This window comes from Panicum hallii, chromosome 8, assembly GCF_002211085.1.
Source record: "Panicum hallii strain FIL2 chromosome 8, PHallii_v3.1, whole genome shotgun sequence".
Lineage (NCBI taxonomy): Eukaryota > Viridiplantae > Streptophyta > Magnoliopsida > Poales > Poaceae > Panicum > Panicum hallii.
In genome coordinates this window covers 16399718-16543896 of record NC_038049.1, presented here as the reverse complement: position 1 = coordinate 16543896, position 144179 = coordinate 16399718, and the positions used below count along the sequence as shown (strand labels likewise).

Below are 144179 nucleotides of genomic sequence, written 5' to 3'. Positions count from 1 at the left end.
CGCATGATTAAGCCTAACAAACATGAAAGATTACCATACACTAACCCAAAAGGAGGCCTAAAAACCAACTAACAAGTCGATCCCCGGAACGATCCCTCGTCAAGTTATCATAAGGCACCAAACATGCAGCCGGAACATTCAACCCGTTTGAAGGGCCTAATCATGCAGATATTAAACCAATTCTTTGTAAGACAAAGAACTACCATAATAGATTAGATCTACTAGGTAATAATAGAGCAAGACGCTACCCCCGCGCCCGAGATCGGACACAAGGACAGCTCAACGATTACAAGCAGCAAACAAAGTATGATTTACTATCCGAACTAATGGAACATCATAATCGTTTAAGATAACTAGTGCTACTCGCCATCAAAAACGCTTCAGTACGAGCAACACAAGGATAAACAGATAAACGCAACACTGCCCCGACCATGCAGGGCATGATCGGAGCAGCATGTCGATTACCTGGAGAAGAGCCCTTGGAAGGGGTGGCGATGCGCCGAGAGTTTGTTTGTGGATGATTGATTGTCTTTATTGATTTTCACGATACATATTTATAGTCCGGAGACTTTGATCTTAACTAACCCTAGCTGATTACGATTCAATCTCTAACTCACTATATTTAAACTATCCTTAGATACACGGCCATCCTGGCCCTTGACATGTTTGTACAGAGGCCGATTCGCAGACCATTACGATGGTTCTCTTCAGCCCATGTTGCTCTCGGCCCATCCTTTGGCCCAGCCAAATTATGGTGATAACACATGCCCCCCTGGTTTTGGCAATCATAATTCCAAAACCATTGTTTTTTTGACTTCTTGGAATTGCGTACGCACGTACTGTTCTCAACGCCGCCAGACACGGCCCTTTGACTTCCAAGGCCTGTACACACGCATCACCTTCCAATCTTATTGGGCGCGTCCCTTCATCTTCTCCCTCGGGAAACGCGGTACCGCCGCTTCGCCTTCCATCTTTGCCTCTTTAAACCGGTATCAGCGGATTCACTTCCACCCATCTTCTTTCCCCGTGCATTAGCCGTGCTAGCTCACTTTGCATCCCCCGATAATGGCTTCTTCTTCCTCCATTTCTTCCAACTCCCCTTCGTCTTCTCTCATCATCTCCATCACTTCTCCTGACTCTGAAACCATTTCCATTACCTCTCCTAATTCTGAAACCTCCAGAGAGGCAACGCCGGAATTCGATCCAATGGCTTCATATGAAGATCTCGCTCCTCTGTATTGGGATGCAGAGGAGTGGGACTACAGTACCTGGTCAGAGGACGACGAGCCCCTGACCGATGATGAAGACCTCCAGATCCTTCTTCACGGGGCTCTGGACGAAGACGACGACGACTCCTGGGATGGCGACTTCTTTTCTTCCTCGGAAGAAGATACCCAGATTATTTCTTCGGACGGCGATTCGGTAGCGAGAGGATACCTCTGCGGCGGATCGTCATCTTCGGAGGACGACGAAGACTCCAGAGACGATGCCAGTCGTAGCAGTGATGATGGCGACGACAGCAGCAGCACTGGCGACGGCGATGGCGACGACAACACCAGTGTTTCCCCCCGTATAAGCATCACAGAACCCTAGGGGCTTACTGGTGGTAGTTCATAGGGTCTTCCGCCATTGCGCGCAGAGCCGGTAGATCGGCTTCTTTTGTAACCACCCTTTTGTAAATAAATCCTTTGTTTTCGTCAAGCCAATCCTTGACTTTTACTCTCAAAGTATGATGGCATCGCATCGGTCCTTTCCTTGCATTATTCGAACTAATCTCGAGTTCTTCTTTTATTCCGGGTTAACAAAATCTCAAGAACTCGAGTACTTTGTGAATGTTCCTGTAACAAAAGTACTCTGTAATCGACCCTTTTTTTCCTGTTGTTGGATCACGTTCCCTCAGTCGGATCAAACTATGTGAGTACCAGAGAAAACCCTCGAAGAAGTCGAACCTGTTCTTTTAAGATCAATAGACTCCTACGATCGTCCTCTCTGTTTTTATCAAGACCCAGAATTGGGAGGACCCAACTACTGCTTCTGAAGTCGATGGCTTAACATCGGCTATTCGATCCTTAATTCTGCGTATGGACCGGCACTACTTTTCCTCCACAGGTCTGACTTGTTCATCTTATCCCATCCTGTAGCCTGATGCGTTGCACCGGCTTCCAAAGTACTCGATGAATGCTGTCTTGCAGCCTACAAAGTACCCGGTTAGATCAACTCGATGTGCTGCAAAGTACTCGATTATATCCCTGCCAATGCCCTGATTATACTAGTCCATAGCCTGATGCATCACATCGGCTTTATTACTCGTCTTCCCACATGCTCGGGAAATATTTCTTGAGATGTTGACCGTTGACAGCCACTGGAAATTTACTACCATCTAATTCCACAAGCATGTATGCGTTCCCTGGTAGAACTTGGTCAACTCTATAAGGCCCGTGCCAATTTGGAGACCATTTACCATATGCCGCGTCCTTAGTCCCCAATGGCAGCATCGCTTCCCATACTAAATCCCCAACTTGGAATTCCTTCGGTTTAACCTTCTTGTTGTATGCACGGGCTACCTTGGCCTTATTTTTCTTGTTTCCAAGTACTGGGCTTCGGCTTCTTCCAGGCTACGCAGCCGCTGTATCCTCCGCTTCTGGGACCGGTTGAGCCCATCAGGGCACCAGCGTGGCCGGTGATATCTGTCCTCTTCATCCTCAGAATTGCCCCCTGCGCGTGATGTCTCGACTTGTTCATGACGAGGCCGTTCTGGTCCCAAACGCTGAAAGACTGAAGTGCTTCTTATATCTTGCTTCTGAAAGTTGCATTCTGGACAATCTTCAAGCGTGGGTAATCTTTTCATACCAGAATCCCAACAGTATATGAAGAAAGGGCAATGCCAATGATCTCGTGTATCTTCTCACCTTCTGAGGCGTTTCCCAGTGCGTCGCTCATATTCTTCTTCTTCAGTTTCATGTTGGAGACGCTGCTGATACTGGTACTGGTATTTTCTTAGGAGATGAGAGGAAACTGGTCGTTGATTCCTGACATGCCTGACTTGTTCCTCGGTGATATAGTCCCTTTCTTCTTTTTGGGGCCAATCGCGGGAATCGGCCTCTTGCCTCCTTGAATGTGAACATGATGTATGTCCTGCCATATTGATACCAAGCGTGAAATCCAGTTGTTGACACGTTGATCGGTCGTACCCTTCCACCATATTTACATTCGGAAACGGCTGAGTATCAACCTTCATGGCGTATTGCCCTAAGATTAATCGGCCTTGCTTAATGGCCGATTGTATTTGTCGCCGGAGTTCTTTGCAGTCGCCAGTACTATGGGTGAAAGAATTGTGCCACTTGCAGTATACCCTCCCCTGAAGCTCCTGAGCTGTTGGGACCTTGAAACCTTCAGGGAACTTTAATTGCTTCTCTTTCAGGAGCAAGTCGAATATCTGTTCAACTTTGTTCACATCAAAATCGAATCCTTTTAAAGGACCCTGCTGCTTCACCCACTTGTAGGACACGGGTTTTGCTCCCCGAGCCCACTCCACGACTGCGATTTCTTGGTCGTCTTCGGAGTCTTCAGAATCTTCAGCATCAACCATTACCACTTGACGCTTGAACTTGTCTTGGTACAACTCTGGATGGCGTTGCTCGTATACCGTCATCTTTTGTACCAGATGCGCCAAAGAGTTGAACTCCAGCTGGAAAACCAAATCCCTGACTGGTTTTACCAACCCCAAGGTTGCTAATTCAACAGCTTCTTTCTCTGCAATTCGAATCGAGTAGCATCGATTTTTTGACTTCCCTAAAACGCTGGATGTATTCCGCCACTGTTTCTCCTCGTTTCTGGCTGATCTGTGCCAAATCAGCAATTCCAGCTTCTGCAGCTTCTGAATGATATTGAATATGGAACTGTTCCTCCAGCTACTTCCAAGTGCGGATAGAATCAGGACCCAATGATGTGTACCATCCAAAAGACGGTCCTGTGAGAGACTGTGAGAAGAACCTTACTCGCAATGGATCTGAAACCGAAATCATCCCCAATTGCGCTAGATATCGGCTTATATGTTCTATGGAGCTGGATCCTTCTACTCCGTTGAACTTAGTGAACTCAGGTAGCCGATACTTAGGTGGCAGAGGAATCAAGTCGAAGTCACTTGGATACGGCTTGGTGTAGCCGATCGCTCGCCTTCTTGGGAGGATGCCAAATTGATCCCTCAAAATAGCACTGATTTGATCTACAGAATGAATTCCTGGGGCCGAGTGCGTACCTTCCTGACTCGGCCTCGTTGCGTAAGCATCCAGCCATGCTTGTTTGTTGGCATCGACTACGGGTGTTCCTCCAGTTGCTCTCTGCGGAAGTTGCGCCGGGTGACCACCATCTGGTATGTATGCACAAATATATCCATGCGGCACCTCCTTGGGGGTTCGCTGAAGAATTGGTGATCAGCAGGATCACCTCCCACCTTGTATATGACATATGCTGGAGAATTCTGTTGCTCCGGGGCAGCAAATGCATAAGGCAATGGCGGCCTGGCTTGAGAAGGCAACTCCCCTCTGTGACTTCCTAAAGCAGGTCCTGTTGGAGAGTACTGGTGCTTCATAATTTCCTGCACCACGCGCAGCGCAACACGCTCAAGTGTATTCACCAGACTCTCAGAATGGTGATGCAACGAGTGAGCCACCATATAATTGACCTCCTGACGGAGAGCCCGAGTACGTTCTTCTATAAGGGTAGATAGATCCATTTCATCGAGAGCCCCTTCAGATGAAAACCCCTTCCATCTGATGCCATGGTGACGAGTCCTCTCAAACGAGCCGAGGAGATCGGCCTCAAAAGCAGCCTTTATTTCATCATACTTCTGCTTACGCTCTTCAGACAACTCCTCATAAGTGATCGGGTTCTCACTTGGCATCTTGTCAATGGAAGTTGATGAAGCCGAAGAAAATGATGTAGCCGACTGCAGCTGATGTAGTCGAAGTAGTCGCTGAAGTAATCGATGTAGTTGACGCAGTAGTTAATGTAGTCGATACGTCAACGCAATTGTCGATGTTGGTCTCACCGGGCGTGCCAGAATGTGTTGTCGGTCAAAACCCACCGGCGAGCAGCGACAGGCAACACGAGGAGCCGGGAGGCTTCCGGGACTGCTGGTGGGCCCCGGTCCCTCGGTCAACGGCCTAAGCGTCTGGCACACGCCCTAGCTTGGTGAAGTGCTAGGCGTGCCACCTGACCTATACCTGATCAGGAAGGTGTAGAAGTCGTTCGTCAGCTATCTTCCTGCATGCACAGACATGTTAAACATTAGTCCGAGCCATGATCGGCTCTTACAATGACTCCCATGGTCAGCCAAAGAAGCCGACGGAGTCATTGTACTTGGTCAGACCTATCCTTGTGCCAGGCTGGACCTTCGGGTACTCTATCAGAATCGGCTAGAAGAAGCCGACTGCTATGTTCAACAGATCGGATCTACTAAACATATGATTGTTTGCACAAATCCGACAAGAAAAGGGTGAAAACATGCTCTGCAATTACCAAATTAATCTAACCTGCAACGATAAAGCTTTCACTGCATAACCGGAACATCCTACACGCGATTAAGCCTAACAAACATGAAAGATTACCATACACTAACCCAAAAAGAGGCCTAAAAACCAACTAACAAGTCGATCCCCGGAACAATCCCTCGTCAAGTTATCATAAGGCACCAAACATGCAGCCGGAACATTCAACCCGTTTGAAGGGCCTAATCATGCAGATATTAAACCAATTCTTTGTAAGACAAAGAACTACCATAATAGATTAGATCTACTAGGTAATAACACAGCAAGACGCTACCCCCGCGCCCGGGATCGGACACAAGGACAGCTCAACGATTACAAGCAGCAAACAAAGTATGATTTACTATCCGAACCAATGCAGCATCATAATCGTTTAAGATAACTAGTGCTACTCGCCATCAAAAATGCTTCAGTACGAGCAACACAAGGATAAACAGATAAACGCAACACTGCCCCGACCATGCAGGGCATGATCGGAGCAGCATGTCGATTACCTGGAGAAGAGCCCTTGGAAGGGGTGGCGATGCGCCGAGAGTTTGTTTGTGGATGATTGATTGTCTTTATTGATTCTCACGATACATATTTATAGTCCGGAGACTTTGATCTTAACTAACCCTAGCTGATTACGATTCAATCTCTAACTCACTATATTTAAACTATCCTTAGATACACGGCCATCCTGGCCCTTGACATGTTTGTACAGAGGCCGATTCGCAGACCATTACGATGGTTCTCTTCAGCCCATGTTGCTCTCGGCCATCCTTTGGCCCAGTCAAATTATGGTGATAACAGTATCATAGTACTTTATTACATGACCGAAAGTATTAATCTTAAGCGAATAAATAAACATCTATAACTAGCAGCGGACTTCAACTTCACAGGCAGATGACTGGAAGACATACGCCTAGTACTCCTTAAAATCTTCAGGGAACTCCGGACAATTATCTTGCTGTGAGCAGCATTGATTTTATAAAGCAAGCGTGAGTACACTTATGGTTGGTACTCAGCAAGTGGAGTAAATTATATGACATGCAAAGCCAAAATCAAGGAAAAGCTGATATGGTTTGACTGCGATAAGCATTTTTAGTTGACCAAGTTTTATTTAGCAAGCATTAACTAGATATAAGTATATACCAACCCTTAAATAAGTAAAAGATATAAGATAACAACAATAAATAAAGAGCATCAATTTAGATTATCTTTAAGTTCAATTATCATGTGAGGGTCCAAGCCGCTTTTATCCGTAAGCACGACTGATATATCAGCTTTCACTCTACAGAGGTTGTACACTTTACCCACAACTCGTGTTTCCCTTGATGCCCGGATTTGCAAGGTCCTTAAACACTTTCGAGGTGAGAGGCAGGGATTCGCTACGAGGTCTTTACAAAGATTCACTAACTTATGATAATCCGCTAAGGTTTCAAGTCAAAGCGGTCATAACCCTTCCTAATGAGGAAGTGTCTTAGCCAAGGACCACATATCATAAAGCCTCAAGAGGACCGATCTATACCCCGACGATGCAACCCCTCTTGCCTTTTCGGTAAGATTATCATAAGCTAAAGTTTCTAATTAATTAGCCAAGACCAGAGCCATGTAGTATTGTGGTTGCACTATTTTCCTGGGTGGTTCGCCATGTTCCAATTAATGCAACAATCTTAATTATCACCATAAAGGTATTCCAGAACATGAGTAAAACTAGTGTAGCATGATTTCAGGTTATCCAACCAAAGTTGAAGTAAAAGCAACTAGAGTAGCTACAACATAAATATAACAACGTAGGTTTAATCAAGGAAGTTCAAAAGAAACTAGCCACATACTTAGTTTTAGGACCCATCATATAGATACATGTATGCATATAAAGTAAACGTGTGTAGTTAGAAAGTTATTAGGATTGGAATATGATCAAGGACCACTTGCCTTTGTCAAAGTATTGCTGCTGCTCAGGAACGTCTTCACAGCCTTACTCTTGCGGAACATCAAACTGCACACCTTCTATCATAACACACAAGTACATACAAACAAATAGAGCAAAACAACATTATAAAGCTACTGCATACGTTGCAAGGGTCGAGTGAGCGTGAGAATCGATGAAAACGGAGTTAAAACAGAGAAGTTATGACTAAAACATGATTCGAGGGGCTTATTTGTAGAAGATTTGAAACTAGAAGGGCTCTTGACAAAGAAATCGAGGGTTGAAACATAATAAAACCATAAATCCAGGGTTTAGATTGAAAAGCAGAGGGGCTAGGGATGGCGGGTTCTATTTTAGAAAAAGATAGAGGCTTAAATAGAAGAAAAAGTAACTATTCGTGAATACTTTTGAACTGCCGTGGACTGTTGGTTGATTTTGATTTGAACTCAGGGGCTAAAGTGCAAAATATCCTAGGGTTGACCAGTATCAGGTTATTTGACTCCGGTCTAGATCTAATCTAGACCGTCGGATCTGGATCGGATGGCTGCGCAGGGTTGAGCCGGCGCGAGCGCCGGCAGGCGCGGTGGACTCGCCGGAGAATCGCATAAACGCGATTCCGACCACGATTTCAACTCGGGTTTGGCCTGGGAGAAAGAGAACGAGGAGGGGAATGCGTTTAGGGGTTTGAGACGAGGCGCCAGGGGCTGAGGAAGGTGGATGACGGCGAGCAATCGTGCGCGCGGGAGGGCGGGGAAAAAGGGGGGAAACCGGCCGGCGACGCTTCTTACCCGAAGGCGGACCTCCGGCTGCGGCTCACGGCAATAGAGGAGCGGCGAGGCTGCAACGACGACAGCGGCTGAGGTGCGGCGGTGAAGGCAGCGGAGCGGCTTGGGTTCACAAGTCGAGGCGACGGCTGCGAGATTTGCAGGACCTAGGGCGAGGGGCGACGACTTTATAGGGCGGCCGTGGGAGCCTTGATGTGTGGACCCGGGGCAGCGCGCGGGCAGAGGCCGTGCCGTGCTGTGGCCGGACTTAGGCTCGAGCCCGAGTCTGGCTTGAGGTAGGGGATGACCCCGACAGGCGGGCCCCGCCTGTATTTGAAATTTAAATACAAATGGAATACAAGCAAGAAAACAATGCAATGCGGCATGAAGTGCACAAGACCTATATTTCCTTATATTTCTTTGTATGGTTAAGTAAATTACCGTTAATTCATGGCAAATGCTCTAAAATCAAAATAATTGAATAAAAATCTTTTGGATCCTGAAACAAATCTAGCAAAATTTATTTAGGTTCCTAATTTGAAAATTAGGGTGTTACACCAAGCAAGTCCACAGATCATGAGCCACTCATTGAAGATATGTCATTGTTCATCCCTGATCTCTTCACAAAAGAAGAGTATATGGAACTCGGCAACACAACAAACTTGCCAAAGGAGCACAAGTGCATATGCTCAAGATCTGAGGCATGAAGTCCAGATGCTACATCGCAGATTGAGGGTCTTACTACGATTATGAGCAAGGAATGGACAGAGGAAGTGAAATCAAGTGGTAGTATCATACAGATCTACCGCAATTTCAGAATACTCCTCTGCACTATTGGGGATGCTGCACCGCATGAAGTCTTTTACGACCTGAAAGTTGGGGCGAATGTGATGTCCAAGACTTTGGCAGATCACATTGCACCAGAAGAACCCTTGACCTTCTTTCTTAAGCACCTAAAGTGGATCGATGGCCAGATCATGAAGAGTATAGGAATCCTCGCATTATGCCTTTGAAGATGGGACGTAACAAGGCGTTCTTGGATTTTCTTATCTTCGATATCCCTGAAGGTGAAGAGTTCATCTTGATTGCGCAGCCAATAGAGCCACTTGTCAAACCAAACAGAGACCAAGCAAGCCTCGAGGTTAAGGTTGGCAAAGACAGAATCCCGGTCAGCCTAGTTCGTTCATGCGACACCATTGCAGAAGCTAGACCATTGACATTTGTTAGCGTCATCACCAGGATTGTTAGTCCCAAGTAACTTCACTAGAAATGCTCGTTGGTATTTTAACGACTGCGAATAAATCCGCAAGCGCTCGGATACCATCGTAGCTTTCACCCGAGAGTATTCCAAGGGTTGTCGAATCCAAGGGAACGTGTGTGCACTAACTCCGGTCAACGGCTCTACGCTATATCCGAACATGGGGGATTACGAAGGACCAACAGGGCTGTCACTACCTGCGGCCTACCTCTACAAACCATGGGAAATAAGGCAAACGAAGGTAACCCTTAGCTTAGACACCACGTCTACGCTATTGGTTACTACCATAGTCTGACTACGTGTGATATCCCGCAGCAAACTACGGCACTCAGTATAAATACAGATCGGCGAACCCACGAGTAAGAGAACTGATCTCATCAAGTATAAGTACTATGCAAGATAGGAATAAAAAATACTAACTTACTTTACTCAGAAGGAAGCCAGCATCTGTAGAGGTACATAACCGGAGCAGAGTGCTGAAGAGGCACTCCTCCAAGCTACTCCCCCCCCCTCTCTCTCCCTATTCTAAGCACTAGCCTAAGCAGCGCTTTGCCTTGGAGTTGAGCTCTACATCTTCAAGTGCAGGTGTTGATCCAAATGGTGGTGTGTGTGAATGACGGGGGAGGGCCTCCTTTTATAGTCTCTAAGGGCGGTTCCCGCCATCCCTCCATATGGAAACCTTAGCCACGGCCTTGAGGAAGAGTAGGGGTGTAACACCCTAGGTGTTTACAATCTGTCAGGGATAGATCCCCTAGGTACCGCAAGGAAGCTACCCTTGAGGAAAAAGAAGTCTGATTCCTATTAGGATTCCACTGTAATCCTATTAGAACTCATACCTTGTAATCCTACTAGGGCTCCTACCTAATAATCCTACTAGAAACCCCATCCCCTGGGATATATAAAGGAGGGCAGAGATACCTAGATAGGCAGAGAACCAACAGAGAGCAGCCAACAGGCAACTCAACACCCAAGCGCAGGGCGCAATATACAACACCCCAAAATAGGATGTAGGGTATTACGCTACTCTAGCAGCCCGAACCTGTCTAAATTTGTGTCCTGTGCCCTTGCGTTCACCTTCAAGTTCCAGATCCGGTGATCCCTCACCAAATAATCACCTACCTTAGGGTATCCCTAGGTAGGCTGACGGTAAAACACCGACAGCTGGCGCCCACCGTGGGGCTGATCGTCACGATCATTGGGTGAATTTGAAGGACCTCTTCATCAACATCAATCCACTCAAGGTGGCGGATTGCTACTTCATACATATGCATCGGCGGATCGATTTATCGAGTTCGAGATCGGATCCTTCAGCGAATGGCTACATCGACCTCGACTACTCGGCTCGACTTCACCTCCCGCTGCAACGTCGATGCACCGCGGCCGCCGACCTCAACGACCCGGTTCAACTTCGGCTTGTGCCTCAATGTCCGCACGCAGTAGCGACGAGTTCGACTACTTTGACTTTGCGAGGACGATCGGCGGCCCGCCGATGACTACTTCGACTACTCTTCTCGACTAGAAACTAGTCGAGGGCGAGCCTCACAACAATGACTACATCAATTACTCGTCTCGATTGAAAACTAGTCAGAATCGACTCCAACTAGTCGAGCTTCATCAACAAACCGTCGCAGCTCCATCAACAAGCTCCACGGCTTCGTCGACATTCATCCACGAATCAAGCTAAGTGACTTATACCTTTTCCGTCTTGTTCTTCACAAGATCAGCTACCTTTTTGGTACGTCTCTCGAGGGGCATGAAACCCTCGGGGGCTACACCATGATGGACTACCTATTTGTGTACGTCTCTCGAGGAGCATTGAAACCACCCTCCAGAGCTACACTTCGCTGACTACTTATCCGTGTACATCTCTCGATAGGCATGAAACCCTCCAGAGCTACACTTCACCGACTACTTATCCGTGTACGACTCTCGATGGGCATTGAAACCCTCCAGAGCTACACTTCATCGACTACTTTTTGTGCAACGCGCATTCATTCTGTCGCAATGTCGACTACTTTTGCACACTGCGCATCCTCTTTGTCGCATGACGACTACTTTCTGCTTGTTGTCTCCTTTTAACGATCGCTAATCTACTCGAGTAGCAAATGCCTTAATCCATGAAACCTCGAGTCTCCAGTCATGACCTAAGCGACCCGTCCTGTATGAGCGAAGGCTAGAGACCTAAGCGACTTGTACATGCTATGGGCGAAGGCTAAACTGGGACCGGGTGAACGTAAAGGGTGGACTATTCGGGAGATTTAAATGGCCTAAAAAAGAGCTCGATACAACAATTTTTACACCGAATAAATTTTGGTGTCTTCACATTATTACTGAGTACTACTCGGTATCTTTGCATTATGCTACATAATGCATGCATTGTCTTTTTTCAGATCAAGCTTCGGCAACAACCCTCCAGGCAGTGCGGCGTGCCATCACAGTTCCGCTAGTTCGCAGGCTCGGGGGCTAGGCGATGCACACTACTAGACATGGCTCCTTCGGCTCTCCTGGCTCGTAAGCTCGGGGGCTGGACGCCGCAAAACTACTCGAAGACGACTCATATGAAGACTGAGAGTGCAGAAGAAACCTTAAGTCACCGCGCGGTTAAATAAACCAGCGGGAGGCTCAATTTTACTGTGCAGAAGGCGAAGAGTTTTTCTCAAGATTTCAGAGTAACACCAATACCACGATTCTTGGATCCTTTTTCCAAACCTAAGGGTTTTGGATTCAAGGCTCGGGGGCTGCAGGATACGTGTCAACGGCTATTTATTTTTTGAATGTACTCGAAGGATAAGAAAAGAAGATTCAAAACTAATTTGACCCTCAGCTTGATTCTTCGATTCAACCTAAGGCTCGGGGGCTACTCCGTATGGTCACGCACGGAGACGTCGCATACGGAGCCGGCAACGGGAAGGTCCATGGCCAGCCACTCCTTGAGGAGCTCGCCCAGTTCTTTCTCCTCCAAGGAGCAGGTGTACACAGCCGCTCCCAGCGCCGCCGGCTCACACTGCTCAAATCACTACTAGAAAAAGTTCATATAATACCGCGTAATAAAGGCTAAGAATCAGTACTACGAGACCGAGACGGTTATAGAATTGGTACGACGAAACTAAAAGCTACGATCTTCATCACCGGGTAAAAAGAACCGGTACATAAAGCTCTCTTTAGTACTTCATCACCGGATGAAGGTTCCACCCGGTATCAAAATATTTTGGTCAAAAAATATATTAAACGCGGGAAGAGGCCTGCACACGAGCACATCACAACTCACGTGATTTTTTTACGCAAAGTACGAACGCGTGCGGTGGCTGGAATTCTTTCTTTTTAAAGTAAACCGTGAAGACCCTTTAGTATCAGATGGTAATACCCCGTACAAAAAGGTCACTTTTAGTACCGGGTGGTCTTACTGACCGGTATTGAAACTTTTAGTACCATCACTTTTAATACCACACTAAAAGTGATCTTTTTAGTACCGGATGGATGGTCATCCGGTACTAAAAGGTTCATAGATTTTTCCATCCAGGTCAAAAGGTTCATAGATTTTTCCATCCACGTCAAAACTATCAGGAGGAAGATGATCCGGCACTGATGGTACTTTTGCTTTTGAGGTGGATCTTTGATCTTTTCACTACCAGTGAATGTTAGCATATTAACGATATATTTGTTACCATATGCTGTGATTGATTTTGTGTTGAAGTTGTACTGTACTATGCATGCCATTTGTCACATTTCGTTACCTTATGTTTACTTATATTTAATTTTTAAACGGTAGGACAAATATCGCGCGCCTAATATTAGTGCTGCTAACCTAGTAGGCCGTCCGGGTCCATGGGGTACATGGTGCGGCTCCCCCAGGTGGAGCCGTACAGGCTTCTGCTGGCTGCCTGTCTGTTGCAGTGGCAATGATGGTGCAGCGTCGATGAGTCGCTGTCCATGGCGCTGCTGTCCATGCAGCTGGTTGCAAGACCTTGACTGCTGCCGCTCATCGCGGTGGGAAAGGTGTGTTCGTGTACAGCAGCTTTGCCTGCTGCTTGTGCATGCCTCCGTCTGCAGCCACGCGAGGCACGAGGTACAAGGTGCGGCTCCACCCATGTGCACCCGTACAGCGATCCGTGAGTATTGATCGTGTCCTTGGTGTCCTTGCCCAAATATGCAAGGGAAATTTGTTCACAGCACACTGCCAAAGTACGGTTTTGTGCGGAATACACTGTCGAAGTCCGTTTTGTTTCCAGCACACAGTGAAAGCGCTATTTGGTTTGTAACACACTAAATCAAATAAAATACCTATATCTGACAAGGAGATAGGTAAAAAGACAAGTTTACCCTTCGCAGCAGCTCACGTACCATCTTCTCCATCTTATCTTCTCAATCCCTCCGCTATTCTGTTTATCTCCCGTTTCCCAACCTCAAGAGCTGGCAGAGCTGCTGCTGTGCTCCCTCCGCAACTCGCTCATGCAGCTGCTGCGCTTGCGCTCTCTGCCATCACCGCCGCCAGTCGCCGCAAGCCGCCCACCCGACCTCCCAGCCATCGACCGCTGCGAGTTGTGCCGCTTGAGCTCCATGCCGTCGCTACCTGCCTATACTTCACCTGTGCGCGCTCCTGCCTGTTAGCATGCAAGCACAATATCACCCAAACCATCATGGGGAGAGGAGATAGGATTTGAGATGTGCAGCGGACAGGGGGACGGAGAGGAGGAGAGAAGAAGAGAGGTGAGGAATAAGATGACAAGTAGGCCCCTGCAAAGGGCAAAACAGTCCTTTTATCTAACCTCTCAGTTGAAAATGAATAGTCTATTGGATGCAATGTGTGGTAGATCAAATAGCACTTTTACGGCCTGCTGGAAACAAAATCGACTTCGGCAGTGTGTTCTGCACAAAATCATACTTTCGCAGTGTCCTGTGGATAAATTTCCCAATGTGTAAACGCTGGCTGCCTGTCCTTTGCAGTGGTAATAATGGTGCAGCGTCGATGCATCGTTGTCCATGGCTCTGCGCTCCGTACAGCTGGTTGCAAGACCTTGAATGCTGTCAGGCCAGGACGATTGCTTAACTCACGCCAATTTGGGCTGATCAGTTAGTGCAGTGGATTAAAGAATCCGGCCGCAGCTATCACAGATCATCAACACCAACCGTGATCGACACAATCAATATCTCAAGATACCAAGAGAAAACAACACGTGCCCATAGATTATGTAGACAAGCCTGGCAACAACTACCCAGTGTCACATGCTTGTACTCGAGCTTCCATGCTGGGCATACAACTGATTTTCCAGTGAAACAAGCACTGGAATTTGTACAATGGGGCTGCTACAGCCTCATATCTGTTACTTGCATTTGATCGGTTATAAAGCCTTTAAATATAAAAAAAATCAGCTGATCAGTTCCGCCGCAAGTGCCCATCACCAACGTTTAGTCCTGCAGCAGATTAAGCACCCTGGCCGGAGGCGTGTCACCGTACCTTGCTTCTTGGCGACTTCCTCCACCGAGGGAGACGATGGTGGCGGCGTACTAGCTAGAATGTTTTCAGTTAAATTACGGAGCACTATACTACGTAGGTAGCGTGCCATCGGTACCTCCTTAATTAATTTCCCTATCAATTCTTTTACAGCAAATGACATTTGAAAATCTATCCTTACTGCAGATCACGGGCAATGTGGAGCCCAGTCGCCACTGCAGTCCTGGAGAAACTGATGTTCCCGTGTCCTTTCTGCAGGAATGGGCCCATGCAGTCCTTGCGCTTGCATGTGAAAATAATGCAGGAGCTCACAAAACTCCTCGACCTATCATCAAGACCGTACCCCTGCTGCTTCCTCAATGCATCGTCTGGCTGCCCGGCCAATGGGAGCCACCACCGCATCGTGCATCGGGAGTAGTCAAGATGCATGTCGCCGGGCATGTTTGGTCCGTGACGGATTTTAGTTCCGTCGAATTAAAGTATTAAATATAGATTAATTATAAAATTTATTAAATAAGTGGAGGTTAATTCACTAAATGAATTTATTAAACCTAATTAGTCCATGATTTGATAATGTTATGCTACAGTAAACATAGACTAACGATGGGTTAATTAGATTTAATAGATTTATCTCGTGAATTAGTCTTTATTTACATAATTATTTTTACAGTCAGCTCATATTTAATTTTTTTTATCCAAATATGTGATATGACCTACACTGAAAATTAATCGGTCGATCCAAACACCTTCTATAAAATGGTGGTCATGATTCCTTGACCAGCTGCCTATCCGGTCGGTGGTGGAGAACCGACGCATCGCTTTCCAGGACCTTGACTAGCTGCTGCCACTCTTCGCGGTTGGAACTGAGAAAGGAGTTTGCATGATAGCTGCTTGGCGTCCACGGGAGACCACTGGATTTTGAGAAAGTGCTAACTTAGTGATCAACTATGGTTTGAAGTGATTGCTCTTCCAATGCGAATAAGGACTTCAGGTATGGGAGGGTGAAGGAAGAGACACCCTGCTACACACCACTAGTACCGGACGGGAATCCGGTTTTACATCTGGTACCAACTAGTCGGTACTGAATGCGCTTGCATTTAAGTACTGGTCGGGATGTCCGGTACTGAAGGAAGCATGTACCAACCGTACTAAACTGCTCGCCATACAGATTGCGGGCGAGTAGTTTAGTACCGGTTGGTGTTACCAATCGATACTGAATTTTTTTTATTTGCTTATGTCTAATTTTTTTCCTTTTTAGTTTTAATTCGAATTCGTATCCGTATCCATTTGCATATACTAGCATTCGTATTTGTATTCATATCTAGCATAGCCAAGACTATATATATACATATATACCAAGTTAGGTGTAGAATATTATTTTGCACCCACATTCTATTACTAATAAAAATAATCATCAAAATACTAAACTAAATTTACCAAATTATTGAACCATGTTCAGTGATAGTTCGCCGGTTATTGAACATCTAAAAAAATTATTCAGTAATTCTGCTCAATTTAGCAATTGATGTAGAATAAACTGCTACACCTAAGGTGTAGAATAGCACAAGGGTATATATACACCTGGGATGAAATATTACACTTCAAATATTACAAGTATTTCAAATAGTAATGCATACTTGGGATCAAATATTACAAATAGCCAAATAAATTATTTTCTTACAAGTACTAGTGTATATTTAGCTATGGCGAGCTAGCATTGATTTCCCGTTCCAGTAACATCGGCATGCTTAAGGCCATAGCTCCGCACCATCAAAAAAAACCCTCTCAAGCCAAAGGGCACTTCAGTAAAGTTCTGCGAACATACGACAAACCAATTGCATTACTATATTGTATTTCTTTTCATTCATTTCATATTGGCCCAAAGTTTAAAACAGAAATTAAAATTAGATGTATAGTGGTCACGTTAATTCGATTACACATCACTGGAAGGCTATATACATTGAACGAGAGAACAAATAACAACGAAAATTACATAGATTAAACCTATCAGACATTATTTTAAGGGACGCAGGCTAGCTACGAAGCTAACATAAAAGGTTAAGAAAAAGTGAATCCATCTTTTGTTTTCTTCTCTCCAGGCCTTCTTCTCTCCAACCTTTTTGATGCAACTTCTTCTCGCCAACCTTCACGCATTGTCAGAAACCTTGATGCAAAAAAATTGTCAGAAAATATCAAACAGATTAGATTCCTAGGATAAAAAATTGTTTGTAATTAATATAATAAGAAAAGCTTTTAATTGGGAATACCTCTCGAAGTGCTATCTTTCTGGGGAGATGATGAATCCTGAAAAACAACAAGCTGAAGAAGGGATTAGTTCAGAATTGATTCAGGATTTCAGGCTAGACTTTAGTCTATTCCTATACCTCGATGGATGTAGCATGCCGGCCATTAGCTTAGGGGCAGGAGCTAGAACGGTTGTCAATAATGGTGCCCATCATGGATGGTTGTCTCGATCTACAAACCTTCTGACGGTCCCTTTCGATGCTGCGCGTCATGGCACCCCTTGCCACGGTGAGGTGGGCGACACCACAGCCGCCGCCGGCGGCGGAATCAATCGGCTCCTGCGTGCGGGCATCTAGTTGGGCTTCAGATTTCGCAAGAGTCGTCAGAATCTGCACGAAAACCTTCCATAGAGCAGAATAAGTGTCTTATCATACCTCAGTAGAAACGGTGAGGGGTGTATGGATCGGAGGGTTAAATTAGCCCATGGAATATTTGGTTACTCATTAGGAGTATTAAATATAGATTAATTATAAAACTAATTGCACAGATGGAAACTAATTTGCGAGATGAATCTATTAAATCTAGTTAGTTCATGATTTGATAATATAGTGCTCCAGTAAACATGCGCTAATGATGGATTAATTGGGTTTAATAAATTCGTCTCGTGAAATAGCCTCCATCTGTATGATTAGCTTGTAATACCCTAATCAGTAACTAAATATTCAATGTAATATGGGCTAAAGCTTAGACCTTGATTCAAACACCCCTTAAATCATGATTTATTTGAGTTCGAATTGGATGGATGAGGGAAGAGAGACTTTGACGTCAAGGGTTAGGCCTTATTTGGTTCTCAGGGTTAAAGTTTAGCCCCATCCCATCAAAAAGAATCTTATCATTTAAAAATATTAAATAAAATTTGCCTAAAAAGCTTTTTCATAAGTAGGTGCTAATTTGTGAGATAAATTTAACGAGCCTAATTAATTCATTAATTAGTAGGCAAAACTTTTTGTATAAATATGTACTAATTTGTGAGATGAATTTAACGGACCTAATTAATCTATTAATCTATAACTTGCAATAATAATATTATGTTATTACAGTAACCATATGGTGATTATAGATTGCCGCTTGCCGCAACGGGACACGCATGCTGTCCAAACTTGTGCCTGAGCTAAACTTTTGCGCGAGCATTTATTGCCTGTCTGTACCAATTAAAGGTCCCTCATCAGCCACTGTTGGTCCCCCAAGATTTTATGACGTTCTGGTGTCTTGTCCTTGCAAACCATACAGAAAAATTAAATTAATATCATACCAATTTATGTGGATCCAGAATACGACTTGCTTGAGCCGTCTTGAACACTTTCGCTCCTCTATTGCATCCTTTCGATTTTACTGTCCACAGTACCACACATACTATAAAATTAAACATGAACATTTCCATCGAAGAAACACTTTTTGTTAACTAGCATAGTCAGGCGAGATGTATATCAGAGCAAGGCAGCGGGTTTTATGTTGTTGCCGCATCATATAAAGTCGGGTAATAGCTTATTCGTATAATAGAGTTACCAAGATAGACTAAATCATTAATACCTTACCCACCTCAGTCTCTCGTAATTTTCTTTTAACTCGTGCCTGAGCTGCTTGCAGCCCGCTTCTTTTCTCTCTCCTATTCTCTCTCTTACAACCTGTCTACATCATCTTATTAAACGTGCTCTTACTGGTTTAAAGGTGAAGTTGCATGTTTACATGTCATAGTGGCTAAACGCCACTACCGGAAACCAGCACTATGCCGAGTGCCAAACACTTTGCCGAGTGCAAAATATCGGGCACTCGGCAAAGAGACCGTTTGCCGAGTGCCGCACTCGGCAAATACAAACACACGGTGAACTCAACCTTTACCGAGTGTCGAACACTCGGCAAAGCGCAACACACGGTGAACTCATCCTTTACCGAGTGCCATGCACTCGGTAAAGGACGACACTCGGCAAACAGACGTCAGGAAGTAACGGTAGGTGACGCCGTGACTGTTTGCCGAGTGTCTGGTCCAAGACACTCGGCAAAGAAAGCTTGTGCCGAGTGCCGTGGCCAGACACTCGGCAAAATATACAAATTTTTTTTCTTTAATTTCTCTAAAAATTTTTCTATTGTATTCCTACAGTCTCCTGAACAAGATACGTAATTTAGGTTCTTTTATCCAAGTGTTTGGTATATTTCGATAATTTATTTCATTGTAGTGAATTTCCTGAATAATTCAAATTTGAACTACGTGGTCATTTGAATAGTGGAAAAAATGTATGAAAAATTATTATACATGTTAATGAGCATGCTTTGAGGCCTTAACGAAGAAAGGACCACAAATTTCAAACCTACTATTCACAAAACATGGCAACTAAATTATGTTCAAGTCGTGTTTAAATTCTATAAAAGATAAATATGGTCGGAAAATTATGAAACTTGTCGAGATGTCATGTTATCATGTGAGGACATTGTGATAAAATTTGTATAAAATTTCGTAAAAGTTTGACATCTACGATGCTTAACACTTAATCGGATGTCACATGAAATCATATATCTCTTTGAAGAACTATCAATTTATAAGCATTGTATGTTTTAACTTCCACGAAACCTCGTCATATTTTTATCATAGTTTCCCCATATGATATCATTAAATCTCGACAAATTTCATAATTTTCCGACCATATTTGCTTTTTATACATTTTTAAAATAACTGGATATGAAATTCGTCGTCATGTTTCGTGGACAACAAGTTTGAAATTTCTGATTTTTTTTCTCGATAACCTCTCAACGCATCCTTCAATAACGTGAATATAATTTTTTCATTCATTATTTTCCTTTTTTCGAGTGACTTGTAGCTCAATTTTCAATAAATACAAAAAATAAATAAATTTGGGAAAGGTCACTGAAAAATGTGACCTCGTTGCCGAGTGCCGCCCGTCTCGCACTCGGCAAAGAGTATCCTTTGCCGAGTGCCTCCGTCTGGCACTCGGCAAAGAGCTGCCTTTGCCGAGCGCCGCCGATCTGGCACTCGGCAAAGAGCTGACTTTGCCGAGTGCCGCCGATCTGGAACTCGGCAAAGCTATTTAATATACGGCCCCCGCGCGCGGCCCGCTCCCTCGCTCCCACGCACAGCACTTAACGAAATTTTTGCCAAAAGCCCCGCCCCCGCCTGGTCCGCGCGCCCGCCCCCGCCGCCCCCCCAGTCCCGCCCCCGCCGCCGCCCCCGGCCCCGCTCGCCCCGCCGCCGGCTGCGCCCCCGCCCCCACCGCCGCCGCCGCCGCCGCCGCCGCCCCTGGCCCCGCGCGCCCCCGCCCCGCCCCCGCCCCGCCCCCGCCCCGGCCCCGCGCGCCCCGCCGCCGGCTGCGTCCCCGCCCCCGCCCTTGGGCTGCGCCCCGGCGCCGCCCCCGGCCCGCGCCCCCGGCCCCGCGCGCCCCGCCGCCGGCTGCGCCCCCGCCCCGCCCCCGGCCTGCGCCCCGTGCCCCCGGCCCGCCCCCGCCGCCGCCCCCGGCCCCGCCCCGCCACCGGCCCCGCCCCGCGCCCCCGTGCGCCCCCGGCCCCGCGCGCTCCTGCCGCCGGCTGCTGCCCCGCCCCCGGCCCGCGGCCCCGCCCCGCGCCCCCGCACGCCCTCGGCCCCGCGCGCCCCCGCCGCACCCCCGCCGCCCCCCCCCCCCGCTGCGCCCCCGTCCGCGCCCCCGCCGCACCCCCGCCGCGCCCCCGCTGCGCCCCCGTCCGCGCCCCCTGCAGCGCCCCTGCCGCGCCCCCGGCTGCACCCCCAGCCGCGCCCCCGCCACGCCCCCGGCCGCCGCAGGTACTACATCCGTTAATCCATTAATGTTCCGCTAGATGATGCATGTGTACTTGCGAATATGTTTGCTATGGTTTGTTTGTATTGAAGTAGAGACAGGTACCATTTTGGGCCATTAAATATATTAACATAGCGTAGGAGCCTAGGAGATCGCAATGTTTGTAACTTTAGTCCCTTAGTCATCTTTTAGGCTAAAGAGTGTGAATGCATTGTCATGTGAAATTGATATTACTTTGCAATGCATATGTTAGAGGATGGAGGACCGTGACTGGATGTACACTGGCCACTTAAGTCGGGGTCAAGTCACCGATGAGTGGATCAACAAGACTGAGTCCTTCTTGGAACGGGTGTTTGGCGAAGCTGCTAAAGGAGCGAGTAGAATTTTCTGTCCATGCAGCAAATGTGCAAACAGGAAACGACAAACGAAGAAGGTCATGGGGAACATCTTTGTTTGAATGGATTTACGGCAGGCTATACCCAGTGTGTCTTCCACGGTGAAGCCGATCGTATGAGAGAGGAGGTGGTGAGGCAACGTGTCGAGGATTATGATGCCGATGCCGGGGTAGCGGAAATGTTACATGACTACCACGAGGCACAATTTGTTGAAGGACATACGGAGGAGGAGCCAGAGGCAACTGCAAAGGTCTTCTACGACATGTTTGCCGCGGCACAGAAACCTCTTCATGGACAGACGAAGGTTTCTCAATTGGATGCCATTGGACGCATAATGGCGTTAAAGTCGCAGTATAGCCTGAGCCGAGACGCCTTCGATGGTATGTTGACAGTTATTGGCAGCCTACTTCCGGAGGGTCACATTCTTCCAAAGAGCATGTACGAGGCAAAGAAACTTCTTCGTGCACTCAAGATGCCGTATGACCAGATCCATGCTTGTCCGAAGGGGTGTGTCTTGTTTAGGAAAGAATACGCAGAATCAAAGTATTGTCCAAGGTGTGGATCCTCTAGGTTCATGGAGGTAGACTCTGGTGATGGGCAGAAGAGGCAGCTTGACATCCCCGTGACAATCCTACGTCATCTTTCGTTCATACCGAGGATCCAGCGGTTATACATGACAGAGGAATACGCAAAACATATGACATGGCACAAAAATGGAAAATGATACAATCGTGATAAGATGGTACATGCGTCCGATGGTGAAGCATGGACCCACTTTGATAGCATTCATCATGAGAAAGCCAGAGAGTCTCATAATGTACGTGTTGCGCTGGCAACAGATGGGTTCAATCCTTATGGAATGATGGCTGCAACATACACATGTTGTCCAGTATTCGTTATCCCCCTCAATCTCCCTCCAGGCATATGCTTTCAACGACAGAACATATTGTTGTCGTTGATTATTCCTGGACACCCGAGGAATAACATGGGTGTGTTCATGGAGCCTCTAATTGATGAATTGGTCCGTGCTTGGGAGGAAGGAGTATGGACATATGACCTGGCTACAAAGACAAACTTCAAAATGCATGTCTGGTACCAATACTCCCTTCATGACCTGTTGGCGTATGGGATATTCAGCGCTTGGTGTGTTCACGGGAAGTATCCATGCCCAGTATGCAAGGAAGGTCTTAGGTTCATTTGGTTGCAGAAGGGTGGCAAGTATTCGGCATTTGATAAACATCGGCAATTCCTCCCTCTTGAACATGCATTCAGATGAGACATCAAAAACTTTATGAAAGGTGTCGTAGTGACAGACCTTGCACCTCCTATGAAGACTAGTGCCGCAGTTCGTCAGCAGATAGATGGCCTCGTGCTGAATCCAGAAGGTGGCTTTGTGGGATATAGCCAGCAACATATGTGGACTCATAAGTCAGGCTTGACTCGGCTCCCCTATTATGATGATCTTCTCCTTCCACACAATATTGATGTGATGCACACTGAAAAGAATGTTGCTGAGGCACTTTGGGCAACAATCATGGACATTCCTGGTAAGACAAAGGACAATGTTAAGGCTAGAGTGGATTTAGCAATGTTATGCGATAGACGAACCTAGAGATGAAGCCTCCTGGTCGCGGAAAGACATGGAGAAGGCCTAAGGCCGATTTCGTATTGAGCAAGCCCCAAAGGAGGGAAGTACTAGAATGGATAAAGAGGTTGATGTTCCCTGATGGGTATGCAGCTAATCTGAGTAGGGGGGTCAACTTATCTACTATGCGAGTCTTAGGGATGAAGAGTCATGACTACCACATATGGATTGAGCGGCTTCTTCCGGCGATGGTTCGAGGATATGTCCCTGAGCATGTCTGGCTAGTGCTTGCAGACTTGAGCTATTTCTTCCGCCAGCTTTGTGCCAAGGAGTTATCTCGGACCGTGGTGGCAGACTTGGAGAAAGTTGCACCGGTGTTGCTCTGTAAGTTGGAGAAGATCTTTCCACCCGGCTTCTTCAATCCGATGGAGCATATGATATTGCACCTCCCATATGAGGCACGAATGGGGGGGGGGCCCGTTCAGGGTCGTTGGTGCTATCCAATCGAGAGGTCTCTAAAGGTTCTTCGGAAGAAATGTGGAAATAAATGTAAAATCGAGGCCTCCATTGCAGAGTCATACATTCTGGAGGAGGTGTCGAACTTCACAACAACATACTATGGTGACAACCTCCCTAGTGTGCACAATCCACCCCCTCGTTACAATGCTAGTGAAAATGACTCGAACCTCAGCCTTTTCCTAGGGCAACTCGGAAGTGCAAGTGGTTCGACCACCAAGACATTGACACATCAAGAGTGGCGCCAGATAATGCTATATGTGTTGACCAACCTTGACGAGGTGGTGCCGTACATGAAGCAATTTATTCATGAATTCTGGCATCGATCAAGGGAACCTACCCAATAGGAATGTGATACCCTTTTTAGCCAGGGTGCTGGAAATGGAGCACCCGATTTCATTCATTGGTTCAAACAGCAGGTAACCGTGCAATCTAGCTTGTACTTAGTTTGTCATTTGAAGTTGGTCCCATATACGAGGCATACAATGATCAAATGTGCTTGAACATGCAGGGCCATACGATGAATGCTGAGTTGAGACAGGTAGCCGATGGCTTTGCCCTTAGGGTCAGGTCATATTTTGTTTATGACGTGAATGGATATCGTTTTTGTACAGCAAGCTACGAGGCAAGTCGACCCAATCGAAAGACCACAAATACTGGAGTTTTTACTCCTGGCCTTGATGGGATCGAGTATTATGGAAGAATTGAAGAAATATACGAACTCAGTTTTTATGGTTGCAAACCTCTTAATCCTGTCATATTCAAATGTTATTGGTTTGATCCTGAAGTAACGAGATGGACATATTCTAATCTTGGACTAGTGGAAATTCGACAGGATTCCGTCTTCCCTGGAGACGATGTGTATATTGTGGCCCAACAGGCTAGACAAGTTTATTATCTCCCATATGCGTGCCAAACCAAAGAGCATCTTAAGGGTTGGTATATTGTGCACAAGGTATCACCGCACGGTAAAGTACCTGTTCCAAACGATGAAGACTACAATTTAGACCCAAACACATATGACGGAGAATTCTTTCAAGAAGAGGGGCTAGAAGGGCGATTTGAGATAGACTTAACCGAAGCGGACAGAATGGATGTTGAAACGATTGTTGATGAGGAGGAGGATGAGGTCCAAAATGTGAAAGAACTACAAATACTAGAACGATTATATTTAGGCAATGCCAATGATGACGTTGATCCTTCGGATACGGTTGATTATGATTTGATTGATAGTGATGATGAGACTTATGATCCAGCTAATCCCGATTATGAAGATTATTGTTAATCAATGTAATACTATATTATTATGCATTTATGTTTAATTTATTTTGCATCTCTTTCTAAGTACGTCTTGTTTATATGTACTAATTACTTTACTCTTCTTAATTGCAGGTGATTGAACAAAGATGGTAGGCAATGGGTTGAGGACCGTTAGGTCGCTTTACCAGAGGGCTAGGTCAGCTACATCTGGGCCATCTGAGAGGAGGAGGGGGAGGAGGGGGACGCCGCAGGTGCCCCCACAGGAGGCGGAGGAGGAGGAGGCGCAGGTGGGGCAGCAAGACGCTACGGAGGAGGAGGGGCATGTGCAGGAGGAGGAGGAGGAGGAGGTGCAGGAGGAGGACGAGGCGCAGCAGACCGCCTCTGGTTCTGGTGCCTCTGGTTCGTCGAGCGTCTACTTGCGAGGTAAGAATCTTTATATATTTTCATTGCTTCTTTATGTTATACGTTCATAGTCAAAGTTGAAACTAACAATTTTTCTTAATCACATGTACAGGTCCTGCCAGTCTCCCTAAATGACCGATACCTCATGAGAGGCGCCCGTTGATTCGACCCAAAGGGGAAAAGTAAGTAACTTTTCATATTTTCATTTCTTCTTCTTGTTATATGTTCAAATTCAAATTTGAAACTATTAAGAGGTCTTAATCATTTGTGCAGGTCCTGGACAATTGTGCAGAGTGCAGGTGCTGCTCACAAACGCTCCGTCAATGGCATCCTCGGTCTTCTGTGCAGGGAACACTTCCCTGGCCTGGTTGAGTACGGTGGAGTGACGGAGCCGGCCTATACGTTCGACCACTACGCCGCCGCCCCTGATGCTGAAGATCGGGATGGCAGGGTATTCAACAACAATGCGGAGCGGGTGAAACAAGAGCTGTGGGTAAGTGCTAAATACATTGCATTCATTTCACATTCTTAAAAAAATGAATGGTATACATCGTGTTTCCATGTTTCCATGCAGGATTTCTTCAGATGTGAGCATGGATTTGAGGACAAAGCTGATGTGGTGGCCACCAAAGTATGTAAGAAACGAGTCGTGGATATGCACTATGAGGCGCGTATCCAGGCCATTATTAGTTTTCACGGCAACGTTCTTGGACAGAGGGTCACCAAAACGGAAGCAAGAACCATGTCTTTGACTGAGGAGCAGTATTTGCAGGTAAATAAAGAAAATTAATATCATTCTGGTTTACATTAAGCAAGCTTAATTTCATCTTCGAATATTTCAAATACTTGATGCCCTGTAGATGACTCCTTATTGGTGCCTCGGGCATCAAGAGTGCTGGCGACAGATGGTGCAGAAGTGGTGCTCCGACGAGTGGGAGGAGTCGCACAACGCTTGTCGGGAGCGACGTTTGTTGATGCCAGGTGCAACACACCATCAAGGCAGTCGCAGCCTCAGCGGATACGCAGAAGCATGGGTACGCAAATGAATTTATTTAATGTAACACTCAATTATGCATGATTTTTAATCGTCTTGCTTGTTTTCTTGCAATCGTCGTCACATGGTGGCCAGCCTTGCGGCCTCTTGAAGGCATATGCTATGTCCCATAAGGGCAAGGCGACGTCTGACGTCAACTACGATACGGAGGACGGCCCGAGGCATACAGCAACCCCATGGTCCATGCCCACCTCAATGCGTACACAACGATGGCAAGGGAGGTCCATGGTCCAGAGTTTGATCCGGCCACCGAGGACCTTGACGGAGAAGTCGTCATGAGGGTTGGAGGAGGTAAGAATCATGGGCGGTATTGGATTGCCGACAGCGCAATCGACTCGTCCTCTACTCCTACTCTATCTCAGATTAGAGCAAGGAGCACGAGTGCGAGCCCAGGCATACGACCTCGGCAAGACACTTCACAGTACCGGATACAGGCACTCCAGGTCATTTCTTATTCGTCGTTCATTGATTATTGTATACCATTTCTTTGTATTATCATAACATTGGAGTGAAAATTTTGTAGGCCGAATTAGAAGAAGAGAGAAGGCTACGTCTGGAGAACGAGCATAGGATGAGGGATATGTTTGCCTACATGCAGACTCTTGGTGCCGCAACGGGTGTAGCTCCACCACCTTCATTGTTCGCTTCACCTCGACCTCCTGCGGAGTTTTCTACTCCTGTGAGTATGGATAAGTTTTAGCCATGTCTGACCTTTACTTATCTTGTCTCACACATGGGATCGCTTCTCCTCTTTGCAGAATCAATCGGCGGCCTCAAATGACCCTCATGTTTCTCCAACTACGCCGGTATGGAGGTCGCCGGGTTGGAGGTCTTGATCATGATTCTTACCACCTGTTTCTATAGACTTCTCATGTTTTTGGATATCTATGGACTATATTGTGAGACATGCATATTTATGATCTGTAATAATAGTACGTGTGTGAACCGATTTGGGATATGTATGTGAATCAATTGTGTTTGTAGTATAGATGTGATGTTTGTGATATAGATGTGATATTGGTGATCTTTGTGATGATATAATATTTTCTGATATATATGTATATGTGTGGATGAAATCGAAAAAACAGATTAAAATGGGAAATCTGAAGAATCTTTGCCGAGTGTAACACTCGGCAAAGAGTGAAGAATCTTTGCCGCGTGTGAACACTCGGCAAAGACCGAAGAATCTTTGCCGAGTGCCGTTAATCTGACACTCGGCAAAGGAGGCTACTTTGCCGAGTGCCGGACATCCCGACACTCGGCAAAGGATGTCTGACACTCGGCAAAGGAGGCTACTTTGCCGAGCGCCAGGATGTCTGACAGTCGGCAAAGGAGGCTAGTTTGCCGAGTGCCTGGAATATGACACTCGGCAAAATAACAGTCTTTGCCGAGTGCCAAATTCTGGCACTCGGCAAATCGTCCGTCATAGACCTGTTCCGTCACGGCGCTTAAAGTTTGCCGAGCGCCGCGCTTTGCGCTCGGCAAAAGCTTTGCCGAGTGCCCGACGAAATGCACTCGGCAAAGTACCCTTTGCCGACAATCTCTCTTCCGTGTGTCCTTTGCCGAGTGCAAGACTCGGCAAAGTCTTTGCCGAGTGTTTTTTGAGTTTTGCCGAGTGTTTTTTACACTCGGCAAATTAACTGTTTCCCGTAGTGCGCTCTGCATTAGTGGTATTTAAGGTAGCGTTTGTGTGGAGAACGAGGTAGGACGGAAGGGCTCCATTCTTAATTTTAGAAACGAGACCACTAATTGCAATGTGTTTGGATGGAGGGATGGAGCTGTTCTATTTCTTGTTTGGTCGGAGGTATGAGAATGGATCTATCATCACTCCATTAACCACCATTACATGAGACCCATCTGTCGGTCACCCAATCTTCTCCCTTCCTCTCTCTCCCCCACCGTAGCAAGTCGAGCTCCTCGGGCATGGCTCTGCCTGCTCCGCCCGAGGTCCTCCGGCAGCCGCGCTCCGCCTGCACCGCCCGAGCTCTGCCTGTAGCCGCGCTCCGGCAGGGCTCCGGCCTGCAGCTGCGCTCCCCCACGGCCGCGCGCCGCCCAAGCTCCTCCCGCAGCCGCGCTCCGCCCGAGCCGCTCGAGCTCCTTTGGCGGCCGCGCTAGTTGATCCGCCGACCACTCTCCGCCCGAGCTCGCGGGTAGTAGAGGATCGCGGGGAGAAGGATGGCGCCGGGAGGAAGTGCGACGGGAGGTTACGGAGTTGAATGGGAGCGAACTCGTCCGGTATTTTTTGCAAAACGAGCTCATCCCGCATATTGAGTGAATATTCGCTCGTGGGGATGGCTCTGTTCACATGTTTGCAAACCAAACGCAGGATGGATCGGCTCCATCCGATTCGGCTTCCCAACCAAACACACCTAAAAGGGTACTATGTTCAACGCTGACTAATGTATATTTAAAGCTATGGCGAGCTAGCACCACACCAGCAACATCGGCATATTTGAGGCCACGGCTCCTGCACCATCAAAACACCCTCCAAAGCCAAAGGCCACCGCATACTACAATGGCTTCAGCTGCTAAGCAGAGCAAGAAGCTGCGCATCCTTCTGATGCCCTTCTTGGCCACCAGCCACATCCTCCCCTTGACAGACCTCGCCTTCCACCTCGCCGCAGTTAGGCCGGACGATGTCGAGGCCATTGTCGCCGTAACTGTGGCAAACGCCCCCATCGTGCAGTCAGCCCTTGCGAGGCGTGAGCCGAGCCATGCCAGCGTCGAGGTCGCGACCTACGCCTTCCCGGAGGTTGACGGCCTCCCACCAGGGGTCGAGAACATGTCCACCGTCAAGGCCGCAGACTCATGGCGGCTCGAGGTAGCATCCACCGATGAGGCGCTAATGAGGCCGGCTCAGGAGAGTCTCATCAGGGAGAGCTCGCCTGACGCCATCATCAGCGACCTGCATTTCTTCCGGTGGAACTCTGGTATTGCCGCCGAACTTGGGATCCCCTGTGTTCTTTTTAATGTCGTGGGTATTTTCACGACGCTAGCTACGTGGCGCCTTGCCTTAAGTGGCAATGTTAAGGACACCCCTGGTAGTTCGGTGACCGTTCCTGAGTTCCCCGGTCCAGAAATAAGTCTGCCAGTTACTGAGCTGTCAGAGTTTTTGAGGAACCCACCGGTATTTGACCAGAACGCAGGTGCTCAGTTCGCGATGCAGCTTAAGAGGTGTGGCTTTATTTCCAACACGTTCATTGATCTCGAGCATGATTACTGCGAGAGCTACGCGGACAGCGGCTATGTGAAGCGAACCTACTGTGTTGGGCCGCTTTCACTGCCCATAGCACCACCAGCAAGAGCTGGTACTGGCAGATCAGCTTGCTTGGATTGGCTGGACACAAAGCCTACTCACTCCGTTGTATACTTGTGCTTCGGCAGCCTGACAAACCTTTCGGATGCTCAGCTTAATGAGCTAGCCCTCGGGCTAGAAGCATCTGGTGTGCCATTCTTGTGGGTTGTTAGGGTTAAAACATGGGAGCCACCGGTAGGGTGGAAAGATCGTGTTGGGAACAGAGGCATGGTTATCATGGGTTGGGCCCCACAAACCGATATACTCCAGCACCCAGCAGTGGGGGCATTCGTGACGCAATGCGGGTGGAACTCTGTCCTAGAGACAATTGCGATTGGCGTGCCAGTTTTGACATGGCCAATGGTGTACGAGCAGTTCATCACCGAGAGGTTTCTGACTCAAGTGCTACAATTCGGGGAGCGCCTGTGGCCGGAGGGCGCTGGGCTGCGGAGCACGAGGTATGTAGAACATGATGTGATCCCTGCTAAGGCAATTGCGCAATCTGTCGCAAAGTTCATGGAACATGGAGGTGCTGCGGAAGCTGCGAGGAGAAGGGTAATGGAACTTTCTCCAAAGGCTCATGCGGCTATGGCAGAAGGCGGAACCTCTAACCGTGATCTGCATCAGCTTATTGATGATTTTATTGGAGCAAGAGCGTCTGTTGTTGGGACTACGATGCCATGAAAAGATTGTAAGTACAACTTGTTCTCTTCAAGTATGGTTGTCAATGGTACTTTCTCCCCCTTATACATACTTACAGTGTGTCGAAATGAAATCTTGGTAAACTTGTTATGTTCTGTCGAAATGATATAATATGCAATATAAATACAGAATATGGTGCCATGACTCTGATTGTGGTCCCAGAAATACAATGATTATTTTATTTAAACTTGATATCTAGTGCTTATTTGGATTTTATATCTAATCTGGAGTATGACAGCAGGAAAATCCAGGTGGAACGCAAGGTTTAATTTCATGAAGAGGGGCAGGTGGCTATCTATATATGCCATGGTGATTCAAGAATAAAAGTTGTTGTTCTACAACCAGTTTACTATAAAATGTGTACCCGCATTGTTGCCGGTCACCACCAAACCTGGCGGTTCCAACTCCTCCATCTTCTTCCACGCTGGCCAGAGCATTCAGCTTTCCCACCCAAGGATGGTTGAAGACCCAAGCAAAAAATCCACCAGACATGTTGGATGGTTTGGAATTTTTGTTCGTTTGAATGGAATTTATGTTGTGTTGAATAAATTGTGTTGGATTAAAGAATGTATTGAATGTTCAGGAATTTGTATTGAATGTTAAGGTATATTTGCATTTTTTATTAAAATTTAGTTTTATGTGTAACAGAACTGAGGTGAAGCTATATACCGGCCACTTAATTTGCTCATCCAAAACGTTCCTTAAAGGTTAGAACTATTTTGTAGAAAGAATAATTTATATTTCTTGATGTAGAAATGGAGAAAAATAATAATGTAATTGCAAATGGACCGGCAACGGATATACAACAATGGATATATGGTGACTAATGCACCATGGCGTGGATTAATGGCCTAGAGACCTTTCTCAATGCTGCAGAGGCCAACAAGTCATTGAAGAGTTTCATGTGATGTCCATGTAGAATTTGCAAGAATGACAAGGAATACTCTAAGCGAAGCACTCTACACACCCACAAATATCAAAAAGGTTTCATGGATAACTATACTCTTTGGAACAAGCACGGTAAACCTGGAGTTGTGATGAAAGACGATGAAGAAGAAGATGATGATAGCAACATTTTAGATTGGGGTCACATACATAAAGTCGGTGCCTTTGAAAATGAACCAACAGATGAGGCTAAGGAAAATGCTGCAGAAGAGCAAACCACCCGACAAACTAGGTCAGGTGTTGCTAGATGCCCAATGTTGACGCCAAAATTTTGCTAGTATAAATAATGAAAGGAAAAAGGAGTCTTGTTGAAAGCTGATGGAGGTTGTGAAGGAGGCTGATGATGCGTCCGGGTCAAAAATGTCAGAAGTTGTAGTTAGAGTTGATGTGGCGCTGGTCAAGGGCAACACAATTCGGTCAAGGAAACGGTCAGAAGGAGTTTAAATTGGACTAGAGGATAACATCAGTAGAAGATCTTGCGGAAGCCGGTTTCCTTTTAAAATATCTTGTAGATATAGTAGTTTTTATATGTTAAGTCATGTTTGTGACAGATCGTAATCGATCAGAAGTCATAGCTTTAGAGTATAAATAGTAGTAGTTAGGGTTTTGTAAAGAATAATCATCAATCAATAAAACATTTCTTGGCACTTTGCCAAAACCCTAGGAGTAAGAGTAGAGTGCTTTATCTCGGTGAATTCTTCAGCAAGTAGGGCTCCATCGGATGGATCTCCGGCTTGTTGTTAAGTTTGTGTTTATCGGATTATCTAGGCTTTAGCTACCGGCGCATCGCTGTAGTTTCGTCTAGTTTTGATCTACTAAGTTATCAATTTATATCAAGTTCTTGTAAGGCTGCATCATTCAATCTCTTGCTAGTTTTGAATAGATTTCACAATTCATCTTGTGACAATCATGGAGTTTTCAGTTTTATCTAACCTTTTCATGCAGTAACTCCATAGATGATTTCTTCTTTGATTCTCACTAGAACTATCGAGTTATCTACATGGACTTCATTGTGGGTAGTCCGACCGGCTGATTCATTTATCCTATCATTGTTATCTCAAGCTGTCTTGGTTGAGTCTGATCCTTGGGCAATGACACTAGGTCAAGTCTTATCGGCCGGATCGGTCTGTCGGCCAACGATGGCATGATTGCGATGATTCGATAGCATCAATTGGGGCTCCTTGCCACTTTTGGACTTAATGATAAGTGTAAATTCTGATATAATTAGATGCATTGGCTAGTTATGCTCAATTTGTCGCCCTGCTATTAGCGTTGTCTCGGTTAAGTCCGATCCGACTAATAGTGATGATGGATTTAGTTTAATTAAATGTGTGGATTTAATGATAAGATTTTGATTCTTAATCATGTTTCATCATGAAATCGGCTTCGTAGCCAATGTGCAGATGCATGTATCGGATGTCCTAGCCGATACATTCTTGGAACTCTTCGGAATCCCAGCCGATGCGTTTCCTGTTGTTTTACTGATTAAATTTCTTTTCTTGTCAATTGTAGGTCAAATTGACTGGCACGTCCCGAACCTCATTTGCAGGACCTGCACTGGAGATAAGTAGAGCTCCTAGGCCTTAGCGTATCATGCTCCACAAGACTCACCGTTCGATTTTGGCGGCAACATGCTTTTTGGCACACCCGGTGGGACATGACAACAACTTCATCACCATGCCTGAGGTAACCGACCCTGAGAACATCATCAAGGTCACCTTGGAGGATCTCGATGATGAATAAAAGAAGCTGATTGAAGCCACAGAGATGCATTCACCAAGCTCTGCTTTTAGTCCTTTAGCAAGTTCACAGGCAAGGTAATCCAGAAGGGCCAATTGCCGATGCTGTTCATTGCGGTAACCACTGCGGACGGATCGGTCGGCAGAATTGTCCAGCGCGCAAAACTTTCAAGAGATGGTCAACACGACCGTTCTTCACACGCTGGTCAATCAGTCTGGTGTTCTGGTCAGCACGCTGACTAATCTGATTAGACAAGTAGCTGATGGAATCCTGGAGCAGCAGTTGAGTCCCGCATACTTTCTAGTGGGTCCATCGGTGTCTAATAACAAAGGGAAAGGTGTACGCGAAGAGGAGCAAGCACTGCAGAAGATACCACCTCTCATACCTCCTGCACAGCAACATGCCAGTGGACCGCCGTTCTCCGTTCCACATCTGATGAGCGGTTTCCCACGCAGGCCTCCTCCTCCAACAAGCATCCTTCACGCAAGGGGGCCACCACCAACAAATGCCGATACCATCAGATCAAGGGTATCAGCACACTGTAGCGTCTGACCCAAGGCAGCACTATGCCCTAGATGTTCCAGATGCCTACTTCCAGATAGCTGGGTACCAGTTTGAGGCGGGAAATAATGGGTTGCCCAAAGGTTTTCATATGGCTTTGGATTACATAGATTACCAGGGGCTACAGCAAGGAACTACTCAAGCATCGATCCAGATCTCAACGCAAGGGTTCAACATCCAAATCCATAGAGCAAAGACTGGACCAATAGGATAGCCGATGTGATTCAAAATCACTTCAGGCTGAAACCTAAAGACTAGATGTACATGTATCAACATCCTTATCCTGAGGCGTTCAATCGTGTACCTCTGCCAAATCGGTACAGGCTTACGGACTTTTCCAGATTCTCTGGCCAAGACAACGTATCAACAATTGAGCACATTAGCCGATTCCTTGCACAGTACGGGGAGGCCACTGCGGAAGATTCCTTGGTCCACAATTTGTCCGATCTGGAGAAACAGTTCCACAAAGTACTTCTTCATCAACCTTCATGAGATGCGCCTAGCGAATTTGATCGTCATCAGACAGAGGAATGATGAGTTGCTCCTAGAGTATGTACAGAGGTTCCGTGACATGAGGAGCTGATGTTTCAGTTTGAACTTGACCGATGGGTAGTTGGTGGAGCTAGCCTTTCAAGGGTTGTTGTCAGCCACCAAGGAAACATATTCTGCACAAGAGTTCGAAAGCCTCGGGCATATCATCCAGAGGGTATTAGGCCATGAAACCCGTTATGAGGACTCCAGGGGCGGCCGGTACTAGAAGAAGGTGGCTCGTGTGGGCTCCTTGGAGTTGGACTCTGAAGAGGACAACAAAGTTGGCTTAGCTGAGTGGAACAGGAACAAAAAGCTAGTATCATGTCCGTGGATCAAGACCAGCACAAAAAAGTACAGTTTCGACATGAATAAGGCCTATCAGTTACTCGATTCTTGCTAAGGGAAAAGCAAATCCAGTTTCCTCGAATCACAATATCCCATCGGCCGAAGAACTAAAAAACCAGAAGTACTGCAAGTGGCATAATTCCAATTCTTACAATACTAATGAGTGCAAGGTTTTCCATCAGCAGATCCAGCTATCGAGCAATGAAGAATTCAAATAGAAGAGAGCAAGAAGCCGATGAAGATTGATCAACACCCCATCCCTGTAGCAACTGTTAACATGGTGGAGCTTGAAGGAGGGAAGACCAAGGTGCTGACATCCTATTCAAGCTGCTTGTGTTCTTGCACTTGCCTACAGTAGGGGTTACAAATGGTTGAGGGAGGGAAAGGGATCCTTAGTCTCTGGTGGCGAAGTGTCCGTGCTAGTGCATGAGTGTCTAGAGTCCCCCCGCGGGGGGCATCCCCTTCCCTTTTATCAGCCAAGGTGAGGTGGTCGAATACACATGAGAGAGAGAGAGAGAGAGAGAGATAAGGAGTAGAAAAAGGAGGGTCCCCGGGACCCCGCTGCTCCCCTTCCTTGTGTGTGGGCCCCGTTGGCCTTGTAGATGATGGAGGGGGTGTCCCTACACCACAACCTGGCGTGACCGGCGACGTGCGCTTCAACAAGCGGCGTGAGCCTCCAGTGTGTCTCATGGCGCGAGCCCTCATCGTGGTGGACGACGTGCGCTCTGACGAGATGAGCGGCGTGAGCCCCCGACGTGGTTTGCGACTTAAGCTCCAGCGTGGTGGGCGGCGGGCGCCTGCCGTTATGGCCTGTCACCTCCGGGGGTCACCTCGAGGCGTGCCCTCGCCTATTCTTGCGTCAGAGGCTTGACCCTCGTCGCGACCTTCCACTACCGTAGGACCCTAAGGGCCCCGCGTCTCTAAGGCAGGTACGACCGAGCCCGTGCCCTCGGGGTCGGGTGAGGCGGAGCTCTCCCTTCGGGGTCAGGTGAGGCTGAGCCCGTGCCCTCAAGGTCGGGTGAGGCGAGCCCTCCTCATAGGGTCGAGGGAGACCAGGTCCACTCCCCTGGGGTCGGGCGAGGTGGAACCGGATCCCGGGCGGTCGGGCGAGGCGGCTCGCGCCTGTTGGCGATCAATTTCCATGATTTTTACCACCAACATTTCCTTGGATTTCATACTTGTATGGCCAAAATCATGCTTAAATTATTTATCCTGATGAGTTTTACTAGTTTTGGTAATTATTTGATTTTAGGAGCTCACTACATAAATTTAAGCCAAATTGGAAGAAAACCCAGGCCGACCGGCCTCCCTTAGGCCGACTGGCCTAGCATTGAGACGAACACGTGCCAAACTTCATCTGCAGGGCCTCAAACACAAGTCCAATCAACCTTGACCGGTACATCATCAAGCAAAACATCTTACGATCGAAAGGCTTGAACCATGGATTGATGGGCCCACTTGTAGTGACTACCGACGTCTTCAGGCTCAAAACTTCCTTCCTAAGCATTTGCACACGTTGATCAACACATCGGTGCATCAGAGGCCTAAAAGGAGCCAGAGACAGGCCGACCGGCCTCATCCAGGCCGGCTAGCCTCTAACTTCCACGCCTCAAAGCGATGCAACTGTTACCGACCTCCTGGAGTGATCAAAGGCGTCCACAAGAAAGGCGGTGTCACATGGTAGCATCCCTAGCCCAGCTGGACTAGGGGAGGCTGGCCGGCCTGGCCCTGCAACGCCACATGTCTATCTTCGCGTACAAGCTATGTTAACCGTCATGCCTACTTACAAGACAAGCTAAGCAGCGAGTACTGACCTTGAGAAGCTATAAATAGCTGCCTAAACCTCCATGCACAACACAGCATCCTTGGAGAGAAGTTGAGTTGTTTGTTTAGTCACTCTACCTTAGTGTAGAATAGGGAGAGAGTGAGGTGAGAGCTTGGGTGAGAGCCAAGTTAGAAGAGGAGCTAGGTTCCCTCGGTCCTACTCCGACTCTGTAGCCACCTCGAAGGAATAAAGCTTATTCAAGTAAGTTCCTCATTTATCTTCAGTGTCTCGCTAGTTCTTCTCTTATTTTTAGTAGTTTGTTTATTTACTTTCGTTGATCTGCGGGATCCCTTATCTGCATGGTTAGCAAATTCTATCCATTTGGGGTTTCTTCAAGCCTTAACGTGAGGTGGAAGTTAGTGACTCGATAGTTTAGGCATGGTGCTTAGGCTTGGTTACTTTCCTCAGGTTGTGTTCCACCCCACGGAACAGTGTAGTAGGCGACAGGTGGTGCAGCCCTGTCCGTCCGTCGTAGTCCACACTACAAGAAATCTTTGCTATGTTCCATGCAAGAATCCAGATAAGCCAAAACTATAATGCTGCAGCATATTTTACCATCTGGCCTTCGTGGTTTGGTGCGTAAAGATGTATACGAAGTAATTGCTGAATTGGGTAGGTTTTTTAGACAACTTTGCTCCAAAACTATAAAGGTTGATGCACTACACCAGATGAAGGAAGATATTGTGCTTATCATTTGCAAGCTAGAGAAAATCTATCCTCCAGCATTCTTCGATGTTATGGTTCACCTAGCAGTACACTTACCTGATGAGGCACTCTTAGGGGACCGGTGCAGTATGGATGGATGTATCCCATTGAGAGAAGGTTGGGCACCTTTAAGCGTTTCGTTCGCAATCAAGCAAGACCAGAAGCATCTATTGCAGAGGCATACATTGCCTATGAGTGTATGACTTAGTGCTCAACATATTTTAGTGACATCATTAGTAGGTTCACTAGGCCTGAAAGAAACTTAGATGGATAAGAGAACATCTCACCCAATGGTTAGTCTATTTTTGGTCTTGGTATTAACCTGTTGGGTGCTTCAAATCTTCATTACCAAGACAAAGACATAGACTCCATGGTTTGGTTTGTTCTAAATAATTGCGAAGAAGTTGATGAATAAAAAGAGTGAGTAATTCCTGCTATTACAGCCATCTTTATTCAATACTAGTGTCACAAAATAACTAATTAGCTTCTTACTTTGCAACATGTATAGGGCACAATTAGAATAAGAAGACGTCAACAATGTTGAAAAAAAGATGTCAACACAATTCCCTGCATGGTTCGAGAATCATGTGTGTGCTACTTTCTACAACATGACTTCATCATTTATGATCCAATACATTTTCAAATTCAATAATTCTGTATGTTTTTTACCTGCAGATTACCAAATTGAAATATGAAGGCACAACACTTGTTGATGAAGACTTGTACTCACTAGCATTTGGGCCGGATCTGCGCGTGCGTTCGTACACAGCCTGTATAATCAATGGGGTACGTTACCACACTACGGCTCGTGACGAAAATAGGAAGACACAGAACTCCACCATCAAAAGTCCAGGTACTCACGGTTATGACACAATGGATTTCTATGGGACAATCACAGACATTATGGAGTTGACTTACAGTAAGAACAGCAAAGGGAGTAGAATTAGGGCTGGGCATTCGGGAGGAACCGAACCGATCGGTTCGGTTCCTCGGTTCCTACAGAACTTCGGTTCCCAGATAATTGGTACCGATCGGTTATTTTTAGAGGTAGGAACCGACCAACTTCGGTTCCGGATAGTTCGGTTTGGTTCCGGTACTTATCGAAGGAACCGAAGTTTCAAGATGCATAAAAACAGCTCATTCAATAGCAAATTTTGACAGCACCTCGTCTAATTTTAGCACCAATCCAAATATCAATTCAAACAAGCAACAGTAGCATTATAGTAGCAGCATTACATCAATTCAAATAAGCAACGGTAGCATTATAGTAGCAGCAAGCATTACAGTACAACACAAACACATAGATTTTTGTTGTCTCAAATTCAAATGACCAACTCAGTAGCAAGCAATCAAGCATTACATAGAATTCAAGTCTCCAACTCACTAGCTCTCAGCAGTCAGCACCAAGACCATTAGACCAACAGGCAACAGCAAACTTCGGTTCTTCGGTACTTCGGGAGAACCGAGCCCAAGTACCGAATATCCCGAGAAACTTCGGTTCCTTAGAGCATGGAACCGAACAGGAACCGAACTTCTTCGGTTCCAGTTCCTTCGGTACCGGTTCTCGGTAACTTCGGGTCGGTTCTCGATTCTCAGGTTTTTTTGCCCAGCCCTAAGTAGAATTGTTATCTTATGACGATGTGAATGGTACCATCTTGGGGGAAGGACATACCAGATGAAAGATGATGGTTACTTCAAGAGCATAAACATCACAGGCCGATGGTATAAGGATGATCCTTTCATTATGGCCACAGATGCTGCACAAGTATTTTTCTTGGAAGATACAAAATTAGGGCCATGTTGGCGAGTGCTACAAGAATTTGGCCACCGACATATATTTGATGTCGAAGAGTCCGACACAAACCAACCAATCCATGAACAAGTACAAATGAGATCTCAAGAGGCATACCAAGAGGAGCATAAATCATCTAGAGATGGTGCAATGAGAGACATTCCTCTAGATATGGATTTGTTGCACATGGATAATGAACCAGGCAGCCCTATTAGTAGAGACCTCATCGAGAGCATCTGTCGACAAAAACATATTGCTCAAGGTGATGAAGCAGACCGCGAAAAGATGAAGATGAAGATGAAGATGAAGATGAAGATGAAACCTACCTTGAGTACCATAGTCCAGAAGAAGGCAATACTTTAGGAGAAGACAGTGATGTTGATTGACCTTTCCATTTGTAGACATATGTGAACCATGCATGAACTTTTCTGTTATTGATTTTGTTGTATTTCAATTATGCTACTACATTTGTATCTGAATTATGAGATTGTAAGACCTTATATGCAATGTTTCTGTTTTTAGTGTATACTTCATGTGTGATGAAAATTACAGTGTCCAGATTTCATTCACATGATGTGTATATATATATGCAGACTTCATGTGTGATGGACAGAATCTGTCCTAAAATGTATTTCTGGGTTTTTATGACCCCAAGGCCATGTCATGGAATGTACATAATTTGTCAAAAAATATATTGGCCTGAAGTAACATACATTCTGCTAATATTTCATCACGCACAAGTTTGCTAAATGCACTATTCTATTTTTTTGGTTTTCATTTCTTGCTTGCCTGAATGCAAGCCCATCCAATATTGGCACATAATGTTTCACACATGAATAAAATGCATTGCTTGATAAAAGAACCAGTTTGCATTGCTTGACCATCCACCAGATTGCAATGCTTGAAAATGCACCACATTGTTCATACATTACAAAAGCGAAGACCAACCGCACCAGATTGCATTGTTCATACTACACTGCAACCATCACCTACAAAGACTAAAATACATTATGCAGTGAACTTGACTTCACTGCCTGCCTGCAACATACATCAACACACAACCAAGACCAACTGCTAAAACAAACATCAAAAGGTTGAACTTGCACATCAGATTGTCCACCTTGGCCTCAATCTGTAGTTCACCAGCCCGCATATTCATGACCATTCTCCCAGATGATGCATCTAATACCTCTTCAGCTTCATCACCAATGTCCAGTGCTAGGGGGAATTTGTGGATTGCGACAATGCCAAGCTCCTCCAGCTTATCCAAATACTGCCTTTGGAATTTATAGAACCCGCAAAGCTTAGGAAACTACAACAAGAAAAAAACAATTTCATTAACCATAGCTGGATAAACAGGGATGAAGAACTTCTCAACTCAAATCATACAAGTGGATGCTCATTGTGTTCCGTGGCAATTTGAAGAACACACGCAGGTAGTTCTCGGTCGTGTCCTTCCCTGACCGCCTGAAGCGTCCCCCCATCAGGGAAGACTTAAAAGTGTTGATTTATCAGTCCCAGGAGGCTGATAACACTTTTATTACATCAGATGGTACATCACCGTACAACTCTACGCGGTAATGGGCAGTGAAGCGCCACTATCGCGAGGATTACAACCAGAACCCACACTACTACACTAACTACGAAAAGAGAATCATCAGAGTCTTGCGCCATGCGGAATCCAACGGTGGCCTCAACCACAGGCAAGACTGGGTGCAGGACGAAACCCTACTCGTTGTCTTCGGGGACGTAGTCTGGGTCTTCCACTGTAAAAGTAAGAAGGGGTGAGTACAAACGTACTCAGCAAGTCCAATCACACCCACGGAGGGGGTATAACAGAATTTAATGCACAGGATAATCCAAGGATAAGGTTATAGTTCATTTACGAAAACTCAGTTGTGTGCAAGGTTTGTTCAAAAACAACTTTCAAAACGAGTTTTCTAATACCAAAAAGCACACGGTGTCGATCCACACAGGATCCAAGTTTTAAACTGCTACCGGACTCCCCGTCCGCCGTAGCACACGGCACAACTGCCGGACACTTTCCAAACAACTCACACCAGCCCATCCATTCCCAGAGAGAAACACTAGTTATGTGACCACACCGTAACTTGCCCAATACCGTGGGCACGGCTATTCGAATAGATTTTAACTCTGCAGAGGTGTGCAACTTTACCCACAGGCGGGGTACCACAACACGAACACCTTAGTGCCGGTGCAGATCCCAACAAAGCCATTACCCACCTTAGCTAGACCTGACTTGCCACCACGGGCTCCATCAAGGGGTCATTCGACCTATCTCCGAGGTTTAACCGGGGCATAAGTCACACAGAGCTTATCCCTTCTCCTTGATCACCCGTTGCTCTCAGCTCTCCTGGTGGCTATCAGGCTAACTGGTGGGGTTTATGCTAAGCCGTTGCCCATACAACGGTCAAGTGGTTCGCACTACGAGAAGCTAGGTGAGATGTCACATCAACTCGGTCCTTAGGGGTGACAAGATGGATATCTCCCCTCCACGCTCAACCACACAGGTACGAGCACACCAACGGCAATTCACACAGAAATGCCATCCATCCCGTCCGACTCGTTTCTCAAATCCACCTTTTTATCCCTTCCCACACGCACGCATTTTCTTTATAAAATCAGGTGGTCAAGGTATAGTTTTCACAACAAGGGTGGCTATCCTACCATGTTTTCAGCACGCAAACCATGCAATTTTATAAAACAGGCCACTGGGTTGTGTTTATAAAAAACTAGGACAGAAACATGCATCAAAGGGCGGAATTGAACTTGCCATCGTCAAGTCCTTGCGGAAAGTCCTGATCGAAGCACTGTCCTTCGGGTTCGGGGTCGCGGAACTGGTCCTCGTTCGCTTGGTCACAGTCGGGGCCTTCCTCGTTCACTCCGTGTCCTACGACGCAAACAAACAAACACACAATCAAGCACAAAAACTAAAAGCTTTTATCGCTGAGCTTGAATCGGAAATAATTTAGTCACGGAGGTAGGGGTAATATTTTTGGGTGGTTTCTTAATGGCATGACTAAAACTATACTAGAAAGGGCGTGGTAAAGTTTCGGGTCGATCGGAGGTCGTTTCGCACATAAAATGACGCGCTAAAGGTGGTTTCAGGGCTTAAACGGGGGTCTAGGGGTATATTCGTAACTATACGGAAAGGACAAGGACCTATTTGCGAATCCTAGAAACACTCAGTGTACGCTGAAAGGTGTCGAGTGTATTTAGGTTTACGTAATCGAGGGGTTTGGTTCGAAATACTAGAAAGAGTAGGGTCTTTTTAGCAAAAAGGGGGCATCTAGAGGAGGGGGGGTTCCTTTGGGGTATTACAGGAAAAAGGAGGGGGCTTCGGGCAAAAGGCCCCTTCTCTCCCCTTCTTCCCCATGCAAAACAGAGGAGGGGGGAAGGCGCCGGCGGCGGCCAAATCCGGCCGGCCGGGCCATGGGCGGCTCGGGGGAATGGGGGATGAGAGGGAGGGGGGCACGGGGAACTAGTTCCCGGCCTCACCTCGGCTTGGGGCGTGGTGAGGGAGCGGGTCCACGGTGAGGGGCGGCGGCCGGTGGTGGGGCGTACGGTGGCGGCGCTAGGGCGGTGGAGGCGAGGGGCCGGTCGTGGGGCGGCGGTCGTGGGGTGCCGGGGGTGCTCCTCGGCCCCTTTTATAGGCGGCCGGGGCAGCGGAGGGGTGGTGGCCGGTGAGGGGGAGCCGGCGAGCGGTGCGGGGCGCCGTAATGGAGTTTGTCCGCGCGCTCTCGTCGTGGCGTGGCGTGCGGGGTGGGTACAGGAGGGCGGCGGTGTGCGGCAGCAGCGGGCGGCGCGTCGGAACAGGTGCGGCAGCGGCGGGCGGCGCGGCGTCGCGGGGTCGGGGCGGGCGTGTGCGCGTGCGGCGCGGCGGGGTGCGGGCCAGAGCGGGACGCGGGCACGGCGCGGCGCACGCCGTGGCGCGCGGCCACGCGGGGCACGCGGAGCACGCAGGGCGGGCGCGTGCGCGCGGCACGGCCGGGGTGGCGCAGGTGCTCGGCCTGGGCGGCGTGCGGGCGTGCGGCAGGGGAAACCAGGAGGGGAAGAGAAAGAGGGAAGGAGAGGGAAAAGAAAGAAGGAAGGAGAAAGAAGAAAAGGGGAAAGAGAAAAGAAAAAGAGGGAAAAAGAGAAGAAAAGAAATGGAAGAGGGAAAGAAAAAGGAGAGAGAAAGAGAAAGGAGAGGAGGCGTGTGTCGGCGCCGGTCGCGGCGGCGACCGCGGCCGGTCGGCCACGCGCGCGCGGAATCCGCGCGCTGCGCGGGAAGTGACTTGCGCCGGCGCTATTCGCGGCGGTGACCGCGCGCGGACGGCAAGCTTCCGGGCGGCGCGGGATGGGGCCGCGATACGGTCAGGGGTTAGGGCTAAGGTTTGACGACGAGTGGTTTTTAATCGCGTGATTTGACTTGGTAAATTTTTAGGGCGTCACAAACCTACCCCACTTAAATGAATCTCGTCCTCGAGATTCGGCTGGCTTTTAAACAGATGGGGAAATTCTTTCTTTAGGGCCTCCTCGCGCTCCCAGGTTGCTTCCTCTACTCCGTGTCGGCTCCATTGAACCCTGGATATCCGTACTTCGAAATTTCTTGTCCTCTTAGTGACAGTGTCTAGAATCTTGACCGGCACTTCTTGGTATCGCAAATCCGGCTGCAGGTCTATTGTTTCCGCCGGCACGTGTTCTCCCTCGGGTACCCTCAAACATTTTCGTAATTGCGAAACATGGAACACTGGGTGTATATCTGACATTTCTTCCGGTAATTCCAGTTGGTATGCCACGGCTCCTATTCTCTTCAGAACTCGATACGGTCCAATGTACCGAGGGGCCAATTTTCCCTATACCTGAAATCTCCGCGTTCCTCGGATAGGCGAGACCTTGAGATAAACAAAATCTCCTGGGTCAAATCTTATTTCTCGCCTTTTCTTGTCTGCGTAGCTCTTTTGTCGCGACTGGGCTGCTCTCAATTTCTCGCGGATTTCCGCTACTTTTTCTTCTGCTTCTTTTATGTGTGCGGGTCCTACTAAGGCACGTTCTCCAACTTCTGACCACGTTAGGGGAGTCTTGCACTTTCTTCCATAGAGGGCTTCGAATGGCGACATGCCCAAGCTGGCTTGGTAGCTATTGTTGTACGAGAACTCTACATAAGGTAGGCTCTGCTCCCAATCATTCCCATAGGTCAGGACACATGCTCTCAGTATATCTTCCATGACTTGGTTTACCCTTTCGGTTTGACCATCCGTCTGTGGGTGGTATGCGGAGCTAAAATCCAACTTAGTGCCCATGGCTTTATGTAGGCTTTTCCAAAACCTAGAGGTGAATTGGGTTCCTCTGTCTGAGACAATTCTGCTAGGCACTCCATGTAACTTTACTATGTTTTCCACATAAAGCTTTGCCAGCTTTCTCCACCGTAAGTGGTTCGTACGGGTATAAAGTGAGCCGACTTAGTGAGTCGATCCACTATTACCCATATGGAATCGTGTCCCTTCTGTGTTCTGGGTAGGCCTACTATGAAGTCCATTCCTATTTCATCCCATTTCCAGACCGGGATAGGCAAGGGTTGCAATAATCCTGCCGGCTTTTGATGTTCGGCCTTGATCCTTTGGCAGGTATCATAATGTGCCACAAATCGTGCAATATCCGCTTTCATTCCATTCCACCAATATTTTTGCCTTATGTCCATATACATTTTGGTGGATCCTGGGTGGATGGAGTAAGCCGAGTTATGGGCTTCGTCCATGATTAATTGCCGGAAATCTCCATCCTGGGGTACGCAAATCCTATCCTCGTACCACAACGTCCCCTTATCGTCTACTCTGAAACCCGGTGCTTTGTTTTCTCCAGTTTGTTTGCAAATCCTTACTAACTCTCGGTCCGATCCTTGAGCCTCTCTGATCCTATCCTCTAGTGTTGATCGGACGTTCAGCACTTGGCTGGAACCTCGAGGAACAATGTGCACGTTTAATCGTGCCATTTCCTCGCGCAGATTGTCATCCTTGGGTCCATAGGATTTCCGACTTAAGGCGTCGGCTACCACATTTGCTTTTCCAGGGTGATAATGAATTTCCAAATTATAGTCCTTGACCAACTCCAACCATCTTCTTTGTCTTAGGTTCAAATCTGGCTGGGTAAAGATATACTTCAGACTCTTATGGTCGGTGTAAATCTCACACTTATTTCCAATCAGGTAGTGCCTCCAAATCTTAAGGGCATGCACTACGGCTGCCAATTCCAAATCATGGGTCGGGTAATTCTGCTCATGAGTCCTGAGTTGGCGGGAAGCGTATGCAACGACTTTCCCGTCTTGCATCAGTACACACCCTAATCCTTGTCGGGATGCGTCACAGTAAATGACAAAGTCCCGATGAATGTCCGGTAGGGTCAGCACTGGGGCGGTTGTCAACCTTTGCTTCAATTCTTGGAAACTTCTTTCACAAGATTCCGTCCAGGCGAACTTCTTCTCCTTCTTAAGAAGTTTCGTCATGGGTCGGGCTATCTTGGAGAATCCCTCAATAAATCTCCAATAGTACCCAGCTAATCCCAGAAAGCTTCTGATTTCACTAACGTTAGTCGGTCGCTGCCAGTTGGAGACTGCTTCGACCTTTTCTGGGTCCACTGCCACACCTTCCGCGGTTAAAATGTGACCAAGGAAAGCTACTCTCTCCAGCCAAAATTCACACTTGCTGAACTTGGCATATAACCTATGTGCCCTCAGCTTTTCCAATACTACCCGCAGATGTTGCTCATGTTCCTGAATACTCTTGGAGTAGATAAGTATGTCGTCGATAAAGACTACGACAAACTTATCCAGCTCGTCCATAAATACTTTGTTCATGAGGTTCATAAAATAGGCAGGGGCATTGGTTAGTCCAAAGGACATTACAGTGAACTCAAACTGCCCATAGCGGGTGACAAAAGCTGTCTTAGGGATGTCACTTTCCCTAATCTTGAGTTGAAAATACCCTGACCTTAGATCGATCTTGGAAAAGTACTTGGCTCCCTTAAGCTGATCGAACAGGTCATCAATCCTGGGGAGGGGGTACTTATTCTTAATGGTAACTTCATTCAGTGCCCGGTAATCTACACACAACCTCATACTCCCATCTTTCTTCTTGACAAACAGCACTGGGGCTCCCCATGGCGACGAGCTTGGTCTGATAAAACCAATTCGTTGCAATTCTTCTAGTTGCTTCTTTAACTCCGTCAATTCCGAGGCTGCCATCCTATAGGGTCTCTTGGCTATAGGGGAGGTTCCGGGGATAAGGTCGATGACGAATTCTATATCCCTGTCTGGTGGCATACCGGGGAGTTCCTCGGGAAAAACATCTGGGTATTCATTTACTACCGGGACTCCTTCTAAGGGCTTGGCTTCCATGCTAAACATCATTGGGTCAAACTTACTATCCCGGGTGTGGCAGATCACTTGTACTCCTTCAGGGTTTGTTAGGTGTACCACTTTGTCCGTACAGCCTATGAGACCATTGTGTCGGCTTAACCAGTCCATTCCAAGGATTACGTCTATTCCTCCTGACTTAAGTACTACCAAATCTGCTAGAAAGTCTACCCCACTTAAATTGATCCTTACCCGTGGACAACCTAATTGACAATTGATGTCGCCTCCAGGCGTCCGGGTTAATAGGGGTGTAGCTAGTAGTACTGTAGGTATTTTGTGTTTTTCCACAAAACTTGAGGATATAAACGAGTGCGATGCTCCAGAATCGAATAGTACTGTTGCCAGAGCTGAGTTGACTAGATACTCACCGAGCACTACGCCCTGAGCTTCTTGAGCCTCCTGCGCATCGATGTGATTGACGCGGGCTCGTCCAAACGACTGCTGGGGCTGCTTCGTCTGCTGACTGTTGTCATTGTTGCGGACGGGCACACGGTTGGCACCAGTCAGGGCTGGTCTGGGTCCATTCACTGTGTTGGAGAAGGCTGACGTGGCCGGCTTATTCTTGGCATAAGGGCAGTTGGCAATGTAATGCCCTATTTCACGGCAGTTGAAACAGGCCCTAACATTGTTGCTGTCAGGGGCGGCCTGGCTTGCATTGCTCAGCGGGGCCCTCGTGGTATTCTGGCTTCTAGGCGGGGCCTGTGATCCTGTCACTTGAGACTGAGTTCTATACTGCATCGGGGCCTGGGATCTTGGTGCAGTATAGTTGGAGTTCCTCGGCTTTTGGAAGCGGTCCTGTTGACGGGCCTTACTTTCCAGGAATTTGCGTTTATTATCCTTTCTCTCTTCAGCTTTGGCCCTTTCTGTGAGGATAGCCTTGTTCATCAGGGTGTTGAAGTCCGGATAGATCTGGGGAGTAAGCAAGGTCCGGAGTTCTGGGCTTAACCCCTTCTTGAACATGTCTTGCTTCTTATCGTCGTCGTTTACTTCTTCCGGCGCGTACCGGGCCAATTCTATGAACAGGTGGGTGTATTCTTCCACCGTCATGCTTCCCTGTTGTAGTGCGCGGAATTCATCCGCCTTGCGCTTCATAGTGGCCGAAGGGATGTGGTAGCGGCGGAACTCCCTTACGAATTCTTCCCAGGTGATGGTAGAGGCATCTTCGGCTGCGGCACAATAGTTTTCCCACCAGGATAATGCTGTCCCGGTGAGTTGGTGGGCTGCCAAAAGGACTTTATCCCGGTCCTGGCATTCGAATGGTTCGAGCTTCCTCTGAATTACTCGCAACCAGTCGTCAGCATCCAACGGGTTGCAGGATCCGGCGAAGGTAGGTGGCTTGGTCCTTAGAAAGGCCGTCAGCTTGTCGTTCATATTCTGCCCTCGCGGCTGCCGGTTAATGAGGGCATTCGCCAGAGTTTCCAGTATGAGGGTTTGGTTACGGATGATCTGCGCCAGGTCTCCGAGGGGTGGGGGTGGTGGTAGTTGTTCTCCTTCTTGACTTCCCCCTCGGTTCTGGCTTACTTCTTGCTCTTCTTGGGGAAGATCTTGTTCAACGGGATGTACTCCGACGCTAGCGGCTACGGGGTTCCGGCCACGCGAGGCCCTCGCAACGTTCCAGGGGGTCACCTGTTGATTGGGTAAATTAGGGTTACGATTATGTGATGTTTAAGTTGTTTAATTCGTATATAGGGCAGAATCTACCTTCTGCCTGTATTCATATAAATAATCAGCACACGACAAACCAGCACACAACATCACAAACAACAAGTACGAACCATTTTATTACTGCAAGGGGGTACAACTTAGGGTAAGGCTAGGCCTCGTACTACTTGTCCAGGATCAGGCACGTTTTAACGAAAGCGGCTAGGGATACATCACTAGGGTAGCGATGGTCATTCTACTCGCGGGGCGTGCCTTCTTTTGGGGCGGGGAGCGTGAGTGATCCTTGCCTGCCGTCCTCTGGGTTTCCATTGGTCGAGGGTTGCGCTGCAGCATCTCCTGCGGCGGCAGCAGCGGAACTTTCAGGGTTCTCGGGTGGGGCTTGTGTGTTTCTGAAGAGTGTCCCCCATCCTATGATGGGTGTCCCGAGTAAAACATGGTCCTCCCCTATCGCCGGGACTGGTGTTCCGCTTTGGGTCCAATCTTGCATACGCCGGTCTCGGGCTTGCCTGAGGCTCTCTTGGGCGACCGCCTCGCTACTGACCGCGGCTGCGGCTCTCGCCTCGGCGTGGGCGGCTCGGATCTGCTGTATCCTTACTGCGAGCTCTGCTTGCTCGGTTCGATGGGTCTGCTCCCTTAGAAGGTTGGCTTGCTCATCAAAGAGTTGGTCCAGGGCGGCTAGGTAAGTGGCCACTTGTTACAGGGGGCCTTCTTCGTGGCGACGTCGCTCCAGGTTTCTCATGCGTGCTTCCCAGACTGGGGTTCTGATGGCCGGCGGGAAGAACTTCGCTGGCGTGGGGGCGAGGTGTTCTTCAAAAATCCAGCACAAATAACGGAGTGCTTTTCTGATGGCCAAGGGGTAGGCGTCTTGGTGTCTAAACCCTGTGGCGGTCGCCCGCCAGGGCTGGATGTCGGGGTAACGGTTGCTCCTGGCGATGACCAGGATCACCCTGCAGCGGAGGGTACCATGGTGCTCGTACTCTCGGCTGTAGTACCTTGGGCGCTCCGTAACGCCAAGGTCCTCCAGGGTGTTGATTAAGAGGCTGGGGAATCCAGGTGCAGCTTGGCAATCGCCCTGGGTCCATCCTTCCTCAGCCATCTGAAACAGAAACAGGGTAAACAACCTGGTACAGGTGTAAAAGGGAGTAGATGATATTTATTATTACAACAAGGGTGGTACAGCTTTCATGGGTACGTGGACATTAGGGTAGGGTTCTAGCTCGGGGTGCTAATCCTATCATGGGGATTCTTCCTCGGCCCTGATAGAGCGCTTCTTTATTGGAAGGAACCGATCCATCTCATTTTCGGTCTGAGTACCCTTATCCCAATGGGTTTCCATGGGTTCTTCTTCTTCTTCCTCTATCCATCCACCTATTCCGTTGCGGTTCTCGTATTCTTGCATCTGGGCTTGGAGGGCGGCTAAGGAGTACTCGGCGTTTGCAGCTCTTGTCCGTTGTTCCTCCAGCTCCTGGGTTATCCTCTCAATCCCACGGATTAGCTGCTTCAGTTGCGCCGACTGTTCGCGGCAGAGTGCATCCAAGCCAGTAAGGTAGATGGATAGGTGGGAGACCGTATCTTCTAGGTCTTCTTCTTCTCGTCCAAGTCCCCTCATTCGGGCAATCCAAGTGCGTCCTCTCCCCTCAGCGGGTGGGAAAAATCCCATGGGGGTCCGCTGAAGGTGGCGCCTGTAGAGCACACGCAGCCGTCGCAGGGCTTTTCGAGCGGCCTTTCGATAGGTGTCGGGGAAGCGGAAACCAGCAGTGGAGATGAACCAAGGGTCCACATCAGGGTAGCGGGTGCTTCTCTCCACAAAAACCATCATGTCGCACCGAAGGGTGCCTCCAGCGAGATACTCACGGTAGGCATACTCCGGTGGTTCCATAATCCCGACGCGTTCCAGGCTGAGCAATAGCAACTTGGGAAGGCCAGGCTCTGCGTGGCAGATTCCGCTAACCCATCCGTTGCCAGCCATCTGGAATAAGGCAAAGACCAGTGGTGAGTGTTTGTGCAGAAAATTTCTAAATCGGGACAAGTTCTAGGGCCTGAAAAGGGGTCTCGCTCCTAGGGTCACGTCCTACGGCCAGCCTACGGCTCTGATACCACCTGAAGCGTCCCCCCATCAGGGAAGACTTAAAAGTGTTGATTTATCAGTCCCAGGAGGCTGATAACACTTTTATTACATCAGATGGTACATCACCGTACAACTCTACGCGGTAATGGGCAGTGAAGCGCCACTATCACGAGGATTACAACCAGAACCCACACTACTACACTAACTACGAAAAGAGAATCATCAGAGTCTTGCGCCATGCGGAATCCAACGGTGGCCTCAACCACAGGCAAGACTGGGTGCAGGACGAAACCCTACTCGTTGTCTTCGGGGACGTAGTCTGGGTCTTCCACTGTAAAAGTAAGAAGGGGTGAGTACAAACGTACTCAGCAAGTCCAATCACACCCACGGAGGGGGTATAACAGAATTTAATGCACAGGATAATCCAAGGATAAGGTTATAGTTCATTTACGAAAACTCAGTTGTGTGCAAGGTTTGTTCAAAAACAACTTTCAAAATGAGTTTTCTAATACCAAAAAGCACACGGTGTCGATCCACACAGGATCCAAGTTTTAAACTGCTACCGGACTCCCCGTCCGCCGTAGCACACGGCACAACTGCCGGACACTTTCCAAACAACTCACACCAGCCCATCCATTCCCAGAGAGAAACACTAGTTATGTGACCACACCGTAACTTGCCCAATACCGTGGGCACGGCTATTCGAATAGATTTTAACTCTGCAGAGGTGTGCAACTTTACCCACAGGCGGGGTACCACAACACGAACACCTTAGTGCCGGTGCGGATCCCAACAAAGCCATTACCCACCTTAGCTAGACCTGACTTGCCACCACGGGCTCCATCAAGGGGTCATTCGACCTATCTCCGAGGTTTAACCGGGGCATAAGTCACACAGAGCTGATCCCTTCTCCTTGATCACCCGTTGCTCTCAGCTCTCCTGGTGGCTATCAGGCTAACTGGTGGGGTTTATGCTAAGCCGTTGCCCATACAACGGTCAAGTGGTTCGCACTACGAGAAGCTAGGTGAGATGTCACATCAACTCGGTCCTTAGGGGTGACAAGATGGATATCTCCCCTCCACGCTCAACCACACAGGTACGAGCACACCAATGGCAATTCACACAGAAATGCCATCCATCCCGTCCGACTCGTTTCTCAAATCCACCTTTTTATCCCTTCCCACACGCACGCATTTTCTTTATAAAATCAGGTGGTCAAGGTATAGTTTTCACAACAAGGGTGGCTATCCTACCATGTTTTCAGCACGCAAACCATGCAATTTTATAAAACAGGCCACTGGGTTGTGTTTATAAAAAACTAGGACAGAAACATGCATCAAAGGGCGGAATTGAACTTGCCATCGTCAAGTCCTTGCGGAAAGTCCTGATCGAAGCACTGTCCTTCGGGTTCGGGGTCGCGGAACTGGTCCTCGTTCGCTTGGTCACAGTCGGGGCCTTCCTCGTTCACTCCATGTCCTACGACGCAAACAAACAAACACACAATCAAGCACAAAAACTAAAAGCTTTTATCGCTGAGCTTGAATCGGAAATAATTTAGTCACGGAGGTAGGGGTAATATTTTTGGGTGGTTTCTTAATGGCATGACTAAAACTATACTAGAAAGGGCGTGGTAAAGTTTCGGGTCGATCGGAGGTCGTTTCGCACATAAAATGACGCGCTAAAGGTGGTTTCAGGGCTTAAACGGGGGTCTAGGGGTATATTCGTAACTATACGGAAAGGACAAGGACCTATTTGCGAATCCTAGAAACACTCAGTGTACGCTGAAAGGTGTCGAGTGTATTTAGGTTTACGTAATCGAGGGGTTTGGTTCGAAATACTAGAAAGAGTAGGGTCTTTTTAGCAAAAAGGGGGCATCTAGAGGAGGGGGGGTTCCTTTGGGGTATTACAGGAAAAAGGAGGGGGCTTCGGGCAAAAGGCCCCTTCTCTCCCCTTCTTCCCCGTGCAAAACAGAGGAGGGGGGGGGGGGGGAAGGCGCCGGCGGCGGCCAAATCCGGCCGGCCGGGCCATGGGCGGCTCGGGGGAATGGGGGATGAGAGGGAGGGGGGCACGGGGAACTAGTTCCCGGCCTCACCTCGGCTTGGGGCGTGGTGAGGGAGCGGGTCCACGGTGAGGGGCGGCGGCCGGTGGTGGGGCGTACGGTGGCGGCGCTAGGGCGGTGGAGGCGAGGGGCCGGTCGTGGGGCGGCGGTCGTGGGGTGCCGGGGGTGCTCCTCGGCCCCTTTTATAGGCGGCCGGGGCAGCGGAGGGGTGGTGGCCGGTGAGGGGGAGCCGGCGAGCGGTGCGGGGCGCCGTAATGGCGTTTGTCCGCGCGCTCTCGTCGTGGCGTGGCGTGCGGGGTGGGTACAGGAGGGCGGCGGTGTGCGGCAGCAGCGGGCGGCGCGTCGGAACAGGTGCGGCAGCGGCGGGTGGCGCGGCGTCGCGGGGTCGGGGCGGGCGCGTGCGCGTGCGGCGCGGCGGGGCGCGGGCCAGAGCGGGACGCGGGCACGGCGCGGCGCACGCCGTGGCGCGCGGCCACGCGGGGCACGCGGAGCACGCAGGGCGGGCGCGGGCGCGCGGCACGGCCGGGGTGGCGCAGGTGCTCGGCCTGGGCGGCGTGCGTGCGTGCGGCAGGGGAAACCAGGAGGGGAAGAGAAAGAGGGAAGGAGAGGGAAAAGAAAGAAGGAAGGAGAAAGAAGAAAAGGGGAAAGAGAAAAGAAAAGGAGGGAAAAAGAGAAGAAAAGAAATGGAAGAGGGAAAGAAAAAGGAGAGAGAAAGAGAAAGGAGAGGAGGCGCGTGTCGGCGCCGGTCGCGGCGGCGACCGCGGCCGGTCGGCCACGCGCGCGCGGAATCCGCGCGCTGCGCGGGAAGTGACTTGCGCCGGCGCTATTCGCGGCGGTGACCGCGCGCGGACGGCAAGCCTCCGGGCGGCGCAGGATGGGGCCGCGATACGGTCAGGGGTTAGGGCTAAGGTTTGACGACGAGTGGTTTTTAATCGCGTGATTTGACTTGGTAAATTTTTAGGGCGTCACACCGCCTCTCTATCACCCTTGCCATCCCACAGCTAGGGCATGGGATCAAGGGGAGTCCAGTCTCCTTACCAAGAGGATACGGCTGCAGCTCCCACCTCGACCTTGGCTCCAGATGGCGCTCAACCATCCTGGACGCTCCACTGCCCCTCGATTGACTAGCCGAGCTTCCCCACTTGGACATGGCACCGTCGTCACCGTCGTCGCTGGAGCAGTCGCCTGGAACCGTCCAGCGCCGTCAGCTGGGGAGAGGGGGAGCCGGCTCCGCCCAGAGGCAGCATGACAGCAGCCGTGCTCTACCACCCCGACCGACGCTCGCCCAGAGGCCACCCGCACGCCGAGCTTAGATCGCCCTGCTTCGCCTGCCCGCACGCACTGGCCTCACGCCTGGGTCCGCCCGCCCGCACACCCTCGCCTCACACCAGAGGCCACCTGCTCCGCCCGCCCGCACGTCGAGATCTGCCACCCGCCCTGGTGTCCCACCAAGATCCGCCGCACACCGTGCTCCACCAGGCCGCCCGCCAAGCTCCGCCTGCCCGCCCGCAATGCTGCACCGACCCACCCACTGCCGGTAGCCGCGCTCGGTAGCCACGGTCCGCTCACCCGGATGCTGCCTACCCGCCGCCCGAACACCGCTCGCCGCTGTGTGGGACTGGGGAATTTTGGGGAATGATTCAAAATGGCCAAGTTCAACTTCTGTTCGGCTGATATATTCACGATTTTTATTTTTTTAAGACCATGGCTCAAATAATGATGCTGGGGATCGTCATGTTATAATTAACAAACAGTGACGTAGAAAAAAGTTCACAAAAAACCACTTCATGTCATCATAAAACCATAACAGATGATCGGCTACTCTAGTTGACATTTTGTGATGACACTCGGCATCTTTATGTGACCAAAAGAAGAGAGTCGTCATAAATAGTTCAAGGGCTCATGAATTTATGACGACATAGATTTTGTCGGTACATATGGACAGGGGTGCCTCCTGCTAGGGTGTCCAGCTCTGGCGTGTGCGCCAAGCGCATTGTGGTGGACGTACTCCACCACATGCTAGGCTGCCTATCCTCGATCATCACGGGCCTTGCCTGCCAGAGAGTCATCTGACAGAGTGTCCAACCAGTTGGGCGTGAGGTTATCCGTGACCGCGTCCTCGGCTCGGGCCTTGACAGCTGGGGACATGGTCTCGGGACCTCCCCCCATGCTCTTACAGGACCGGCGCCTCCATGTACCTCTCGAGGATAGGGTGCACGGGAATGGCCTCCACGGGCTCGGACCCCCCCGGGAGGGGGGGGGCGGAGGGTCCGGTGCTGCCACGTGTGGGGGACCAGACCCCTATGGGCCTGCACAACTAGGCTGGCCTTGGGGGCCCGGTCCTCCCTTCCCTCCGGGGAGGAGGTCCGGTGCCGCCACGTGCCCCTCAGGAAGCGGTTGCTAAGCCAGTCCTGCCACATGTCCGGTGGTAGCCAGCCTTCCGCGGGATGCCAGCCTAACCACCGCATTAAATGCGGGTCGGTGGGGTGCGCGTGCCTGGGTCAAGGCGTGGGCTGTCCACTAACACGTTGGGTAGGTATGTTGACACCACGGTAAGCCCGCCTGTTACCAAGGTGGCACGTCATATCACTGTGCACTGTGCGTGGGCAGGCGGCGTGCAATCACCTCACAGCGTCGCGCGCATGAGCAAGGGGTAATTATGATCTGCTGTAGGAGGTCTGCGACGTGCGCTGCTACAGTGTGCGCAGAGGCTACGGCACAGCGGGTCAACATAGCCCCTTCGCCTGTCAGTGGGAATCGACCCAACAGTGACAGCACATCTTCCACTGTGCATGTCACTGACAGCAGGCATTGTGCCGGTAAGGCGGCACATGACCACACCCTGGTTGTAGATACCCACATCAACTTCTCGATCAAGAGGACTATAGGAAGGAGCTGGAGAGGAAGATCTCTGTATCTATCGCATTATAGGCTCCAGTCTATACATACATTATTTAATGTATCGCCAGGCCCATCTGTCGGGGCCCCGCTCGGTGTACGCACTCCCCTTGAGCCTATAAAAGGGAGAGTGCGCCCGTAAGAACACGGGTTCCCCGGCCATTTCCAAGCTCTCAAGCAATACAGCACACAAGTGGACGTAGGGTTTTACGCTCCGGCGGCCTGAACCACTCAAAATCCCCGTGTCTTTTCCGCGTCCATCCATCCTTTGATCAAGCATTCTTAGGCTTCCCACAAACTCACCCTAAACTAGGATTAGGCAGGTGCATTCTGCCACCCGGCTGAAGATTTCCTCCGGCATTTGGTGCGCCAGGTAGGGGGCAGTTTAGGTTTGGTTAGCGCTTGGTCAGAGCTCAAGACCGCAATGGCACGGGAAGTTGAGCATCACGACCACCTGCTAGGCGAAGAAGTGGCATCATCCACACCACATGCCTCGTGCCGTCTCCCATCTAGGGTGGCGGCGCGTGCTGCACCACGGTGTGCTACGGAGCATGCCTCCGTGGCCCTATCGCAGCCCGTGCCAAACGGGCCGCTGGCGGTAGCCAGGGAGTTGCTCCGCAACCCGCGAGACGAGGCAGCCTCGCCTGATGTGCTGAGGCAATGGCATGACGAAGTTGACTGCCTCCTCAGCTTGGCATAGTTCTCCCCAGACTCAGCGGAGGAATCTGTGTCCGGACAGTGTCATCATCAGGGCGGCGCATCCGGCTCTATGCACTCTCCATCAGTAAGGAGTGCACGGACCGAAGACCTATGGGCAGAGCTCAACCGTAGACGCGCGAGAGAGGATGCCCACATCTCCATCGAGCGGGCGCGCGTCCGCTGTGACAGTTCGTGTACTTGCAATATTAGATATATTTTGTTAGTGTGAAATATGTGCTTGTTTGTATCAAACTTATGTGTGTTTATGTGAAGCTTTTGAAAATTTAACGTGCAAGTAAAAAGAGTATTTTTGTAATTACGGAAAAACCTAGGGGTTGTTTTTGCAAATGTATTTGGATGGGAGGTAATTTCAAAATGAGTGAAGGGTAGTTTTGCAAATATATTTTTCTTACTTTATTCCCTATAAAAAATATATATTTATCCAAAAGTTGCATTAGAAATGCAAGTGTGAATTGTGTAAAAATTTTGGGTCAAGTGGTAAAAGTAAGGGTATTTATGTAATTTTATAAAAGTACAAGTCCTTTTATGCAAATGTTTGATTTACGAAAGTAACTTTTAAATTTACTCAGGGCTAAAGTGTAAATGATGCAAGTCATCATGACATGTCTATCCAACCATTATGACGAGTCTATCCCGTCATCATGACATGTCATAAATGCTTGCATTTAGGTCCTGAATTTTATAAAATTCATTCTTTAGGACAAAAGTAATTCAAATCCGACTTTTATTCGAAAGTTCACGTGTAAAAATGTAAAATTTGAGTTTTTAAACTCGAGCCCTAAAGCAATGTTGAAGAGTTTGAAAAACTCTCCAACTTTCGTTTTGGGCATTTCTTCATTAGGGTTTTAAATCAACGGGAAATTTTACTTTACGAACGAGCCCCTGCAGTTTTCTAAATTTACGCAAAGGTCCTTGGGAAATCCTAATTCCCCTTCTTCTCTCTCTGTTCTTTCTCTATTCGACTTCCTCCTCTTCCTCACCGGCAGCACATTTTTCTCTGCTCCATCCTTATCCACCGGCCGGTCCTCTCCCTCCCTGCTCCTTTCCCTCTCTCCTTCTGCTCAGTTCCAGCGGCATAGGTCCAGGCGCTCGGGCTCCAGGCGTGCGGCCTGAGCGAGCAGGGCGGATCCAGGGGGGCCTAAGCGGGCGGCGCAGGGCGCTGCGCGGGCGTGTGGCTCGCGGGCGCAGGCGCGACGCGTGCGGGGGCGAGCTACTGGTGGCGCGGCTCGGCTGGCGGGCCCGGCGCAGGGGCAGCAGCAGGCCCAGGAGGCACTGCGCAGGGCTTGGCCCCAGGCGCCAGGCGGTGCGGGCAAGCGCGTGAGGCAGCAGTGGGGCCGGACTGGCGGGGCGGCGCCCAGGCATGCGAGCCGGCGCGGTGCGAGGCGCTGGGTGGGCCGGTGCACGGCAGGAGCAGGTGGGCCGGCGCTCGGCGGTGTGCAGGCTGTGGCAGAACCAACCTGAATTATACCGGTTCAAGTATGTGAGTCCAATCCCGAGGGCTCCAACGTGCTTCAAACGGTATAATCCCTTGGCCTGTCGGGTAACGTCCCGATAAACCACCGATATACAGGATCAAATAAGGTTACCTCACACGAAGGTGAGTCCAGAGATACAATCACCATCACATTTTATATCATAGAGAAAATTACATTACAAGGGTTTCCAAAAGAGGTACGAAGTTTCAAACTCAGAGAAAACATTTCAAACTGTTAAAACTATGGTCTTTAGCAGCGGAAAACATACGCGATGATTAAACACGTCGTTAAGACGGATGTCATGCTAAGCCCGAGCACGACATCGCTCGATATCATCAATGTTGGCCGAGGACGGATCCCATTCCACGGTCCAATCTTCTGGGAGAGCATAGTGCCAAGGCAAGGGAAGAGTAGGGTCTTCAAGACATTACCTGCAAAACATATAACTAGCAAGGCTGAGTATACTAATACTCAGCAAGGCTTACCCGGGATTGGGTATACTTTAGCCCATAACTAGACTTATGAAGGCTTATAATGGTTTTGGGTTAAGTTTCAGTTGAAAAGCAACTAAGAGTAGATCCTTATTTTCAACTTTTAGCTTTCAAGTTCTATGTGATTAACCATTCTAGATAAGCACTTACAACTAAGCAAGCAAGGTAGAGCTCTTTATCTCAACCATCAGTATTATTCATCATATAGTTGCTCTTGTTACTCTGTGTGATAAAGGGATTAAGTAGTCTCAATCATCGTGAGAGGCGGACGATTCTGAATCGAATTTAACCTTGCAAGGTAAACCTAACTCACACGCTTGGAACATCCAACAATAGTTCCGAAGCAACCGTTTGCCTTTCATTCCGACTCGTGGATCAGATCCACCACAAGCGATTGCAGGAACATACGCACATCACTCGTGCAGGACATACGTCTGTAGCGCGACTACAAAACCCGTATTCCTGGTTGCCCTTGCAACACGTATTTCCTCAGTCGAACATAAGTAACCAGAAGAAGCAAATCGAGTGGTGGGAGGTATGTCCACTCCTCGGGCCGATTGGCTACTAGGCTTACCGCTTACCCATAACTCACGGCATGTGGTTAGTACTTTCAAACGCTTAACCCCGATCGGCACACACCGCGACCTTATCAAATTCAACAACACAGACGGGGTATCACCTCAATCATGATACCGCACCAAAACTCCCGTCCGGCATCCTTATAGTGATAACAGGAATGTAATCATTACAACTCCTATATCGCGCGAGTGACAGGAAATCACTCGACTTCTACCGGCCCTAGTAGCATAGCAGCTAGTCGGACTCAAGTACTAGTATCCATCACATTGGTTCCTAGGAGAATGCAACTAGGGTGTCAAGCAATTCCTAAGAACTTAATGCATAGAATACGTAATAGATATAGATTGCAGTGTAATAAAAATAGTAGGTTATGTCCGGGGCTTGCCTTTACTGGTGAGGCTGGGGTTAGTCAAGTTAATAACGTCCGAACTTTGGTTCGAGCCTTCAGAGAATTCCCTGACAAAGTTCTCGGGATCTTCAGAACAACCTCCTCCTTGTTCCGGGATTAGCTGATAATTTCCGTCGGCGGGAGAAATCGAGTCTACATGATATGCAAGATAGAGTTCAATGGATGCACACACTTTCATTTCAATTCACGGTAAAGCTGCAATCCAAAAGTTAATGCTCGAGAACTCATGGTATAAGAAACCTAAGTTTTGAATCATAAGCATTAACTCATGACTAAAGCATTAATTTAATTGAAAATAGAAATTAAGTATTCAAGTTTAAATTCAATTCAAATTTGAATGTGAACCCTAAGTAATTAGAGTTATAAAGTTTTGAAAACTTAAACATAGCTTATTGTGTATTTAAAAGATTTTGATTAAAAGATCTAATTAGATAAGCTTCACGGAAAAGATTTAGTTAATTGTATTATAAACAAATTGAATTAATCCAAGATAAATATTAAAACATAAATTAGAGTTAAATTCAGATTTAGATTTAAATTTAAACTTTTTGAGTAAAGAATGTTATAAGATTTTGAATATTTAAAAATAGATTACTTCATAATTCATGATTAAGAGATCTAATTGATTAAAGTTTAAAAGGTATGCTTAGCAAATTTTTGCTCAAAATAATTTGAAATGGTTATCTTAAAAGAAATTAAATTATATCATGAATTTAGATTTCAAGATTTTATATCACTTTATATGTCATCTATAGAAATTTGTATATCAAAAATCATGATCACAAGGTTAACCTATAGGGTTGAAATTGGAATTACGGATTGGAGATTACATTTCCATGTCTTAGATTCAACATTGATTCAAAACTATTTGGTTTCAAATCAAACTCACTTAATAGAAGTTATCGAGTTCAAAACCTAGTTTCAAACAAAACTGGTTTTGTAATTTTTGGAATTTCCTACAATTCTCTATTGAATTTACAAGTCAAAAATATCACTCACATGAAATAACAAACATCCATTTACTTTTATTCTAAATACAGTACAAACTATCTATTTTCACAGCATGGTCATAAAACAAAAGTGATAGAATTTGAAATGAAGATTCAAGTACAACTGGTTTCATATTTTTTTTAAATTTTCTACGATTTCCTAGGAGTTTTCAAAGTTCAGCACATTGGAAAGGAAGAAAGGGCTGGAAATTTTCATACAGGCCCTTGGAAAGAAACAAGACCTTGCAATGTGGCCCCTATGGCCGGAAACAGGACACTGGCGGCGGTTTGGGCCAAATTCCGGCGAGGTCGAGCACCAAGGAGGGGGAAGAGGTGGCCTACGGGCATCAGGGGCTTGAGGCGCACGGATTGGAGTGCTTGGGAGGAGAGGGAACGGCCGGAGGGAGCCTGCCGGCGTGAAGACCGTAGGGCGGCGGCGGGCGGCACTGGGTGGGGCGCTCCGGCGAGGGCAAGGCGCAAAGGGGGTGGGGAACAGCTTCAAGGGGTCCTGAGGATGCTATTTATAGGGAAAGGAGGGGAAGGGAGGGGCGCACGGCCGGGCGCCACGGCGGCGGCTCAGGTGAGCGGCGCACGGCACTAGCAGGCGGCGGTAGGCGCGTGGCGGCACGGGAATGGGCGGGGGAAGCAGGGGATAAGGTCGGGGAAGGGATAAGGCGGCGCCTGGGGGTGGAGAGGGGGCAAGGGGGGCTGCACTGACGCCGGAGTTAAGGAAGAAATGGCGGGGCGTGCTGAAACAGAGAAACAGGGGAGGCGTCCAGAGGAAGAAGACAGGTTGAAGGCGCCAAGGACCTGTTTGCAAATTGTAAAATCTTCAAGGGCCTGAAAGTAAAACTAAATTTCCCATTGATACAGGGCTCTAATGAAGAAATGACCAAAATGAAAGTTGTACAACTTTTCAAGCTCTACAACTTTGCTTTAGGGTTTGAACTCCAAAACTCATGGTATGCAACCTTATTTTGGAAACTTTGAACTAACTTTAAATTTTATAAAGACTTGTCCTTGTTACATATTTTACACACAACTTGGGCCTAGGTGCAAGTTTTCAGAACTGTCATGATTACTTGCATTCTTATAATTTGGCCCCTAGTAATTTTTGAAAATTACTTTTGTAAATCAAATATTTGCGTAAAAGGACTTATACTTTTATAAAATTACATAAATACCCTTGTTTTTACCACTTTACCCAAAATTTTTACACACTTCAACATACACATTTCCAATGAAACTTTTGGATAAATAAATATATTTTTACAAGGAATAAGAAAAACATGTTTGCAAAACCACCCTTTACTTATTTTTTTTAAATTACCCTTATCTAGTTACATTTTGCAAAAACAACCCTAGGTTTTTCTGTAATTACAAAAATACCCTTTTTACTTGTACTTTATATTTTCAACAGTTTCACACAAACACCCAAAAGTTTTATACTAACAAGCGTACACTTCACACTATCAAATTATAAGCCTAGCTTACAGATATATGAACTGTCACAGCCTCCCCCCCTAAAAAGAATCTCGTCCCGAGATTCGGACGAAAGACTCTTTAAGGGAAGAAACGCAAATCATCCATCAAAAGTGGCAGGAAGCAATCACACCAGGGAAGATTGATGTTGACGATAAAAGCCGTTGGAATATGTTGAAATGAGTATGACGAGAGCATGGATAAATTGTATATGGATGAGTTTTGATGAGAGAAGAAAGAGAAAGGTGATCAAGTTCTCATAGAATTGAGATAACAATCATGAAAACGATAAATGTCAATGACATTCATCACAAAACCTTGTGGACAGCAAAAATAAAGATAGCACAAGAGACTGATAAGTGATGTTTGAAACATTTCTGCTCAGGGTTTATTATCTGAATGATTTAGATGATGTTGATTGCGAAACATGCCTATTTATACCGATGCAATCAAGGGATAGTGATAAAATGCTCCAATTCAAAGTGCAATGCTCTGATACACTGTGGAGATGTATGATTGCGATGATGGTGCAACATGAGAATGGAGGACTCCATGCACGATCAAGGATGATATTTGTTATGATGCATGACTTTTGCTGGGAGAATTGTATTCAGAAGTAATTATGGTCATACATCTTTTTAATTTATCCAAAATCATCTGAGCAGAAATTGGAGGTACAACTTTCAGATGTTGTAACCAGAATAGCCAATAATGTAAGGTACAACATCATGTAAGGATGGATGAATTACTGAGTGATGGATTTGAAGGGTTTGTTGGTGATTATCAAGGTTTAACTATCATAGGAAAAGCTCAGTGTTTCTGCCGAAACAGATTTAAAGCAAAATCAAGGATTGGATTTAGCGGTCAAGCTAGGATCAGCGATAGGGTTCAAACATAACCTATTCCACTTGATTCACAAAAGGCGTTCTCAACTCTTAGTTAGCCTAGCAATTACGTTGGCTTCTACCACACAGAGTCAAAACAGACATTCAGTACAAGCACATATTCAGTACATCAACGTAACAATCAAGGCAATCAGGTCAATTCAAGATGTCATGATGTATGCACGTTCTACATGTCCTCACAAATAAAAATAACTGCCAAGTAATCTTGGTCTTACGTGGTTAGTTTCGGTGGCATAGTACATACGTCTCTCACTATTAACTAGTCGATAAACCCTATCCGTCCTAGTTTCGTATTCGTGGTTAGTGTACCTGCAGAAAACCACAATATATATTCAATGAACCTTTCATGCCAGCATGTCATGAAAGCGTTCCCATTCATTACTGTTCACTATAGAAACAGCATCTGTACAATTACCGCCGTACAGACAACGTTAACATACGTTATCGAGATAACGTATTCACGGGGGTACCGCAAAATGCGGGGAGGTTGCTGTTCATACCCCCTTACCTAACTATATACTCCCAATGTAATCAACCGAAGTTGGTACATTGGCAGCATCTCAAGTAGGCCGCTGCTTGAGAATCAGCGTTCGGTTCGCATCACCGACGGGAAGGCCAAGCTCCCTCAGTTGGCTGAGGATCCTTACCTTCTTACCTCACGATCGAAGATGTCGTTACAGAAAGTAAGGTTGGCTTGTGCATGAATTTAAGTTTTGACAGAAAAGTAATGCTGGTAGTTAGGATTATATATACATATATTATAGCCACCTCTATTTCCCTCAAACATCACCCTAGGGCTTTACGTACTATACATAATCCTTAACGAATCCAACGCGGCTTTGCCAAACATTTTGTTGGTCATACTTTTATACTGAAAGCATTTTTAAGGTAAAATGTATCTCCAGGGTAACCTTATAGCTCTGATACCAGCTGTGGCAGAACCAACCTGAATTATACCGGTTCAAGTACGTGAGTCCAATCCCGAGGGCTCCAACGTGCTTCAAACGGTATAATCCCTTGGCCTGTCGGGTAACGTCTCGATAAACCACCGATATACAGGATCAAATAAGGTTACCTCACACGAAGGTGAGTCCAGAGATACAATCACCATCACATTTTATATCATAGAGAAAATTACATTACAAGGGTTTCCAAAAGAGGTACGAAGTTTCAAACTCAGAGAAAACATTTCAAACTGTTAAAACTATGGTCTTTAGCAGCGGAAAACATACGCGATGATTAAACACGTCGTTAAGACGGATGTCATGCTAAGCCCGAGCACGACATCGCTCGATATCATCAATGTTGGCCGAGGACGGATCCCATTCCACGGTCCAATCTTCTGGGAGAGCATAGTGCCAAGGCAAGGGAAGAGTAGGGTCTTCAAGACATTACCTGCAAAACATATAACTAGCAAGGCTGAGTATACTAATACTCAGCAAGGCTTACCCGGGATTGGGTATACTTTAGCCCATAACTAGACTTATGAAGGCTTATAATGGTTTTGGGTTAAGTTTCAGTTGAAAAGCAACTAAGAGTAGATCCTTATTTTCAACTTTTAGCTTTCAAGTTCTATGTGATTAACCATTCTAGATAAGCACTTACAACTAAGCAAGCAAGGTAGAGCTCTTTATCTCAACCATCAGTATTATTCATCATATAGTTGCTCTTGTTACTCTGTGTGATAAAGGGATTAAGTAGTCTCAATCATCGTGAGAGGCGGACGATTCTGAATCGAATTTAACCTTGCAAGGTAAACCTAACTCACACGCTTGGAACATCCAACAATAGTTCCGAAGCAACCGTTTGCCTTTCATTCCGACTCGTGGATCAGATCCACCACAAGCGACTGCAGGAACATACGCACATCACTCGTGCAGGACATACGTCTGTAGCGCGACTACAAAACTCGTATTCCTGGTTGCCCTTGCAACACGTATTTCCTCAGTCGAACATAAGTAACCAGAAGAAGCAAATCGAGTGGTGGGAGGTATGTCCACTCCTCGGGCCGATTGGCTACTAGGCTTACCGCTTACCCATAACTCACGGCATGTGGTTAGTACTTTCAAACGCTTAACCCCGATCGGCACACACCGCGACCTTATCAAATTCAACAACACAGACGGGGTATCACCTCAATCATGATACCGCACCAAAACTCCCGTCCGGCATCCTTATAGTGATAACAGGAATGTAATCATTACAACTCCTATATCGCGCGAGTGACAGGAAATCACTCGACTTCTACCGGCCCTAGTAGCATAGCAGCTAGTCGGACTCAAGTACTAGTATCCATCACATTGGTTCCTAGGAGAATGCAACTAGGGTGTCAAGCAATTCCTAAGAACTTAATGCATAGAATACGTAATAGATATAGATTGCAGTGTAATAAAACTAGTAGGTTATGTCCGGGGCTTGCCTTTACTGGTGAGGCTGGGGTTAGTCAAGTTAATAACGTCCGAACTTTGGTTCAGGCCTTCAGAGAATTCCCTGACGAAGTTCTCGGGATCTTGAGAACAACCTCCTCCTTGTTCCGGGATTAGCTGATAATTTCCGTCGGCGGGAGAAATCGAGTCTACATGATATGCAAGATAGAGTTCAATGGATGCACACACTTTCATTTCAATTCACGGTAAAGCTGCAATCCAAAAGTTAATGCTCGAGAACTCATGGTATAAGAAACCTAAGTTTTGAATCATAAGCATTAACTCATGACTAAAGCATTAATTTAATTGAAAATAGAAATTAAGTATTCAAGTTTAAATTCAATTCAAATTTGAATGTGAACCCTAAGTAATTAGAGTTATAAAGTTTTGAAAACTTAAACATAGCTTATTGTGTATTTAAAAGATTTTGATTAAAAGATCTAATTAGATAAGCTTCACGGAAAAGATTTAGTTAATTGTATTATAAACAAATTGAATTAATCCAAGATAAATATTAAAACATAAATTAGAGTTAAATTCAGATTTAGATTTAAATTTAAACTTTTTGAGTAAAGAATGTTATAGGATTTTGAATATTTAAAAATAGATTACTTCATAATTCATGATTAAGAGATCTAATTGATTAAAGTTTAAAAGGTATGCTTAGCAAATTTTTGCTCAAAATAATTTGAAATGGTTATCTTAAAAGAAATTAAATTATATCATGAATTTAGATTTGAAGATTTTATATCACTTTATATGTCATCTATAGAAATTTGTATATCAAAAATCATGATCACAAGGTTAACCTATAGGGTTGAAATTGGAATTACGGATTGGAGATTACATTTCCATGTCTTAGATTCAACATTGATTCAAAACTATTTGGTTTCAAATCAAACTCACTTAATAGAAGTTATCGAGTTCAAAACCTAGTTTCAAACAAAACTGGTTTTGTAATTTTTGGAATTTCCTACAATTCTCTATTGAATTTACAAGTCAAAAATATCACTCACATGAAATAACAAACATCCATTTACTTTTATTCTAAATTCAGTACAAACTATCTATTTTCACAGCATGGTCATAAAACAAAAGTGATAGAATTTGAAATGAAGATTCAAGTACAACTGGTTTCATATTTTTTTTAAATTTTCTACGATTTCCTAGGAGTTTTCAAAGTTCAGCACATTGGAAAGGAAGAAAGGGCTGGAAATTTTCATACAGGCCCTTGGAAAGAAACAAGACCTTGCAATGTGGCCCCTATGGCCGGAAACAGGACACTGGCGGCGGTTTGGGCCAAATTCCGGCGAGGTCGAGCACCAAGGAGGGGGAAGAGGTGGCCTACGGGCATCAGGGGCTTGAGGCGCACGGATTGGAGTGCTTGGGAGGAGAGGGAACGGCCGGAGGGAGCCTGCCGGCGTGAAGACCGTAGGGCGGCGGCGGGCGGCACTGGGTGGGGCGCTCCGGCGAGGGCAAGGCGCAAAGGGGGTGGGGAACAGCTTCAAGGGGTCCTGAGGATGCTATTTATAGGGAAAGGAGGGGAAGGGAGGGGCGCACGGCCGGGCGCCACGGCGGCGGCTCAGGTGAGCGGCGCACGGCACTAGCAGGCGGCGGTAGGCGCGTGGCGGCACGGGAATGGGCGGGGGAAGCAGGGGATAAGGTCGGGGAAGGGATAAGGCGGCGCCTGGGGGTGGAGAGGGGGCAAGGGGGGCTGCACTGACGCTGGAGTTAAGGAAGAAATGGCGGCGGCGTGCTGAAACAGAGAAACAGGGGAGGCGTCCAGAGGAAGAAGACAGGTTGAAGGCGCCAAGGACCTGTTTGCAAATTGTAAAATCTTCAAGGGCCTAAAAGTAAAACTAAATTTCCCATTGATACAGGGCTCTAATGTAGAAATGACCAAAATGAAAGTTGTACAACTTTTCAAGCTCTACAACTTTGCTTTAGGGTTTGAACTCCAAAACTCATGGTATGCAACCTTATTTTGGAAACTTTGAACTAACTTTAAATTTTATAAAGACTTGTCCTTGTTACATATTTTACACACAACTTGGGCCTAGGTGCAAGTTTTCAGAACTGTCATGATTACTTGCATTCTTATAATTTGGCCCCTAGTAATTTTTGAAAATTACTTTTGTAAATCAAATATTTGCGTAAAAGGACTTATACTTTTATAAAATTACATAAATACCCTTGTTTTTACCACTTTACCCAAAATTTTTACACACTTCAACATACACATTTCCAATGAAACTTTTGGATAAATAAATATATTTTTACAAGGAATAAGAAAAACATGTTTGCAAAACCACCCTTTACTTATTTTTTTTAAATTACCCTTATCTAGTTACATTTTGCAAAAACAACCCTAGGTTTTTCTGTAATTACAAAAATACCCTTTTTACTTGTACTTTATATTTTCAACAGTTTCACACAAACACCCAAAAGTTTTATACTAACAAGCGTACACTTCACACTATCAAATTATAAGCCTAGCTTACAGATATATGAACTGTCACACATGCGCAGGGAGCGGCGGTTCGCGGACGCGTGGCAGTAGCGCGCTGGCGCGGTGGGTGCGGCCGCAGCTCGAGCGCGTGGAAGCAGGCGGGAGCAGAGGTTGGTGCGGGTCGTGGCAGACGCGGAAGCGGAGCGGCGTGCGCGAGCGGGTGCCGCGCGGGCAGGCCCGGGCGTTGGGGCGAGCGGCGCGCGGACGCGCTAGCTCGGGTGCGGAGCGCAGGTGCGCGGCAGCAAGGGGTGAACGCCGCGCGGGTGGAGCGGAGCGAGCAGGTGTCGTGCGACGCAGCAAGGGTGGCTCGTGGTGCAAGCGTTCGGGCGAGGTCCTGGGCGACAGAGCGACGCGGCGCTAGTGCACTGGCCAAGCGAGGAGCGGCTCGGCCGAAGCAGGGGCGGAGCTCGGCTGGCGGAGCGGCAACGGCTCAGGCGGGCGGCATGGAGCGCGCAGATGCAGGCGCACGGGAGGCGTGCGTGACGGCGTGCGCAGGAGCTAGAAGCGCAGGGCGATGGCGTGTGCGCGGTGGCATACGGGAGCTGGTGGAGCACGACGTGGCGGCGCGTGCAGGAGCGAGCGGCACGCAGCGCACTTGAGTGCAAGCGCTGGGCGGCCGGAGGACAGGTGGTGTGAGCAACGCTGGAACGCGTGTGCGAGCGCGGGAGTGATGCGGCAAGGCCGGGCGAACACGGGTTCGGCAGCAGGAAGCGGAAGAGCAGCTGCACGGCGTGCAGGACGACGATGTGTAGGGAGGTCACGCGCGATGCGAGAGAAGTTGCAATGCGGCGGCTGCAGGCGGACCTGCCCAGGGAGCAGTAGAGTCGCGTGTGGAGAACGTCGGGGATTGTTGAGAAGGAAGCCGCGGATGAAGTCAAGTGGCACTGCGAACTGCTCGTGGAGAACGGAGGTGGTCTAGCGCGGACGGTAGCGGAAGATGTGATCCTGATGCAGGCAGGTCTCGATCCTTGCGAAGGCGGAAGTGTGAGTATGGCGTGGCGAAACAGAAAGAAAAGCCGCGAAGCGAAGACAGTGGTCGGGCGTAACGAGCTCAGAGGAGATGCAGTGCAGTCAGGTCAAGGAGGGTTTCTTTTTGTGCGAGCAGAGGTGTTCGGTCGGCCAGGCTTTGGCATCGCATGTGCGTGGGCAGAAGAAGTTCAACCGTGAGCAGGAAAACCCTAGGGTTCGCGAAGAAGTCGGTATAGCGAACCCATTCGGCTCCATCATCTCGTCCCATGATCCACGACACCCAGCAACTTCTACTTTTCATCACCGTCGAGTACTTCTCATCGCCAATCTTGTTCGCCATGGGAAATCACTTTCCGTCTTTTCTTCTCCACAACCAAGGTTTGCCCTAATCCACTAAATCTTCTTAATGCCGGCGATTCCTTTGCCGGAATGTCGTCGTTAACTTCCTATTATCTGTTTTCCCGACCAGGGACTTAATTGCTACGTTTTGGAAAAGTTCTAGGGTGTTCTTTGTAAAATTTCCAAAGCTTTCTGTATTTCAAATCGATGAACCTCTACATTTCATAGATTTTCGTAGGAAGTTCATAAAAATGTAAAATTAGTTTTGTTTGAAATCCTAAGTCAAACCCTACAAGTTTTAAGTTGTACTTGTGAGTTGAAAATCTTTGATGTGTGGTTTAGGTCAAATATTAGGGAATGAATGTTCTATTGTGCTTTATATTGTATGCATGTGCTATAGCTGAGAAATAATTATAAGATATATATTTTAAATGGAGATGTGTGACAGTTAGATAATCCTATCACCCAAGTGCTCATGTCTCTACCCTCAAGACATTGTCCTCGTCTTGATTGCTGTTTCTTTAGATTCCTTGTCGTATAAGAATCCCCGTTAGTTCTTGGGTGTCTGCTGCTTAGCTTTTACATCTCTACGGCTATACTTCAGCGTCGGCTACTAGTTCAGCTGCTAAGTGTCCATTTTCTTTGAGTTTAGAATGTTTCTGCGTAACAGCTGTCAGTCGATACTTCTACCATCGGCTGGTTAGCTGATACGGTTGTTATCTTACTAATATCGGCTATTGCCGATACAATTCTTTCGTTCTGTCCTACATCGACTGCACATAGTCGATGTATCGGAGAGACACACACAATCTTAGGGTTCTTGCCATCGGCCGACCCAAGCCGATTTTGGTTGCTTTTCCATATCAGTTAAACACAGCCAATCGATCCTTAGTTTCCCCATCCTTATCCACACAATTCTATTAGTCGATTTATCGACTGAGAGGTCGGTTTTATACCTATCGATCATATACTCTTAACCACACTCCAGTCGGCTATACGTCACTCAATTATTGTGCTGACGTAATCGAGCCGATGCAACCACACCTAGTTGCCCAGGATAACACTTAAGCACATCTCAGTTAAGACAACTGCTTTAGGAATCATCCATCTGCCAAAGTAATCGATGCTTCATCGATCATCTAGGAACCCGATGCACCTTTCCACCAGCTAAACCCTCGTTGTTTCCAATCAGCTCTGTTGTAACCCTCAACATGTAGCTGATTCTAGTTAGTTGTCCCCTAAATGCTCTATCTAAGTTCAGCTCAAATCTTTTTGGTTGTTATGTGAATAGTGTGTTATATAAGTGCTAGATTGCAACTTTGCTGTAAAATAAAATAGTTTTGTGTGCACGCTTGAATGTAATGTTGCATTACATGTAGATACGACTACTTCAGCAACGGTACCTACGAGATCTCCCCGGAGTCTGCGGAGGATGTTCCTGAAGATCAAGTGAACGTCACCAAGGGATTAATTGAAGCCCCGAACCAAAGTTCGGAAGATGTTAACATTTCTGACTTCGGCCCCACCAGTAAAGGCAAGCCCCGGACATAACCTATTATTTTTATTACACTGCAACCTATGTCTATTTATCTATACTTATGCATTAAGTTCTTAGGAATTGCTTGAAACCCTAGTTGCATTCTCCTAGGAACCAATGTGATGGATATTAGCACTTGAGTCCGACTAGCTGCTATGCTAATAGGGCCGGTAGAAGTCGGGTGATTTCCTGTCACTCGCGCGATATAGGAGTTGTAATGTTTACATTCCTGTTATCACTATAAGGATGCCGGACGGGAGTTTTGTGAGGTATCATGGTTGAGATGATACCCCGTCTGTGTTGTTGAATTGGATAAGGCCGTAGTGTGTGTTAGCGGTGGTTAAGCATTTGAAAGTACTAGCCACATACCGCGAAATATGGTAAGCGGTAAGCCTAGTAACCAATCGGCCCGAGGAGTGGACATACCTCCCACCACATGTATTTGGTTCTTCTGGTTACTTGATTCGACTGAGGAAATACGTGTTGCAAGGGCAACTAGGAATACGGGTTTTGTAGTCGCGCTACAGACGTATGTCCTGCACGAGTGATGTGCGTATGTTCCTGCAATCGCTTGTGGTGGATCTGATCCACGAGTCGGAATGAAAGGCAAACGGTTGCTTCAGAACGACTCTTTGGTGTTCCAAGCGTGTGAGTTAGGTTTACCTTGCAAGGTTAAATTCGATTCAGAATCGTCCGCCTTTCACGATGATTGAGACTACTTAATCCCTTTATCACACAGAGTAACAAGAGCAATTATATGATAAGTAATACTGATGGTTGAGATAAAGAGCTCTACCTTGCTTGCTTAGTTATAAGTGCTTATCTAGAATGGATAATCACATAGAACTTGAAAGCTAAAAGTTGAAAGTAAGGATCTACTCTTAGTTGCTTTTCAGCTGAAACTAAACCCAGAACTATTACAAGCCTTCATGAGTCTAGTTATGGGCTAAAGTATACCCAACCCCGGGTAAGCCTTGCTGAGTATTAGTATACTCAGCCTTGCTAGCTATATTTTTTGCAGGTAATATCTGGAAAACCCTACTCTTCCCTGCCTTGGCCCTGTGCTCTCCCAGAAGGTTGGTCCATGGAATGGGATCCGTCCCCGGCCAGCACTGGTGATATCGAGTGATGTCGTGCTCGGGCTTAGCATGACATCCGTCCGGACAACGTGCTGTAAATCATCGCGTATGTTTTTCCGCTGCTAAACACCATAGCTTTAGCAGTTTGTAATGTACTACTTTTGAAGACTCTTATAATGTAATTCCTTGTGATGTAAAATATGATGATGATTGTATCTCTGGACTCACCTTCGTGTGAGGTAACCTTATTTGATCCTGTGTATCGGTGGTTTATCGGGACATTACCCGACAGGCCAAGGGATTATACCGTTTGAAGCACGTTGGAGCCCTCAGGAATGGACTCACGTACTTGAGCCGGTATAATTCAGGTTGGTTCTGCCACATCCGCCGGCTCAACATTGAGGGTCAGAACCTCGAGCCCGAGCTCGACGCGGCCGTGGCAAGGCCGCAGGGACTCGCCCAAGCACTGTTTGCCGGGGTGGGCTACGCAGCGCTCGCAGACCACCTTCATGCGGTGGCCTGGCCGTCCAAGTTTCGGCCACACCTGCCGGAAAAGTATGACAGGTCAACCAACCCATCATAATTCCTGCAGGTCTACATCACCGCCATCACGGTGGCTGGGGATAACGATGCCGTAATGGCAAGTTACTTTCATGTAGCCTTGACCGGGCCAGCCCGGACATGGCTCATGAACCTCACTCTGGGATCCATCCAGACCTAGGGAGAGCTCTGCGCGCAGTTCACGACGAACTTCACCAGCACGTACCAGCAGCATGGCGTGGAGGCCCACCTCCACGCCGTGAGGCAGAAACCTGGGGAAACCCTCCGGGCCTTCATCTCTCGCTTCACTAAGGTACGTGGAACCATTCCACGTATTTCTGATGCATCTATTACCACGGCATTCTGTCAGGGGGTCCATGATGAGAAGATGTTGGAGAAGTTGGCGACACATTAGGTGGAGACCATCACCACCTTCTTCGCCTTGGCGGACAAATGCGCCAGGGCAGCAGAGGAACGTGCATGGCACTCTGCCCCTCGAGGAGGGCCCGCACAGATGGGTTGCTCCAGTGGCGCTGCCCCCGGCAGCAGCAAGAAAAAGAATAAGAAGAATCGTCGCTTAGACAAGCCACGACCCGAGGGTCCGGTCGCTGCTGCAGCAGTGGCCGGAGGCCAGAGCTCCCGTGGCAAGCGCCCATGTCAACAGCGTAGCGACCCCGGGTCATGCCGTGTTCATCCTGGGGCCTGCCACAGCCCCACCGAGTGCCGCGAGATCCAGAAACTCATGGAGCGCCTCAGGAAGAGGTGTGACTAGACCTCCAGGGAAGGCTCCTCCCCGCCGCGGCGGTCCGGCAAGGAGAAGGCCTCCGACGCCGATGCAGCTGCGACAGATAGGGAGTTGGGGTATCAGACCCCAAATAAATACCTCTAGGGTCTCGTCCATCATTCCGACTCTGAGTCCGGGAGGGGACGAGCGCCGCAAAAAGCTGTACGTCATGTACGGCGGCAGTTCGGAGCTCGTCTCCCAGAGGGACGTCAAAACCCTTTGCCGAGAAGTTTTCTCGGTGAAATCGGGGACGCCAAAAGTGGTGCCCCACCAGCGGTGGAAGAGCACCACCATCTCCTTCGGGCCATCCGACTGCCCGGAGAACATGACGGGGGCTGGGGTGCTACCGCTCATCACCGCCCCTACCATTGCCAACGTCAGGCTCCACCACGTGCTGATTGATGGAGGCGCTGGCCTCAGCGTCATCAGCTATGCAGCATTCAAGCACCTGCAGATTCCAGAGTCCAAGTTGGCCCCATCACGCCCATTCTCCGGAGTGGGCCCAAATCCTGTCTACCCGGTGGGGACCATCTCCCTACCGGTCATGTTCAGGACGGAGGTGAACTTCCGCACGGAGAACGTGCAGTTCGAAGTTGCAGAGGTGAACCTCCCTTTCAATGCCATCATTGGCAGACCGGCTCTGTATCAGTTCATGGCCGTTGCCCATTACAGGTACTTGGTCCTCAAGATGCCGTCCCCAGCAGGCGTCCTCACCGCGCAGAGTGACCGGACCACTGCCGTGGCGGCGGTTGAGAAGCTGCATGCACGGGCAGCAGGGCTTGCCCCAGCAGCTGGCGCAGAGGGGTCCGACCCCTCATCCTCTCATGCCAAGGCGCTGGCCAAGGCGCCCAGGGTCCATCTGTCTGATACGGACGATGTCCCCATGAAGACCTTCCAGGTCGGAGCGGAGTCCTCCCAGACCACCCGCATTAGCAGGAACCTAGGAGAGAAATTGGAAAGCGTGCTCATCGCCTTCCTCCGGGAAAACATTGACGTGTTCGCCTAGAAACCGTCACAGATGCCCGGGATCCCCAGGAAGGTGATTGAGCTCCATCTGGAGATCCACCCTGATGCCAAACTGGTGCGACAAAAGCCACGGAAGCAGTCCATCGAGCGGCAGAACTTCATCGGTGAAGAGGTCCACAAACTGCTGCAGGCTGGCTTCATCGAAGAGGTCTACCACCCAGAGTGGTTGGCCAATCCGGTCTACCACCCAGAGTGGTTGGCCAATCGGGGCTAACGGGAAGCTTCAGATGTGCATCGACGACACCAATCTTAATAAGGCATGTCCAAAAGACCCTTATCCACTTCCTCGAATAGATCAGATTGTAGACTCCACCTCCGGGTGCGACTTGCTGTCCTTCATAGATGCCTATTCTAATTTTCATCAAATCAAAATGGCTAAAGATGATAGGAAGCATACTGCTTTTGTAACAGTGGATGGTCTTTATTGTTATATTGTAATGCCATATGGACTGCTTAATGCTCTACCCACCTTTGCTCGTGCAATGAACATCACATTAGGTGATTTGGTTAGAGACATAGTAGAGGTGTATGTTGATGACATTGTTGTCAAGACTAGAGAATCGAATTCACTTCTAGAAAATTTAGCTCAAGTCTTTGATAAACTACGCGCGACTTCCATGAAGCTTAACCCCGAGAAGTGTGTCTTTGGCGTCTCGGCGGGGATGCTTCTCGGTTTCTTGGTGTCACACCGGGGGATCGAGGTGAACCGGGATAAGATCCAGGCAATCGAGGCAATGAGACCCCCCGCACATCTCAAGGACGTGCAGAGGTGGACGTGGTCCCTTGCAGCCCTCAGCCACTTCATTTCGAGGCTGGCATAGAGGGCCCTCCCTTTCTTCAAGCTGATGAGGGGGTCCGGTCCATTCACGTGGACTGAGGAGGTAGAACAAGCATTCTAAGAGATGAAGCAATATCTCACCTCCCTGCCGGTCCTGGTAGCACCGGACCCAGGTGAGACACCGTTTCTTTACCTTGCAGCGACGGCTGAAGTCAAGATTGTCCAGAGGCCGGTCTACTACGTCAGTGAGGTCCTTTGTGAAGCAAAGGCTAGGTATCCTGAGACACATAAGCTCCTTTATGCTATACTCATTGCGTCCCGGAAGCTCCGTCATTATTTCCAGGCTCACAAGATTGTGGTGGTGACCTGCTATCCTTTAAGGGCCATCCTCCATAATACCAACACCGTGGGCAACATCGCCAAGTGGGCAGCCGAGCTTGCTGGTTTTCAACTCAACTTGCAGCCTTGTCACGCTATCAAGAGCTACGTCCTCACCGACTTTGTTGTGGAATGGACTCCGACACCAAGTGTCCCAGGGGGTCCGCACCATGGGTCGGACCCCCCACCTCCAGAAGTCCGGGATCCGGTGTTTACTGGAGGACGCTCTTCTTCAACGGGTCCGCATGCAACAAGAAGGCTGGGGCTGGCGTGGTCCTCATTGACCCAAACGATGAGCATGTGGAGTATATGGTGGTCCTCAACTTTGAGCCACCAACAACATGGCGGACTATGAGGCCTTGATCTTTGGACTTACGGTGGCCCTATCCCTAAGGGTCCGGGAGCTCCTGGTCAAAGGACATTCCCAACTCGTCATCAATTAGGTCCGTGGGGAGTGCTGTTGCAACAATCCCCAGCTCACAGCATACCTCATCCACGTGAGAAAGCTGGAGAAGGACTTCGATGTGCTGGAACTGCAACACGTTCCACGCGAGGGCAACTCAGCAGCGGATGCACTCGCCGCGAAGGCATCAACTCAGGCACCCGTGCCAGAGGGTGTCTTCCAAAGATGGCTGCTGAAGCCTTCCGCCCAACCTGCTGGACTAGCACCTCAAAGCTAGCGGTCCTGGCAGCACTCCATCCGTGGAGCCCGCCAAGGGTTGTGTGCACCCTCGAGGGTCCCGAAGACCTTGAGGAGCCGCACCCAATTTCTTAGGAAGGTCCCGATGCATGGATCTTCGAGATCCGGGACTACCTGAAAGATAATTTCCTTCCTGAAGACCAGGCATCTGCTGAGCGTATAGTGTGGTTGGCTAAGCAATACATGGTGGTAGAAGGGGATCTCTACTGCCGTGGCGCCAATGGCATCCTCATGCGGTGCATCACCCGGGAAGAGGGCTGCGACTTGCTCGCAGAGATCCATGGAGGCGAGTGCGGAAGCCACTCTTCATCCCGCACGCTGGTCGGTAAGTCTTTCCGGCATGGTTTTTACTAGCCGACAGCGCTGCAGGATGCAGCTGAGCTGGTAAGGTCCTGCAAGGCATGCCAGTTCCAGGCAAGGCAGATACACACTCCAGCTCAGGCTCTGCAGATGATTCCACCCTTTTGGCCCTTCGCCGTATGGGGGTTGGATATCTTGGGACCCTTTCCCAGGGCTGTCGGCGGGTATCGGTACCTCTACACGGCCATCGACAAGTTCACCAAGTGGCCAGAAGCAACCCCTATGGTCAACATCACCAAGGCGTCAGCAACAGCTTTTCTCAAGTCAATTGTGTGTCAGTTCGGGGTCCCGAGTCGGATTATCACTGACAATGGGACCCAGCTCAAGAGCCAGTACTTCCAAGAGTACTGCGAGGACGTCAGCATCCAGCTCTGTTTCGCTTCCATGGCGCATCCCAGGAGCAATGGCCAAGTCGAGCGGGCGAATGCTGAGATCCTCAGAGGGCTTAAGATACCAACCTACAACGATCTTGAGAAACATGGCGCAAAATGGGTTGACCAGCTTCCAAGTGTGCTATGGGGGAACCGGACCACACCTAGCCGGGCAACCGGGGAAACCCCTTTCTTCCTGGTCTACGGGGCCGAAGCATGCCTTCCCCCGGAGATCACCATGGGCTCGCTACGAGTCCAAGCTTTCGATGAGGACTTGCAGGAGCAGCAACGTCGCCAAGACGTAGAACTCGTCGATGAGCGAAGATGGCAAGCAGCAGTCCGAAATGCATGGTACAACCAAGCACTTTGGCGTTACCATCAACGGTTCGTGCATAGTAGGGAGCTCCGGGTCAGGGACCTTGTCCTAAGGCGAATCTTGAATCGAGAAGGCTACACAAGCTCTCCCCCAGCTGGGAGGGTCCCTTCAAGGTGACGAAGTTGTGCCGACCCGGATCTGTTCGCTTGGCTACAGAGGAAGGCATGCAACTACCCATCCCGTGGAATATTGAGCACCTCCATAAGTTTTACCCTTAGGGGCCTAGCTGAGAGAAAAAATTTTCCTTTGTAAATGGTAGCATCCCTGTGCGGGCCAGGGCGGTGGAGGTTCGTCCTCGTAAACCCGGCCCCTGGCATCCATCGCACGCTCTGTCTGTACCAATTTATTAAGGAAAAATTTATTCGCAGTATGTCTTTAAGGCTTACGCAATACTGTTTTCCCCTTGTTTCCTGCTTAACCTAACCCCCACGTGGTCCTTAATTCTCATGCCGTGCCCGAGGCCTGCTTTGAGTTGCTATGTTGTGTCTCAGCCCCAGGATCTCTACTTCACAGGAGGGAAGGGTCCGGCTTTCTAGGGACTGGCTTCAGGGAAACGTACTCGTCCTCCGCGGGGTCCAGAGCCATGTAGCCGCTTAGCCTGGTTCCGTACCCTAAGCCTACACGCTCTGCCTCCCTAGGATAAGCACGGTAGTACCTCGAACCATGGACCCGAAAGCCTAGGCCCCTCCAATCCTTGAACCCAGGTCCTGGTGCTCTGATTCGCTATGCGTCTCAAAGGACCCTCGCCGGCAAGGTCCAGGACCCCATGGGTACAATTGCTAAGTAACGATTCTAAGTCATGTGCAGGGTTATGCCTCGTTTTAATGGTAGCTAGTCCCAATTCATCACGACTACCTCCCAGGGGGCCAAAAGACCTCGGCAGGTCCGGAAGCACACGACAGAATAGGCAATCGGAAAAATGGCTAAATTTTCTTGCAAAATAGATAAGTCTGTTTCTCATATACAAAACATTAAATTACCTAAAAGAAAGAAACTACTCCTATTCTTCTGGTGGTCCGGAGGGGTTTCTCCCAGTTGTAGGTCCAGGGCCGGGGCGGCGCTTGATGCGGGACACCATGATATCCGCCGCCTCTTGCACTCCTTCCCGTGCAGCAGCCACCGTGTCCCGTACGGGGCCAACTAGGACTGGAGTTAGCGGAATGGCGGGGTCGTGGCTCCGGAAGCAGGTGAGGACGTACTCCGCCATCGCCCGGCAACCACCCACCCTTCGATCTCCAGGCGATCGAGAACGGTGGACTCCACGCGTCGCAGTCGCTCTACGGCGGAGTCCAGCGCTGGAAGGATGGCACCAAGTGAAGGAGGGGCCTCTGCAACCTGGATGGGACTTAGCCCGAGGGAATCTAGGGTGGGGTTCGCTTCACCGACCCATCTCACAACCCGGTCGATCCCGGCGCTCCGTTCCGCCGGGAGTTCCTCCATCTTGGCCTCCCTCTCCTGGAAGGCCATCTCTGTCTCCTGGAGGGCTGCCTCCCGCTCCTTGAGGTCCTGGGCCTGGGTTGCCAGCTCTACCTGGCGGGCGGCAATGCTGGCTTTCTCCTCCGCCACGGCCAGCTCCTGTTCCTAGAGGATGGCTCGCTGCTCTTCGATCAACTTCGCCGCAGCCCTGGCGTGGTTGATCACGTCGTGAGCAGCCTTTGCCTTCTCCTCTACCGCCAGCTCCCTCTCGATCGCCGCCTTCTCCTGCAGGATGACCGCCTTCTCTCGCTGGGCAACCGCCGCCTCTCGGTCGAGGGTGCTGCGCATCTTCTCGTGCAGGACATCACGCTCCTGCTCGAGCTGGGCTCGCTCCTCGGCATTGCAGGAGGTAACCACTTCAATGCTTTCCCCCAGGCAGTGCTCCCAATCTGCGAGACGGTGGCGCTCTGCCTCTAGCTCCTCCCACTCCTGCCGGAGTCCTGCCTCCATTTCTTCCATCACCTGTTGGGCCTTAACCATGAGGTGGGAGAGTGGGACCTTCACTGGCTTTGGGAGGAGGCGCCTTCCGTACACCACCTCCGGCACGTCCTCCTGTGTGGGTTGTGGGTCAGAGCTAGGGGCCTCTGTGACCTCCACTGTGACTGCCTCCACTGTTGCCACAGCCTCCTCTGCAGCCGGCCCTGTTGAGGGGGGCTCCGCCATGGCACCAGGTGTGGCCATGGCAGCTGGCTCCCCGCCTGCTGCGATGGAAGGAGTTGCCTCATCCTGAGGTGTGTCCCCGGCCTCCTGGGATGCAGACTCCACCTCCAGGAGTGTGGCTTCAGGTTCCGGACCTCCGTGTCGGGCCCCTACCGATGCAGGCGGGGACGGTGGTGCCGCTGGTGTTGCCGCCGGGCTTCCGGTGGAGGTAGATGGAGTTGGTTGGGGGCTGGACCCCCCGGCCGGTGATTTGCCGGAGGTCATGGCAGGACAAGTAATCCTGGTATGCATCAATAAGGTAAGGATCCAGAAACTAAATGGAACAAAGAAAGTCATGAGGAGTCGCCACTCACATGAAGTCGTCCATCACCCATTCTCCCCGAGTGATTGGGGTATCCTTCCTTCCTGAGGAAGATGCCCCGGTCGACTGCTGGGGCCCTCTCGGGGAAGGTGTCCTTGGTGGGGGAGGCGGGACCTGCGCCTCTGGCTGGGATGCGGTGGTGGTGGCGATGCCTGCGTTGCTGTGTCGGCGGCGGTGGTGGTGATCGATGCTGTGATGGGGACCGCCTTGCCTCCTCTGGCCCCCCCTGCAGTTGTTGGCGTTGTGGCGGTGGCGGTGGAGTCCTGGAGCTGCTCTGCCCCCCCGACTCCACCGTCTTCTGGTGCTTGGGGGCCGGCCCCCTCATGAAGGATCCGTCGCCGCGGCGGAGCCTTTGGGTCCTGGCCTCCTCGTGCTCCTGGCTGCCCCGGGTGGTGGCCACTCCCCGTACCTCGTCATCCTTGCGGGTCGGGATGGAGCGCTCCTCACCACCCTTCCGGATCGGGATAGGCTCCTTATCCTTCCCCTCCCCGCGGGGGCCGGACCTCCATGGCAGGATGCACCAGGGCCTTGATCGGCGCGCTGCTCGCTATCAGGCGAGGTGCCGGGGATCCGGATCCCACGATTGGGGTCGCCTCCCACCTGCCGGACGGCCAGGCCACCCTCATCGAGGGTCGGCATCGACGCCAGGACTGCCGTCCGCATTGCCTGGTCTTCGCACAGGGCCTTGATCCCCCTCGGGAGGACTAGCGACTCCGGGGTGTGTGCTTCGCCGGTCATCACCCGGATCGAGGTCTCTAGCTCCGTGTTGGACAGATCTGTGCCGACCCCGCGGACGACCTTGCAACAATCATTCACCCCGGTGAACATATAGGCCATCCTGGATCGCTGTTGCAGGGGAGCAATGCGGCGCCTCAGGAAGTCACCCAGCACCATCATGGACGTTAGGCCGCCCCTCGCCAGAGTTTTCACCCGGACGAGCACTGGGTCGAGCTCCACCGGTAGGGACGGCCTGGCCTTCCAACAGCTGCGGTCACTGAGGGGCCCTTCCGTCGGCAGCTCCAGCAGTCGTTGGCATCAGTCATGGCGATGACCCAGTCATCACGCCAGTCCTCCCACTTGGCGCTAGAGAAGGCGTTGATGTAGGAGCTGGACATCCCATGCCGGAGCTGGAAGTAGTAGGTGCCGATCTCACGCTTGCTCCTCCCTGACCCGACCAGGGCTTAGAAATGCCTGAAGATGGCGATGCAGGGATGAACCCCCACGAACATCTCCCTGAAGTGGGCGAAGATGGCCACAAGGAGGACGGAGTGGGGGGTGAGGTGCTGGAGCTGAAGGTCGAACTCCTCCAGGAGCAGGAGGAAGAAGGAGGAAATTGGTGGCACCAGCCCGCAGGTGATGTACAAATTGAAGAGGACGAACTCCCCCATGACCAGGTCATTGATGTGGCAGAACCGCTCGAATTATTCCGGCTCAAGTGCACTATTGACTGCCGTACAACCGCAATCAGCTTAACGCACTTCAAACGGAACAATCCTTTGGTCTGTCGGGTCTCCGCCCGATACAACCACGGTTCAGCAGGATCGAAGCAGGTTTACCTCGCATGAAGGCGAGTTCACATCACAGAATAGCTCATCAACTTTTTAATTTACAATCATACATACAATATTACAAACCGAGTTCAAAGATAAGTAAATTCATACAAACCATGTTCAAACTGACAAGCGTAACAGCTTGTCTAAACTCACAGCGGAAGAGAAAGTTTTTACGCGACTACACACGTCGCGAAGACGGACACCAAGCTTAGCCCAGGGCCTGGTGTCACTCCGGAGGGTCAGTGCCGGCCGGGGACGGGTCCCACTCCACGGACCAGCCAAACGGAACGGACGTTGGCCACCCAAGGTTGTCCGTGGGGTTCTCGTAGGTTATACCTGAAACAGACATTGGCAAGGCTGAGTATTCTAATACTCAGCAAGGCTTACCCGGGATTGGGTATACTTAGCCCATAACTAGACTCATGAAGGCATTGCAAAGGCTCTGGGTTTATTTTCAGCTGAAAAGTAACAAAGAGTATGAACTATTTTCAAGTTTTAGCTTTCATTTTCTAGTTGAGTATTTATTCTAGATTAGCACCTACACTAAGCAAGCAAGGTAGTGATTATCATCTATCAAGATTATCCATCATTAGTTCCACTTTTTACTCAATGTGGCAGAAGGGATAAGCAATCTCAAGCTTCGTGAGAGGCGGACGATTCGAAACGAATTTGACCTTGCAAGGTAAACCTAACACACACGCTTGGGAATACCGGCAGGGCGTTCCGAAGCAACCGTTTACCTTTCATTCCGACTCGTGGGCAGGCCACCACAAGCGACTTGCAGGACCGTACGCACATCACTCGTGCAGGACATACGTCTGTAGCGCGACTACAAAACCTGTATTCCTATCTGCCATGCAGAACGTACTCCCACAGGTCGGTGCGTGTGAACATAACATAAAGATCGAGTGGTGGAAATATACCCACTTGCCGGGCCGATCGGTTACTAGGCTTACCGCTTTACCATATTTCGCGGCATGTGGCTAGTACTGTTCAAACGCTTAGCCACCACTACCACACATTCCGACCTTAAGACTTTTATCAAAACAGACAGGGTAAAACCTCAGGCCATGATACAACACATGACCCTGTCCGTCATCCTTATAGTGGTTACAGAAATGTAAACATGCAACTCCTGTATCGCGCGAGTGACAGGAAATCACCCGACTTCTACCGGTCCTATTAGCGAAGCATCTATCCGATAAGGATTCGGGAGCATTCCATTGGATTCCTAGGATTCATGCATCTAGGGTTTCACCTCAAATCCAGGACCTAATGCAAGATACAATATAGATAGATATAGATTGCAGTGTAAATAAAGTAGTGGGATATGTCCGGGGCTTGCCTTCTGGAGTGGGGGTGAGGGCAGGAGTGTCAGAGGTTTCCGAACTCGGGTTCGGGGCTTCAGTCAATTCCTCGTCGACTTGTGCTGGGTCTTCAGGGAAACCTTGGTCTTGTCCTAAGACCAGTTCGTAGTCTCCGTCGTCGAGTGTCGTTGACTCTATATGAGATGCAATAAATCAAATAAGGTGAAAATTAAACTTAGAAGTTCACATTTTGAATATTATAACTCATCCACTTAGCACACAAATATGCATAAAATAAAGAGGTTTTTGGATTTAAAACACTATTTATAAAGATAGGGTAGAGTGTATTGCAATAAGGACTAAAATATTTAAATTAAAATTTGAAATGAACCAAAATTTGAATTAACAGTTTTTAAATAAAAGATTATAGAAATTTGTTTATATATTAAACATTAAAAATATTACATTAGTGAAGGATAAAAGATTCCAATTAAAGAAGGCTATACATTAGGTTTATTTCAAATTTGAAAGTTCAGATAAATAAAGTTAAATTTAAGAAAAGTTTAAGTTTGCCACTTTGTACAAGGTTATCTAGAGCTCAAGAATATTTATGCCCAACTTCATATGTAACTAAACATGAAATGACAAGGTTAAGGGTACATTACCCCTTAACCTTAGATTTAAAATACAGATAGAAATATTTTGTTTCAAACTAAGCTCTATTAACAAAAGTCATAGGGTTTGAAATCTAGTTTCTAACAAAACTGGTTTTGCTATTTTTGGATTTTTCTATGAATTACTACGAATTTTACAAGACAGGGAAAACTCTCACATGAAATAACAAGTACCCCTTACAAACTAGTCCCTGCACTTTACAGTTAACCCCCTGAAAAGAAAACGCAGAGAGCAATCAAGTCCAAGGCCATGGCCGGCGGTGAGGAAGCTCCTGTCCGGCCAAATTCCGGCCGGGGAAGTCGCCGGCGGTGAGGGGGAAAAGGAGGGGGAGCACGAGGAGACTGCGGGCTACCTATTGGTGGTCTTGGAGGGGATCAAGGCGGCCGGAGGAGGGCTGCCCGCGGAGGACAGGACCGGCGGCCGGTGGCGCACGGCGGCGGGGAACTTCCGGTGGGCGAAGGAGGGAAGGGCCGGGCCGGGAAGCTGCAGTGGGGCACAGGGGAGCTTACGGTGCGGTCAAATTAGGGAGGAAAGGAGCGGAGGGATGAGCTCCACGAAGAACCGAAGATCACGGCGGCGCAAAGGGGCGGCGGCGTGGTCTGTACGCGCGCGGGGGAGACCTGGGGTGTCAATTTATAGGCAAACGGATCGACGGTGAGCCGCTGGTGTCGTAGAGCAGAAGAGAGGGAGAGTTAGGGCTTGCCCACGAGAATTTTGCGGCGGCGGCAGTAATTCCGGCGGGCGGCTCTGCACAGACGCCGTGGCGCACGGGCGGGGCGCCAACAGGGAAAGGGCTTGAGCGGTGGGCGACAGGAGGTTGACGCGTGGATGGGGAAGGACAGGGGGTGGCCGGCGGTGAGCAGGGGTGGCACATTACGCCGGCGACAGAGGAACCAGGGTGGCAGAGCAGAGGGGGAGAGAACAGAGACGCCAGGAGGAAGAAAGGGGGAGGGATGCAGTTGAGGACTGATTTGCAAAATCAGAGGAAAGCAGGGACCTTACTGTAAAGGACTTGCAACTTTTAGACCAGTGCTCAAATGAAAATGGTTCAAAAAGCAAAAGTGCATAGTTTTTCAAACTCTACAACTTCTCTTTAAGGTTCATCTGCATTTAGGCAATAGTTTTGGAGATAAAATAAATTTAGTAAAAAGTTCACATTTTATGTAAATCCATAAGTAAGATTACTTTTACACATATACCCTATGGTAATTTCATATATACTTTTGCAATTTAACCACAGATATCACTTTTTGCATACAAACCCTTAAGCTTTTAAACTCTTCCCCCATCTCCATCCATTTTGCATAAAAGAACCTTTAGTTATTATTAATTACATAAGCATCCCTTCTTCCATACTATTGCATATATAAAATACACATTTGCCAAACTTTGAACATACAAGTATACCTAAGCTCTGAGGTATGACCTAGCTAATTACCTGAATGTCACAATTGAGGGAGCTTGAGCTTGCCCGGATCTTCCCAGAGAGCTCTGGCGAGGTCCACCCCAAGAGGAGGCTCACCGCGTCAAGCTGGCTCTAGCGCTGAAAGCGGCGGGAATGACGAAGCAAAGACATGGCGGTGGTTGCTGCGGTTGCGGGGAGTTGGTTTGCAAGGAGACAGAAAAGGAAGAAACGTCGGGCGCAAAAAGCAGATCACAAATGTGCAAGTGGAGACGAAGGGGCGCTGCGGCGTTTGGAGAAGGCAAGTCCGAAAAGATTGCTGATCTCTGCGGCGCATGCCTTTAAGTAAAGCTGCTGCCCCTTTGAAATCCGCGGTGACTAAGGAGAAGACAAGGAGTCGCTCGCACCAGGCTCTCATCTCTCACCTTCTATGATTGGTGGGCCTGGGCCTGCCAGTCAATGGTGTGATCGCTGGACGCCGAGAAAAATGTGGAATCTGAACCGCTAGTGCCGCGGGATGGGCTCAAATAAGACAAGAAGCTGAACCGTCTAGCGCACAGGACGCGGACGAAGGATGACCCCTCGGGGATATGCACTGACATGTTGGGCAGATATGCTGACACCACGGTAAGCCCGCCTGTTACCAAGGGGGCGCATCATATCACTGTGCACTGTGCGCGGGCAGGCGGCGTACAGTCACCTCACAGCGCCGCGCGCATGAGCAAGGGGTGATTATGATCTGCTGCAGGAGGTCTATGGCATGCGCTACTACAATGTGCGGAGAGGCTACGACGCAGCAGGTGAACATAGCCCCGTCGCCTGTCAGTGGGAATCAACCCAACAGTGATAGCATGTCTTCCACTGTGCATGTCACTGACAGCAAGCACTGTACCGGTAAGGCGGCACATGACCACACCCTGGTTGTAGATACGCACATCAACTTCTCGATCGAGAGGACTACAGGAAGGAGCTGGAGAGGAAGATCTCTATATCTGTCGCATTATAGGCTCTAGTCTGTACATACATTATTTAATGTATCGCCGGGCCCATCTGTCGGGACCTCGCTCAGTGTACGCACTCCTCTTGAGCCTATAAAAGGGCGGCCTGAACCACTCAAAATCCTCGTGTCTTTTCTGCGTCCATCCATCCTTTGATCAAGCGTTCTTATGCTTCCCCCAAACTCACCCTAAACTAGGATTAGGTGTGTGCATTCCGCCACCCGGCTGGAGATTTCCTCCGACAGATTTTGTTGTCATATAATGTTACAATATATGATGATATTTGTCCTCGTCATGAGGACTTTTGTCATAAAAAATCATAATTCTTGTAGTGCCACAATGTTCAGGTGTTTTCATAGCAGTAGTAGCAGGTTGCCATTGGACTTTCCTCATCCCTTTCTGAAGTCCTTCCTCTTCTAGCCGCCGAAGCAGATCAATCTAGTAGATACCAAGTTATCTGGGTAACAAGTTGGCTAACTGATGTTAAGCCCTCTACGCTCTTACCTCTTCTTCCCTCGTGGGTCCGGTTGAATAGTTCTAGGTTTGTTCGTGCTTATCATTCCTTGAATTCGATATCCCACGTAAACTCCCTGATGAAAGCTACATCAATATCCGTGCGCTTGTGGATTAGTTCATATGGGCTAAGGAGTGCCAACAAGCTTTCTGGTGCCATTGTCGGGGAATGGTAGCAGCACTAGTTTTAGAGCCGTTTCAGCCGTTCGCTTTCCACAACCTTTCCACACACTACATGGAGTTTACTCCTATTTATTCGACAGTTCCATCTCGCGAGTATTTGGAACCGCCACCATCTTGCCACCCCATATTATCCTATGGTTATGAGGTCCAATCCCAGTCTCATAGCCATGGTTCGCACATAGTCCTTTTGTGGTAGGAAGGACGAATGTCCCTATGTTCACCTGCAGGAATTCGAGGAGAATTGCTCTCTTCTCACCATACCTGGTACGAATCAAAACACCCTACGGTGGAAGCTATTCCCGTTCTCTCTAACTGGGGAGGCAAAAATTTGGTACAGCCAGAAGGTAGGAAGAGTTGGAGGAGATTGGATAGTGCTGAAGGATGAGTTCTGCTTATTCTTTTTCCTTGACCAAAGCGATGCCGCTTCGCATTCAACTACTGACATTCAAGCAACATGAAGAGTCACTTAGAGCAGTGTGGGCAAAATTCATGCATATGGCAACTTCTGGACCACCTCTTAGTATTCTAGAAGAGATGCTAATGCAGCACTTCATCGTTGGGTTGAAGCCGGAGAGCGCGCATTTATGAATGTTGCCTCCGAGGGATCCGTCATGTACAAGACAGTGGCTAAAGTACGGACTATTCTAGATAAAGTCCTTCACAGCACTCAGTACATGATAGTCTTTGACGATCCACACGAGCCAGCTAATCAACCCGAGGAGAATCAGCAAGTTCACATCATATCAACTGCGTCCTCTCCACCTCCACCATACATATAGGAGATCATCGAACCAAGCAAGTCCACAGATCATGAGCCACTCATTGAAGATGTGCCATTGTTCATCCCTGATCTCTTCACTAAAGAAGAGTATATGGAACTCGGCAACACAACAAACTTGCTGAAGGAGCACAAGTGCATATGCTCAAGATCTAAGGTGTGAATTCAGATGCTACATCGCAGATTGAAGGTCTTACTGTGATTATGAGCAAGGAATGGACAAAGGAAGTGGAATCAAGTGGTAGTATCATACACATGTACTGCAATTTCAGAATACTCCTCTACACTATTGGGGATGCTGCACTGCATGAAGTCTTTTACGACCCGAAAGTTGGGGCGAATGTAATGTCCAAGACTTTGACAGATCACATTGCACCAGAAGAATCCCTAACCTTCTTTCGTAAGCACCTGAAGTGGATCAACGGCCAGATCATGAAGAGCACAGGAATCCTCCACATTACGCCTTTAAAGATGGGATGTAACAAGGCGTTCTTGGATTTTCACATCTTCGATATGCCTAAAGGTGAAGAGTTCATCTTGATTGTGCAGCCAATAGAGCCACTTGTCAACCCAAACAGAGACCAAGCAAGCCTCAATGTTAAGGTTGGCAAAGATAGAATCCTGGTCAGCCTAGTTCGTTCGTGCAAAACCATTGCAGAAGCTAGACTATTGACATTTCTTAGCGTCATCACCAGGATTGCTAGTACCGGGTAACGTTGCTAGAAATGCTCGTCGGTATTTTAACGACTGCGAATAAATCCGCAAGCGCACGGATACCGTCATAGCTTTCACTCGAGAGTATTCCAAGGGTTATCGAATCCTAGAGAACGTGTGTGCACTAACTTCTACTTAGTCAGCCCAAGGACACACCAAGATAAGTGGTGAGGATGGAGAGGATTCCTAAGGTAGCACTATAACTGGATTAAAGGTCGATCTCTCGGGCAGAATACTCGCTTCGGGCACCAGCTTACCCCTGAAATGGTTAGGAGACTCCGGTCAACAGCTCTACGCTATATCCGAACATGGAGGATTACGAAGGACCAATAGGGCTATCACCACCTGCGGCCTACCTTTACAAACCATGGGATATAAGGCAAACGAAGGTAACCCTTAGCTTAGACACCACGTCTATGCTATTGGTTACTACCGTAGTCTAACTACATCTGATATCCCGCAGCAAACTACGACACTCTGTATAAGTACAGAGCGACGAACCCGTGAGTAAGAGAACTGATCTCATCAAGTATAAGTGCTATGCAAGACAGGAATCACAAATACTAACTTTACTCAGAAGGAAGCTAGCATCCGTAGAGGTACATAACGGGAGCAGAGTGCTGAAGAACTCAGCACTCCTCCAAGCTACTCCCCCCTCTCTCTGTCTCCCTATTCTAAGCACTAGCCTAAGCAGCGCTTCACCTTGGAGTTGAGCAATACATCTTCAAGTGAAGGTGTTGATCCAGATGGTGGTGTGTGTGAATGAGGGGGAGAGGGCCTCCTTTTATAGTCTCCAAGGGCGGTTCCTGCCATCCCTCCATATGAAAACCTTAGCCATGGCCTTGAGGAAGAGTAGGAGTGTAACACCTAGGTGTTTACAATCCTAAGCAAGAAAACCTAAACATAGAATCATGCATAATAACCTAGAATCATTAAAATAATGCATCTAATTATGTGTATGCATATGCATGTGTATGAATGTGCATGTGCATGTGTATGTATGTGGGTATGTGAGATTTGTTCCACTTGTCAATCACCTAGACGAAGCTGAGGTTGGTGGGAGCTCAGCTTGGTTTGGCTGAACCAGGTGGTTCGGCCTAACCAGAACCAGCTCCACCATCTTACCTCTTCGATGTGTCACCTCCCCATTGGCTCCCAAGGTCGGTTCTACAGAGCTTCAGCTGGTTGCAAGGCAGGAGCACCCCATGGGCACACCTATAAATATGAGGGGAAGGGCTCCAAATGAAGACACACCTCAAGTTGCTCTCTCTCAAGTTCCTCTCTTGCTTAGTCCTTAGGATAGTGGAGTTTAGGTGAAGTAGCTCTTCTTCGGATTCCTGAGGTTGCCTAGGAGTGTTCGGTATGGATTTTGCTCTTCCTCTCCTTTGTAATACTTGGAATTCTTTGATAGAGTTATCTTCTAGATTTATATATTCGCATAGTTTATATTCTTGGGTGTCAGACATGTATGGTATGATTAGTTTATACTTGTACTGTATGCCTTGCATGATTAGACGAGTAAATCTAGTGACACGGCAATGGTTCTGGTATTCATATGTTTGCTCTAGTATGATGTCTGTCCATCCGGAGAGTGGGGGCTCCGCATGGGAAACTAGAGTATCGCTCCTTTACGTAGATGTGGTGTCTGGGTTAATTAGTGTTGCCGGATGCGGCTCTATCCCATGGTTAGTTGAGGTATGTGGCAGGTGGTGACAGCCCTGTCCGTCCAGTGTAATCTTCCCCGTTTGGGTAGTTGCGGTAGGAGGTCCATAAACTAGCCAAGTGGACTTGTGGCTCCTCTACCAATCTTGTGCGGTTGTCCTGGTAGTGCTTGGGAGCCTAGAGCCGAGGATAATCATGTGTATGTGTATGAGTGTATAGTATGAGCTGTATGTTTAGATAGAAGTACATAAGACCCAAGGTAGCTTTCTTCTTCCTTTCTCCCTAGCTAATGTCTTTGCTGAGAGTTTGAGCTTGAGTAACTTCTGTGTCACACTACCTCACCATCCATATATTATCTTACCCCTGTTTATGCAATTGAATATCCAAGCAAGAATTTATCATCAACATACCTATTCCATAACTGCCGCCTTCCCTGTGGAAATATAAATACAACACTCGTGATTACTCACGGGTAAAATGCTACAATGGTATTCCGTGCACTTGCGGATTTATCTATGACGTAAGAAATACCACACGGCATTTCCTGGCATCACCACTGAGGATTATCCATCCTGGTGATGACGCTACAAAATGCCAACATTGGGCCGCCGTGGCGCACCCCTACTCGAACGAGTAGGTCGAATGCGCGAATGACATGATCTTGTAGGGACTCAAGCCTAGAATCTTCAATTTTATTGAAGAAGTTCGCTGGGCGATGGCTTGCCGAGCTCCCTGCAGTTCTCTGGAGCCTGAGGATGACTCCAAGCCGAGCAACCAACTTCACCCCCTTTTTCATGGTCTACGGTTCTAAAGCGGCCCTCTCGACCTACCTAGACTATGGAGTGCCAAGAGTTAGGGTGTACGATGAACAAGGGGCCAAGGCATCTCTCAAAGACATGATGGACCAACTCGTCGAAGCACGCGACGCTGCCCTCCTCCGATCGGCCAAGTACCAACAAGCACTGTGACGATATCATGGCCGCCGAGTGCGGGGTCGGGCGTTCAACGTCGGCGACCTGGTGCTATGCCTCATCCAGAGCAATAAGGATCACCACAAGCTCTCCCCGCCATGGGAGGGGCCTTTCATCGTCGCCGAAGTGCTCCGGCCACGCACCTACAAGCTGCAAACAGCTAACGGCAAAGTCTTCACCAATGCTTGGAACATCTAACGGCTATGTTGCTTTTACCCTTAGTCTTTCCAAACCATGTATATATTCACGCTAGTTAATGGCCCTGGTGCTAAAACCCTCTTTTTTGTCTTGCCGCTCTTTAGTGACGCCCGACCCCAGCCACGGCAGGGGGTCGGGCCTCACTCGGGGGCTGCTAAGGACATATCTACTCGGAAAAACTTTTTGCGCCGAACCCATTCCGTATGATTGAGGTGAGAAGATGAATGCCATGAAATAGCGCGCCCTGAGTAAAGTTGGTCGAACTGCAAGAAACCCACGCCTCGGCGGCTATGGTGCCCTTGCTCACTAGCGTGGTTAGAGCCTTCTTGTTCGCATCTCGCTTCTATCACCTCAATGATTAGGAGTGGTCGGTCGCCATTAAGCTTTCTCACCGAAGGACCAAAAGTCTTCTCGGCCAAAATTAAAATGCACTACTTGTGCACATGTTACAAGTCCTTTGGGCACCACGGCCCGATTCATCCGCTCAACTAACTACCTAATTTTTTCAGCATGGGGACGACCTCATCCTCCATGCTTGCAGCCAGGTCATGCGCAAGGGGAACCACCTCCTCCTTGATCCGGTCCAGCTCGGTGTCATCATAGCCGGGTGCGAAGCCCTGGCTCATCATCTCCAGATCGATATTCTCATAATGAGAACGCGCTATCGCAAACGACTGCTGCACGCTAAGGTGCAGCACATGCCTCACCATACCAAACACTCGATCCATGATGTCGAGGACCCGGATCACTAGCGAGCTTGTTCCCTGCTCCGAAGTCATCCAGAGCTTGCTAAGGAGCAACCCAACAGCAGCTTGCAAGGTGTCATGCTCGTCGGATTCCTTGAGGAGGCTACCTTTCACTTCGTTGAGCTCCTTCTACTGGCACCGGTGGTTCAACCACATGTTATCACCATAATTTAGCTGGGCCAGAAGGTGGGCCCCGAGCAAGATGTGCTCAAAGGATAATCGAAGTGGGCTTGCGAATCAGCCCCTGCGCGGGCGTTTTAAGGCCAGGATCGGCCATGTATCTAGATAGGTGTGTGCGTTTAAATTAGTTTAGATAGAGATAGCCATGATTCATGTCATAGTCAGTTAGGATTGGTTAGGAAAGGCAAGTCTCCGGACTATAAATATGTACCTTGGACTACGAATGAAATACGAACAATAATCATTCACAAACAACTCTCGGCGCATCTCCACCCCTGTTCTAGGGTTTCTCTCGGGTAAGTGCCGTGCAGCCCCGATCACGCTTTGCGTGATCGGGACGGCATCATTCCTGCCTGTTTATCTTTGTGTTTCTCATACTGAAGCATTGTTGATGGCGAGTAGCACTAGTTTTATTAACGCTTATAGGGATGCATCGGCTTTTATGCTGTATTCATGCGTTGTTTATTATCTGTAAGCGTTTAGCTGTCCTCGTGCTCGATCTCGAGTGTAAGGGCAGCGCCTTGCTCCATTCCTGATTAGTAGATCCAATCTACAATGGTTTGTCTTTGTTCATCAAAGATTTAGCTTAATATCAGCATGATTAGGCCCTTCAAACGAGTTAAATGATCCGGCAGAAGATTTGATGCTTTGTATTAACCTAAAGAGGGATTGTTCTGGGAATCTGCTTTCTGTTGGTTTTTAGGCCTCTATTTAGGTTGTTATTCTGTTATCTTTTGTATTTGTTAGGCTTAGCTATTTGTAGGATGTTCCAGTTATGCAGTGAGAGCTTAACCGCCGTAGATTGGATTAGCTTATTAATTACAGAGCAAGTTTTTTATCATCATCGGAAATATGCGCTTTGTTTAAATACTTAGATCCGATCCGGTACTGAAAGACAATCGGCTATTTATAGCTGATATCAGGGGTCACCCGATGAGCCGATCACGGCTCGGACTAATGTTTAAACGTGTCTGTGCATGTAAGAAATTAACTGAAATCACGTCTACACCTTCCTTATCAGGTTCAAGGTCAGGTGGCACGCCTAGCAACCCAGACGCCAGGTCGTGTGCCGGATCCTGGGCCTTTGACCGAGGGACCGGTGTGACACCCAGGTAATTAGCATGGTCACACCCTAGAGTTTTGATATGCTTTTGTGTCCAAAGTATGGCAAAGGTGTGCTAAATTTGTGCAATGTTAAGGAAAAAGTGTTAGTTGCGTAATTAAATTTAACTAGAAGTCCTTTTATGCAAAATGGGTGGATATGGAGGGAAAAGTTTAGAAGCATGAGGGTTGTTTTGTAAAAGATGGAAACCTGTGGTTAAATTGCAAATATATGAGAAATTACCCTTAGGTATGTATGTAAAAGTATTTTTAACCATAGGACTTACATAAAAATGTGAAAATTTTACTAAGTCTATAATATCTTCAAAACTGTTGCTCAACTGCAGATGAACCTTAAAGAGAAGTTGTAGAGTTTGAAAAACCATGCACTTTTACTTTTTGGACCATCTCCATTTGGGTACTGGTTTAAAAGTTACAAGTTCTTTACAGTGAGGTCCCTGCTTTTCTCTGATATTGCAAATCAGTCCCTGGCTCAGTTCTTACCCCCTTCTTCTTCCCGGCGCCCCTGCCCTCCTCTGCTCTGCGCCGCTGCACGTCTGGCGCCCCTGCCGCCGGCGCAATGCGCAGCTCCTGGCCGCCAACCACCCCCCTGCTTCCCCCTCGCCCACGCGTCGCCTCACCATTCCTCCACCGCTCTAGCCCACGCTGCTGGCGCCTTGCCCCCGCGCCACGGCGCCTGCGCGTTGCCAGCGCCGCTCGCCGGCGCCTCTGTTGCCGCCGCCGCAATCCCCGGTTCTTCCCCCCCCTCCCCCCGCGTAGAGGCTCAAGTCCAAGGTCCAGCTCGCCCCGGCTTCCCTTCCTCACTCCTTTTGCCTATAAAAGCTGCCCAGGACCTCCTCGCGCGCGCACAGACCTTGCCGCCCTCCATTAGCGCCGCCGTGACCTCGGTTCATCGTGGAGCTTTCCCCTCCGCCCTCTCCCTTCCCAAATCGACCACACCGTTAGCTTCCTCATCTTCCACTGCAGCTTCCCAGCCCGGCCCTTTCCTCCTCCGCACGCCGGAACCCCACCGCCGCCGCACATCTCCAGCCGCCGGCTCGGCCTCCCATGGGCAGCACTTCTCCGGCCACCCTGAGCCTCTCCAAGACCACCAATAGGTAGCCTAAGACCCCCTCGTGCTCTCCCTCCCCTTGCCCCTCGTCGCCGTCGACCCCACGGCCGGAATTTGGCCGGACCCGAGCTCCTCCCCACCGGCCATGGCCGTGGATCCAATTGCTCTGTGTATTTTCTTTCCAGGGGGTTATCTGCTAAATGTAGGGGCTGGTTTGTAAAAGAGTGACTGTTATTTCATGTGGGTGTATTTCCTGTCTTGCAAAATTCGTAGTAATTCACAGAAAAATCCAAAAATAGCAAAACTAGTTTTGTTAGAAACTAGATTTCAAACTCTATAATTTTTGTTAATGGAGTTTAGTTTGAAACAAAATACTTTTACCTCTTTTCTAAACCTAAGATTAAGGGGTAGTTTGTGCTTAACTTTGATATTTCATGCCTTGTTGCTTATGAAGTTTGGCATGAATGTTCTATAAGCTCTAGGTAACTTTGTGCAAAGTTGAAAACTCAAATTTGATGTAAACTTAACTTCTTTTAATTTGAACTTTCAAATTTGAAATATTAATTAAACCTATTGTATAACCTTTTCTAATTGAAATCTATTGTCATTCTCTAATGTGATATTATTTAATGTTTGATATATAATCAAATTTCTAAAACCTATGATCTTTTATTTAAAAGTTTTGAATTTAAATTTTGGTTCATTTTAAATTTAATTTAAATGTTTTAGTTCTTGTTTATAACAAACTCCACAATATCTTTGTGATTCCTTTATAAATAGTGTTTCAAACCTAAAACTCTCTTTATTTTATGAATTCTTGTGTGTTAATTGGATGAGTTATAACATTTGAAATGTGAAATCTTAAATTTAAATTTCACCTTATTTAATTTATTGCATCTCATATAGAATCAACGACGCTCGACGACGGGGACTACGAATTGGTCTTAGGACAAGACCAAGGCTTTCCAGAAGACCCAACGCAAGTCATCGAGGGACTAACTGAAACCCCGAACCCAAGTTCGGAAGCCTCTGACACTCCTGCCCCCACCCCCACTCAAGAAGGCAAGCCCCGGACATATCCCACTACCTTATTTATACTACAATCTATGTCTATCTATATTATATCTTGCATTAAGTCTAGGAGTTGAAATGAAACCCTAGATGCATGAATCCTAGGAATCCAATGTAATGCTCCCGAGTCCTTATCGGATAGATGCTCCGCTAATAGGACCGATAGAAGTCGAGTGATTTCCTATCACTCGCGCTATATAGGAATTGCATGTTTACTATTCCGCAACCACTATAAGGATGACGGACAGGGTCATGTGCTGTATCATGACCTAAGGATTACCCTATCTGTTTTGATAAAAGTTTTAAGGTCGAAATGTGTGGTAGTGGTGGCTAAGCTTTTGAAAGTACTAACCACATGCCGCGAAATATGGTAAGCGGTAAGCCTAGTACCCGATTGGCCCGGCAAATGGACTTGTCTCCACCACTCGACTTTTATTTTATGTTTACACGCACCAACGTGTGGGAGTACGTTCTGCATGGCAGACAGGAATACGGGTTTTGTAGTCGCGCTACAGACGTATGTCCTGCACATATAGGGTGTGCGTACGGTCCTGCAGTCGCTTGTGGTGGCCCTGATCCATAACCCGGAATATGAGGGAAACGGTTGCTTGAAACGCCCTGTTGGTATTTCAAGCATGTGTGTTAGGTTTACCTTGCAAGGTTAAATTCGATTCGAATCGTCCGCTTCTCACGAAGATTGAGACTGCTTATCCTTTCTGCCACATTGAGTAAAAAGTGTAATTGTTGATGAGATAATCTTGATGGATGATAATATCTATCATGCTTGTTTAGTATAGGTGCTTACCTAGAATGGTTAATGAAACTAGAATCTGAAAGCTAAAACTTGAAAGTAAATTATACTCTTAGTTGCTTTTCCGCTAAAATAAACCCAGAGCCTTGAAATGCCTTCATAAGTCTAGTTATGGGCTAAAGTATACCCAATCCCGGGTAAGCCTTGCTGAGTATTAGAATACTCAGTCTTGCCAATATCTATTTCAGGTATGACCTACAAGAATCCCACGGACAACCTTGTGTGGCCAATGTCCGTTCCTTTTGGCTGGTCCGTGGAATGGGACCCGTCCCCGGCCGGCAGTGACCCTCCGGAGTAACACCAGGCCCTGGGCTAAGCTTGGTGTTCGCCTTCGCGACGTGTGTAGTCGCGTAAAACTTTTTGTTCCGCTGTAGGTTTGGACAAGCTGTTATGCTTGTCAGTTGGAACATGGTTGGTATAAATTTACTTATCTTTGAACTTGGTTTGTAATATTGTATGTATGGCTGTAACTTAAAAGTTGATGAGCTATTCTGTGATGTGAACTCGCCTTCGTGCGAGGTAAACCTGCTTCGGTCCTGTTGAACCGTGGTTGTATCGGGCGGAGACCCGACAGACCAAAGGATTGTTCCGTTTGAAGTGCGTTAAGCTGATTGCAATTGTACAGTGATCAGTAGCGCACTTAAGCCGGAATAATTCAGGCGGTTCTGCCACAGCCGGGGCCCACCACCAGTCCCGGGAGCCTCCCGGCTCCTCGTGTTGCCTGTTGTTGTTCGCCGGTGGGTTTTGACCAACAACACATTCTGACACGCCCAGTGGGACCATCTTCATCAACTACATTAACTTCTACTGACGGGATGACGAGGGAGGATCCAATCACGTACGAGGAGCTGCCTGCTGAGCACAAGCAGAAATACGATGAGATTAAGGCTCTCTTCGAAGCCGATCTCATCAACTCTATTGAGAAAACCCGCCACCACGGTGTTAGGTGGAAGGGGTTCTAAAGGCGCCCTTGATGACGTGGACCTATCCACCCCTTCAGAAGATCGTACCAGAGCTCTGCACTAGGAAGTAAACTACATGGTGGCCCACTCACTGCATCGGCACTCCGAGAGCCTCTGAACGCTTTCGAGCGTGTCGCGCTGCTCGTGGTCCAGGAGATCATGAAGCATCAATACTCTCCAACGGGACCTACCCTGGGGAGTTATAAGGGAGAATTGCTGTTCCAGGCCAAGCCGTCAGTGCCTTATGCGTTTGTGGCTCCAAAATCACACGGCTCACCGGCCTACATCGTCTACAAGGTGGGAGGTGACCCTGTGGATCACCAGTTCTTCAGCGAGCCACCCAAAGAGATCCCACATGGATACATATGTGCTTATATACCGGACAGCAACAATCCGATACATTCGGTGCAGAGGGCGTCTGGAGGAGTTTCCGGAGCAGATGGCGATAAACAAGCGTGGCTGAATTAAGAGATCAATTTGGCCCTAGGAGCACAGACTGTAGACCAGATCGGTGCCATCTTAAGAGATCAATTTGGCATTCTACCAAAGAGACGGGCGATTGGCTATACTAAGCCGTATCCGAGTGACTATGATCTAATTCCCCTGCCGCCCAAGTATCAGCTCACTGAGTTCACCAAGTTCAGTGGAGCGGAAGGATCGAGCTCCATCGAGCATGTGAGCCGATACTTGGCGCAATTAGGGATGATCTCGGTGTCGGATCCTTTGCAAGTAAGGTTCTTCTCGCAATCTCTTACAGGACCAGCCTTTGGATGGTAAACATCATTAGGCCCTGACTCGATCTGCACCTGGAAGCAGCTGGAAGAGCAGTTTCACATTCAATACCACTCAGAAGCTACGGAGGCCAGGATTGCCGATTTGGCATAAGTCCGGCAGAAGCGAGGGGAAACCATGGCAGAATATATCCAACGCTTCAGAGAGGTCAAGAACCGATGCTACTCAACCCGTATTTCAGAAAAGGAGGTGGTCGAGTTGGCATCCTTGGGACTTGTAAAGCCAATTAAGGATATGGTCTTCTAATTGGAGTTCAATTCTTTGGCGCATTTGGTATAGAAGTTAACATCATATGAGCAGCGCCACCCATAACAGTACCAGGACAGGTTCAAGCGTCAAGTGACACTGATCGACGCAGAAGACGCTGAAGATTCTGGGGATGACCAAGAAGTAGCCGTTGTAGAATGGACTCGGGGGGCAAATCCCGTGTCCTGTAAGTGGGTGAAATAGCAGGGACCTACAAAAGGGTTTGACTTTGACGTGAGCAAGGTTGAACAGATATTTGATCTGTTATTGAAGGAGAAGCAGTTGAGTTACCAGAGGGCTGCAAGCTTCCTACAGCACAAGAGCTACAAGAGAGATCATATTGCAAATGGCATCATTCTTTCACTCACAACACTAGCGATTGCAAAGAACTCCATCGGCAAATCCAATCGGCTATTGAGCAAGGCCGATTGACCTTAGGTCAAAATGCCATGAAGGTTGATACCCAGCCTTTCCCAAGCGTGAATATGGTAGAGGGTTATGACCGATCTGTGAGACGACAATTAGATTTTGCACTTGGCATTAATATGGCAGGGCTTGCACCACGTCGCCACGCTAGGAATGAAGAGGCTGATCCCTGTGATCGGCCCCAAAAAGGGGAAAAGGGATATATCATGGAAGAACAAGTAAGGCATATCAGGAATCAGCGGCCGGCTTCTTCCGATCTCCTCGAAAAGTATGAATACCAAGACCAGCAATGTCTCCAGTGTAAGACAGAGGAGGAAGAGTATGAGCACCACACCGGGAAAAGTTTGAAGAAGCGGGGAGATATGCGTGATCATTGGCATTGCCCGTTCTTCAAGTATTGCTGGGACTCTTGCATGAGCCGATTGCCTACTGTCGAGGATTGTCCGGAGTGCAGATCTCGAAAGCGTGATGCAGAAGGGTCTCGATTTTTTGATGTTTGGGACTTGTGCCGCCCCAGCAAGAGCAAATTTAGCCACCACGCAAAAGAGAGGACTTTGAAGAGGAGGAGGATAAGTATCACCGGCCGCGCCGGTGCCCTAATGGACTTAACCGTTCCCAGAAACGCAGGGTACAGCGGCTGCGGAATCTGGAGGAAGCCGAGACCAGATATCTTGAGACAATAAGAAAGGCGCACCCGGATCTGGCGGACAAAGTTCATTACACTCAGAAAAAGGAGTCGCGCCCTCCCAAGAAGGAGTGGTGTCCAAAGACAACAAGAGCCAATGCAAAGACATCGGCTGATGCACATATGGTGTTTGTACTCCCCGCGAAGTTCCACGCCCAAGGCCGTGAAGAGTTACCAATAGCCCAGCTTGACTTGGGGCCACGGCCAGTCATATTCAAGAAGCCCCGAGCAAAGAGCTACAAGCATTTGAAGGCTTTATACCTCAAGGGTTACATAAACGGCCAGCCTGTCAACAAGATGTTGGTCGACACAGGAGCGGTAGTCGACATAATGCCGTACTCAAGGTTGCGTTGGTTGGGGCGGTCCACTGGAGATCTAATCAAAACCAACAATTTCAACGGCCAAACATCAGAGGCACAAGGCGTCCTTAGTGTGGATCTGACCGTGGGAAGCAAGACTGTCCCAACCTCTTTCTTCATCATCAACAGCAAGAGTACATACACTATCCTACTTGGCAGGGATTGGATTCACACCAACTACTGCATCCCTTCCACGATGCACCAATGTCTGATTCAGTGGGATGGAGACGAGGTAGAGGTGGTTCATGCGGATGACTCGATCGAGATCTCACATGCTGCCATGAGCATCTGGGATGCGGAAGATCAAGAGCCGATCTCGGGGATCAGTTTGGAAGGCTGTGATCGCGTCGAAGCTACAAAAAATGGGGTGAGGCTGGTCTTATCCACGAGCCTTACAGAGTAGACAAAACACAAAGAGCGAGTTGTTCTAACGCACTTGGCAAGGCCAATCCCCGCGATCGGCCCCAAAAAATAAAATGTAAATTTTTGATGACAAGTGTTTTACATGATTATAACAGTTACAAGGAGGCCCGCTCTAGCAGCCGGCCATGCATCAGTTGTAAAGTTTCAAAGATCAATGAAGATTATAAAGCGGCCGATCTTAACGATCGGCCGAAACTCTTTTTGTCATTTTGTTTGTCCATTTGCAGCATGGACTTAACAGATGATGGAAAGTTAGGATATGGGTTTACATCAGCTGACGAGCTCGAAGAGGTTTACATTGGTCCTGGGGATAAGCCACGGCCAACATTTATCAGCAAAAAGTTAAGCCTGTGTCTACAAGAGGTGATGATAGCTTTGCTGAAGGAGTATGCAGATTGCTTCACATAGGATTATACAGAGATGCCTGGGTTGGACAAGAGCATAGTCGAGCATCAGCTCCCTCTCAAGAAGGGATTTCGGCCATTTCAGCAGGGAGCGCGACAAATGATGGCTGAAGTTCTGGTGGAAGTCAAGAAAGAGGTGGAGAAAATGCTAGAAGCAGGATTCATCAGGCCGTGCAGGTATGCCAAGTGGATTTCAAGTGTCATACTTGTGCAAAAGAAAGATGGCTGATGGCGAGTCTGTGTAGACTTCAGAGACCTCAGCAGGGCTGCTCCAAAGGATGAATACCCGATGCCTGTCATGGAGACATTGATCAACGCAGCTGCTGGTCACAAGATTTTGAATTTCATGGACGGCAACGCCGGCTATAACCAGATCTTCATGGCTCTAGAGGATATAAACAAGACCGTGCTCAGAGTGCCTGGGGCAGTAGGGCTGTTCAAGTATGTGGTCACGACCTTCGGGTTGAAGAATGCCGACGCTACGTATCAGCATGCCATGAATTATATTTTTCACAATCTGATCGGCAAGTTGGTGGAGATATATATCGACGACATCGTACTAAAGTCTACATCAGTTGAAGGGCACTTGGGAGACCTCCGGCAAGTTCTGGAGCGAACCAGAAGGTTCAGGCTTAGGATGAATCCGAAGAAATGCGCTTTCGGCGTATCGGCCGGTCAGTTCTTGGGTTTCCTGGTTCATGAAAAAGGAATCGAGATCGGCCTAAAGAGTCAAGAAGCTGTAAAGACAATGGTGCCACCTACTACAAAGAGGGAGCTCCAGCAGCTCATTGGTAAAATCAACTTTGTCAGAATATTTATTTCCAATCTCTCAGGGCGGATTGAGCCTTTTATGGAGTTGGTGAAAATTAAAGCCAATGATGAATTTCGCTGTTGGGTAGAGAAACAACGGGCATTTGAAGAAATCAAAGAATATCTGTCAAAACCACCCGTGTTAGTTCCAACCCGACAGGATAAGCCATTCTATGTGTACTTATCAGTAGGTGACACCTCCATCACTTCAGTAGTGATACAAGTGCATGATGGCAAAGAAACGGTTATATTCTACCTCAGCAGAAGAATGCTAGATGCGGAGACAAGATACCCTGATATTGAAAAATTATACCTTTGTTTGTTCTTTACATGCACAAAGCTTATATCCTGCTATCAGCCGAGACGATTGTCATCTGCAAATTGGAAGTTATCAAGCACATGCTATCGGCTCCTGTGTTGAAAGGCCGACCCGAAAAGTGGATGTTTGCATTGTCTGAGTTCGATATCCGATACCAACCCGCGAAAGCAGTCAAAGGGCAAGTGCTAGCAAATCTCATTGTAGAAAGGATCAATACTGACATAGTAGCACTCTCGGTACGCGCATAGGCCATGTATTTCGACGGATTGGCTTGTGGAGATGGATGTGGCATAGGTATCCTGCTTGTGTCACCTCGGGGGGCAACATATTCTTTTTCAATCAGATTACCTACCGCTTGCACCAACAATCTGGCAGAATATGAAGCGGTGCGTAAGGGTATGGAGTTGCTTCTTGAGGCCAGAGCTGAAGCAGTGGAAATTTTTGGGGTTTCAAAGTTGGTGATTTCTCAGCTCACAGAGGAGTATAGGTGTGAGAGCAAGTTGCTCTTCCCATTATGGGTACGATGTCAGGAGCTGATGGCCCAATTTAGGTACATAAATTTCTATTGGATACCTAGGATACAAAATTCAGAAGCCAATGATCTTGCACAGATGGCTTCGGGATACAAGGTTGTGGCAGACCGAGCCGATCTTCAGGTGCACCTACTGGACCAAGGAGATTGGAGAGCTGATATCTTCAATTACTTGAAGGATTCAGCTCGGGGGGCACCCAAGAGGATATGTTACAAGGCCATAAAATACATCCTGATAGGGGATGACATGTTCTACAGGACTTTAGAAGGTTTGTTGCAAAAATGCTTAGGGCCGATTGAATCCAATCGGCTCTTACATGAGGTCCACGAAGGCACTTATGGGACTCACCAATCGGCTCATAAGATGAAGTGGCTGATTAGGCGATCGGGGTATTACTGGCCCACCATGCTTGAAGATTGCTTCAAATATTATAAAGGATGTCAGGCATGTCAGAGGTTCAGGAAGATACGGATGGTACCAGCGTCAGTAATGAACCCTATCGTCAAACCATGGCCGTTCAGAGGTTGGGGTATGGACATGATCGGCAAAATTAGTCCTCCATCTAACAAAGGCCACCAGTTTATTTTGGCCATCACAGACTATTTTACCAAGTGGGTGGAGGCAGTTCCTATGAAGTCAGTAGCATCTAAGGATGTCATTAATTTTGTTAAAGAGCATGTCATTCACAGGTTTGGAATTCCTCAGACCATCACAACAGATGGAGGGAGTCTTCATTTTATAGGAGTTCAAAAAGTTCGCTACTGACATTGGCATCAAGCTGATTAGGTCATCTCCATATTATGCCCAAGCAAATGGACAAGCTGAAGCGTCCAATCAGAGCCTTATCAAGTTGATCAAGAGAAAGATCGATGAGCATCCTAGGCGTTGGCATGAGGTCTTATCAGAGGCATTGTGGGCATACCTATTTCGTGCCATGGAGCAACAAAAACTTCTCCTTATCACCTAGAGTACAGACAGGAGGATGTGGCAGAACCAACCTGAATTATACCGGCTCAAGTACGCGAGTCCACTCCTGAGGGCTCCAACGTGCTTCAAACGGTATAATCCCTTGGCCTGTCGGGTAACGTCCCGATAAACCACCGATACACAGGATCAAATAAGGTTACCTCACACGAAGGTGAGTCCAGAGATACAATCACCATTACATTTTACATCACAGAGAATTACATTACAAGAGTTTCAAAAGAAGTATGAAGTTTCAAATCTAGAGAAAAGATTACAAACCATTAAAGCTATGGTTTTTGGCAGCGGAAAACATACGCGACGATTACAACATGTCGTTAAGATGGATGTCATGCTAAGCCCAGCCACGACATCACTCGGTATCACCAATGTTGGTCGGGGACGGATACCATTCCACGGACCAACTGTCTGGGAGAGCACAGGGCCAAGGCAGGGAAAGAGTAGGGTCTTCAAGACTTTACCTGAAAAACATAAAACTAGCAAGGCTGAGTATACTAATACTCAGCAAGGCTTACCCGGAATTGGGTATACTTTAGCCCATAACTAGACTTATGAAAGCTTGTAATGGTTCCGGGTTTAGTTTTAGCTGAAAAGCAACTAAGAATATAACCTATTTTCAAGTTTTAGCTTTCAGATTCTAGTTTGATTAGCCATTCTAGGTAAGCACCTACACTAAACAAACAAGGTAGAGATTATCATCCATCAAAATTGTTCCATCAATAATTTCACTTTTTACTCGATGTGGAAAAAGGGATAAGCAGTCTGATGCATCGTGAGAGGCGGACGATTCCTGAATCGAGATTCAACCTTGCAAGGTAAACCTAACACACACGCTTGGAACATCCAAAGATCGTTCCGAAGCAACCGTTTGCCTTTCATTCCGACTCGTAGACAGGCCACCACAAGCGACTTGTAGGACCGTACGCACATCACTCGTGCAGGACATACGTCTGTAGCGCGACTACAAAACCCGTATTCCTGTCTGCCATGCAGAACGTACTCCCACAAGTCGGTGCATGTGAACATAACATAAAGATCGAGTGGTGGGAGGTATGTCCACTTACCGGGCCGATTGGTTACTAGGCTTACCGCTTTACCATATTTCGCGGCATGTGGCTAGTACTGTTCAAACGCTTAGCCACCACTACCACACATATCGACCTTATTAACTTTTAACAAAACAGACAGGGTAAACTTCCAGGTCATGACACAGCACATGACCCTGTCCATCATCCTTATAGTGGTTGCAGAATAGTAAACATGCAACTCCTATATCGCGTGAGTGACAGGAAATCACCCGACTTCTACCGGTCCTATTACGGAGCATTTATCCGATAAGGACTCAGGAGCATTACATTGGATCCCTAGTATTCATGCATCTAGGGTTTCATTACAACTCCTAGACTTAATGCATAAGTATAGATAAATAGACATAGATTGCAGTGTAAATAAAGTAGTGGGATATGTCCGGGGCTTGCCTTTACTGGTGGGACTGAAGTCAGAAATGTCAATATCTTCCGAACTTTGGTTCGGGGCTTCAGTTAATCCCTTGGTGACATTCATTTGATCTTCAAGAACATCCTCCGTAGACTCCGGGGAGATCTCGTAGGTACCGTTGCCGAAGTAGTCGTATCTACATGTAATGCAACATTACATTCTAGCATGCACACAAAACTATTTTATTTCACAGCAAAGTTACAATCCAGCACTCATCTAACACACTATTCACATAACAACCAAAAAGATCTGAACTAAACCTAGACAGAGCTTTAGGGGGGACAACTAACTAGAATCGGCTACTTGTTGAGGGTTACAACAGAGCCAACTGGAAACAACGGAGGTATAGCCGATAGATATGCTTTGGTCGTGTCTAATAGAGGCGTGTCTACTGTGCGATCTTACTGATCGAGGGTTGTGTACTTTGGTCTGGGTAGTCGATTGACAGGTGCACTGGTTTCCTGATTGATCGATGAAAGCATCGATTACTTTAGCAGAGAGATGATTCCTAAAACAGTTGTGTTTTGACTGAGATGTGCTTAAGTGTTATCCTAGGTAACTAGGTGTGGTTGTGTCGACTCGATTACGTCAGCACAACTATTGAGTGACGTACAACCAATTGGAGTGTGATTGAGGGTAGGTGACTGATAAGTATAAAGCCGACCTCTCAGTCGATAAATCGACTGATAGAAATGTGTGGATAAGGATGGGGAAACTAAGGATCGATCGGCCGTATTAGATTGATATGGAAGATAACTAGAATCGGCTTGGATCGGCCGAAAGCAAGAACCCTAAGATCGTGTGTGCACCTCAAATTGATTGGCTACATGGCAGCTGATGTAGGACAGGACAACAGAAATGTTACCGGCAGTAGCCGATACTAGAAAGGTATCAACCGTATCAGCTAACCAGCCGATGGTAGAAGTATCGACTGACAGCTGTTACACAGAGACATCCTAGACTCAAGGGAAACGGATGCTTAGCGGCTGAACTGATAGTCGACGCTGAAGCATAGCCGCAGAGATGTATAAGCTAAGCAGCAAAAACACATAAACTAGCAGGGATCCTTTTACGAAAAGGATCTTAAGGAAACGGCAAACAAGACAAGGTTAACGTCTTGACGGCAAGGATATGAGCACCAGGGTGATAGGATCAACTAGATATCACACCTCTCTATTTAACACATATATTCTATGACTTACTCTTCAGTTATAACCCAAGCATACAATATAAAGCACAATAAAACATTCATTCCCTAACAGTTAACCTAGACCACAAATCAAGATTTTCAACTCAAGATCACAACATAAAACTTGTAGAGTTTGACTTAGGGTTTCAAACAAAACTGATTTTGTATTTTTATGAACTCCTTACGAAAATCTATAAAATGTAGAAGTTCCTTGATTTGAAACAAAGAAAGTTCAAGAAATCTTACAGAAAACACCCTAGAATTTTCTAAAACGAAGCAATTAAGTCTCTGGTCCGGGAAAACAGATAATAGAAAGATAATGATGATATTCTGGCAAAGGAATCGCTGGCATTAAGGAGATTCAGAGAAACGGGGCAAACCTTGGTTGTGGAGAAGAACAGATGGAAAGTGAATTCCCGCAGTGAACAGGAACAGTGATAAGATGAGCTCGACGGTGACGAGATTCCGTAGATGACGAAGAAGTTTGCCGGGAAGGGTTGCCGTGGGTGGAAGATAACCGGAGAGACATTCCTCATGTGATCCGTGGCGATGATAGTTGGCTTTTAATCTGCTCGCGCGTGGCCCGTTGCCTTGCACGCGCACACACCTGCGGAATTGAGCCGAGCCGGCCACTAGCATAATACTTCCGCTCGCACTCGCGAATGCTCCGATTCAATCCCGCTCAGACCTCCGGATCCTATAACTCCGCCGTCCTCTCCATCCGCTGTGACGCCCTCAGGACCGGTCTACCACCGTCGCCGGTCATACGCTGCACGTCGAACCCGCGCCGCGTTACTTCTGCCCTGATCACCTTGCCGCTGTACAGCTACTTCTTCCGAATTCGCCGTGCTATAACCGTCGCCTTCGCTTCGCCATCTTTCCTTCTGGCTCGCCGCCCCTCGTGCATCTTATGAGCGAGCGAGCTCGCGTCTTCGATACAGCCACTCTTGCGTCACCAGAGACCTCCGTGGCGTAGTTAGGGCCGATGTCACCGTGTTCTCGCATCTTGTGCAAAAGCCCTCCCTCGCAACTCCTCCTGCGCATGCCTAGCTGCTACGCCGAGCCGTCTGCGCGCTGCTGTTCCACACCTGCGCTCGCATGCCCGAGCCGCGGCCAGCCCCGCGCTTGTGCGCCCAGCCGCCCTGCCGCCGCCACCAACCGCTCGCCACGCTCCTGCCCGGTGCCGCCTGTGCGCTCCCCGTTCCTGCGCCGCGCACGCCAGCCCGCGCCCGCACCGCCTGCACCCGCTCTGCCGCGGCCCGCCAACTTGCGCGCGCCTGGTCACTGCCGCGGCCCACCGGCCGAGCCGCCCGTTCGCTCCGCCGCTCCGCGCGCCGAGCCGCGGCGCCTGCTCCTCCCGCCCAGCGAGCCGGCCGAGCACCTGCCGCCCTGCCTGCTGCGCGCCTCGCACCGCACCAGCTCGAGCAGCGCCGCCCCGCCTGGGCCCGCTAGCCGCGTGCCTGCGCGCGCTTGCGCCCACCGAGCCGCCACAGCTGCGCCGCCCGCACGCCCGCTCAGCCCAGCGCCGGTCGCTGGCCGAGCTCACGCCGCACGCGCCTGGAACCGCGCACCAGCTCCCGCTCGCCTGGGCCGCCGCCCAGTGCCGCACTGCCGTGAGCTGCTGTGGCTGCCTGAGCCAGTGGAGGAGGAGAAAGGGAGAGAAAGGAGAAGAAGCAGAGAAAGAAAGAGAAGCGGCCGGTGATAAAAGAAAGGCGCCAGGATAAGGAAGAGCAGAAAGGAAGGACAAGTGGGATTCTCCAAGGGTGTATCCACAATATCAGAGAACTGCAGGGGCCTATTTGTAAAGTAAAATTTCCCATTGATTTAAAACCCAAATGAAGAACTGCCCAAAACGAAAGTTGGAGAGTTTTTCAAGCTCTACAACATTGCTTTAGGGCTCAAGTTCAAAAACTCAAAACTTATATTTTTACACGTGAATCTCTGAACAAAAGTCGGATTTGAATTGCTTTTGTCCTAAAGAATGAAATTTTATAAAATTCAGGATTTAAATGCAAGCATTTATGACACGTCATAATGACGGGATAGACTCGTCATAATGGTTGGATAGACATGTCATGATGACTTGCACTTTTACACTTTAGTCCTGAGTAAATGTGAAAGTTACTTTTGTAAATCAAACATTTGCATAAAAGGACTTGTACTTTTATAAAATTACATAAACACCATTAGTTTTACCATTTTACCCAAACTTTTACACAATTCAACACATGCATTTCTAATGCAACTTTTTGGATAAAGATATATTTTTACAAGATATAAAATAAGAAAAACATATTTGCAAAACTACCCTTCATTCATTTTGATATTACCTCCCATCCAAATACATTTTGCAAAAACAACCCTAGGTTTTTCTGTAATTACAAAAATACCCTTTTTACTTGCACTTTTAAATTTTCAAAAGCTTCACATAAACACACACAAGCTTTACACTAACAAAATATATATCTAGCATTGCAGTACATGAACTGTCACAGATGCTGTTTTACCATGGGAGATTACGGCCGGCTCGAGACGCATAGAGTTTCAAAATGACTTAACAGCTGAAGAGTATGCTGCTCTGATGAACGACAATATTGAGGACCTCACGGAGCTCAGACTTTGGTCACTTGAGAAGATCAAAGAAAATAAGGCCAAAGTAGCCCGCGCGTACAATAAGAGAGTCAAGCCAAAAAGAATTCCAAGTTGGAGATCTGGTTTGGGAAGTGGTGCTACCATTGGGGACTAAGGATGCAGCGTATGGCAAATGGTCTCCAAACTGGCATGGGCCTTATAGGGTTGACCAAGTCCTACCTGGGAATGCATATATGCTTGAGGAGTTAGATGACGTTAAGTTCCCGATGGCGGTCAATGGTCAACATCTCAAGAAATACTTCCCAAGTATGTGGGATGATGAGCAGTAAAGCTGATGCTACGCATTAGGCTGTGAACCGATACGATCAGTTGGCCCGTACAAAGACAAAGCCGATGCTACGTATTGGGCTATGAGCTGATACGACCTAATGGCCCGTGCAGGTAAAAGCCGATGTTACGCACCAGGCTGGGCACAAGGAAAGAGGGCCGACACGTGCAGTCGGCCCGCATATATAAAAAAACATGTTTCGTACCCAACGCACTAAGTTGGTCAAATAGTCGATGTACAACAATCGACTTTAGAATTTTAATTTGGATACATGCAGGTTTATCTTACAAGGGGTAATTACAAGGTAGCCTACTGAAGGAACTCATCAATGGCTGTGATAGCCTCAAGGCGGAAGCGATCAGCTTCAGCAATCACTGCTTCATCATCCTTGTCCTCACCTAATACTACCTGCTGACTCAAAGCGCTCAGCTCGGCGAGATCTGTCTTTAGTTGGGCAGTCAGATCTTTTGCTTCTCGTTTGGAGCTGGCAATGTGGTTCTTCTCTTCCTAGATGCGCTGCTCGGTTGCTCGGACCTTAGCCTTGAGGTCTTCTAACTCCTTCTCCAGAAGTTGAAGCCTTTGAGAGTGTGTAGATGTGTCAGTCTTGGTGTCCAGAGCTACCTTCTTCTCATTAAGCAATCGACACCTCTCGGTAATGTCGGCTTTCAAGGGGGCTTGGGAGCGATGAGCTTCAATCCTGTGCTGAGCCTGTTCTACCTTTGCCCGAAAGAAAGGGAGGTGTCCGGTTTGCTAGAGCTTGATCTGAAGGACTTCTGAGAGTTGAGACTTGATCTCCTTGAGAATTTGCCTCACTGCGTCAGAATCCCGGACCAAGGCATCAATTGGAGCTGACAAAAGTCCCTTCATACGGAGGAGTTGGCTGGCGACACCGGTCGGATTTGGCTGATGATCATCCACTTCTAGTATGGCCGAGCCGATGGGTGCAGGGTCGAATAAGAGCAACTTCGAGAGGTTCAGACCCTTAAAGAAGACATAAAATTAGTACGGCCAGGGAAAGGAAGATGCAAACGGCTTGATGATAAAACATACCTATTTTGGAGAAGGAGTGATAGCTGATGAAGTGACGATCGGCGCCTGCAGACGCACCCTTTCTGAAAGAGGAGTGACAGCCGATGAAGTGGCGATCGGCTCCTGCAGATGCACCCTTTCAAGAGGAGGATTGGTAGCCGATGAGGTAACAATTGGCTCCTGCAGAGAAGGACTGACAACTGATGAGGTGACGATCGGCTCCTGCAGATCCTGAAGGCCGACCAAAGTATCGGCTGGCATTGCGAGGGTCTCTGGAGTCTTTAGGATTGGATCCTGAAGGTTGACTAAGGCATTGACCATCGGCAAAGAATCCTCCGGAGCCTCTGGAGTTGGGTCTTCTTGGCGCACTGGCTTTTCCCCACTGGAAATATCTACAATGTGAGCCTGCAAGCAAGGAAAGATCAATTAAGTCAAAATGTATATGTTCAGAGGGTCGATTATAAAAGGACAATCTAAACCTGGTTGACAATCGGAGCCTCTTGATCAGTGGAAGATGGTCCAGCTTCCTTCCAAATCTTCCTAACAGTCATCTTCCTCACCTTAGTCTGGGCTCGGGGAGCAGCAATGTTAAAGGCTCGCTTCTGCTTGGAGGCCGATTTTAAAGAATCAGGCTGGATCCGCATAGTGACCTTTGATGGGGGAGGTGCATTCTTGCCGAAGAGGACCACAAGGGCAACTGGTAAGAACTTGAAGGTGGAGCCATCATCGTTCTTGGGCTCCAGACCATCCTCCTGCTGCAAAGAAAACAAATTGACTTAGAGAAAGGGGTCAAGCGGAGTCAGAAAGAAGTACTGAACTGATGGTAATACCTCTCCCTTAGGGGCTTCATATTCAGCGTCAATCTACTGCAGCATTGGCCCCATGGCTTTCCGAAAGACATGAGTCCTCCAAATTGACCACCAGTTCTCGAATCCGATGGCCGAAGAGGTGAACGATAAGTCGATGGGGATTGGAAGGAGAAGATCAGAGAATAGGCTGTAGCATCTTTGGCTGGTGAGGACATTAGGCAGATCAGCTCTACTTGTTGTCAAATGGTGAAGGAAGAAGTGGGGAGGAACCTGCCCGAGACCAAATTGCCAGGCTGCTATGACCGGCTGGTAGAACTCATAACCGGGCTTGATGATTTAGTTGGAGGTGCTCATACCAACGGGAAGGAAGCAAGGGCGAATCATGATAGAGTATAAATGTCGAGTGCTACCATCATCGGCAAAATCAGCCAATCTAAAGGTGATTGGGTTCTCAAAAATTTCGGAATCAGTGTAGGGAAGTAAGATAGTTCTGTCTAGACCCCTATAGAATATTCTAAACCAGCTCGAGGCATCAGAGGGGTTCAATTTGCTACCAGAAAGACTGTACAGAACCTGGCCAAAGTTGGTACACCTGATTCACTGGCCAAAGTTGGTACACCTGATTCACCTTCCACTCTGATCTGGGGAGGAGTTATTGGCCAGAACAAGGAAGTTGGGTATGTGGTCTTGAAAATATAGGTGAGCCCAGAACTGGATGAACCACCAGGGACCACCAGTTCTATGTTTCTTCTGGGAAAGCAGGCTCAAAGACATCAGGTGGAGATATCTATAGACTTCCCCAAGGTACAACTTACCAAGGCCAACAGTACTTACCTTTGGCCAGTTCATATGCTAGGGGGAGATAGTTCTTAGTTGGGGCAAGGGAAGGACCGCAGAATAAGAACTGTTCCAACCAAAGATTTAGAAAGGCCGTATGTTCCTTCTCAGTCATAGGGCCTTTGGTTTTGATGTGCTGGTTCAGATATGCACCCCAGTTTGTGCACTCTGTTTTGAAGGAAAATTTGAAAGGGACCTCGGACAGTCTGAAGGCAAAGGGGCAGGGTGATGAGATGTCCAAACTAGTGATCATCACTACATCCAAGAGGGTTGGAGTCATCAGCTCATGGCCAAATAAGAAGCAGTTCAAGGCATCAGACCAAAAGTAACCGATGGTTTTCAGGAGGTTCTCGTTCTTCTCAAGAGGGGACAAAGATAGAGACAGAGCATCGGCTATCCCTATGGTTTCCCATATGGGCTGGTAGGTTTTGGCTACTCTGTTGTACCAGCTCACCCAGCTCTCGGGAGGATTTGGCCAGGCACGCACGCTGTCGGCCCAGGAATCTAAGTCTATGTTTTGGCTCACAAATGGGATCCTATTAGCCTCACAAGAAATTAGATCTACGGGATTCTCGTAAGAATGAGGCCCGAGACAAAAAGAATTGGGGGAAGAAGGATGTGGCAAAAGAATATCTGAGACCTGAAGAATCAATAAGAGCCAAATAACCGAAAAGAATCATTCAATGCTCCACGGGATCGAATAATTACTTCATTAAATTAGCGAAGGTCAGAGTTTTACCTTCAGAACAAGGAAGACTGCATTGGCATTCGAAGTTCCGCCATCTGAAACCCCAACGAAGATCAAAAGCCCAGAAACTGGATCTAGGGTTTGCTGCGCAAGTTTCGAATTCGTGCTCTAAGGCTTTGGTCCAGGTTTTTGCGATTGGATTTATGAGCTAGGGTTTTGAAGAGTAACTTAGATTCGGGGAATCTTTGAAGATCTGTTTCGGGGGGGGGGGGGTTCCAGATTTAAGCAAAACATGAAATTGGGTCAGGAATCGACTCAGATCCAGATCAGTACTTTAAGGAAAGGAACCGATGCGTTGCCATTGACTCCCAAGAAATCAGCTTCCTGACAAGTTGCGGTTTAAAATAAAAGGATTTTATTTATGAGGGGAAATGATTACAAAAGGGGAGCCGATTGCTCCTTGAGCTGATCCATCGGCTTAATCCTACGATCTACCAACAGTAGGTGCCGGAGATTTTGTGGCGCTTGATCGAAGGAGCCATGCTGGCGGCACTGTCGTTGTCACTGCCGTCATCATTGCCGCTATCATCTCCGCCGCTGTCGCCGCTGAAGCCGCTGCTGTCTTCAGTTTCTTCATCATCATCGTCCTCTGATGACCCACCAAGCAGGAAGCCTCCTGCCACCGAGTCCTCCTTAGTTGAGGAGGAATCAGCTTCTTCCTCCGAGGAGAAGAAGTCCCCCTCCCAGGACACGTCGTCCTCGTCGTCTTCATCCAGCTCCCCGCCGAGGAGAAGCTGGAGATCTTCACCATCGGTCAGGGATTCGTTGTCCTCTGACCAAGTTTGGAAGTCCCACTCCTCTGCATCCCAATGCATTAGAGTGCAGGCCTCGTAGGCGGCAATGGGGTCATATTTTGGAGTGGCTTCTCGAGTGGACTCGGACTCGAAGGAAATGACGGAGGAAGCAGAGGAAGAAGAAGAAGCCATTGTGAGAGAAGGAAGGTTGTATTGGTGCGGTTGCTAATGGTTGAAGGAAGGGGACGAGTGAGAAGAAAACTACCGAGGGTAGGTTTATAAAGATGGAGTGGAATATGAATCGGCACCGTGACGGTTTCTAAGGAGTTAGATGCAGAGTAGTCACATCCTGTGGAAGTGGAAGCGGCACGCATGTACGGATTTTGGAAGACGAAGAGGCGGGGCGATAAAAAAGAAAAAAATGGTTTTAGAATAATTATTGCTGAAACCAGGGGCATGTGTTATCACCATAATTTAGCTGGGCCAGAAGGTGGGCCGCGAGCAAGATGGGCTCAAAGGATAATTGAAGTGGGCTTGCGAATCGGCCCCTGCGCGGGTGTTTTAAGGTCAGGATCGGCCATGTATCTAGATAGGTGTGTGTGTTTAAATTAGGTTAGATAGAGATAGCCAGGATTTATGTCATAGTCAGCTAGGATTGGTTAGGAAAGGCAAGTCTCTAGACTATAAATATGTACCTTGGACTATGAATGAAATACAAACAATAATCATTGACAAACAACTCTCGGCGCATCGCCACCACTGTTCTAGGGTTTCTCTCGGGTAAGTGTCGTGCAGCCCCGATCACGATTTGCGTGATTGGGGCTGCATCGTTCCTGCCTGTTTATCTTTGTGTTTCTCATACTGAAGCATTGTTGATGGCGAGTAGCACTAGTTATCTTAACACTTATAGGGATGCAATGGCTTTTATGCTGTATTCATGCATTGTTTATTATCTGTAAGCGTTTAGCTGTCCTCGTGCTCGATCTCAGGTGTAAGGGCAGTGCCTTGCTCCATTCCTGATTAGTAGATCCAATCTGTTATGGTTAGTCTTTGTTCATCAAAGATTTAGCTTAATATCCGCATGATTAGGTCCTTCAAATGAGTTAAATGATATGGCAAAACGTTTGATGCTTTGTATTAACCTAAAGAGGGATTGTTTCGGGAATCGGCTTTCTGTTGGTTTTTAGGCCTCTGTTTAGGTTGTTATTCTATTATCTTTCGTATTTGTTAGGCTTAGCTACGTGTAGGACGTTCCGGTTATGCAGTGAGAGCTTAATCGTCGTAGATTGGATTAGCTTATTAATTACAGAGCAAGTTTTTTATCATCATCGGATATATGCACTCTGTTTAAATACTTAGATCTCATCTGATACTGATAGACAATTGGCTCTTTACAACCGATATCGGGGGTCACCCGATGAGCCGATCACGGCTCGGACTAATGTTTAAATGTGCCTGTGCATGTAGGAAATTAACTGAAATCACTTCTACACCTTCCTGATCAGGTACAAGGTCAGGTGGCACGCCTAGCAACCCAGACGCCAGGTCGTGTGCCGGATCCTGGACCGTTGACCAAGGGACCGGGGCCCACCAGCAGTCCCGGTAGCCTCCGGCTCCTCGTGTTGCGTGTCGCTATTCGCCGGTGGGCACACCCAGTGGGACCATCTTCATCAACTATATCAACTTCCGTTGACGGGATGATGAGGGAGGATCCAATCACGTACGAGGAGCTGCCTGCTGAGCTCAAGCAGAAATACGATGAGATTAAGGCTCTCTTCGAAGCCAATCTCATCAGCTCTTTTGAGAAAACCCGCCACCATGGCGTTAGGTGGAAGGGATTCTCACCGGAAGGCGCCCTTGATGACGTGGACCTACCCACCCCTTAAGTAACATAGAGTACTAGTCGGGAACTAGTAAACTTAACGTTACTGGAAGTATTTGATAGATAATCATGTAGATGCTTTATTTGGCTAATTAACGGGTTCCACTAGTCATTGCCAAACGGGGTGACCACTTTTGGCAATCGCATGGCTCTACTGTGACAAGGTTCCCTGAGCTTAGCCTTGAAGAAATTGAATCAATTTCTTTTTTCCCGAGCCCATCCCCGCTGGCCATATCCTTAGTCCCCGTCCGTTGGTAAAAAAGGCTCATGACATGAGGAATAGGTGACCAGAGATCGGCTAGAAAAAGGTTGCACTAATTAGACTGGACATTCATTGGGCATGTCTGAGAGTAGTATAGCGAGAAAGTCATGATTAACCCGAATAATAAACATAAATGGCGACCATGACAAAGTGGTAAAAAGGGGTGCTTTTAGGTTTACGAAACCCTTTGTTTCAAGATATAGTCCCAAAACAATGGTTGAACAAACAAAACACCTAAAAGATCCTCAAAAAACCTCCTTAAATCGGATACATAATTTATAAATAAATCATTATTCGGATGGTCCCATCGCCTTTTTTTGTAGTCTTTGTTGAGTGGCGGAGCTCTCAGGGCCCTCCGAAGGGTCTGACATTCGAAGGTGTAATGCTTGCACTTCGAGTGCCATGACCATCACTTGTGGATAGCCTCCTCGAATCGTTCCTTCGAGCTGAGGGTTTTCTTTCTTAGGGTTGGTTGTTCCCCGACTTCTAGCTTGCATTTCAGATTTGTACCCAGGTAGTTGAGGGGGATATGATAGTTTTTGTGGCTGTAGATCATGCTTCTGCTGCCTGGCGATGATGGCGTTCCGGGCGTCCCAGCCGGCGTTGATGATAGTGCAGAGGTCACTTGTGGAGCAGTCGTAGAGGTTGCTAGGCTGATGTTGCTGCTGTCCTAGTATGCGCTGCCTGCACGCGGCACGCTTAGCGCTCCTGAGCTTATGCCGCTCTTTTTGGACGTTGTCTTTATCTTCAATCTTCGTGGTTCCCATAGTGTCAAGAGCATGTATATGTAGATCATGATGGGCGAATGCCTCCGCTGCATCTAAGTCTGGACTGGGTGTGTCGGAGATGTAGTCATCATCGTTGATGTAGTAATCGTCCAATTGAATGTACTCCAATCCTTCACTGTCTTTGTCGATGTGAATCATGAATACCTCATGATCTGGTGCGAAGCATTTGGTACTCACAACCCAACCTTCATCGTCGTTGGAAGAAGCGAGAGGTCTGCCTTCTTGGAACGGGAGTTCACCAGAGTCGATAATGGATCGTGGTGGGCTTGATTCAAGAAATTTGGATGGCTTTCTGCCCTTCCAATGCTCAAGCCTACCCGACCGAGTTAATCCTCTTGCCAGACTCTGGCGGCTGCCTATTACAGGTGTTGCATGAGTAGCCGAATCCGAATGGTTGTCGTAAACGGTAGCCCCCCAATGTCCGGTGGCTTCTTCTTCTCTAAGTTGCAGTAGGTGATCGAAGTCCTCTTCCAATACGGAGAGGGTCTTGGGTAGGACCACCTCAGACCAAATTGGACTTGGTCTGGGGTTTTGAGTTTGCTGATGAAGTCATCAAAATCGCAATTGAATGCCTTCTGCTCCCTAGGGTTGATGCCCTGAAGGGTGGTTTCTGCGAGATTGATGCACTCTATGATACCTTGCTTAACTCAATCAATGCTGTAGAAGATGTCATCGGTGGTGACAGGAGGATGGTGAGGAGTCTCAAGGCAGTTCCATGTCGAGGACGCCGGGTCAGGCTAATGGACATCGATTTCTGCAAGCTTGATACATTTGGCGATGCCATTGACCACCTAATCTATTCCGGCAATTAGATCGTCAAGACTAATCGATGGGCGAGGGTTTATGTTGATATGACTTGCGTAGCTTCCAATAAGCTCGGAAAATTTGGTCCCACCAAGATCATCTACAAGACTATTGATGTCGGAGCAAATGCCTCCAGCTTCTTGGGGCTCGCTAGGTGGTTGTTGAAACCACCTAAGCCGTTGGTGATGCACACCCAGGAGCCGAATGTGAACGTGGTGCCCTTGTCGGACACAGCGCTGGTGAACTTGAAAAACTCCATCGAGTTCTCCAGTGGATACTCGATGAACACCCCTACCTAGTGTGCCAGCTGTCGATGTTTAACCTCCAAGCCCACCGAGTGATATCCCCGAGGTGGTAGATTTTAGGTGGGGTGTCATTGAGATCAGGAACTCGAAGGTTCAAGGAATACAAGATTTAGACAGGTTTAGGCCGCCGAGAACGTAATACCCTATGTCCTGTGTGGTGGTTTGTATTGCCTTAGATGTTGTGATGTTTTGGAGAGGGTCCCTATCTCCCCTTATATAGTCTGGGGGATAGGGTTACATGGAAATCCTAGCCCAATACTAGCTTAGAAGTCCTACCCGAGTACTACTCGGGTAGTTTTCTTCTATTCTAACTAGTCCTACTCCTATATGAGTAGTTACAATTGGTGTAAGGTGTGGGCCATATCCCATCCTTTATCCTAAAATATGTACGCCATGTGCGCAGTCCCATGGCCTCAGGTCTGACAACACGCACGCCTCGCCCGGGTCCGACCCCTCGGGGGTTGCGTCCGAGAGTAAAGGTGCCGAAAGCCCCTACAGGTGAGAAGGGATACGTGCTGAAAACACCCTGACAACCCATTAAGATCCAATTGTTCAAAGGTTGGCCCGCCAACGGGTTCATAACCGCCCTAGGGCAACACCGAGCAAGGGGCAGAAATGGATGGGTCCGCCAGTGACCAGCACCCGGGTGCGCATGCGCCATGGGCATCCCAACCCGCAATCATGTCTTCACTCATACGCGATCCGTGGTTTTTCTTCGAAGAAAGGCAACGAGCCATTGGGACCGGTCGAACGGACTTGATAACTATACAGATTGACCGTTGAGAACCTAGAGTTGGTCACCAGCTGACCCATGGCAGATTCCCACGAACGGGAACCAGGGCCCCACTTGGATCAACCCGTTATCAGCTCACCGTGCCATGTTTCGACCAGCGAGGAAAAACATGACACAGCTCAGCCCTTCCGCCTTACCAAAAAAGACACTTGAAGGGAAATGATAGCAAGATGAGATGGCCCCCCGACCGGTCTCCCACTAATGCGCGGAAGCTCAGGGGTTGGACTCGCGAGGAGACCAAACGCGTGGTCGCATACAAAGCGGAGGCGGGAGCCGAGGTCCCCGAGACGGCGCCCGACCCCTCCACGGGCTCAGGAGCTACCATGGGGTGCTAGAGTCGAGCATCATAAGACCCTTTTATTTATTCCAGATTACCAAGGGGATATGATTACATGGTACACTCTAGTTGCATGACAAGAGCCATGCGTCTAGATTTTCCAAAACAACCTATTTTGGAACAGAAGAAATAGCTGGCCATAGGCCATGTATAAGAGCAAACAACTTAAGGGTACCACACAGGGTAGCGCCAAGAGTCATTCAAAGTCTGCTTCAGCAGAGGTGCAGGCCAAAACAGATGGTTGTATTGCAGTCCATCGCCTAATAGCGAGGTTGTCTTGGAAGCACGAGCGGTACATGGCTGTCAATGCATACATCTCGTGCCACCTTGACGAACACCTCTGCTGCCGCGAGGCTACTCGGTGACATTAACGGTGAGGCCGTACGGCACTGAGCGGATCCGGCATTCTGGCACGAAATCAAGGCAGGTGCGGTGAGGCTTTTCTCTACCTCCCTACGGGAAAGAAGTAGGGAGATACCGGTCAGCCCCCATCCACCCAACTATTTCACAAAGAGCAACAAATCCATCTCCGCCCTCACGAGGCACCAGCTCCAGAACCAAGGCAATCGCCTCACGACAGTGAAGTCGAGGTTCTAAATGCTCGAGTTCCCCTTCCTTATGCTCTTCCGCTCGCAGTCAATCCACTAACAGCAACCGATGAAGGACCGGGATCCAGCTCGAACAAGCCGGACATGGGCTCTAGGAGGCCTAGCTCTGCCACAGATTATCGGAAGTTTTGCCGGTTGGACTTGGTGAAAGGGCCGGGAGCCCAGCACAGCTATTTATAACCGTGCCCAGGCAAGACGTCTTCATGGGGCCGAATAGGCCAACACCAAGAGACCCAACATTAAAAAAGCTCACCTGCCCGATTCCTATCAACGACTGCGGGTCCGACAGGACAACATGGGATAAGATGAAACGGGCAGACGCTGGCTGACATAGGAGTGGGCGGCAGGTATCGCGCGAACCCCAAAGGGAGCAAGGACTGGCATAGTTGGAGAATCCATGCCAGGCGATCCGATGTCTCAAGGGCTGCCGCCGGCTATAGTTGGCGGATAGAGACCCGACGGAGGGGCGCTCAGACTAAGGCGTCAGCACAGAGCACCCTCTGGACACGCTAGATAACCCTCTGCATGAATCCCTGATTCGCCCAGAGGCTCGGGGGCTACATCCACTAGGTATGCTTGCACGCACCCACGTGAGTCAAGCAAAAAGAGACCTCCTACCAGTCACATCGATTAGGGCACAGGGATGAGATCGCCAGAGGAACCCTCTGCGCAAATCTCTGATTCGCCCAAAGGCTCGGGGACTACACCCAGTGGGTATGCTCGCACGCACCCACATGAGCTTGGCAGGAAGAGGTCACTCCCGAGTCACGTCAACCCAAATGCAAGGTTTGGAACACATTCGGCCAGACGCAGGAAATGATGCCCGGATAAAACGAAGCCCCTGCACGGCTGTCCGAGCCGCGCAAGGGCTTGGGGGCCACTTACGGGGGAAAATATCAGGGATACCCCAAAGTAAGATCCTTAGGAGACTAACCGTGGACTAGCTCTCACAACTATGCAGCTCGAACTAACCAAGCCGACGCTCGGCTGCAGATGGCCCACCAGCAAAAGGGACATCGACAGCCCAATTTCAGGCCCAGATGCGTGGCGTTGTTGGCACTCCTTAGACTATAGGAACTAGTCTGCAAGAGCACAAATACCGATGTATCTTTCACCAAGAAGTTTACTTGGGATATCGAATCCAAGGAATGATAAGCGTGACCAGACCTAGAACTATTCAACCGGACCCACTAGGGAAGAAGGGTAAGAGGGTAGAGGGCTTAACTTCAGTTAGCCAACTCGTTATCGAGATAACTTGCTATCTACTAGCTTGATCTGCTTCGGCGGCTGGAAGAGGAAGGACTTCAGAAAGGAATGAGAGGGGAGTCCAACGGCAACCTGCTACGACTGCTATGAAAACACCCGAACGTGGTGGACTACTAGTGATGGACATGGATGTTACCACCTACCGCCTACCACACTGTTCGGGGGGGGTGGAACACAACCAAAGGTAACTAACCAAGTCTAAGCACCACGCCCAAACTATCGAGTCACTGACTTCCGCCTCACGTTAAGGCTAGAAGAAACCTCAAATGGATAGAATTTGCTAACCATGCAGACAAGGGATCCCACAGATCAATGAAAGTAATTAAACAAATTACTGAAAATAAGAGAAGAACTAGCGAGACACTGAAGATAAATGAGGAAGTTAATTGAATAAGCTTTATTCCTTCCAGGTGGCTACAGAGTTGGAGTAGAACCGAGGGAACCTGGCTCCTCTCCTAGCTTGGCTCTCACCCAAGCTCTCAACTCACTCTCTCCCTATTCTACACTAAGTTAAAGTGACTAAACCAAGAACTCAAATTCTCTCCAGGATGATGTGTTGTGAATAGAGGTTTGGGTAGGTATTATAGCTTCTCAAGGTTAGTACTCGCTACTTAGCTTGTCTTCTAAGCAGGTATGATGGTTAACGTAGCTTGTACGTGAAGATGGACATATGGCGTTGCAGGGCTAGGCCGACCAGCCTCCCCTAGGCCGGCCGGACTAGGGATGCTGCCACATGTCACCGCCTTTCATGTAGACACCTCTGATCACACTAGGAGGTTGGTAATAGTTGCATCGCTTTGAGGCATCGAAGTTAGAGGCTGGCCAGCCTGGATGAGGCTGGTCGGCCTGTCTGTGGCTTCTTTCAGCCCTCTCTAATGAACCGACATGTTGATCAACGTATGCAAATGCCTTAGGTAGGTGGCTTTGAGCCTGAAGACCTCGGTAGTCACTTCAAGTGGGCCTATCAATCCATGGTTCAAGCCTTTCAACCGTAGGATGTTTTACTTGATGATGTGCTTGTCAAGGTTGATTGGATTTGTGTTTGAGGCGCTGCAGGTGAAGTTTGGCACGTGTTCATTTTAGTGCCAGGCTGGCCGGCCTAAGGGAGGCCCATCGGCCTGGGTTTTCTCCCAATTTGGCTGAAATTTATGTAGTGAGCTCCTAAAATTAAATATTCACAAAAACTAGTGGAACTCATCAGGATAAATAATTTAAGCATGATTTTGGCTATAAAAGTATGAAATCCAGGGAAATGTTGGTGGTAAAAATCATGGAAATCAACCGCCAACACGACCCCACACATAGAGGATCCAGAGGAAATGTTGGCAATAAAATAGGGTTGGATTAGATCCAGAGGATCAAGCAAGTCTAGGGTCACGAAAACCAAAGTGTGCTTGAGAATATATTTTGATGCTTTTCCTCCTTCCTTGGATTCCTGGTGGCTAACACCTTTTCCTTTGCCTATTGATCCTCAGAACAAGTCATTGTGGAATGTGATTCTTCCTGTTCTCGCTACTTGGAGATTTTGTAGGATTTTCAAAATTTAGAGGCATACTCCCATTCTCTCAAAACTTCTCAGTCGCTCACAATGTTTGAACCTCACCGGGGCTTTTCACGAAGCCTCTCCTACTTCTAGAAGGTTGTATGTAGCGCTTAAGGTAGGGATTGAGATACGCATATCTTTTCCACCTATGTTGCGAGATCAAAAAGCTTGTCTCTGAGAGGTTATGCCACCCGAGGACTTTGGTCAAGTGCAAGTGCATGTGGAGAATGAGTGTCCTTGATTGGTATTTGATTCTAGCTTCTTCCATCTTCCCCTTCTTTTCACTTTTTTTTTGAGCAAGATAGTTGCTTGCTTTCTTTGTCTCTCAGGGGGATGGAGAGCTGCTTGAAAACCACAATTCATGGACTTTGTTTGATGGACGTGTTCGTGTATGACCAAAGTATCAGGAGCCATGGCCAATATTCAGAGGCAATGGTGTTTGATCAAGCTCAAGATATAAAAGATAGCTCTGTGGGTTCAAACTATGTATGGCTCTGGATAGGATTTGGTAAAATTGAGTATGTATGAGAGTTGCCTCATTTTTTTCATAAAGAATTCTCCAAGACTTTGAATTAGGAAAGATCACGCCTGACAAGTCATGATATTGAAGGTCAATAAACAAAAGATCAAGTGACCCTATCAAAAGTTCCAAAGGCATAGAGTACTTTTGCATACAAAATAAAACTCAAACACTCTTTGATAAACATGCAAAGATTTCATCTCTTCCTGGGTGGTTTATTCAAATTTAAGTTTCATTAATTCTGGTGCGAAATTGAATCAAACCTAGGAAGGGAAAGGATCAGGAGGACTCAAACCTCTGTGTCTGGCTAGATGGCCGTGAGGGGTCGGCAGGTGGGGCCGGGCGACCTATAGTTGTGGCCTGAACATCAAGTTCAGGTTCCACTCGTGTAGGCATGGCTCTAGGGCCCTGTATCCCTCAGCGCTTGAGCATTTCAATGCAGGTGTAGGCCGATGAGCCTGGGGTAGGCCGCCCGACCCTCGTTTGTGTTGGAACTCACCCGTTTTCGTTCAAGGGTTCAGTGATGTGCTGCTCATCTCTATTTGTTGCGCAGTTGATGAAAATCAGAGCAGGGTGTGGTTGGCACACAAGTGTGCACCAACTACTAGAGACATGGCATTAAACAAGAAAACTCCTTTTATTTTATTGAATTCAAAATATGGTGCTGCTGGAATTACATAGTTGGAAATAAAATTTGGAAAGGGAAAAATTAAATGCAGCACCTAAACCTAGAACTATTCCAGCCTATCATATCACCTAAACCTTGGGTCTGGGGCCCCATACAGGTCCTCATTCCCAGTCGCCTTCGCAAGGTGCTTGATCTCGGACTCGGCCACACGCTCGTCCATAAGTCTCAACTCGAGTGCGGAGAGCTATTTTCTCAATGCCTTAATGTCGGCGCTGTGGCAGAACCAACTTGAATTACACCGACTCAAGTACGCGAGTCCTCTCTTGAGGGCTCCAGCGTGCTTCAAACGGTATAATCCCTTGGCCTGTCGGGTAACTTCCCGATAAACCACCGAAAGCAGGATCAAACAAGGTACCTTGCACGAAGGTGAGTCCAGAGATACAAATGCCATTACACTTTACATCACAGGAAGGTATATTACATAAGTGTATAAAAGCAACGTTAGTTCCCAACGAAGGGACATTATTACAAAACAGTTTAAGTGTTAAGTCACAGCAATGGAGTTTGAAACACGGACACTGTACATGTCATCACTACGGATATCATGCTAGCCCTGGCATGGTATCACTCGGCGGGATCTGTGTTGGCCGGGGATGGATCCCACTCCACGGACCAACCATCAGGCAGGGGTAGGGCCACGGTACAGGAAGAGCTGATGCATCAGGGGAATTACCTGAAGTAGAAAGTCACAGCGCAAGATTGAGTATGCTAATACTCAGCAAGGCACCCGTTTATGGTATACTTTTCCATGTATCTAGACTTATGCAGGCCTTTCAGGTTTTGGGTAGGGTTTTTAGCTGAAAAGCAATAAAAAGTAGGTCCTTACTTTCAGCTTTTAGCTTTCAGGTTCTAGGTGGTTATCCATTCTAAGTGAGCACCTATAGCTATTCAAGCATGGTAGAATCTTTAGCCAAGCATCATCTTTGATAATCGCAAAAATTACTCTTGTTACTCTATGTGGTAAAGGGATCAAGCAGTCTCAATCTCCGCGAGAAACGGACGATTCCTGAATCGAATTTCAACCTTGCAAGGTAAACCTAACTCACACGCTTGGAACATCCCAAGATCGTTCCGAAGCAACCGTTTGCCTTTCATTCCGACTCGTGGATCAGAGCCACCACAAGCGACTGCAGGACCATACGCACATCCAATGTGCAGGACGTATGCCTGTAGCACGACTGCATGACCATACTCCTGGTTGCCCAGCAACACGTATTCCTACACGTCGAATTGAGTAACAGGAAGAACCAAAATATGAGTGGTGGGAGGTATGTCCACTCCTCGGGCCGATTGGTTACTAGGCTTACCGCTTACCATATTTCGCGGCATGTGGCTAGTACTTTCAAATGCTTAACCACCGCTACCACACACTGCGGCCTTAGCAAGTTCTCCAAAACAGACGGGGTATCATCGCAACCATGATACCTCACAAAACTCCCGTCCGTCGTCCTTATAGTGATAACAGGAATGTAAACATTACAACTCCTATATCGCTCGCGAGTGACAGGCAATCACTAGACTTCTACCGGTCCTATTAGCATAGCAGCTATTCGGACTCAAGTTGTAGTGTTCAGTCATCGGTCCCTGGAGTTATGCAACTAGGGTTCCAAGCAATTCCTAAGAACTTAATGCATGGAAATATATAAATAGATATAGATTGCAATGTAAATAAAATAGTGGGTTATGTCCGGGGCTTGCCTTCTTGCGTAGGGTTGGGGGCAGTAGGGTTAAAGTTTTCCGAACTTTGGTTCGGAGTTGCAGTTAGACCTTCAACGGCGTTCCCGGGGTCTTCGGCTGGTTCCACTCCTTGTTCCGGAACCACTTCGTAATCACCGTCGGCGAGAGTAGTCGAGTCTACATGATATGCAAAACTATAAGTTAAGGAATGCATACTTTTCTATGTTATTTCACGATAAAGTTGCAATCCAAAGAAAGTAGAAATTATTTATTACACATATCATTTATTTCTGCACTGGGCAGTCATTTATCGGGTATTAATTATTTTATCTAGACACATTAAACAGCAGGGTTGATTACACTAAGTATCTAATTAGTGGCATAGGGTAACTGGTTGGGTGGGTTTCCAATAACCATAGTAAATAGCTTTATTTATTTGCTATACTAATTATTTACATGAACCCTATGTTAATATTAAATTATGGACTTATTATAACATGTCCAATTTGTTTTAGTTGTTTGCCACCTAATCCTAGGTTGGGAGTTTAATGACAGGTTATACTATTAAAGAAGAGTACCCTAAAATATTTTCATGATTTTTGAGCATTTAAATTTATAGATATTAATAATACAAGGTTGACTATGCATTAGTTATAATTAAACTTATATATTAAGAAAATACTACTTAAATAATAGGATAATTATTTTTCTTAAATTCTACATGTTAAAAGAAAACTAACACAACTGGTTTCACATTTTTATCATTTTTCTATCAATTACTATGCATTTTCTAAGCCTCCAACTAACTAAACTTAACATTTAAATTAGAGCACAAAATATTCAGAAAATGAAATTCATCCTCTAAGTAAACTTGTAGATCTTAAAAAGAAGATTCTAACAAATTTTAGTTCGTATTTTTGTGATTTTTCCTTGTACTGATACAGAATTTCAAAATTTGCATCCAAAATAATATAAAGGGGTTCTTCTAGCACTATTCACATGAGTCTAGGGTTTTGCAGATAGCCCCCTGGGCTTTCAATTCTTCTAAACCCGAGGTCCTTTGCTAGAGACAGAAGGGAAGCAAGGATTGGACGGCCGTGTTCCGGTGAGAAAGGTCGCCGGCGGCGAGGTCCGAGGGGAGGGAAGGTCTCAGGAGCTCACGACGGTTCGGTTGCACCCCGTGTCGAGGGCTGTGATGGTCGGAAGAGCGGATCTCGACGAGAACTCAAGGTGGCAGCGGAGAGGTCACTGTCGACTGCGAGGCTCCGGCGGTTAACGTCGGTAGGGGACCTGCGCACGAGCTTCAGTGAGTCGTGGGGAAGGTGTTGGTGCAAACAATCGGGAGCATACGTGTCGGATTAGGGGCAACCGGCAAAGACAGTGACGGCGGCGGGGGGGATGGATGCCGGCGAGCGTCGGGAGAGTGATGCAGGGCACTAGAGACCCCACGAAGTGGCCATAGAGCTTCACGGTGATGGCGCGGGAACGCTCGGAGTGAGCTGCCCATGGTGAGCCAAGAGCGGCGGCGGACGGCGATCGTCGACAGCCGTGTTCAGGCCAAAATTGGAGGGCTACAGAGGGCTGGGGAGATCAAGCAGAGGTCGGGGAAGCTGATTAGGGGATCGGTAGGAGCAGTGGGCGGTCAACCGTGGCTATCCACGATGAGCCGAGGTCGCCGGAGTGAAAGGAGAAGAGGCGGCAGTGGAAAACGCAGCTGGAGTTTGGGAATTGGCAAGAGGAGCAGGAGAACAGAATGTAGAAGCTTTGGTAGTGCTGGTGCGCGCAAGAGATAGAGGTCTGGGGCTCCGCGGTGGGCTCTCCATGGCGACGATGAGGTGGCGGCCGGCGGGCGGCTCGGGATGCCGTGGCGCGTGCGGAAGAGGGCAGCAAGGGGGTAAATGGCGCCGGGGTCAAGGAGAGGATGACGCGTGGGGGTTGATCCAGCAGGAGGTGGCGCGGCGGCGGCAGCAGAGCGGCGGCCAGACGCGAAGCACTACCGGCGGCAGGAGAGCAGAGCAGGGGAGGCACATGCGTGAGGAAGAAGAAGAGAGGGGAGGAGGTCCGGGGGACTTGTTTGAAATTTTCAGAAAGTTCAAGGACCTCTCGGTAAACTAAGATTTCTCACTGATATAGAGATCAAATGAGGAAGTGACCAAAATGAAAGTTGTAGAGTTTTTCAAACTCTACCACATTGCTTTAGGGATCAAGTTCAAAAACTCAAAGTTTATAGCTTTTTATGTTAATTTTTTGAATAAATGTGGAATTTGAATTACCTTTGTCTTTACCAAAATAAATTTGATCAAATTTTGGATATGTTTACAAATTTTCATGGAATGTCATGATGACTTGTATTCTTACATATTAGTCCTTAAGTAAACCTGAATATTACTTTTACATTTCAACTATTTTACATATAGGCCCTTCAATTTTTGTGTTAATCACACATAGGTCCCTAGTTTCACACAAAGGTCTATTTTTCTTAGGATTTAACCTACCTTTTACACTTTCTTCCCTATGGTCATATAAATTTGACACTTAGTATTATATTTATCTTGGGTTTTAATGTTATCTCCCATTTCACCCAATTATACTTAAGGATTTGTATGTTTCAAAAAATTACAATTATACCCCTAGTTCTCTGTACTACTCACATACACCATAACAAGCATGCATATATTATGCTAAAACTTAATGTCTATGTTTCTAATTACCTAAATGTTACAGCCTTCCCCCCTAAAAAGAATCTTGTCCCGAGATTCCGAAGCGGAATAGAATCGAACAATTAAATTTGGGAATTGGATTGAAGGAAATTTGGGAAATTTCGTTGAAGATAGGATTCTGTCTCCCACGTCGCTTCTTCTTTGGTGTGATGATCCCATAAGATTTTATACATCTTAACTGTCCTTCTGGTGAGTCTTTCCTTGGTATCCAAGATTCGGATAGGTTGTTCGGTGTATGATAGATCGGGTTCGATTTCAATGGCACGAGTTTCAATGATCTCCGTGGGTACTTTGATACACTTCTTAAGTTGAGATACATGGAAAACATTGTGAATGACGGCTAATTGAGATAGAAGATGAATTTTGTAGGCCACTGGGCCACAGACTTTGAGGATTTCAAATGGTCCGACATACCGGGGTGCTAACTTTCCTTTTATACCGAAGCGCTGGACACCCTTGGTAGGAGATATTCGGAGATAGACAAAATCTCCTACTTGGTACTGCAGAGGTTTCCTTCTCTTATCTGCGTAGCTTTTCTATCTGGACTGAGCTGTTTTAAGATTGGATTGAATAATCTTGACCTTATCTTCGGCTTCGACAACTAGGTCGGGTCCAAAGATTTTGCATTCACCGGTCTCAGACCAACTCAAAGGAGTTAGACATCTTCGATCGTATAACGCTTCGAAATGAGCCATCTGAAGACTAGATTGATAACTGTTGTTGTAAGAAAATTCAGCCAAGGCAAGACACTTATCCCAGTTTGTACTATAGTGAATAATACAAGCTCGGAGCATGTCTTCAAGGATTTGGTTAACTCGCTCTGTTTGTCCATCAGTCTGGGGATGATATGTAGAGCTTTGAATTAGTTTGGTTCCAAGAGCAGCCTGCAGTTGTTCCTAGAAACGTGCAATAAACTGGGGTCCTCGATCAGAAATAATGGTCTTAGGGACACCATGCAATCGAACAATTTGATCCAGATAAACTTCAGCATACTTTTTGGCAGAATAACTAGTATGCACCGGAAGAAAGTGAGCAGTTTTAGTAAGTCTATCAATGATTACCCATATGGAGTCATGTTTTTGGGACGTGTTGGGAAGACCAACAATGAAATACATACTAACGTCTTCCCACTTCCATGACGGGATGGGTAGTGGTTGAAGTGTACCAGATGCTCCTAGATGACTAGCTTTGACTCTCTAGCACGTATCACACTCGGATACATACTTAGCAATTTCTCTTTTCATTCTGGTCCACCAAAAATTTTGTCGAAGATCTTGATACATTTTGGTACTACCAGGATGAATAGAGAATTTGGATAAATGTGCCTCATCAAGGATTTGTCTACGAAGTTGATGGTCTTTAGGTACAACAATACGATTGTTGAACCATAGGACTCCTTGATGATCGGTGTGAAAACACTTATATTTAGCTTCTCCCTGAGATAGCTTTAGCTTGATAATTTTGATACCCTAATCATGTAGTTGTGACATGATGATTCTATCTTGAAGAGTAGACTCAATAGATAAAAGATTTAGACTACCTTGAGGGATGATCTCTAGATTGAGTCTTCTCATCTGGTTGTAGAGAGTGTCACTGAAAGTTGCTATGGATAAGCAATGACAATATGCCTTGCAGCTAAGTGCATCTGCAACCACATTGGCTTTGCCAGGATGGTAGTGTACCTCAAGATCGTAGTCCTTGATTAGTTTTAGCCAACGCCTTTGCCTCATATTTAGGTCAGCTTGAGTGAAGATATATTTGAGGCTCTTATGGTCAGTGTAAATACTACACTTAGCACCCATAAGATGATGTCTCTAGATCTTGAGAGCGTGGATAACTGCTGCCAATTCAAGATCATGTGTCGGATAATTTTGTTCATGATTCCGAAGTGCTCGGGATGCATAAGCAATGACCCGGTTGTTTTGCATAAGAACACAACCAAGGCCAGTTCCAGAGGCATCACAGTAGACATCAAAAAACTGAGTGCTATCTGGCTGAGCTAGCACTGGAGCAGTTGTTACAAGTTTTCTCAAGGTGTGAAACGCTTTCTCACACTTGTCGTCCCAACAGAATTTAACTTCTATCTTTAATAGCTCGGTCATGGGTTTAGCTATCTTAGAGAAGTCTGGAATGAATCGGCGATAGTATCCCGCCAATCCAAGGAAACTTCGAATTTGATGGACTGAAGTTGGTGGTTTCCAATCCATAACTTCCTGGACTTTGGTTGGATCAACCGATATGCCCTCGCTGGAGATAGTATGTCCTAAAAATTTCACGCTATCCAACCAGAATTCACATTTTGAGAATTTGGCATAAAGACGATGATCACGTAGTCGTTGAAGAACAACACGTATATGATTAGCATGGTCTTCTTTAGTTTTGGAGTATATCAGAATGTCATCAATGAAGACCACGACGAATTTGTTGAGTTCCGGCATGAAAACTGAATTCATGAGGTACATGAAATATGCCGGTGCGTTAGTAAGTCCAAAAGACATAACCAGATATTCATATGATCCATATCTGGTCGAAAAAGCTGTTTTTGGAATGTCACAAGGCCTGATTTTGATCTGATGATAACCAGAGCGTAAGTCAATCTTGGAAAAGACTTTAGCTCCGGCTAACTGATCGAATAAAATATCAATGCGGGGAAGAGGGTACTTATTTTTGATAGTGACCGCATTGAGTGGACGATAGTCGACACATAACCTTAGGCTATTGTCCTTCTTCTTTACAAAGAGAGCCGGACAACCCCAAGGTGAAGCACTTGGGCGTATAAAACCCTTGTCAAGAAGATCTTGGAGTTGGATTTTCAGTTCAGCCAATTCATTTGGAGGCAAGCGATACGGCCGCTTGGAAATAGGAGCAGTGCTAGGTTGGAGTTCATTAATAAACTCAATGTCTCTATCTGGTGGCATCCCAGGCAAAATCATCTGGAAAGATGTCGGGATACTCACAGACTATAGGAATATCTTTTACTTTGATATTCGTGATGGCATAAGTGCAAGGGTGCAGATATTCTTGCTGAGGCAGATAAAGGGTAGTGGCCCCATGATATGGTGAATCAATTTCGACAACTCGGGAAGATATGTCTAGCCGTACTCGATGTTCAGACATCCAGTTTGTCCCAAGTATAACATCAATACCCTCCAAACTTAGTAAAACCAAATCAGTTTTGATTTCTTTACTACCTAACTGAATTGGCACACTTCTAATCATTTGGTTGGAAGTAATTCTTCCTCCTGGGGTAGAGATCATATATGACCCCTGGGTAGGACAAAGATCAAGTCCTATTCGGTTACCACAGTTGTTACTAATAAAACTATGTGTTGCTCCTGAATCAAATAATGTAACAACTGGTTTGTGGTGAATAGAGAATGTACCCGACATGACGGGAGCTCCATCCGGAAGCTCTGCAAGGGTGGTGAACTTAATCCGTCCTTGCTGAACTTGCATTATTGGCCTCTTGCCCTTGTTCTGATTACCTTGACTGGAACTCTGCCCTTGATTAGGTTTCTTGGGCCACGGACAATCTCTGATGAAATGATCCGCACTCCCGCAATTGAAACAGTGATAATTGCTGCTTCTCTGCTGAACTTGTTGAACATTTGGCCGTAGGCCAGATTGTTGTGGTTGTTGCGGAGGTACGGGAAGTCTATACCATCCTTGTGGTTGGGGCGGCCTGAAAACCAGTCTGCCAGACGGGGCATTCCGCTGTGGTGCTCTGAACGGTGTGTTGGGAATAACCTGATACCTCGGTGATTGAGCACTCGAGGGTCCAGTAAAGGTCTTTCTTTTCTTCTCCGCACGATGCGCTACAATGCAATCTTCTTGGGTTAAGGCCATATTAACCAGCTCACTGAAATTATTAGCCCTTACAAGATTCAGGCGTTCCTTGAGCTTGGTATTAAGGCCCCGATGGAAACGATCTTGTTTCTTGGCGTCATTATCCCCATGATATCCCGCATATTGGCATAGATGATTAAAAGTCTGTGCATACTGCAGGACTGTGCTGGTGCCTTGGGTAAGTGCCAAGAATTCATTCAACTTTCGCTCCAACAATCCTTCGGGAATATAATGTGCCCTGAAGGCTGCCCGAAACTCATCCCAGGTGATAACATGCCCTGCGGGCTGCACCGCGAAGTTGCTGAGCGGCAAAGTAAGCTTTACTTGAGTCTGCACAAGGTATAGTCAATAAAGCGAACTTCGATTCGATGATATGAAGCCAGGAATCGGCGTCCAAAGGTTCTTCAGTCTTACTGAAAAATGGAGGCTGGGTGCTGAAGAAATCCTGATAGCTGGCCATGGGAGGATTGAGGTCATCACGACCTCCTCGGGACTGTTGACATTGCTTGTTCTGCTGTGCTTGTACCAGCAGATTGAGAAGTTCGGTTTGCCGAGCCATAACTTCTGCCAGATTGGGAGGTGGTGGTGGTGGTTGTTGAAAACCGCTAGCCTGATCTGCCCGGAATCCTTCTGGGGTTCCGCACGTGGCTCGAACCATCTGAAACAAAGGAGATGTCCATCATTAACCATATAGCCTTACTCCCAATTTCAGAAAATATACTACTTAGATAAACAATGCATACATTCCATTCAATCATCTCATTTCAGAACATAAGGATAGTGAACAAGATGATAAAATAGGAAACTTATATTGCAACACCGATTCTGATTGTTCTCCATATCACACATCTGAAGGATCCATACACAGGCCATCTATGTTACAACAAATGGCACGAGATCTAGATAAGTTACTTACTACCTAAGTCATTACACTTCCCACAGGTTACATCTAGATAGTCGACGATTTACTAAACTAGAAATCGTCGAAGTTTCCTACAGAAGACTGACTGCCAGAGGAAGAGTGATGGGGACTCAGAGTCAAGCTCTGAGACCCCCTCAATCTCTTCCAGATCTTCTTCTTCTTCTTCAGGCATCACGGGTGTAGCGGGTAGTATCAGTTGTTGCTGCAATTCTTCAAGGCGAGCCTGGGAATCGTCAGCTTCAAGGATCAGATCATGAATTTGCTCCTGAAGAAATTCGATAATGGTGTTGCGCTGGGTGATTTTATGATCACTCTCGTTGATCTGATCTTCTCGATGAAGGATGGTCTCATCCCGTGCTGCGATAATCTCATCCTTCTGAGTCACCAAGGCTTGTAGTTCCACTATCTGGGTAACTTGACGGTCAGCATTCCGATAGTGACTTTGAGCCACACTAGTTAACTGACCCATGCTGTGAAGCAGCAAAATCTGGTAATGATGCTGCACATCCATGAACCTGGTGATGCTACGGACCGTTTCTTCAGCCAGATCTCCCAGCATATGACCAAGATGCTCTATCCGAAAGTTCCATTCCAAATTACCAGAGTCTATAGCAGGAAATAAACCAATAGGATATGCGGCAACCTCCGTTGGATGCTGGTTGCAGAAGAGTTTGATAGCCTCTAAGGCAGCAGTCTCAATGGTATCAACCAGATGATACCCTACCACCTCAACTTCTATGGGATGCCATTGGGAGCGGAAAGGATGTTGAGGAATTGTCATCTTAACCCGGCATCGAGGAACTCCTTCTTCATGATATTCCACCTCATCGTATTGAGGAGGCTCCGTATAATGAAACAAACTTAAAGATTCCCACAGGAGATGAGGAAAACCTTCCCAATGTAAGGCATTAGTGTGAAAGTGCCCCTCATGATCCCAAAAGGCATTTGAAGGAGCAGCCATCTGCGACAAGAATGCAAATGGTAAGATATTTTTACCCTGCTGAGAACTCACAAGGTAAATGGATCAAGATAACTGATTCTGATAATAGCAAAGGCTGGAAATCAGATGGATACTTAAGATACCCAACTAAAGATTTCTATTTACCCAAACTAAGGAAAACCAACATGTCACCTATTCTTTAGAAAAAGAACAACATGCTTAAACACTTGCTTTGTTGATTAACATATCATGCATGCACGTACTATTCGACCTCACAACCAAAACAACTGCCGAATATCTTCGGACTTACGTAGTTAATTTCGGCGGCATAATACATACGTCTCTCACTATTAACTAGTCGATAAACCCTATCCATCTTAATTTCGTAGTCGTGATTAGTGTACCTGCAGAAAACCACAATACATATATCCAATGAACCTTTCAAGCCAGCATGTCATGAAAGCGTCCTCAATCATTACTGTTCACTATAGAAACAGCATCTGTACAATTACCGCCGTACAGACAACGTTAACATACGTTATCGAAACAACGTATTCACGGGGGTACCGCAAAATGCGGGGGTATGAACAGCGATCGCCATACCCTGCGCCGAACCATCTACTCCCAATGTAGTCAACCGAAGTTGGTACATTGGCAGCATCTCAAGTAAGCCACTGCTTGAGAAACAGCATTCGGTTCGCATCACCGACAGGAAGGCCAAGCTCCCTCAGTTGGCTGAGGATCCTTACCTTCTTACCTCACGATCGAAGGTGTCATTACAGAAAGTAAGGTTGGGTTGTACATGAATTTAAGTTTTAACAGAAAAGAAATGCTAGGAGTTAGAGTTATATATATACTACAGCCACCTCTAATTCCCTTAATAATATTACCCTAGGGCTTTACATACTATGCACAATCCTTAACGAACCCAACGTAGTTTGCAAATACTTGGTTGACCAAATTTATACTATAAATTATTTTTAGGGCTAATTATATCTCCCGGGTACACTTGTTAGCTCTGATACCAGCTGTGGCAGAACCAACTTGAATTACACCGACTCAAGTACACGAGTCCTCTCTTGAGGGCTCCAGCGTGCTTCAAACGGTATAATCCCTTGGCCTGTCGGGTACCGTCCCGATAAACCACCGAAAGCAGGATCAAACAAGGTACCTCGCACGAAGGCGAGTCCAGAGATACAAATGCCATTACACTTTACATCATAGGCAGGTATATTACATAAGTATATAAAAGCAACGTTAGTTCCCAACGAAGGGACATTATTACAAAACAATTTAAGTGTTAAGTCACAGCAGCGGAGTTTGAAACACGGACATTGTACACGTCGTCACTACGGATATCATGCTAGCCCTGGCATGATATCACTCGGCGGGATCTGTGTTGGCCGAGGACGGATCCCACTCCACGGACCAACCATCAGGCAGGGGGTAGGGCCACGGTACTGGAAGAGCTGATTCATCAGGGGAATTACCTGAAGTAGAAAGTCACAATGCAAGATTGAGTATTCTAATACTCAGCAAGGCTTACCCGTTTATGGTATACTTTACCATGTATCTAGACTTATGCAGGCCTTTCAGGTTTTGTGTAGGGTTTTTAGCTGAAAAGCAATAAAAAGTAGGTCCTTACTTTCAGCTTTTAGCTTTCAGGTTCTAGGTGGTTATCCATTCTAAGTGAGCACCTATAGCTATTCAAGCATGGTAGAATCTTTAGCCAAGCATCATCTTTGATAATCACAAAAATTACTCTTGTTACTCTATGTGGTAAAGGGATCAAGCAGTCTCAATCTCCGCGAGAAATGGATGATTCCTGAATCGAATTTCAACCTTGCAAGGTAAACCTAACTCACACGCTTAGATCATCCCAAGATCGTTCCGAAGCAACCGTTTGCCTTTCATTCCAACTCGTGGATCAGAGCCACCACAAGCAACTGCAGGACCATGCGCACATCCAATGTGCAGGACGTATGCCTGTAGCGCGACTACATGACCATACTCCTGGTTGCCCAGCAACACGTATTCCTACACGTCGAATCGAGTAACAGGAAGAACCAAAATACGAGTGGTGGGAGGTATGTCCACTCCTCGGGCCGATTGGTTACTAGGCTTACCGCTTACCATATTTCGCGGCATGTGGCTAGTACTTTCAAACGCTTAACCACTGCTACCACACACTGCGGCCTTAGCAAGTTCTCCAAAACAGACGGGGTATCATCGCAACCATGATACCTCACAAAACTCCCGTCCGTCGTCCTTATAGTAATAACAGGAATGTAAACATTACAACTCCTATATCGCTCGCGAGTGACAGGCACTCACTCGACTTCTACCGGTCCTATTAGCATAGCAGCTATTCAGACTCAAGTTGTAGTGTTCAGTTCATCGGTCCCTGGAGTTATGCAACTCGGGTTCCAAGCAATTCCTAAGAACTTAATGCATGGAAATATATAAATAGATATAGATTGCAGTGTAAATAAAATAGTGGGTTATGTCCGGGGCTTGCCTTCTTGCGTAGGGTTGGGGGCAGTAGGGTTAAAGTTTTCTAAACTTTGGTTCAGAGTTGCAGTTAGACCTTCGACGGTGTTCCCGGGGTCTTCGGCTGGTTTCACTCCTTGTTCCGGAACCACTTCGTAATCACCGTCGGCGAGAGTAGTCGAGTCTACATGATATGCAAAACTATAAGTTAAGGAATGCATACTTTTCTATGTTATTTCATGATAAAGTTGCAATCCAAAGAAAGTAGAAATTATTTATTACACATATCATTTATTTCTGCACTGGGCAGTCATTTATTGGGTATTAATTATTTTATCTAGACACATTAAACAGCAGGGTTGATTACACTAAGTATCTAATTAGTGGCATAGGGTAACTGGTTGGGTGGGTTTCCAATAACCATAGTAAATAGCTTTATTTATTTGCTATACTAATTATTTACATGAACCCTATGTTAATATTAAATTATGGACTTATTATAACATGTCCAATTTGTTTTAGTTGTTTGCCACCTAATCCTAGGTTGGGAGTTTAATGACAGGTTATACTATTAAAGAAGAGTACCCTAAAATATTTTCATGATTTTTGAGCATTTAAATTTACAGATATTAATTATACAAGGTTGACTATGCATTAGTTATAATTAAACTTATATATTAAGAAAATAAAATAATAGGATAATTATTTTTCTTAAATTCTACATGTTAAAAAAAAACTAACACAACTGGTTTCATATTTTTATCATTTTTCTATCAATTACTATGCATTTTCTAAGCCTACAACTAACTAAATTTAACATTTAAATTAGAGCAAAAAATATTCAGAAACTGAAATTCATCCTATAAGTAAAGTTGTAGATCTTAAAAATAAGATTCTAACAAATTTTAGTTTGTATTTTTGTGATTTTTTCTTGTACTGATACAGAATTTCAAAGTTTGCATCCAAAATAACATAAAGGGGTCCTTCTAGCACTATTCACATGAGTCTAGGGTTTTACAGATAGCCCCCTGGGCTTTCAATTCTTCTAAATCTGAGGTCCTTTGCTAGAGACAGAAGGGAAGCAAGGATTTGACGGCCGTGTTCCGGTGAGAAAGGTCGCCGGCGGCGAGGTCCGAGGGGAGGGAAGGTCTCAGGAGCTCACGACGGTTCGGTTGCACCCCGTATCGAGGGCTGTGGTGGTCAGAAGAGCGGATCTCGACGAGAACCCGAGCTGGCAGCGGAGAGGTCACTGTCGATGGCAAGGCTCTGGCGGTTAACGTCCGTAGGGGACCTGCGCATGAGCTTCAGTGAGTCGTGGGGAAGGTGTTGGTGCAAACAATCGGGAGCATACGTGTCGGATTAGGGGCAACCGGCAAAGACAGTGGCGGCGGCGGCGGGGATGGATGCCGACGAGCGTCGGGAGAGTGATGCAGGGCACTAGAGACCCCACGAAGTGGCCATAGAGCTTCACAGTGATGATGTAGTGCTGGCTAAGAGGTCGTGGTGGCGCGGGAACGCTCAGAGTGAGCTGCCCACGGTGAGCCGAGAGCAGCGGCGGACGGCGATCGTCGACAGCAGTGTTCCGGCCAAAATTGGAGGGCTACGGAGGGCTGGGGAGCTCAAGCAGAGGTCGGGGAAGCTGATTAGGGGATCGGTAGGAGTAGTGGGCGGTCGACCGTGGCTATCCACGATGAGCCGAGGTCGCCGGAGTGAAAGGAGAAGAGGCGGCAGTGGCAAACGCAGCTGGAGTTCGGGAATTGGCAAGAGGAGCAGGAGAACAGAATGTAGAAGCTTTGGTAGTGCTGGTGCACGCAAGAGATAGAGGTCTGGGGCTCCGCGGTGGGCTCTCCACGGCGACGATGAGGTGGCGGCCGGCGGGCGGCTCGGGATGCCGCGGCGCGTGCGGAAGAGGGCAGCAAGGGGTAAATGGCGCCGGGGTCAAGGAGAGGATGACGCGTGGGGGTTGATCCAGCAGGAGGTGGCGCGGCGGCGGCGGCGGAGCGGCGGCCAGAGGTGAAGCACTACTGGCGGCAGGAGAGCAGAGCAGGGGAGGCATGTGCGCGAGGAAGAAGAAGAGAGGGGAGGAGGTCCGGGGGACTTGTTTGAAATTTTCAGAAAGTTCAAGGGCCTCTCGATAAACTAAGATTTCTCACTGATATAGAGATCAAATGAGGAAGTGCCCAAAATGAAAGTTGTAGAGTTTTTCAAAATCTACCACATTGCTTTAGGGCTCAAGTTCAAAAACTCAAAGTTTATAGCTTTTTATGTTAATTTTTTGAATAAATGTGGAATTTGAATTACCTTTGTCTTTACCAAAATAAATTTGATCAAATTTTGGATATGTTTACAAATTTTCATGGAATGTCATGATGACTTGTATTCTTACATATTAGTCCTTAAGTAAACCTGAATATTACTTTTACATTTCAACTGTTTTACATATAGGCCCTTCAATTTTTGTGTTAATCACACATAGGTCCCTAGTTTCACACAAAGGTCTATTTTTCTTAGGATTTAACCTACCTTTTACACTTTCTTCCCTATGGTCATATAAATTTGACACTTAGTATTATATTTATCCTGGGTTTTAATGTTATCTCCTATTTCACCCAATTATACTTAAGGATCTGTATGTTTCAAAAAATTACAATTATACCCCTAGTTCTCTGTACTACTCACATACACCATAACAAGCATGCATATATTATGCTAAAACTTAATGTCTATGTTTCTAATTACCTGAATGTTACAGGTGCACTCCTCCTCCTTACTGCCACCGTTGCTATCCCTGGCCTCACCTTCGCCATCGTAGTCTTCGCTGATGGGACTGTACCCCGGTGACTACGGGAGCACCATCTGCAGGTACGCGACTTGCACAATGCGCTCTCTTGAAGAAGAGAGCACAAGGCGCTTGCCAATTACCTTCCTCAGGGATAAAACCCCTAAGGTCGGTGTGTGCGCTCTGCTGCGCGGATTGGCCCCTGCTCATGAGCTCCTGGAGGGGGACCCCACGCCAGATGGCGGCGAACAGCACGAAGGCAAGGCCGGCTGGCCTCCCCTAGGCCGACCGGCCTGAGGCAGGTGCCTCTGGCTTGCACGCAGTGAGGGGAAGCCCTTGGCCATCACCCACAGCTCGATAATGGGGGCGCTACTGGAGGACGCCCGGCTATGGTTTGATTTGGAAGGTGCTGAAGGGGAAGGAGTGGACAAGGGTTCCGATTTCGGTATCGGGGGGAGGATTGCGAGGCCATGGTGGTGATCTCAGAGAGTTTCAAAGTGAGGAAGGCTGGCGAGTTTGGGAGGAACAAGAAAGGGGAGCCTTTCGATTTAAAATGATGCTCCTCCTTCCCATTCTCGCAGAGATGTGAAGGGGATCCCGGATAATGCCGATTCAAATTTGAACGTTTGAATTCAGGCTCAAGACCAGGCCGGCTTGCCTAGCCCCACCATGTTAGGTGCGGCCTTCTGTCTTCTTTAAGTGTGTCTCCCTCACTCCTATGTCTGGTTTCTGGGTGCACAACAGGCTAGAAAAGGGGATAGGAAAGAAAAGGAAGAAAATGGAAGAAATCTAGCCTAAGATATAGCACGTTTCAGATTCAGTGATGACCAAAGATGAGGGCTCTAGCTTGGATAACTCGTAGACATCTATTTCTTCGAGTTCCGGTATTTTGGGCTCGAGGAATGTTTTCAATCGTTGGCCATTGGCCTTGAAAATGTTCCCATCATCATCCTGGAGGGTTATAGCGTCGTGATTGGCGGCATTAATTACTAAGTAAGGCCCTTCCCACTTACTTCTAAGCTTTCCACGACCAAACAGACGAATGTGAGAGTTAAAGAGCAATATCTTATCTCCCACTTTGAAGTGCTTGATCTAGATTCCCTTGTCATGCCATCGCTTCGTTTGCTCCTTATAGAGCTTGGGGCTGTGGTAGGCCTTCTCCTTTCATTCATCCAATTCAGCTAGTTGGATTTGTCTCTTGATTCTAGCTGATTGGAGATCCATATTCCACCTCTTGATCGCCCAGTGGGATTTGAACTCAAGGTCAACTAGCAAATGGCAAGTTTTGCCATAAACCAGTTGGTATGGTGTCAATCCTGTCGGGGTCTTGAATGCTGTTTGATATGCCAAGAGTGCCTCGGGTAACTTGCTCTTCCATCCCTTCCCCATGGCATTAACTGTCTTCTTCAAAATGTTCTTGATTTGTTTGTTGGATGTTTCTGCTTGACCACTCATCCGGGGATGGTACGAAGTTACAACCTGGTGATTTACTCCCAATTCGCTGAGACACTTCTTGAATGTTCTATCAATGAAGTGTGAGCCTCCATCACTGATCACGACTCTAGGAACTCCGAAGCGAGGAAAAATGATTTCCTGAAAAATTTTCTTTGAGTTCCTTGAGTCAGCCGAAACACAAGGAAGTGCTTCAACCCATTTGGACACATAGTCCACTACCACCAAGATGTATTCACACTACTCTGACATAGGGAAAGGACCCATGAAGTCAATTCCCATACGTCGAAGATCTCCACTTGAAGGTTGCTCTTCAGTGGCATAGCATCTCGGGAATTGATGTTCCCGTGTTTCTGGCATCTTGGGCATCGTCACACAAACTCTTTGGCATCTCCATATATGTTCGGCCAGAAGAATCTACTCTGCCAAACTTTAGCATGGGTCCGGAATGCTCCGTAGTGCCCTCCATATGGCGAGAAGTGACAACGCTCTAGAATTTTGCGGGTCTCACATAGCGGGATGCAACGGCGGAGTAAACCATCAGCATAAACCTTGAGCAGATAGGGGTCATCCCAAAGGTGATATCTGCTGAGGTGAATCAACTTCTTTTTGACTTCTCCTAGAGGTATATACCCACTCACCATGAAATTCACTAAGTTGGCATACCATGAACTAGATGTAGTGACCTTTAGAAGAGTATCATCTCTCAAGTAGTCATCAATTGCTAAATCCGATCCTTTGACTTGCATCCTTGAGAGATGATCAGCCACACAGTTATCTCCTCCTTTCTTATCTTTGATTTCAAAATTGAATTCTTGTAAGAGCAGAATCCAACGGATGAGTCATGGCTTGGCATCCTTCTTGGTTAGGAGGTACTTTAGTGCAGCATGATCCATGTATACTATCACTTTGGCACCAACCAGGTAGTATCTGAACTTGTCAATGGCGAATACCACTGCTAAAAGTTCCTTTTCCATTTTTGCGTAGTTCAACTAGGGTCCGGTCAATGTCTTAGTAGCATATGATATGGTGTAATGCTGCTTATCTCTGCATTAACCCAGCACTGCGCTGACAGCGTAGTCACTTCCATCGCACATGATCTCGAATGGAAGATTCCAATCCGGTGGTTGTATGATGGGTGCGGACACCAGTGTCTTCTTAAGGGTGTTGAAGGCTATGAGGCAATCCTCATCAAAGTTGAATGGAGTCTCTTTTGCAAGAAGACTTGTCAAAGGCCTGGCTATATGGGACAAGTCCTTGATGAACCTCCGATAAAAACTTGTGTGCCCTAGAAAATCTGAACTCCATTGATGTTTGTTGGGGGTGGCAACTGCTTGATCACCTCAATTTTTTCCCGATCCACTTCTATCCCTTTTTCTAGCACTTTATTTCCAAGGACAATCCCATCTCTGCCCATGAAGTGACACTTTTCCCAATCAAGGACTAAGTGTGTTCCTTGGCATCTCTTGAGAACTTTGTCCAAATTCTCAAGACACTCCTCAAAGCTCTTGCCATAGACTGAGAAGTCATCCATGAATACTTCCATGATATTCTCGATCAGGTCGGAGAAGATGACCATCATAAACCTTTGAAATGAAGCAGGTGCATTGCAAAGACCAAACGACATTCACTTGTAGGCGAATGTGCCGTAGGGAAAAGTGAAGGTAGTCTTACTCTGATCATCCGGATGGATAGGAATTTGATGATAACCAGAGTATCCATCAAGGTAGCAGAAGAACAAATGCTTTGCCAACCGTTCAAGCATCTCATCAATGAAGGGGAGAGGAAAGTGATCTTTCCAAGTAGCCTTGTTGAGCGTCCGGTAATCGATACACATCTGCCATCCAGTAACTGTCCTCTAAGGTATGAGCTTATTTCTCTCATTCTGGACTACTGTCATGCCTCCCTTCTTTGGAACTACTTGAACTGGGCTTACCCACTCACTACCTTGCACGGGGTAGATGATGGCTGCATGCAGTAGCTTCAGAACCTCTTATTTACTACCTCCCTCATCGCATCATTAAGCACTATGCTCCGGTTATGTACCTCTACGGATGTTGGCTTCCTTCTGAGTAAAGTAAGTTAGTATTTGTGCTTCCTGTCTTGCATAGTACTTATACTTGAGTGAAATTAAGTCTCTTACTCGCAGGTTCATTGCTTTGTGTTTATATAGAGTGCCGTAGTTTGGTACGGGATATGAGACATAGTCTGACTACAATAGTAACCAGTAGCGTAGATGTGGTGTCTATGCTAAGGGTTACTTTCATTTGCCTTATATCCCATGGTTTTTAGAGGTAGGCCGCAGGTGGTGACAGCCCTGTTGGTCCTTCGTAATCCTCCATATCCGAATATAGCATAGTAGAGCCATTGGCCGGAGTCTCCTGACCATTTCAGGGGTAAGCTGGTGCCCGAAGTGAGTATTCTGCCCAAGCCATCGACCTTTAACTTAGTTATAGTGCTACCTCAGAAATCCTCTCCATCCTCGCCACTTATCTTGGCGTGTCCATGGACCGACTAAGTAGAAGTTAGCGCACACACGTTCCCTAGGATTTGATAACCCTTGGAATACTTCCCGGTGAAAGCTACAACTGTATCTGTGCGCTTGCGGACTTATTCGCAGTCGTTAAAATACCAACAAGCATTTCTAGCGATGTTGCCCGAGATTAACAATCCTTGTGATAATGCTATGAAATGTCAACAAGCTTTCTAGCGCCAATGCCGGGGAACGGTTGTTGTATCTTTCTCCGAACCTAGTTTGTCCTCGTATCTTTATCTTTTCTTTTGCAAAAATAATCATATCCTTTGTTTTTCCTTACCTCTATCCTCACCCCCGCTACCCTCTATCCTCATACACACCTTTCAACTCTTCGGAGTGAGTCTTTAGAGCTATCCTTTCTGGACCTAGTTCCTCATCAGGCAACAAGATTCATCCATAGAGCTAGTTCATAAAAATTCCTTCTCGGGGATAAGCTTTGAGAACCCAACCATCACCTACGAGAGAAGGAATCGCTAGGCACAACATGGGCTCACTACTCTGCTCTTACGCAAAATTTGCCCAGTTCTATCCATACCCGAGCACATGTTGCTTCAACACTTTCGGTTCGGACATTCTGAGGACGCTGGCCTATGGCTTGACACCCTCTTCGAAGGCTTGTTTTTGCTCAAGGATGCAACTGAAGGGAAGGAAATCTTGGATCATATCGGAGAAACTAATCCCCCTGTCGATCTGCATGACCATGCCCCGTCAAGAGGAGATTACATTGAGTGACCGAGGACTATCATCAGCAAAGTTTGAGCTTGCTTTTCGAATTTATCTAAAATTCTGCTGAAAGTACCTCTCCTGAACAGCGAGAATCTTAGGGAAAGAGAACCTCATGTGAATCCTACCCTAGATTCCCTTATGGTGTTTTCTTCTGAACTTTCCTCAAGACCATGTCTCGAGGGAGGTTGAGGAAGGAGTGGTTGGAAAAAGAGGCTCATTCTTTATGACTTGTTTGTTTCAACCACAATTTCCCAGAAGAGGTACTGTAAGAAAGCCCATCTCGTTCCCGTGTCAAGATAACATCCGAGGTGTTTCATATACACCAAGGAATATGCCTTGACCTTGACCTCCATATCATAGTCTGTCGGGCTCATCTTTTTGGTCAAGGGATCATTAGAGCCATACCGATCGAACCGAGTGAACCAAACTCACACCCTTATCCTCGATTATCGATTGATGCCAACCAGATCAAGTGATTCAAAACTCAAATCTTGCTTCCTTGATTCTGATTGATGCCCAATAGATGTTATAATCACACTCCATTTCATTTGGACTTCTATTGGAAGTTTAGGATGAATTGCTTTACCGCCACATTCATCTTTGATGAAAGGCGTGGTTTTCCACCTAAGGAGGGGATGAATTGAAAGAAACTCAATTCCCTCATGACACATCCTCTTTCACCATGGGGCCATAGAGTTACACATCCTCTTTCACCATGGGGCCATGAACATTCTTGAGTTGCTCTATCCGGAGATCAAACCACTCACTCCATGAGCATGAAGTTCCATCTTGATTCATCACGATGATCATGCTCATCCTAGATAACTCCAAGTCTATCATCCGTTGTGCCAAGGCACTAAGAGTCGTGCGATCATTTCAGAGTTCCCCATCATAGACACCCTTTTGGATGGTTGTATTTGATTCTGCTTATCATAATATCTATGTAGGGCTCGTAGTTGTATTTTTGCACTAACCTTGCAGCTTGAACAACGATAAATCAACAAATGGTGGTGAAACCGGGAACTACATCACCATTGATAGCTGTTGGAGGAATACCCCATGGTCGAGCTTGTAACCATAAACAAAGCACTGCCGAGAGATAGCCCGAATTATCTTAAAAAGATAAATAAATATATTTATAAAAAAAGCTTTCTCCCAAACAATAGAAGCAAGAATATGTTTTAAGGATAGTATGCACCTTCGGGTATTCTTAGTCCTAACTATTTCAGGTTAAGATTAAGAAGAGTAGGGGATATATGACACCCGATAAACATGGGAGCTGCATTTTTTTATTGTACACTTGGTCCTCTTTGGTAATGGAACACACTCTGAACGAGACACTGACACCACACACTTTACTCTTGGTGCCCTGAAACACATCCATACAATTGTGGGGGAAATCGGTGAGCGTTTCGCTGCAAGTTCTGTTCGTACCAAGGAGTATCCTGGTTGAAAGGTGTCAGATCTGTCTTGCTTATAAAAAAAAAGAGAAAAGAATAGAGAGATGAAAAAAGGAGAAGAATAAAAAAGGGAAAAGAAAGAGAAGAAACAAAGAAAAACAAAAGAAAAGAGAGAGAGAAAAAAAGAAGAAAATAATGAGAAGAGAGCCAGCGAGTTTCACACGGATCAAAGACCACCATATGTGAGCACGCCACCATTGCAGTAATTTCAAGACATACACCCTATCTGCTGGCGGTAAGTACATTCAGCGATGCGAAGGTAAGATTCACCAATCTCTTACTCACAATTATCTCCATTTGAACATAGCTTGATCATGCAAAATCTTGCTTCCTTGGTTTATGTTTGTATGCTCTGATTTGGATGTATTCGGCCGGTACATGCATAGGCTTTTTAAATTATGCATGGTGCTTAGATTAAATAGCCTTCTTTAATCAAATTTGACATGGTGTCAAACTTTGGTTAAAGAACTTTGAAGTTATCACTTTCATAAACTATAGATGCATATCTTTTGTGGACTAACCCCCTGCAGGAAAACTTTCAAAATTGATGGGAAAGTCATCAAGTTCAATTTCCATTGGAGATAAACCAAGGCCCGATTTGTGCTTTAATAATAAAGTTTGCACGACATGAAAAGGAGGCATAAGTCACATTTCAAAGTGTGTTGTGTGCATGCTGCCAAATGCTCCTTTGTTATGTTCATGCAATTTTTATCCTAGCCTTGCTTGAGTCTTGTTGAGTAGATAAAATTGGTGAATAGTAATAATAATAAAAAAGCTTTTCAAAATAAAAGAGTCTCTCAGAAAAAAATGATGATGAAATAAAATGTTGGCAAGCATTTTGGGATCCATGCTAATTGAATCTTTGAACTTGATTTTCCTTAAGCATGGATGTGAACAACTAATCTCAAGGCAATAATGAAATCCTTTCCAACTTCTTCAGCGTCCTTCGAGTATTTGTTGTCCACTAACCTTTTGTAGGGAATAAACTAAACAACCAAGAAGCAGAGTACAATAATTCCAACACTCATACAACGCTCCTTGGTCCCATGGGAAGACGGATGCACGAGGAACCAAGCAGAAGAAAGGCAAAGCTTTGCTCCTTGCAGATAAAGCTTAACTCTCGCATTTTTGTTCAACGCTTGGGAAGATCGGTCAGGTAAGTATCCCACACACTTCGTGTATCCTCACCTCATGTTTTCACCCTGCTAACCGATGATGCCTAGATTTCCATGATAAAAAATATAAAATAAATAACTAAAACAATAACAAAAAGAAGCTGGGGTGCAACACTCACTCCATGCGCCTTGAGTGAACAAACATTTGAACTCCCCAGTATTCAAACCGGTAGAGTTTTTGTTTCCAGCCTCTGTTTGTTTTGTTGAATGAAACCAGGTACAAAAATAAGTGTGGAGGAGATCTCTCAAGCTTACCTGGTACAAACTCATTCGAGATCCCCCCTCAACATGTTGCACAACATCGGATGGTCCAGCACACTGAAGAACAGGATAGATGAGATCAAGAGAGAGATGGCCGAACCTCTAGTTCAACCAAACCACCTCTGACTCCCCTCAGTTTTCTCTTCTTCCTCTTCAACTATGGTTTGTGCAACACAACCCTCTAACTCCCTAATTTCTCGAGTTTTAAATGAATTTTATAAAAATCACTAAAATTAAACTCAATGAACCTTGCCTATCCCCATATGCACTCCTCGCATTTCATGATAA

The 144179-nt window shown here is 47.5% G+C and overlaps 2 protein-coding genes across 3 annotated transcripts; both read left to right on the top strand.

Moving 5' to 3' along the window:
• Positions 1-26443: 26443 nt before the first annotated feature.
• Positions 26444-27106, top strand: LOC112901895. Its single transcript, XM_025970759.1, has 3 exons — positions 26444-26652; positions 26733-26888; positions 26968-27106. The coding sequence occupies exons 1-3, from the start codon at positions 26485-26487 to the stop codon at positions 27043-27045; spliced, it is 402 nt and encodes a 133-aa protein (XP_025826544.1). The 5' UTR covers positions 26444-26484; the 3' UTR covers positions 27046-27106.
• A 1548-nt stretch (positions 27107-28654) lies between these two features.
• Positions 28655-30834, top strand: LOC112901894 (scopoletin glucosyltransferase-like). Of its 2 annotated transcripts, none has more exons than XM_025970757.1 (2): positions 28655-30195; positions 30448-30834. In XM_025970757.1, the coding sequence occupies exon 1, from the start codon at positions 28725-28727 to the stop codon at positions 30186-30188; it is 1464 nt and encodes a 487-aa protein (XP_025826542.1). In that variant the 5' UTR covers positions 28655-28724; the 3' UTR covers positions 30189-30195; positions 30448-30834. The 2 variants fall into 2 exon arrangements, with proteins under 2 accessions (XP_025826542.1, XP_025826543.1); XM_025970758.1 differs by having other exon boundaries at positions 30445-30834.
• The last annotated feature ends 113345 nt before the right edge of the window (positions 30835-144179 follow it).

Excerpts from the sequence above, each read along its gene's own strand:
- LOC112901895 (XM_025970759.1), top strand. The coding sequence starts at position 26,485 with ATGAGGGTTGGAGGAGGTAAGAATCATGGGCGGTATTGGATTGCCGAC. Across the intron at positions 26,653-26,732 it reads ACCGGATACAGGCACTCCAG|GCCGAATTAGAAGAAGAGAG; the intron begins GTCATTTCTTAT and ends AAAATTTTGTAG. Across the intron at positions 26,889-26,967 it reads CTGCGGAGTTTTCTACTCCT|AATCAATCGGCGGCCTCAAA; the intron begins GTGAGTATGGAT and ends TCCTCTTTGCAG.
- LOC112901894 (XM_025970757.1), top strand. The coding sequence starts at position 28,725 with ATGGCTTCAGCTGCTAAGCAGAGCAAGAAGCTGCGCATCCTTCTGATG.